General features: G+C 41.8%; 1 protein-coding gene across 1 annotated transcript; it reads left to right on the forward strand.

Annotated features, from left to right (window-relative positions):
• The first annotated feature begins 13,588 nt into the window (after positions 1 to 13,588).
• On the forward strand, positions 13,589 to 108,763 carry MBOAT1 (membrane bound O-acyltransferase domain containing 1). Its single transcript, XM_069493443.1, has 13 exons — positions 13,589 to 13,687; positions 63,993 to 64,138; positions 65,197 to 65,274; positions 70,631 to 70,726; positions 83,792 to 83,847; positions 85,861 to 85,915; positions 87,417 to 87,600; positions 89,892 to 90,084; positions 94,147 to 94,250; positions 97,351 to 97,415; positions 99,762 to 99,894; positions 102,351 to 102,502; positions 108,637 to 108,763. Exons 1-13 carry the CDS (start codon positions 13,589 to 13,591, stop codon positions 108,761 to 108,763), a joined length of 1,488 nt encoding a protein of 495 aa, XP_069349544.1.
• The last annotated feature ends 35,416 nt before the right edge of the window (positions 108,764 to 144,179 follow it).

Below are 144,179 nucleotides of genomic sequence, written 5' to 3' on the forward strand. Positions count from 1 at the left end.
CAATGCCAGGGGATGGCAAAGACCAATCCTGAAAACACTGAGACCCTTGATCTAAATCTAGATGTGTCTGAAGCGCACATACCTCTGGACTTTCCAGTTACCTGACTGTACGTGGGCCAGTAAATCTTCCTGTTTTTTTAAATTGCCTAAGAATACTTGAATTGGGATTTCTGTCATTTGCAACAAAAAGAAACAATGAAAACATGACCAAAAAGCTAAATGACAAGTGTAGGATTAGGAGATAGGGGCTCATAGCTATTTGTGTAGAAAAGACTCTTAGTAGAAATTCTTTCTTATGTTAAGTAGAAATCTGATTTTGTGAATACATAACAATAGAACTTAGTTCTACACAGAGGAATGAAACAATGTACATTCATGGGGACAAACAATAGGTTCTTAGGAGGAGGGTGGCTAGCCCAGCAGGGGGTCCTAAAATCACATCATTATTGAAGGAATAGAAGTTTAGTGAAGGAAATGAAAGCTTAGAAGTGAGAGGGAAAGAAAGAAAAGATCTTTTCACATAACTATCTGCTGTCAACTGGAATAAAATATATTTTATTTTACCATTTCCTTGTTGTTGCCAGAACTAGGAATAGTGGTGTAGGGTTTTACGAAAGCAGATTTTAAATCAATATGAGTAAACGTTTCAACCAATATGGTCTTTCCACAGTATCTGTCATGGGTTACACATGAGTCCCATATGTTGGTTATTTTCTTGGAAGAATCAGTTGACACAAAAATGTTTCAGTCTTTAAATAGAGACTCTCTCTCCCCCGACCTAGTCAATAACCCGGAGCAGGTGACAGTGTTTGTCTGTACAACGTTATATCTGTATGGCCTGGGACAATGTTGTATAAGGGCTTTACAAATGTATGTTCACTAAATAAGTAAATAAAACAATTATTAGCTTTATATCTATCCTCTTCAAAAGCAATTTTCTACCTCTATCGTGATATATTGTGAATGCTTATATAATTGATTCCAATAGTAAAATATTAATTTATACTTTTAAGCTATTGTGATAAGTACATAGCAGGACCTGACCTGTATCTTCTAAGGAGGAATTAAATATTGCCTTATTTACTTTCCATACACTTTATGCAAACTATTAATATTACTATGTCCTGTCACACTGTATCATTTATTTATCTATGCATTTATTTCCCCCAATAAAGCACTCCAAAGAGCACTATGTCTTATCAAACTCCATATGAAAATATTGGGGGTTCTAGCAGGTTCAATAGGATAAGAAAAAGAGATATAGAAAGTTTAGAAAGGAGGAAGCAAGCTAGAACATTTTTTTTAAGAAAATGATATGACTTAGAAAACCCTAAGGAATCTATATACAAACAAACAAAATTAATAATAAAAGTTTAAAAGGTTGCTACAAATAAGATGCTATATCAATTTTAAAAGTAAATTGTGTCACTTGGGGGATGGGTGGAAAAAAAAAAAGTAAATTGTGGCTGGACACCGTGGCTCACACCTATAATCCCAGCACTCTGGAAGGCCAATGCGGGAAGATCACTTGACCAGGAGTTTGAGACCAGCCTGGACAACAAGCAAGACTTCAATTCTACAAAAAAAAAAAAAAAAAAAAAGAAAGAAAGAAAGAAAGAAAGAAACAAAAGAAAGAAAAAGAAAATAAATTAGCCAGGTGTGGTGGCGTGCACCTATAGTCCTAGCCACTCAGGAGGGTGAAGTAGGAGAACCCTTTGAGCCCAGGAATTTGAAGTTATAGTGCTCTATTATTGGGGGCTACTGCTCTCTGGGTGACAAAGTAAACCTAATACTTCTCTAAAAAATAAAGTCTACTAATTAGAAAAAACTAGGAGAAAATAGAGGATAAGCTATGTATATTCTGAGTAAGAAGGATTTCTTAAATGAGACACAACAATAAAGGGAAAGATGGATATGTGACTAAATTAAATTGATTATTTATTGAAAAACACTATAAAGAGAGAGAAACATAAGCTACAGGCTGAGAGAAGATATTTGCAACAATCATGACTGGCAAATGGTCAGTATTAGCATCCAGAATGTACAAAATACTCCTAAAATAAAAAGAAATAGACAAAAATAGGCAAATGGGACTACATCAAACTAAAAGCTGCCTACACAGCAAAGGAAACAACCAATAGAGTGAAGAAAAACCCTGTTACAATGGGAGAAGATATTTGCAAACTATTTATTCGACAAGGGACTAATATCCAGAATACACAAAGAACTCAAGGCCGGGCATGGTTTAATCCTAGCACTCTGGGAGGCCTCGGTGGGAAGAGGTTGAAGTTAGGAGTTCGAGACCAGCCTGAGAAAGAGTGAGACCAAAAATAGAAAAAATTAGCTGGGTGTGGTGGTGTGCATCTGTAGTCCAGTTACTCAGGAGGCTGAGGCAGGAGGATCACTTGATCCCAGGAGTTTGAGTTTGCAGTGAGCTATAATGATGTCATTGCACTCTACCCAGGGCAACAGAGAGAGACTCTGTCTCAAAAAACAAAACAAAACAAAACAAAATGAACTCAACTCCAGAGTGTACACACACCTACACACACACACACAGATCTGATTAAAAAGTAGGCAAAGGATCTGAATAGACATTTCTCAAAGGAAGACATACAAATGGCCAACATATGAAAAAATGCTCAACATCACCAATCATCAGGGAAATGCAAATTAAACCCACAATGAGATATCATCTCACCCAGTTAAAATGACTATCATCAAAAAGACAAAAATAACAAATGCTGGTGAGGATGAAGAGAAAAGGGAACTCTCATACATTGTTGTGGGAATGTATTATAAATTAGTACAGTCATGGAAAACAGTGCAGAGGTTTCCCAAAAAACTAAAAATAGAACTACCGTATATGATCCAGCAATCCCACTACTGGGTATTTATCCAAAGGAAAGGAAATCAGTGTATCAAAGGGATACCTTCACCCCCGTGTTTATTACAGAACTATTCATAATGGCTATTCAACCTAAATGTCCATCGACAGATGAATGGATAAAGAAAATGTGGTATATAGACACAATAGAATACTATGAAGGCATAAAAAGAATGAAATCATGTCATTTGAGGCAACATGAATGAACCTGGAGGACAATATGTTAAGCAAAATGAATCAGACACAGAAAGATAAATACCACATGTTCTCATTAATATCTAGGTGCTAAACAATTTTTCTTTGAACTCATCAAAGGAAAGAGTAGAAGTGTGGGTATTAGAAGCTGGGAAGGAGGGAGGATGGGGAGAGGCTGGTTAACAAATACAAAATCACAGCTAGATGGGAGGAATGAGTTGTGGTGTTCTGCAGCCCTGTCAGGTGAATGTGGTTGTCTATAATCTATTGTATATTTTTAAAAAGCTAGAAGAGAGGATTTTGAAAGTTCACAACACAAAGAAATTACGAATGTTTGAGGTGATGGATATGCTGATCTTCCTGATTTGATCATTACACACTGTACACACATCAAAATATCAGTCTGTATCCCATAACTATGTACAATTATTATCTGTCAACTAAAAATAAAAGAAAAAAGAGAAAAAGTGAAAAAACCCATCAGGCTGCACACTTTGAATATACACATTTTTTTTGGTCAATTACGCTGCAATAAACCTGAAAAAAGAAAATAAAGAAATAGATAAAACACAAAATTTATAGAAAAATCCAGGCATGAATAGGCAGCCATTTCAGAGGAGAGGACACATGAATGTTCAAGAGACAAATGAAAAGATGTGCGACTTCATTACCACTAATAAAAAACAATAAAAGCACCTCACCCTCTCCAGTTTGACAGAAATTAAAAAGACTGACAATACCACGTGTTGATGAGGATGTGGAACATTCAGAGTTTCACACACTGCTGGATGTGGGGTAAATTAGTACAACCAATTTGGCCTTATTTTGTAATGTTGAAAATGCATTCGGCCCATGACCCAGGAATATTCACTCCTAAGTATACATACTACAGAGAAATTCAATTCATTCACTTATTTATTTATTTTCCTTCTTTTCTTTTCTTTCTTTCTTTCTTTCTCTCTCTCTCTTTCTTGCTTGCTTTCTCTCTCTCTCTCTCTCTCTCTCTCTCTCTTTCTCTCTTGTTATGCTCTGTGGCCCCAGCTAGAGTGCCGTGGCATCATCACCGCTCACAGCAACCTCAAACTCCTGGGCTCAAGTGATCTTCCTGCCTCAGCCTCCTGAGTAGCTGGGACTACTGATGCTCGCAGCACAGCCAGCTTATTTTTCTATTTTTTGTAGAGACAGGGTCTCTGTCTGTTTCCCAGGCTGGTCTTGAACTCCTGGCCTCAAGGGATCTCCCCGCCTCGGCCTCCCAAAGCACTGGAATTATAGGCATGAGCCACCACACCTGGCCTGAAGTTCTCCTCCTTAAAATGGGATGTGGGAACATGTGTGTCTGTTTTATTCGACTATTTTTATCTAAATTATATATTACCACACTTACACATATGATAGATCTCTCAAATAAAGTTTAAAAAAATCTATGAAGTTCATGGGGGAAGTTTATTATTTTACATACACATGGATACACACACAGACACTGCAGCCCAGGAAGTCAGGGTTTATGGGTGTTGTAGGGGAGGAAAGTTTTCTTTTCCTCACTCATTGCTAAGTTTGTGTCTGAGGCACCTATAGCAAAAGACAGATTAGTAAAAGAAAAGCATAAAAAATTTATTTAATAGAAGTTATACATGACATGAGAGTCTTCAGAAATGAAGACCCAAAGAAACAGGGAAACCTGTGTATTTTTAGACTTAAGTTTGACAAAGAAGTGGCTAGTCCTGTACAAGTATAATTAGACAAAAGGCGATATGATCTAATGGAAATAAACCTGGTGGGGGGCGGGGAGGGTGGAATTTAGCAAGTCCTGTGTGTTCAGATTTTTCTCCATGTCCCTGTGTCTTCAGATATAGAGATGTTCCTTTCCTCCAGGTATAGGGAGGGTACTTGCGGGATGAAGATTTTATGACCTGCTTCAGGAGAGAAAGGCGACAGTGACCTTCCGTTTCTGCTGTCTTCTTAAATGCTAAGGTGCCATATTTTGGGGTAACACGTCCTGAAATCCATCTGTGAGAGCTGGAGGAAAATGTAAAATGTTCACAACTGGCAGGAGAATTTCTTTCAGAGAGAGAACTGTCTTCATTCTGTAGGAAAACGATAAGCCTCTTTAGGGGCTGGATTTTAAAGAGCTTGGTAAGCAAACAGTTTAATGATTTTACATTAAAAATGAAGAAATTCAGGGATAGAGAAGAGCCAAGAGGCGTGGGGCGGAGAGGAGGGTGGGAGGGAGAAACCAAGTCACCCAGCTGGGGCTGGCCCTGTGCAAAATTTGCTGGGGGTTGGAGTGGGGAAGGATCTTTTTAGAAATAGTGACATGCAATATTTAATGTTAAGGCTTTTGAATGTCTGCAACATGGATTCCCTGGTCATCTCACATCTTCAGCACATGGTCACACACAGATGCTAAATGTGGTTGGGGAAAAAGGGAGAAGCATGTGAGGACCCAGAAGCATCAGGAACAAAGGCTGAGATGAGAGAAATGCCCAGAAATTGGCAAAAATCTTGCAGCTGGCATAGGACTTTGCAGGAATACGCAATCTCAGGCTTGGGTTAATTTATCTGAATTCCACAAGACAGAGTGGCTTTGGTTGGGTCTAGAATACATATGTGTCTGTACAAGCAATATGCAAACTATTCTTCTGTCAACTTCAACTTAAATGAATATGCTAAACGAAGGTGCTAGCAAATGCATATGCTAGAAAATGTCTTGAATTCTTGGCAGGTATAAATAAATGGAGGGAATGCTTCTTTACTGTGTTTAATATTAATGGAAGTAGCTTTTAAAGTATAATGCTCAAAAGGGCTTAAGTATTAATAATTAAATTGTGCTTTTCCCTCTTTTCTTGTAATACAAGACTATAAGAAATAAAGAGAATCCGAAATGTGTAGGCTCAGTTCTGTTTAGGGCAACAATTCCAGTGTGGTAGGATGTTGTCATTATGCTGTGGTCAGACTGTGCTGAAACATAATCTGCAATGTGGTGGTATTGAGAGATGAGGTTTGGGGGAGGTGACTGGGTCATAAGCACACCACCCTTATGAATGGGATTAACGTCCTTACAAAAGACGCCTGAGGGAGTGTGCTTCCCTTCTTCCATCATGTGAGGACGCAGGTAGATGGCACCACCTTTGAAGCAGAGAGAAAGCCTTCACCAGATACTGAATCTGCTGGCACCTTGATCTTGGACTTTCCAGCCTCCAGAAGTGTGAACAATAAATTTCTGTTTATAAATTACCTAGTCTAAGGTATTTTGTTACAGCAGCACTAATGGACTAAGACACATTACTTTCCAAGGTTTGTACCCAGAATCTAATCACTTCTTAACTTCTTTCCTGTTACCACCCCACAACTCCTCACTGCAGTGTCTTGCCTGGAGTCCTGCAATCACCTCTTAAGTGGTTCTCTTGCTTCTAACCTTGTCATCCTTGCTGTCTATTCTCAGTATGTGGTCAGAGTGATCCTTTTAAAACATATAAATCCGATTGTTGCACTCCTCAGCTCAAATCCCTGCAATAGCTGCCCATGGCAATCAGAGGAACAGCCAAAGTCATTTACGATGGTCCCCAAGGCCCCCACAGGCTGCCTCCCTATAATTCTCCTGTCACTGACTCTCCAGCCTTACTGGCCAGACAGATGTTTCTCCACCCTGCTAGGCCTGCTCCTGTCTTAGGGCCTTCAGTCTAGATTGTTCCTCTTTCTGTTCTTTGCCCAGAACTCTACTTGCTAAACTCCCTCACCTCCTTCAAGTCTTTGTTTAAATGAGGCCAACTGTGACCACCCCATTAAACACAGCAACATATGACCCTGCTCCCCTCCACCCCTTTACCCTGCTGAGTTTTTCTATTTTTCTATGCATTTATCATCACCTAACATAATAATATTATTAAAAAAATTTTTTTGTTTGTTTATGTCTTCCCCTGGCAGAGTGCAGGCTCCATGAGGGGGAAGGATTTGGTTTATTTGTTAATTGATGTATATCCCAAGCACCTAGAATAGTGCTTTATAAATAATAGCCCGTCAATAAATATTTACTGAATGTTGAATCAATCTTCGAGAGCGAAAGTACTGTCTCCCCAAGTATAATCTGGGGAGTGCCACTTCTGAAGGATGAACACAGGACAGCTAAGCTTCATGTCCCCTCCTTGAAAATCGACAAGAGTTCCCACTAGTGTAATTTTGTGATCTCTGTGAAGATCAAAGCTTGCTTTACAGGATACTCAGAGAGAGGACCAACCATGATGAAAAAATGTTTAGAAATGCAATGAAAGTTGCAGAAATGGGACATTAGGATCACAAGAAAAGAGCCTGGTGAATAGGGGCAAATACATACTTTAGTCCTATAAATCGGCAGTCCCCAACCTTTTTGGCACCAGGGACCGGTTTCATGGAAGAAATTGTTCCATGGATGGGGGTGGGCGTGGGTGGGGAGGTGGGGGCGGGGTGGGGAGGCAGAGCTCAGGCAGTGATGCACCGCTGGGTTCCTAACAGGCCATGGACTAGTACTGGGCTGCGGCCCGAGGGTTGGGGACTGCAGCTATAAATAATGGATTTCACTGTCCACTCAGCATTCGGGGCTGGCCAGTCTAATGTGCTGACAGAAGGCCATGCAGGCTCAGAACAACGAGCTGGGTCATGAGAACTTAAGTGAGAAGAGAAGAGACAGTCATGAGTTTGGCTGGCTGCATTGATTGCCAGGAAATCATCCATCCATTCATTCCAAAACATTGTTGTGCTTGGTACCGCCATTGGCCCTGGGAATCGGGCTGCAGAACAGAGACTGAAGAGTAAGGTAAAGATATAAGAATTGAGGGAAATTCCAAATGGTCTCCAAGACAAATACAAAGTCTGGGCTTGAAGGATTAACACTCTGTAGCTCCTTGAAGCCTAAGGTGACAGTGGCATCAGCAACAACACCCCTGGTGGGTTGGGGTGGAGGCTGGAGAGGGCAGGCCCAAATGTCTCAGGACACCCAAAGGCTCCAGGGGCATCAGGTGAGGCTCTAGCTGGCTCTTTTTTTTCACTTTGCAGCCAACCCGTGGATACTGGCAGCATAGGATTTTGTCTATCTTTATATTCTTAAGCATTATCGTCAGTCACACTTTATCATTCATAGGACACTTCTTTGGCAATAGTAACTACTTGGAAGATAGCCAAAGAAGCAGGAAGTAAGAAAAAAAAAAAAAGACTCTGCATGTCCAGGATAGCATGATATGGAGTTTTATCTACTTGAAATCGAAGTGCTTCACTTCTTTAAGAATGCCTTAGGCACTCTGCCAAAGCCTAGTGATGCTACAGCATTCTGTCAAGTTCCCCAGATCATAGGAGAACCAAAGCAGCAGGAAAGGCAGTGAGTGACAACTGAGATACGAGAGCAGAAGAGGAGGTGGAAAAACTAGAGAGCAGACACAGTGGTTGAGAAAGTGTACTTCCCTGGGTGTAGATTAATGCAAGGACAAACTCTGGACCAGTCAATGGACTCCAAGACATCACTGTATTGTGAGATGGCTTCTTGTTCACCATAATGCCTGAGCTATCAATAATAATTCAGCTAAGATCACTAACTCCAGTTAACTCTGCAGGGACATATGCAATGCATTTTAGAAAGATCTCCTTCCCAAAAGACTCAGGGTAAAAATAAAATGTTAGCACAGCTAAGCAGAGTTCACTAATAGTTTTTGAATTACTTTGTGACAGTTTATTTCACATGTAATCTTTCATTCAGTTCTTATACTAGCTGCAAGATATTTTTATTCTTATTCCCACTTTACAGAGGAGGAAGCTGAGGCTTGGTGAGGTTAATCGATTTGCTCAAAGTCCCCAAACCAGTAAAAGGCAGTACTGGTCTTCAGCCCAGTTTTGTTTTGCTCTAAAGGCTGGGTTCTTTAGATTTTCATTAGCTGTCCCTCTTCTACATTTCTGGCTCAAGGGTTGACTGTTTGGAACTTGTACAAAGTCATATTTATAAATATTATTCTGCATATTTTTATTTAATGGAACTGTGTTAGCAGGTTTTGTTTCTCCATCCAGTTCTCAGTAACTCGTTTCTGATCTGCATTTCTCATAAGGAGTTTCTTGCAGAGGTTGGTATATTATCTTGGATTGTTTTGTGTTTGGACATGTCAGCATCTCCCTGATGTATGTATGTAGGCAAGCACACTGAGATGATTTGTGTTGATTTACAGCAAATGACTAAATGATACAGTACTCTTAAGGAAAAAAATGCTGTGACTCAGCACTGATAGTTAAATCTGGTAGGTGTTCAGTTATATTAGTTTCTTCACTTTCTGAACATATACAAATATAAAAACAATGTTTAACTGTCATCCCAAGCTTGGAAAATATGTTAGGTAGGCAGGCAGCAGTATATGTTCTAAGCAAACACAGATCAATTGAGCTAAAACAGGAAGAAATGAAGCACCGATTGCAAAAGCTAAATTCGCTAAGATTTTGTGGATGATGCCTAAAGAAACTGCTCAGAAAACACGGTGGTTCCTATCATGGGTCAATTTTGACTATTTTCCAGATCAGCTATTAAATGTTAAGCTTGGAGTTTAATGTCCTATGTAGGCAAAAATTTCTGCTGTTTTCCTGAAGGTGGACTCCTAGTATAATAAAAAGATTTGTGTATAATTAAAAAAACAGTGGAATGCCCAAGCTTGAATCCTACTTTTGCTCTTTACTAGCTGGATAAACTAGCTGCAGGTTACAAGAAACTTTGCATTCTTATGAATAAAAATGGACATGATGAAATAGTAATATAAATGATAATACCACCTGCCCTTCCAACCTCATGGAATTTTTGGGAGGATCAAAGGGGATGATGTAAATGAATAAGCTCTGTGAATATGCTGTATCATTACAGCATATTTTATTTTCACATAGGTTATATCATTATAGATGGTTTTAATTCAGTTTTGTTGGTGATTATCTTTGGTTGAATCTAGACTGAATGTATCATTAGAATTTTACCTTCTTGAGAGGTTATACCTTTATAAGCTTTGAGGATGGCTCCAATTCAGTTTTATTGTTTGATTATCTTAGGATAGGTCTGGATTGGCATGTGGCTGGCATTGAGTTTTTAATCAGTCCATGGTAACATGCAGTCTTGTGATGCCAAGATCTTTTTCAGGTTTTGTGCCTGGCCTTTAATTTTATTTATTTTTATTTTTATTTTATTTATTTATTTTTTTTGAGACAGAGTTTCAGTCTGTTGCCTGGGCTAGAGTGCCATGGAGTCAGCCTAGCTCACAGCAACCTCAAACTCCTGGGCTGAAGCAATCCTCCTGCCTCAGCCTCCCAAGTAGCTGGGACTACAGACATGCGCCACCATGCCCAGCTAATTTTTCTATATATATTTTTAACTGTCCATATAATTTCTTTCTATTTTTAGTAGAGACGGGGTCTCACTCTTGCTCAGGCTGGTCTCGAACTCCTGAGCTCAAACAATCCACCCACCTCGGCCTCCCAGAGTGCTAGGATTACAGGCGTGAGCCACTGTGCCTGGCCTGGCCTTTAATTTTAGACCAGTCCTCAGGATGTGCAGTGGATCTCCTGGATGATGTCACACTCTGAGCATGGCTTCATAAAGGAGATTAAAAACACTGACCTTGATATTGAGCCTCATTCTACTGCAGATAGAAAACAGGTGAGACAGGGTGCCTGTGTTATCCCTCTTACCATCTCATTTTTGCTCAGTAAATGTAACACCTCATCCACAAAAATCACAAGCCTGTATCAGGTGTGTGGGCAGGCTCCTTGACAAAGAGAGAAATGCTTTGTTTTAGAAGAGGCAAAGCATAATGATGACAAGTCCAGACTCTAGAATCAGACAGACATGTTTTACTTAACCTCCTAAATACAACCAAGTTACTTAATTTCTCTTAACCTCAGTTTTTTGATCTGTAAAATAGAGACTATTACAAACACCACATCGGTTATTGTCACTGCTAAAGGAAGAAACTTTTGTAAAGTTATATCTAACATGATTAATATTATGAATCCACAATTGACAGAGGCTGGAAACAGAGATACAGATGAAGGAAAAGATAGCAATGCGTCCCTGGCACAGCTGTTACACATCTCAGAATCATATAAATAGCTTCTCCAAAGCCTTTTTAATTCATCTACAGTGTAACTGGTCCACTGTTTGTATTGTGCCATCTAATAGTTCTTTTAGTATTAATTGTACTACAGTATCAATAGAACAGCACTATTAAGTTTTAAGTTCTGTGACATTTTGTTTTTAAGATCTAAGCATAGTTACTGCATTTTTAAAAGAAAATTTTAAACTAGGTTATAGTCTGTGTTTTGTTGGGGAGACAAAAAATAAAACCCTGTGTAGGGGTAATATTCTTTTTTTTTTTTTTTGCCTATGTGAAAACTATTCTTTGAAGTCTCAAGAGAGCATAGCTTTGTCTGTAGAAAATTATGAATGGTTTGAGGCGTTTGCTTCAGAAATATTACCCAAAGTGTCCCATTTCTGTTTTCTGACAATTCACAGTTTAGTGTTGATTTTTTTAAACAATGCCCGCAAGTCCGTTTTGCTCTCAAAAAAAATTTTTTTTTTTTTTGAAACAGAGTCTGTTCCTTGAGCTAAAGTCCCCAGACGTCAGCCTAACTTACAGCAACCTCAAACTCCTGGGCTCAAGTGATTCTCCTGCCTCAGTCTCCCAAGTAGGTGGGACCACAGGCCTGCGCCACCACACCCGGCTAATTTTTTTCTATCTTTAGTAGAGATGGGGTCTCGCTCTTGCTCAGGCTGGTCTCGAACTCCTGAACTCAAGCGATCCTCCCGCTTCGGCCTCCCAGAGTGCTAAGATTACAGGTGTGAGCCACTGCGCCCCACCCCTCAAATATCTCATTTAAGCTATCATCTTGCTGAAGATAAGATGAACATTGCTTCAACTCTGGCCATTTTCCACGACTGTATGATATTTAATGAATCTGTCTAGCCTACTAATTCTCAAGTGTATACCTGTGTGTGTGTGTGTGTGTGTGTGTGTGTGTGTGGTGTGAATGTGCTTGTGATTAGCAGAAACTGTCACCTGGTGGTGGCCTCCTATAAAATCTCCACCGGGTCAGGGAGTGGTGGTGGGGACAATTTTTTTTTTAGGGGACATGGGTTGAAAAACTCTGGCCTGGCAATGCAATGTTCTTTGCTTCTTGGTGGTGATGAAACTCCCCAAGAAGGCAAGAGCGAGGCGTGAGCCTCAGAGAGGAATTTGTTGCTACTGTTTGACAGGCCTTCAGTTTAACTTGAAGCTGGAGGCTACAGTGACAAAGTCTGTCCAAAAGTCATTGCCTGCCTGTTTGGGTGCTCCACCAGCTAATCCTTGAGTAAGGAGCAGCTCCCAGCTGTTTCCTGGTGGATGGGCGGGGGACACATGAGTTCACTTTTCTCTGGTGTTCTACCCCTCAGCCCATAGTACTGCCTTCCTGAACGCCTTTTTCATCAACAAGCGTGCTGCAGTTCCTGGAACGGATCTTCCAAATTTGCGTTTCCCAAAATGTATCAATAAATTGAAGAAGTTTCCCAAGGAACAGTGATACAAGGGGGTCTGAGGGCAGATAAGTGGTGAAGGGGCAAGGGTACCCTTTTTTAGGACCCATGGCATGCAAATAACTTATTAGAATGTATATGACAGTAAACACTGTTTCTTACAGGGGTAAAATAATTCTCAGTCATAACAGACGGAAGTGACCAGAAGCTACCAGCCCGCTATTTTTGCTTGCGTGACACACAGCGTGTCAGATGAGGATGTGGGTAGGAAACTATGCCTTGACCAGGGGACGGTGAAGAAGGCGGGAACCTGGGCGCTGCAGGGGTCTCCTGCGGCTTCCAGCCACTGGCAGATGAACTCTGTGCGGCTTGAAAGGAAAGCGCAGGAACTCTTAGCCGGCGCGGGGACCCGGAGGAGGGTGCCGCGACTGCGGCGAAACCAAAACAGGGCGGGGCAGGGCGGGGAGGGGGGTGCTCCCTAGTGGCAGGCGCCTGCCTGGGCGGGCGGGGAGGGAGGACACCGAGCTCGGGAGAAGGAAGAGGCGCCTCCCGCGGCCGGGGGCTGTGCGCCACCAGCCGCAGGGCGAGGCGGGGGCGCCCACTGGCGTCGCCTTCCCTCTCCCGATCGGCCTCGGCTCAGGCCGGGCAGGGCGGGCCGGGTGGCGCTCGGGGGCCGGGCTCCGAGTCCCCAGTTTTCCTCCCTCCTTCCCCCTCTCGGGGCCGTCCCGAGCGGCCGAGCCAATGGGCGCCGAGAGGAGGGGAGCGGGAAGCGGAGCGCGCTCGGCCCGGCCCTCCTACGGCGCCGGTGGCCGCCGCGCCAACGCCAACGCCAAGTTTGCGCCGCTGGAGTTTGCGCCGGTTCGCGTCCCCCGGCCTCCGGCTCGGTCCTCCGCCATCCAGCCGGCCGCGCGCCCCTCGGTGCAGCCACTCGAGAGCAGCAGGGCGGGAGGACGCCGAGCAGGGCGGTGCGGGCTGGGGCCGGGGCAGCCGCCTCCCGAAGATGCAGGATGGCAGCAGAGCCGCCGCCGCCCAGCCTCTCCTACCGCACCACGGGCTCCACCTGTCTGCACCCGCTCAGCGAGCTCCTGGGCATCCCGCTGGACCAGGTAAGCGGCCGCGCCAGCGCAGGGGCCCCAGCGATCGCCGGCGTCGAGCCGCGGGAGACTGTTGTCCACTCCGCACCCCCTCCGCCCCCATACCATATTTTACAGCTACAAGCTAGACAGGTGGGCTTTTTTGTTTTTTGAGTTGGTGTTAATGTTTTTCTCCTTTAAAATATTGCTACACTCTACACAGCAAGGTCAACTGAACTTTTTCTTTCTTTTTTTTTTTTTTTTAAAGTTTGGATTGCCTCGTTTCCTGTAATCAAGCTCTGAAATAGTCTAATAAAAGAATCCAGTGTTTCTTCCATTAGTGTTGTCAAGTCATTATTATTTTTAATTCAGATGACCCCACTTAAAAAAAATAAGCCTGGGCCCAGCGCGGTGGCTCACACCGGTAATCCTAGCACTCTGGGAGGCCGAGGCGGGAGGTTCTCTTCAAGTCCGGAGTTCAAGATCAGTCTAAGGAAGAGCGAGACCCCATTTCTACTAAAAATAGAAAAATTAGCTGGGCATGGTGGCACATGCCTGTAGTCCCAGCTACTCGGGAGGCTGAGGCAGGAGGATCGTTTGAGCCCAGGAGTTTGAGGTTGCTGTGAGCTAGGCTGACGCCACGGCACTCTAGCCAGGGCGACAGAGTGAGACTCTGTCTGAGAAAAAAAAAAAAAAAAAAGCCTGATTAATCTGTAGCTTTGGTCTATAGATTTTGAATGAGAGACCTGGGTTTTGAGAGTTCTGTGATGAGACTTGTTCAATCAGGGTGACAGTTGTTTTGTACCTTGTGAGAAACTCCTAGGAAAGGGAGGAGGGACATACTAGGATCCTTGGGTTTTCTGAGGGCTTTAGTCTCTTCAGTTGGCTTATCCTTGGAGTTCAACGCTGCTGAGTAGAACAGGTCAGTTGGAGGAGAGGAACCCTGGTGAAGTTATTTGGACTGTCCAGGAATTGCCAGCTACCATTAAAATTAAAAATGGCAACTATAGTAATTCCTGGTAAGAAGTCTTCCTGAAGATTGAGGCTGGCTTACTTATTTTCTTGTCTCGTTAGGTGCTGCAGGCTAGATCTGCTGTGTACTTAGTAGTGACTCCATGAATATATATTGATTTAAATAGGATTGAGCAGAGTACACAGGAGGAGGACCCACTGCACTCCTGTTCTGTTTCATGCTGAGTTTTTGCCCAGTTTTCTTGCCCTTCCTCTCACTAGTGCCCTTTTTTTTTTTTCTTTTCTCCTAACAAGAGCATACCTGCTGCCCTTTCCACTCACATTCCTTCAGCAATGAGGAAGTGAGACCTGGACGTTTGCCTTACTCAGTTACTGTTTACTGAGCCAGCCTGCTACCTGGCTCACTCCAAGGATCTGACTTGGAACTCCACCTGATGTGACCGTTGCCTTCTCATCACTTGCAAAATCCAGAAAGTCAGGGACTTAGGAGAGGTCTCAGATGCCAGGGCATTTGTGCTTTTTGTAAATTACTGTTTAGTTTGTAGTGAAGACGGGAGAGACCCAGGCAGAGACAGAATAGAAAATTCTTTAGCTCTGACACTAAATATAACTCATAGCTGAGTTTCCTTAAGGGGAGTTTGTTTTGTACTTAACCTCTCTGCACCCCATCAGAATTTATTTTAATTGCATTTTCTCTTTTAAGCTATTCTACACAGCTAGAAAGAAGAATCCAGAGAGGTTTTTTTGTATGGAAAGGGATAGATTGTTAAAGAACCATGGCAAGTTAGAACTGGGAAGTGCTGGTATAATGTTATCATGTCTTTAACTGCATCCTCCCCCACCCCTAATCTCCTGGATTTCTGTAAAGATAACCTGGGTGTCTTTTTTTTTTTTTTTTGAGACAGAGTCTCGCTTTGTTGCCCAGGCTAGAGTGAGTGCCGTGGTGTCAGCCTAGCTCACAGCAACCTCAAACTTCTGGGCTTAAGCAATTCTTCTGCCTCAGCCTCCTGAGTAGCTGGGACTACAGGCATGGGCCACCATGCCCGGCTAATTTTTTTTTTTTAATATATATTTTTAGTTGGCCAGATAATTTCTTTCTATTTTTAGTAGAGACGGGGTCTCGCTCTTGCTCAGGCTGGTCTCCAACTCCTGACCTCTAGTGATCCACCTGCCTCAGCCTCCCAGAGTGCTAGGATTACAGGCGTGAGCCACCCTACCCGGCCTTAACCTGGGTTTTAATTTATAAAAAGGAATAAAAAAGCCTTAGGGATGTTTAAGATTGGGAGGGGGGAGGGATTTCTGGGATGAACTGAAGGAAAAATGTTGGTCATAGACCGGAGCATCTGGGGTCTCTTAGATCTTAGGTCAGTCTGACCACCAGCAGGAGCAAGTCTGAATGACCCTTGGTAGGAGAAGCTCTTACAAGACGATGCCCCAGGTAACTCACTGTAGGCTGGAGGAATGTCTGAAACCGTGAATAATGTGGTTTGAGTCTAAACTGTGGCTTGAGGGTTTGGAAGCTTGGTATGTTTTTCTCCTTCACATTTTTAAGGTTTTTTTTTAAGGGCTTAGATGTCAGACTGACCTGGGTGCAATTCCTGCTCTGCCTGCAAACTTCCTTTGTGACTGCCGGCTGGTACTCTAACCTCGCAGAGCCTCGGCATCCTCATGTGTAAGATGGAAGTTGGCAAGAAGACCTACATTTTGGGGTTGAGAAATTTTATATAGATATAAAATGCCCTATGTTAGGAAGGTCCTTGTATCAGACAGGGTCCTGGCAGGAAACAGTTCAACTCAATTGGTTGAAATGAACAGACTTTAATGAATGACTTAGAGGGCTGTGGGCAAGGTTAAAAGAATCAGCAAAGGATATTGAAATGCTTAGACCAAGGGCTGGAAGGGGAAAGGAAGGAAGTTCATTGACATTGCCCAGTGAGAGCTGGACCTATCCCCTGCCAGGATGGAACAGTGGGCCAACAGAGGGAGAACCTCAGCCCTTCTTCCCACCCTGCAGCTCTTCCATCTCTTGCCAGTGGCCCCCAAGGGTGCCTAGCACAGGGTGCCTGGGTGAATTGGCCTGCAGGGGCCCCTCCTGGGGCACAGAACGGGGAAGGGAAAGGTGGAGCCAGATCTGGCAGGGCAACCCAAGGATAAGAGCACAGTCTTAGATACATGTTTGCCCCTGTCCCATTAAAGAGTGACTTTTATTGGCCTGGGATATGCTCAAAATTATAAAATATATATCTGAAGTTACCCAAATAGTTCTTCATATGCCACTGAAGGACACTCAGTCCTTTTCCTAATGTTTTAACATTTCATACGTCTATTCTATTCATAATTCCTGATTGACTACACTGAGCTGAATGTCTTTAGCCTCTGGGCCTCCCAGTGTCAAGTAGTTTATTATCTGCAAAAACGGAACTATCTGGTGAGCTTTCTGCTTTGTGGGTGGAGAACTCTTTCATCATTTTTTATCTGATTCTTCCATTTATCTGTTCTGTTAACTTCTGGGCACCCTTAAATGGGGAAGTCTGTGCAATTATGACTATACTGAGGAAAAGTTTATGGTTTTGGTTTCCAGAGACTTTTGCTAGCCTGACATCCTCCTAAAGATGTCCAACGTAAAATCATCTTATTTACTTAGAGACAGGGCACAGTAATTCAGATACAGAGTAAAGGAAACGCATGATGACTTAGAGTGTGACATGATCCGCCTTTAAACTAACCGTAGCCCTCTAGGTTTGCAAGATCGACTGGGCTGCCAAAATGGATATGATAATGTTGACGTTATTAATTTGTGTGGTGCATGGATATGTCCTAGGAGCTGTGAAAGCTGCAAAGGAACCTTGCCAGCCTTTGAGGAAGTTCCAATTTGGTGGTGGGGAATTCTCAGTGCCACAGATATTGTTACCTACCGGTGCCCTCAAACTTTATGTGTGTGTGCATAAAGTATCAATTCAATGTTAAGCCAGAATTCTTTGTCTGGGTTTCATTTTTCCCCCTAATTTAGCATCAGCAGAAAAAGGGGCAAGGGAAAAATGGACCAGGAAATAAGAATCCAGGAAATGATTTTGAGATTAAAGCAGCAAAGGACTATTAATGTAAGCTTGTGTTACAGTTTAAAAGAATGGATGAATGAGAACCTGCTTTAAAGACCTGGCACTCGGGACTAATGGTGGTATCACCGGTGGGTTTTGATTATTCCACCGGGGTCTGTGACGGTGAGGTTTCTTTACATGTCTGGAGCTTACAGTCCCCTGGATAGTTCTCTTGACCATGCTTGGAAAATTTAGCCTGCAGTTCTCTTCTTATCTACGTCTTGCCCTTTGTTAAAAGCACAGCTCACATTCCACAATCATTATTAAATCAATTAAGTATTTGTTGAATGCCATAATGCCAGGTACCTGGCCACATGGTAGAAATACAAGGATGAAAAAAAATCTAGGTCCCCGTCCTGGAAGAGCTTATGCCAGGAGGAAAGAGAAAAGGCCCACAGAAATACACAGGTTCTGTCTACTCATGGACCCGTGTAGGTGTTGTACAGGAGTTTGTAGATGGTTCCAAGGTGGAGCAGAGAAGGGAAGCCCACAGGACTCCTTACTGTTTACATTTGACACAGTTGACATTTGATGCTTGGTAAATGTTGCCTTATATTGTTAGTTATCTTGCTGGCTTTATATGCTGAATTCCAAACTAATTTAAAGTCTCCTTGTAGTTGAGATTTTATCCTTCTTTGCATTCCCTGGAAGTGGTAGGTACTGAATACATTTTTATCTTTAGTAACAATATGTGCCAACAATAATGTTATAAATTATCAAACTTCACTATATAGAACCCTGTTTTGAAAGTGGATAGTAGCTCGGCCTTCGTGAGGGGAAGGGTCCTCCCTCTAACACTGCTGTTACTAACACTGCCTCCAGGCTGTACCCTTAGGTTTCTGACTTGAACAATCTGCTCTTTACCCAGAGGCTTTGCAAGTTCACCCCAGCTCAGGATGTGTGTGAGCGTCTGACAGGCCACACAGCATCAGCCCTGGAGACAGCCACTTTTTTCTTTTCTTTTTTTGGCCTTAGTAGTTTTTACAAAGTTGGGTCTCTTCTCCCCACTTAAGACAATCCCTGTCATTGTCTGATATTGAAAATGATTGACTTATGGGAAGAGATTAATTTGGTTAGACTGCAAACAACAAGAATTGAGTTTCTACTGTGTTCCAGAAATTCCTGGGGCTGTGGCAGGCTCTGATGATCTAAACATGAATAGAGTACTGCCAGCCCTCAAAAAGCTCCTTGTCAGGTAGGACATGGATGTATATCCCAACCAGTGGTGCTCATGTTTGGTACCTGAACTGGCAGTAGCAGCCTCGAAACTTGTTAGAAATAAACATTCTCTGCCTGGGTGCCCCTCCCCCCATCCCACCCCCCTTCCGCTGCCTGGGGGGCACACCCAGCGATGGGTGATTTAATGAGCCCTCCAGGTGATTCTGATGCACCCTGACCTTTGAGAAGCACTGCTATATGCACATGAATCAAGCCCGATGGAGGGATAACAGAGGGAGGGACCCTTTCTGCTTCATGGAATGTGAGGAGGTGTGGTTGTCAGAGAGGTTCTCACACCTGGGGAGGAACATGAGTTGGGTCTTGAAGGATGAATAAGAATTTGTCAGGCAAAGTGGGGAGAGCCATGCTGGGCAGAAAGAGCAGCATGTACACAGGTGTGGAGGTGTGAAATTGTAAGCTTCATTCAAGGAACTGGAAGTACCCTGGAGTGGCTAGCTGAGTGTTGTGTGGACTGTAGGACTTCAGGTCAGAGAGGAAGGCAGGGCCCTGGGAAGGTGTTTGCACTTCATCCTGCAGACCAGGGGTCAGCAAACTTTTCCTATAAAGGGCCAGACAGTAAATATTTTTGGCCTTGCTGAGCCATGCAGCCTTTGTCTCAACTATTCAACGCTGCCATTGTAGCATGAAAGCAGCCATAGATAATATGTAAACAATTGGGTGTGGCTGTGTTCTCATACAATTTTATGTTTGGACACTGAAATTCGAATTTCATGGGATTTGAAATTTTCTTCTTTTGATTTTTTTTTAGCACTTTAGAAATGTAAAATGCATTTGTAGCATGCAAGCCGTACAAAAACAGGCAGTGGGATGGATTTGGCTTGAGGGCTGGGGTTTGCCCACTTCTGCTTTAGACCAGATTCCCTCAAACATGGTCCATGGATCATCGTCAGAGTCTGGGTGTTTCTGGGATCCAGCCCAGACCTACTGATTCTGAATATCGGGGTGCAGGGGCCTCCCTGGGTGATTCTTATGCCAGCCAAGGTTTGAGAGCCATTACGGTAGTCAAAGGGAAGACATTGCAGGGTTGAAGTTGTGAAAAGATTTTCATTCTGTGAAGTGGTGTAGTAATCATCTGAGTGAGGCAGGGGTGGAGGAGGAAGTGGGGTTTTTAGGAGCAGTGCAGGCTTGGCGGGCTCTTTAAGGGGGATGCAGACAGTGCTGACCAGGGTTGGTGTTATAGGTTGCTGAATATAATCAACCCACTGGAAATGATACATTTTTAGAGGCACAAATATATGCCAATATGTGCTTTTTCTCTTGCAGCAGCTCTTTTCAGCAGCAAAAGTGAAACAGACAACTGGACGTTTGCAGAGACAGTTGTTGGGAAGTTAAGAAGTATGGGTGTTGAAAGATCCTGACAAGGAGTTGGAAGTGATAAAAGTGAAAAAGGAAACAGCCTGAGATGGGGGACTTGGAGGAGCAGGTGCAGAGGAAGAGAGAGAGCCAGAGGGCTGGGATGTGTGAGTAGGTTTCTAGTGACGTCTTTCTGGGCCAGGGTGAGAGTCAGGTGTGGACATGAGCGTAGGGGTGGAAGTCAGTTCAGTTTAGCATGCTGGGAGCTGGAGTATTTGACGGCTTGTCCGGGTCAGTGTGGAAGCTGCCCAGGTAAATTTGGGGATTTGAAGCTGTGACAGAGGGAATGGCCTGGAAAAAAAAATGGCAAAAATATTTTCTGTCTCTTTAAAATAGCCTCCATTCCTTTTTGAGAATGAAAACCTGCACCTCTGCCTCAGGTCAGTGGTTGGGAGGGGCTGGGTAATGTCTCTTGTTCTTTGTGCTGCAGGAGATGATGGCTCAGCCAGGACCTGGCAGAGGGAGGTCCTCAGTGGAGGTCATAGGATTGTCTACAGGTAGATGGTTTGGAGATGAGATGATCAAGATCATCAACTGTAGCAGAACAGCAGCCTGAAGCTGAGAACCCATCCTTTAAAAGCTCTGTGTTTCAGTTTATTAGGAGGACAACGGCATTTCAGACAGGAGTCTCCATCCTCCTCTTTTGCCAGCAAAATAATAAACTTCTCTTTCTTTCTCCCCAAACCACTGTTCTTGTTCTTCTGATGCAGCCTTGAGGACAAGTGCTGAGTTTTCAGTAACAAGGTGAAGACTGAGTTACTAAGATGTGTAGGAACATGGAGGAGTCACCAACAGTGGGTAGATTCCAACAGCAGGAAGAAGGAGCAGAGGGGTGTGGCCTGCCCTGCTTCTGTGCTCCCAGCTAGTGGCTCTGCAGTCAGCCTTCATCAGATGTTAGGAGTCTGTGCCGGGTCTGGAGGGAGGAAAGGTTTTGTATCAGGACAGTGGAAGAAAAATGGTGCAACACAGCAGTGGGGCATCTGGAGAAGCCCTGACCTGCTCCTCCCAACTTTGACTTTGCTGTCGCAGCAGCAAAATGGAAGCAGAGGGCAGGCTTTGAGAAGGTCAGCAGTGGAGGGAGGAACGCTGTGGGAGGATGAGTCCCAGAGGAGGGGAAGGAGGAGGACGTCAGGAGCAGCAGGAGGATGCTGGGTGAGAAGTGGAGCTTTCGTGCTGGGTGTAAGAGTTGGGATGGGTGGGAGGGGTTAGGTAGGGAGGGTGACCCCCCGGGGTCCCCGAGTCCTGAAGAGGTGGTGTCCAGTGACCGACCCTGAGCTTTGCAGTCCTTCCTGGAGCTGCACATTAATGTGCTGGAAAGTTCCTTCGTGTTTTGAAGAGATTGCTGTTGGCGGGTGGAGGGCACCTGAGAGCCTTGAATGTGGCTGTGTTGGGGGTGAGACTGTGAGGTGTAAACCCCCAGTTCCATACAGTTGGAGAGGACAGGGCTGGTGGAATTGGGGACCATCCCTCGGAGCCTGTATGAGGATGAGTAGTCTCCACAATGGGGGACTCGGGAAGTCCAGTAGGTGGGCTGGCCCTGCTGTAAAGGCTTGGCTTGTGTCACTGTCTGGTGGCTAGATTTGACAGTAATTGAAGGGAGGACGGAGAGAGCACGGCAGCGACCGTATATTCCCTGGTGTTTAAAGCAGAGACCTAGCGTGCCCTGGAGCATTAGCTTTCCTGTTGTGGAACAAGAGGTGGCTGTTTGCAACTTGGCTCAGTTTACCTGTGTGACCTAAGGACACCAACACTCCATGTGTCGAATGCTTATGCCCTCAGCACCGAGCCAGCTGCTCTGCATACAAGTTACTCCCCAGATTTCAAGTTAGGAAACAGGCCCCCAGGGCTTATGTCACTTGCCTGTAGCTGGGAAGGGGCAGAGGCGGGGCTTGAGCCCACGACTGTGGCTTGAGACTGTGCTCCTGGGCATCCCAGCATCTGTTTCCCCATGCACTGTGCTTTCACCACAGTGGGCTGTTTACTTCCTGTTCCTCAACTACAGTGTGTCTTCCACACCCTCCAGCCTCTGCACAGGTACTTCCTTCTCCCTGGAGGTTTACTCCTCATCCTGGTCCTCAATTCCTGTTTCGAGGCCAGGCCCTATGATCACCTCCTCCTGCCTGTTCTCTATCACCCTGCCCTCCTTCTCCCCCGAGGGCCTAAAGGACCCCTTCTTTTTTCTTTATTTCTCCATGGCACCTTGTCTATATTGTACTGTTGCACTTTGTACCTTGTCTTAGATTATGTATTGGTCTCTCTGCCCCGCCTGACTCTGCGAGGCTTCCTTCCATGGTTACTCATTGAGCACTGTCTGCCAAATATTGAGCTAAGATAAGAGATTAATAAAGATCTGTGCTTTCTAGGAGACAAGCCTGTGAGCACTTGTTAAACCGCTGTATTGCTTGTAAACCCTGCATTGCACAATGCACATGCCATTGCCAGAGTATGTGGAGCCTCCGCACCTCTGGGCCTCTCCTGAGAGGGTGTTGGGGGAAAGCTTCCTGGGGGCAGCTGCTTTAGGAGAAGGAGAAGGGGAATTTGTATGGAGGAAGGGCTGGGTGGGACAGTCAGAATATTGCAGGAAGAAGAACCCTTTGCACAGAGGCACTGAGACTCCGGAAAAGAGTCACACTCTTTGTGGGCAGCCACCACTATCAAAGAAGAAGATTTCAACACCTCGAGTTTGAAGATCTTACTGTCTTTTATTAGTGATTCATGAATTGGGCAGCATCCCATCTATAAAATAGAAAGGCTGAGCTCAATGGAAGAGGTGGGCTTTATGGGCAGAAAGGCTGAAGAAAGCAGAAATAAGGAATAAGAAGCAAAGTTACTTTCCTTATGAGGTTAAAAAAGATGAGACTTCCTTATCATGCTGGCTTAGGTAGATAGGGCCCTTTTCTGTTGGTTGCTGTAACTCTCCTGTTTTTTGGAAAACTGGCCCGTTTTTCAGTTCGGTTTGTTTACATGGCACCTAGCACTGGTGACTGACTCCATTCTGGTTTGGTCTGGTTGCTGGGGCCTTGTGTAGGAGCTCAGTCCAAAACAATCACCCCTAGTTTATTTAACACCACCGAGGATGAATCTTAGTCATCTTTATATGCTTAAGACAAAGTAGGAACTAAATACATGTTTGTTGAATTGAAATGGAATTTTATTTACATTCTTACATTGGAATGAATGACTACATTAAAATAAAATTAGGAGCCAATTCTTTTTACCAACTGACTTAGGCCTGTTTATTACTTGGAACCTGAATTTCAGATTCAATAGGCCTAATTTCTAATTTGAAAGTTAATTCATGGCTCAATTGCTGAGAGTGAAATGCTAATCTTAGGTTGTTTAAAATATGACATACTCCATTTCCCATTTTCATTGTGTGGAGTTGATATGCTCATCACTTGCAATTTTAAATGTGGATTTTAATATCATTTTTTACACCAATTGTCTCAAATTTGTGTGAACGACATGTAGATATTTCTTTTAGCTGTCTAAAGTTAAGTCATACATACAAAAGTATACTTGGCTATCCTTGACTGTATAGCCAAATACTCTCAAATATTCCATAACGTGGCCTCAGAATTACACTTATATAGGAAAATTTCATGAAAAGATTATGTCTCAAGAGATACGATATGAAAATGTCTTTTGTACTAGCAGCTTGTAAAAAGAATGCAGTCTATGCCATTTAGTTACAGTTACTGTGTACTTTTCAGAGTCTTTCTATTTTAAGTAAGTCAGCCCTTTTAGTAAACAAGATAAAGGGAAAACTTGCTGCAGTCTTATTAATGATAACTTGTAGTAGTTTTGCCAGGAGAACGCAAGCACAGAGAGTAATCAGTGGGAAAAGTAACTGCAAGTAGTTTGTATTGGTTAAAAATGTGCTTTATTAGAAGTCTGCTATGCCTTTGGGCTTAAGAAATGTGACCAACTGCAACAAGATGAACTTATTAACCTATTTGTAATGTGTTTTGTAGTTATCAAAAAAAAAAAAATGTGCACTTGGTGAATTATTTACCAATTTCCTTGTAAAAGTGGAGCTCTGCTTTTAACTTTAAAAAGTTATCAAGTTATCAGTGGTTAATCTTTTATGCATTAGTAATATTGATCTAACCTGAGGTATGGTTTTGAAAGTCCACAGTAGCCTTAAAGCAGTGTAAAGTGTTGAATTAAGATTTCTGGGCTGATACTGCTGGTGATTTCCCGCAAACCATTATATTATTATATTATAAGTATTCCATTCTCAGGTTTATTTACCAAAACAACAACACAGAACTCAAGTTCTAGTTGAATTTGGAAAAGAGTGAGGTACATTTGAAAAGTATATATTCAGATTGTTCTAAACTCTTATTTCAAGTAAGGAATTAAAATTTCAAAATACTATTTTTTTTTTTTTTTTTAGCTTTGTCTCATTCATCATTCTGTAGCTCTGACTTGAAACAGATGAGTCAGCAAAGGTACATACGAGGTTGCTAAGGCCCAGAGGAAGTTGCTAAAATCAAAAGTCATTTTGTGAAATTTCGTGAAGTGGTTTCACTGGGAGTGTCACTGGATTGAGACGTCTTTGTTTCTAAGCTTCCCCCGTCTCCTCCCGCATTGTTTTTTGTTCCTTTTTTATTTGTCTATTACATTTCCAAAAAAACTTATTTTTATTGATTTTTTTTTTTTTAGTTTTTATTTTATATAGATACAGTTTAAAAATCAGTTTTCCAGGTAGGTAGTGCTTAATATCAAAGTTATAATATAAGCTGAAGAAAAGATATAATGAAAGGTCAGCCCCCCCCCCAGCTGGCCAGATGCCCCCCTGCCCCCCCAAACTGGCAGCTCCAGTCGCATCCTTTCAGAGATTGTGTCTGCATGTGCCCAGACCCTTTCTGTCTGTTTTATGACACAAGCAATAGTGTACAGTTCTTCCATTTCTTTCTTTCTGTTCTTTAAAACTTAGTGTCTCTTAGGGGTTGATTCATATCTGCATAAACAGAGCTCTAGTGACTTTTGACTTCCTTTCTGCCTTTTCTGAAAGCTCTGTTCCTGTTCCTCCAGGAATGGCTTTGTCCTTTAGCAAACACTGGAAGTGCTGGTGGTGGTGGGGTGAGTGGGTTTCTGTCCTCTGCTCACGTTCTCCAGGAGCTCCCCTCACCGTGGGACCTGTGCAGAGAGAAGGCAGAAGAGTTGGGGGTTTGTTTCCAGTGTACCTTCAGTTGGAAAGAAGTGACTCGGGGCATAGGCATAAGGACATTAAAGATTCCCTCATCTTCCGTGCCTTAGAGATTCAAATGGCTCTGCCTCTACCTGGCCTGGCAGTGGACTTCTCCAGAATTCTTGGTATCCCCATCTCCTGGAGACAATGCTCTTTAAGACCAATTCAGCTCTGGGATTCCAAGACCTTCAACCATAAAAGCATAGAAGGCTTGATTTTAGATTGTAAAAAATCATATTTTGAGGATAAAGACCACAAACTGATACTATTTTTTTTCTCCAATCTTCACTGGATTCAGCTAGAAGGGTTGCAGTGCATATTTTGCTTTCTTATTTTGCTAAATGAATGTGCATTTCCGTGCATGTTGGCTGCAGTGAATTGACCTCTAGGGCTCTAGAGGAATCCTCTCTCCTTTCTCTTCCTTTTTAGAGTCATGATGCCTTAGGAACTTGTATGCCGTACTCTGGAAGAAGAGGTTCTTTTTCCTGTCCACTAGGGATGTTGAGATGTTTAGCCTCCTTTCTCCATTCCAAGATATATTAATAATTGCCCATTGTCTCCAAACAGTAAGTGTTAACTTACCTACACATTATTTAACAAAAGGGAAACAAATCAATATTTATATAGAATTAAATTCAGAGAGCCATTTTATACAAATTTTGGAAAGAAGGATAAAAATAAAGGTTTTTTTTACCCCCCTTTTTCATGTGTGCCGATTGGGGCAGAATTTATAAAAAGGATTTAGTAGAAGACTGTCCTGCTTTTTTGTGTGTGTGTACTTTTAGCCTTATTGAGTTAACGTTTACCTCAGTTTTGTAGTTAGCTTGACTAAGTTGCAAAACTTAAGTTGACTTATGTGTTTTTTTTGTATCTTTCCACTGAAAGTATTCTTTAGATGTTATCTTTATCTGATTGCCAGTTTTGTTTTCTTCATTTAAAAGACAGAAGGGCAAAATGAGGCTCTAAACTAAAAACAGTCATTTCTTGAAGATACAGGGTGGAGCTCTCTCTGTTCATCCTAGCAATGAATGAGTTCTGGCTGTGTAGCTTAGCTGGTTGACGTTGCAGAGAGAATCCTAAGGAAGCCATTGGGTTGTGAAATGATTCAGAAATTGACCACTTAGGACTTTTTATGAGAACTGAAAAACCATCTCTGATGTGTATTTGGCAAGCTTCAAACGTTTGTTAGAATATTATGTGTCTAGATCTGGTTCCCTGTTACAAAGTTTCCAGAAGAACTGGAGAAGTTAGAGCAAGAAAAATGGTTACAAGAACAACCACCGGGCTGAAGATTGCCAGACAAAAGGAAATGAACTTAAATAAGCAAATGAATTGACTTTGAAGGGCAAAAGCCACAGGATCATGGAGTGAACAACAGTGAGGACTTTATAATGCTGGTTAGGCAGCCACAGCTGGGGTGGGCCACGGGTGCATCTCATTTCCTGATGAGGACCTAGAGCCTGGTGGTCTCTGGAGAGCTCTTTTGTTCTATTATTTTGTAACGAACCTTCTTTACCTCAAGTGAAAGTACCAGGGGTCTCACCAGCATTTCCAGAAGTGGCTTGCAGGTCTTCAAAAGATTATCCTTTGCTTCATAATAGATGGACCACATTCACAGGTGATTTTTTTTTTTTTAAAAATAACCTTTTTATTTTGCGGTATTTGTAAGTTTAAAGAAAAGTTGTAAAGATAGGACAGAGAGATTTCATATATGCCTCACTCACTTACCCCAATGTTAGCATCTTACATGACCATGGTACATTTGTCAAAACCAAAAAAAACAGCACTAGTATATAACTATTAAATACACTCTAGACTTTTTGAATTTCACCAATTTTCCCATTAATGTTCTCTTTCTATTCCGGGATCCCGTACCTTATAATTCACCCATTTAAAGTGTCTAACTGAATGTTTTTTTGTTTTTGTTTTTTATTTTTTTTGAGGCAGAGCTTTGCTCTGATGCCCGGGCTAGAGTGCCGTGTTGTCAGCCTAGCTCACAACAACCTCAAACTCCTGGGCTCAAGCAATCCTACTGCCTCAGCCTCCCAAGTAGCTGGGACTATAGGCGTGTGCCACCATGCCTGGCTATTTTTTTTTTCTATTTTAGTAGCCCAGCTAATTTCTTTTTATTTTTAGTAGAGATGGGATGTTGCTCTTGCTGAGGCTGGTCTTGAACTCCTGAACTCAAGCAGTCCTCCTGCCTCAGCCTCCCTGAGTGCTAGGATTACAGGCATGAGCCACCATACCTGGCCTGAATGCAACCATTGTTACAATCTAATTTTAGAACATTTTCAACCCATCTAACAGAACGCCAGATTATTAGCAGTCCCTCTTTCCCTGCAGATCCTACCTGTCTGACCCCTTCTGCCCCAACCCTGGCAAGCACTAATCCGCTTTTGTATAAATTTACGTATTCTGGACATTTCTTATAAATGGAATCATACAATATGTGGTCTTTGTGACTGGCTTCTTTCATTTGTAAGTGTTTTTGGTGGTTTTTGATTGGGTGTGTATGTTCTGTTGTACTTTATCTGTGGGAATATTTTGAGTCCTGGGTTTAAAGTGGAATCCTTTGGCAAAAATTTGGGTTTACTTCTGCGAGACACCTGGGGGCATTTGCAATCCAGTCTCACTTAACTTTCTTTAAAATTTTTTTTTAATTACTTATTTATTCATTTTTTTTTTTTTTTTAATAGAGACAGGGTTTCTCTATGTTGCCTACTCTGGTCTTAAACTACTGGCCTGAAGCCATCCTCCTTCTCTGGTTTCCCAAAGTGCTGGGATTACAAGCATGAGCCACCATGCCTGGCCACAGGGTTGCTTAAATTTCATTTCCTGCTTTGGATTTCTGTTGGCCACACAGAGCATGTGAATTTAGGTCCCCAAACTTTCATTCTCAGGGGAATCTTTGTACTTTTTTGTCTCTCCACTCAGAGCCAAGGCCCATATAAGCACACATCTGCTGTCTCCCTCTGTGGGGAGGGCCTTTTCCCTGTCAGGTGTCTCCTTTCAGAGGTTTAGGAGGGGTCCTGGCCTGAAGATATGTCTTAGTTTTATGCACAGCCTCCATTTCTTCCTCCCACTTCTCCTTTCTCAGTCTGCTTATCTCCTGTGCCCAAGCCCTAGGCCACCTGGATGGGCACATGCCCCAGGACAAATGCCAGCTCCAGGGATGCTTACCCTTGATTTCTGCTTTCTTGCATTTCTGGCTTCTGAGAATTTTCTTAGTTTCTTACCAGTTCAGCTGTGCATGAAAATGATCAGCACATCAGTATGAACTCATGTTTAGCTTAATATAGACACAGATGATTACATATGAAAACATTTATAGATCTGCACATGTTCAAGGCTTAGCACATGCACACACATACATTTCCTTGCCCTGTCAGCTCAGAGGGTCAATAAGAAGTGACAATCCATTAGCGACAGGTACACCTAAGCCTAGGTCTTGGTTTCCAATAGTCTTCAATAAAAGGAACTAAGGCTTCTTGGAGAAATGGGCGATTGTCAGACTGGGCCAGGAACTATATAAAATGAGCCTGGAGCATCTTGTAGTGCCAGGAAGTATGGAAGGACTCAAACATAAAAACAAAACCAGGCCTGGCCCCGTGGCTCATGACTGTAATCCTAGCACTTTGGAGGGTCAGGGCAGGAGGATCACTTGAGGCCAGGAGTTCAAAACCAGCCTGGGCAATAGTGAGACCCTGTCACTAGAAAAAAAAAAAAAAAAATTAGCCAGGTATGGTGACACATGCCTGTAGTCCCAGCTATTCGGGAGGCTGAGGCAGGAGGATTGCTTGGCCCAGGAGTTTGAGGTTGCAGTGAGCTATGATCGTGCCACTGCACCCTTGCTACGGGGACAGAGTGAGACCCTGTCTCAAAAAACAAACAAACAGAAACCCCAAAACAAAAATCATAATGATAAGAGTATGTCAAATGGACATAGGAGCCAAGTGAAACTATTCTCTGTGGCCAAAGCTGGAGCAATTTGACCAAGAAAATAAAGAAGTATTAGATTACAGAATATAGATTAGAGAAAGAAGCCTATATGACAGATCTACAATCTATAGATGATAGAAGTTTTAGAGTATAACTCAAAGTATAAAATAAACATCCATGAGTTCATATCAATATCAATATAAGTAAATTATTGAATAAGTAAATAAATGGAGAAAAATAGAGAAATCTCCTTCCAGAAGAATTCCAAATAATTTACGTAGATACTTTGCCCTTAAGGAGGTAGAGCAGAACTCTCCACTCCTTAAATGTGAGCTGTGCATAGTGACTTCTTTCTAGAATACAGTATGGAAAGGGGGTGGGGAGAATAACTTGACAGTGGAGAAAACTGGCAAACAAACACTACCTCTGCCAAGTCATCAAGGTCAACATCAGCAGTGATAACTGTGTTGGTAGCACATTGCCCTTGATATGATGTGGTAAAGATGGCCTTTTACCTCTGTGGTCTTCCTGGCAAAAACCCCTAACCCCTGTCTAATTAGGAGAAAAACATGGGACAAATCCCAACAGAGCTTCTACAAAATACCTGATCAATACTGCTCAAAACTTGTCAAAATCATCAAAAACAAGGGAAGTCTGAGAAACTATCACAGCCAGAGGCGCCTAAGGAGACGTGACAAGTAAATGTAACAGGGTGTCCTGGATGGGATCCTGGAACAGAAAGGGGGCATTTGGTAAAAACTAAGGGGATCTGAATAAAGTATGAAGTTTAGTTAATGTATCAACACTGGGTCTTTAACTGTGATAAATGTACCGTGCTGGTGGAAGATGTTAATAATATGGGAAACTGGTTGCAGAGTATATGAGAACTCTCTTGTACTACTCTTACAATTTTTCTGTAAATATAAAACTACTTAAAAAAAATAAAGTTTATTTAAAAACTGACGCTTTTTATTTTTATTTTATTTTTTAGCTTTGAGGCAGAGTTTCACTCTGTCACCCTGGGTAGAGTGCAGTGGTGTCATCATAGCTCACTGCAACCTCCAACTCCTGGATTTAAGTGATCCTCCTGCCTCAGCCTCCTGAGTAGCTGGGACTACAGGCATATACCACAATGCCCAGCTAATTTTTCTATTTTTAGTAGAGATGGGGTCTTGCTCTTGCTCAGGTTGGTCTCAAACTCCTGAGCTCGAGCGATCCTCCTGCCTTGGCCTCCCAGAGTGCTAGGTTTACAGGCGTGAGCCACTGTGCCTGGCCTGCTTTTCATTTTTAAGCTAGGATCATTAGTTGTGCTGTATCTGTGATCACTGAGCTCACCATATTGTCAGGAAACGAAGTTGGAACCAGTATTGTTCTAGAGAATTTTCTAGTCAGAAGAATGGAAAGGTAAGATGCATTTACACTGGTATCTGTTTGTGCTTAGATTTACTTTTTGTTTTAAAATTAGCTTCATTAAAATCTTTGCATGCATTTTAAGTAACTTTCAGTAAAGATGTAAAGGACTTTTGGTTTATCATGACTCTTCGTGCTCCTCATCAGGTAATTTTCATGAATGAATAGTTGTTTAATAAGAGAAATATTTGTCTCCTTGTAACATCAAACATGAGAGCCGTACTCAAACAAAAATCTTCATGGATTTACCATCGTTCACTGAGATAGTCCCTCATTAAGTTTCAGCCTTGGAAATGCTATTCTGCCTCAGTTCTGTATTTAATCTCTCCTTGTTTACAGAACCGTTCTAAGTGTACTTTGTTTAAGCTGCAGGAACCCATGCAAAACTCTGCTCATAAGGAATTATGGGGCGCCAGGTGAATAAAAGTAGACACAACTTCAGGTCCAGGCTGTATAACTGGCATTTGCATTTCCTCCTGAGATTTATCCTGTGAACTCACCTTGCCCTGTGCAGTGGGAAGAACACTGGAATAGGGACCGTGAAGAGCTGGATGGATTCTGGGCCTGGAGCCAGTATTTGTTAGGCATGTGACCTTGGGCAAACTTTTTAAACCGTTGGAGCCTGATTCCTTATCTGTAAAATGAGCTAATAATACTTACATTGAGGGGTCATTATGAATATCAAAGGAGGTGGGTGATCCATGGGGAAAGGTTTCAGTAAACTGTTGAGTCATCGTATAGATGCCATTTGCTATTATTTCCCCATTGTCAGCCCCCTCTTATTTTTGAAGCCAATAGGGAAAAAGCTTTCATTGTTATAGCACTGAACTTAAGAAATACACATTTCCTGTCTTGTAGGAGTATACTGTTTTTTTAAAAAATTTTTTTTTCTTTTTTTCTTAGCTGCTTGAATCAGAATGTGGAAATTTACTTTCTAATGGTCTCAGTTGGACGGACAACTCTCAAACTCCGTTGAAATGTCTCGGATTTAAATATGTTCTTGGGACTCCCTTAATGAAGGGATTAGGATGCCCTGGGCAGTGAGGTGGCCGTGGGTGGGGTTTGGAAGGGACATTGGGTTTTCAGTTAGTATCTGGAAGAGAAAGAAAAGACTCAACTTGGGGGATAATGAGGGGATGAGTTGATCTCACAGAAGCAGAGTGGGTGGAATGATGTGTCCCAGGGCTGGGTGGGGAAGGTAGGTGGCTGGGGAGATGTTGCTCAAAGGCTACAAAATTTTGGTTAGGAAGAATAAGTTCAAGTGATCTATTGCACAACATGGTGATGATAGTTAATAATGTGTTATATTCTTAAAAAATTGCTAGCCGGTCATGGTGGCACGTGTCTGTAGTCCCAGCTATTCTGGAGGTTGAGGCAGGAGGATCACTTGAGCTCAGGAGTTGGACTGCAGTGGGCTATGATGATTGCACCTGTGAATAGCCACTGCACTCCAGCCTGGGGAACATGTTGAGATGTGCAAACTCTAAAAAAAAAAAAGGAAGAAAGCAATAAATTGCTAAGAGAGTAGATTTTAAGTGTTCTCGATTAAAGTGTAAGCTAATTAATGCATATGTTAATTAGCTCGATTGAGCCATTCCACAATGTATACATATTTTAAAACAATGTATGCTTCATTCAACTGAAGAGTGGGTGAAAATGTGAAAATTAATTTACCCACATTTATTCTTCAGAAGGAGGCAAGTAGATGGAAGCGAACAAATGGTGCGTGGGACTCCAGTGTCCTTATGGACCTGCAGCGTCCTGAGAAGACACAAAATGTCCATAGTTTAAAGCCCCAGTTCCCAAACAGCGATCATCATCAGAGACCCCGGGGCGTCTTTTAAACACATGGATTACTGAGGTCTATCTGTGATCTTTCTGAGAGTCAGAATTTCCTAAGAAATCCGAGACTAAGTCTTAGAGAATGTAAAGAATTAATGTCCCCCTCAGGAGCAACCTGGGATATGCTCTTCCTTCAAGAGGAAGCGTGGTTTTCTAGGACATAGGTGCCCTGCATGCTGTGTGAAGGTTTGTCTGAGCATTTACTCCTTTAGGGACTTGTTCTAAATTTTTGCTCACTTGGGAATTTTGTGTCTCCCATGGTGACCAGGCAGCCTGCTATTTCCAAGGCCGAGGCAGCTTTTGTGTGTGTGGGTATGTGTTTTGTTATTTAGCTGCTGTTTCTTCTTCCTACAACGACTGAGGCATCTCTGAGCACCCTCTAATCCTTCTCTCTCTGCCCTTCTAGTTCATAGGGTTAGTCGTGGCCAAGAGAGCGTTTCAATTTTACTTTCAAATGTAAAATGTTACACTTCTTCCTTTCTTGACCTGACCAATAGACATTATTTTTTCTGCTTATTCTTTCATGTCAATGAATCCAGGGGCCTACCACTTAGTGATGTGATTCTCTTTTCCTCTTCTTTGTTGAAAATAGAGATAGCTGAATCTCTTCTTATTTTGTAAATGGTTTTAAATTTGTAGATTTACAATTAGAAATTATTCTCAGAGGGGAAGTGGGAAAAACAATGTAAATTCTATCAAAACACAGCAGAGTTTCATAGTTTAATGATGAACACTCCCCCCCATTAAGTACACATGGAGAGGCCATTTAGATGCTTGTGCAAGATGTGGTATATGTATTTTGTTATGGAATTTTAAGAATCATCCTAACAGTAGTCTCATTCCCTTCTTCATTCTACAGATAGGACCTGGACTCATTGAGATTAGATCACTTGCCCAAGGACACCCAGCCAGTTAGTGGCAGGACTGGTTGTCCGACACCATAGTCTATGTTCTTTCCAATGTGACATGCTTGCTACTTTACTCACATCTTCAGAATTAATAAAATGTGGCCATATTAAGAAGGCTAGACATCTGAATTAGGTTAGTGCAAGGAGTTGTCTGTCCGTCAGTGTTTAAACATTCCAGGCAGTTTAGGAATCCTCTGTCGTGTCCTTGGAAGGACTTTATATTAATAACTGAATGAGCAAGTTGCAGTAGTCAAAGATATCTTAGAGGAATAAACATAGACAATTATTTTTATCCCAAAGATGTTTAAATTTGCAATAAATATTTCCAGCCAACTTGGTAACTAGTTTTATCACTGTATTTACAAGCTGCAGGTTTTGCTTAAAGCTGAACAGGTCAAGTTGCCAATGGCTTATGCTTTGCTCCCTCCATGTCAGAGCGAGGAACCTGTTAAATTAACTAGAACTGATCCCTGGGTCTGACCCAAGCCTCTGGTTTTTCTTCTGAGTTTCTGGTTAGTTCATTCACTTTCAGAGGTAGGTGTTTTCTTTCTCATGTGGTTCTCTTAACTCCCAAACCCAGATAAGAGAGTAGATTTTAAGTGTTCTCACCATGATAAGGTGTGAGGTAATACATGTGTTAATTAGCTCGATTGAGCCATTCCACAATGTATACATATTTTAAAACAATATATTCTTCATTCAAGTGAAGAGTGGGTGAAAATGTGAAAATTAATTTATTCATATTTATTCTTCAGAAGAAGCCCAGTAGATGGAAGTGAACAAATGGGTGAGGCTCTTTACCTTGTCCAAGGTGTGCCATTGATAGGATATTCCTATTTCTTCAAAGGCCCTCCCAGGGCTCTGCTCCTAAGTGACACCATTTCAGGCTGGCCTCATTGGGAGCCCTCCAGATCCAGAGACCCACTAGCCAGCCGGGGAAGTATTTGCTAGTAAACTTGCTTCAAGGCGACAAGTTCTTCTGCATTCCATACAGGAGCTCACTCTGACATCTCTTGCTATTTCTCATTGTCTCATGCTGGGCTGCAGGAAGGGTGACGACACTCAGGAAATATGGGTTTTTAAGTGCTTGGACCTGCAGAGTGGAGAGAGAGGACCTGGCAGTGGATATTCCAGGAGCGTGTTGAAGATGGCATGCACAAGCAGTTGAAGACGTAGCCTCCTTATCCTTCCTTTCCTTGTCCTCACACATCGCATACAAGCAAGACTGTGCTTTCAGCAAAATTCAGTTTTCCCATTTCCTTCCTCCCAAATAGTTCATTGATGTGAGGCAGCACATCAGATAGAATTGATATTAACTTCCTGTGAAGCCCTGGGCAAGTTACCAAAACTCTCTGAGTTTTAGTCTTTCATGTGTTAAGTGGAGATAATAATACCTGCCTTGTAGGTTTTATTGTTAAGAGTATGGAATGCTTAGACTTGGACTCGAAAGAATAAAATAAAGTTTTATTGTCATGTGTTGGGCACTGTCCTGGGTGCTAGTCTTACTGTATTAGTTTTCTCCAGAGAAAACAGAGGTAGCAGGGTATGTGTGTATGGAGGGGCAGGAGAGAAAGAGAGATCTATTTTAAGGAATTGGCTCACATGGTTGAAGGCTTGGCAAGTCTAAAATCTGCATGGTAGTTAGCAGACCAAAGACCCAGGGAAGAGTTGCAGCTCAAGTTCAAAGATGGTCTACTGGCAGAATTCTCTCTTCTTCCAGGGAGGTCAGTCTTTTTCTATTAAGGCCTTCAACTGATTGGATGAGGCCCATCTACATTATGGAGATACCAGTATGGACCTGGGCTAAAGTGGGAGCTCCTGCTGCTGGAATTGAGATGATTTATCCCAGCTGCAGGTGGAGCAGCTAGGTGGTGCAGCAGGGGCTTGACTCACTGGGCAGGAGGAGGGGTCACTGGGCAGTCAGCTCAGGAGAGAGGCCAGAGACTGGACCCTCAACACATTGCTCCCCTCCCTCAGGCAGACTGAGTGAGAGAGTGGAGGAGGGAGGTTTCTTCCCATTGTTCTAGAAATGAGAGGTTCTTGATTATGTATGGACCCAGGAGGAAAGATTAATAGCCTGTTAGATGTTACTGTGGTCTGAATGTTTGTGTCCTTCCAAAATTCATATGTTAAAACCTAATCCCCAGTGCAATAGTATTCAGAGTTGGGCCTTTGGGGTGGGATTTCTGTCCTTATAAAAGAGACCCGAGGGAGCTTGTTTGCCCCTCTACCAGGTAAAGACACATAGAAGGTGTCATTTATGAGGAATAGGCCCTCAGCAGACACCAGATGTGCTTGATCTTGGACTTCCAAGCCTCCAGATCTGTAAGCAATAAATTTCTGTTGTTTATAAATTACCTGGTGTAAGGTATTTTGTTATAGCAGCCTGAATGGACTAAGAGAGATGTCAAGTACTTTCTGTGCATTACTCACCTTCTCCTAACAACCCTGGAAGTAGCCATTATACTCCCATTTTATGACCAGGGAATTTGAGCAATTTGCCCAGGGTGACCTGGACATTATGTTGTAGGTCACCCTGTGGTCTCTGTAGGTGAGCAGGGACTTAAACGCCAGTCCCCCCGACTCCAAAGTCAAGGCCATCCTATTGCACCATATTGTCTATGAGAAATTGTGTGTGCTGGAATCCCTTCCTTGAATTTACTATAGATCTGAAATAATCTTGCAGTAATCTGAGGCACTAAATCGTAAACATACATACCCGTGCCTTTTCATGGTGCTCTATATTGGGAAACAGTCTCCACTTAGAACGATCCCTTCCCTTGTTGGGTGGTCCCTGTGCAGACATGGGCCTTGTCCTCCGGAAGCCCACAGGATGTGTGTCTCCCACGTGTGAGCGCTGAGGATGTCTCGAGTGTCCATGGTCTGCTGTGTTGTTTTACCGCTTTCTCTAGAAGGTGGACACCAAGGCTTCGCCGTTTTTGTAAGCATAGTACTATGCAGCACAATCCTGAGCTCGGAGACAGGCTCTCTGGGACTATTTACTTAATTGAATAAATCTGGGACTACTTTTCATTCACTTTAGAGTTCGAGGAAGAGAAAAACAGATGGGCAGAAAGGCCAACAGGAGAAAATAGAATAAAGTGGGGGTGGGGGACAGAGAAGAAGGCAGAAGGGAAATGGTAGAAGGAGAAGAAAGAAATCTAAGAAAGCAGGAGGAGGAAGGAGAGGTCTCACACTGGGCAGTAAAGTGCTAGGATGTGGCTTCCTGTACCTGCAGTGGTTCCATCTCTTTGGGGGCCTCTGACCACCCAGAGATAGCCTGGACTTCCTTGTCTTAGGGTGGCCGTTGTGGCCAGATTGTCATTCGTAATTCATCTCTCCCCACTGCAATCAACACGATGGGAAATGCCCTCAACAGGCAAGTACTTGGGCAGCTGAGAAGTAGGCAAGATGAAATCATCCAGTTTCTATTTTTAACCTGCTGATAGCACTGCCTAAAACTGATTGGTTCAAGGTAATCATTCGCTGGTATTTCTATTTTAATTATATGTTTCATTAAACTCAGCTTGAGCTAAATCAAGCTGAGTTTCTGGTCATTTCACTTTCTTTAATTCTTAAATTTTGAGTTCTAATTAAGCCTTTCTATACCTCCAATTTGAAACCATTTTGCAAGTTTACATGAGAGATGCCATTTATGAAATGAAAGTTTTCATTAAATTCACTTGCCCCTGGATAACTTGTATGTTTCTGAATTAAAAAAATGAAAAGTAAAAATGAAAAGTAGTTGGTATTTGGTAAATGACAAAGGGAGAGTGGTGTCCTATTTCAAGGCTAGAAATCCTATTTAAATGTCTATCAGTTTAAATGATATTAAGGGCAGTTCAAAGTGGAATTTCGTTGGCAGGTTCATCAAATGTCCATGAGTCTTGAACTTACGTAGTGCAGAATTGGAGCAGCTGATCCTGGGAGGGTCTGAGCATGGGATGTGAGTGAGTGGTCCAGAGTCGCAGTGTTGACTCTGGACCAAGAAAGGGGTTGGCGAGCTGCCCATGGGGCCCGTGTGAGAGTCCATGCCGGGGAGGTCCTCTGGACATGGCAGGGTGAGCCAAGGATGGAAAAGGGCAAGGGTGAGTGGGAGTGGTTGGAAAAAGGAAGGAAGGGGAAATAAGGGCAAGTTGCAAGGTTTGTTGAAAAGAGCCCAGGAAAGTTGCTTCTCTGTGCAATTTGAAGATCAATACAGTGAGCTTCCTCTCTTCAGTGAAGATCCAGTCTAGTAATGGAGATGACATGTACACAGATACTGGTGGTGCGAGACCGGAAGTCAGGAGTGCAAGAGGCTGGGGTAAGCAAATTGCAGTGGCCGTGGAAGGGAGGGAAGGATTTTGTGCTTGCCTCTCTCCAGTCTTTGGAGGGAAGTTACTGTTGTTTTGTCCTAACCTTGGCAAGTCCCTGATACTTCCTAGGCACCCCGTGTGTGTTTGGGTGAGCAGAACTTGGAGGAAGGAACATTTGGTGGGGTAGCCTTGCCTCCTGTTATATTGGGTGCCCCAATGTATTTATTGCACATGCTGTCTGTGCAGTCATCAGTGACTTTGTATGAAGTGAATCACTTAATCGCTAGCAGTCAACCTGCTCCCTTAGACAAAGTGACTTTATCCCAGCCAAAGTATTAAAAACCTAAGAACTTTTGAGTTAGAAATGATCTACGGATCATTAATATGATCTCTCGATTTTCCCAGTTAGAAAGCTCTGGCCTTGAGGGGTTAGATGAATCGTCTGATGTTCAGTTCATACCAGAAGATGACTACAGCCCATGATTTACTTGTCACGGAGCTGGCCAAGGCTGGTCCAGGATTAGGGCACGGATGGCCTCACTCTGACTCCAGGTGTACTTGAGGCGTACTTAGAAGGACCATCACATTTAGAACATTTATTAATTTTAAAATATTTATTTTCCAGAATTCTGCGATGCTTTTCTAACACTGGTATATTTCTGTGGCATTAGCCATTTGTTGAGGATTACAACGATGCAGATGAGATCTTCATCGTAATAGGTGGATAAGCTTAGCTTTTTCTGGGAAGGGAAGTGGTATCATGTGGGGCAGCTTAGAAGATCATTCACTGGATAAACTTGTAGTAACTTTCCTGCCCTGTTTCGTTATCTGGGTGCCTCTCTGCCCAACCCCGACCTCCTTCCCCATAGAACTTACATCCCTGGGAACTAACTAGTAGCAGCGGGCAATACTGCCTATACTGGGGAGTGGGCCCATTCAAATGTAAAACAGAGATAGAAAAACCACTGTTGGAGACAGTTGATGTCTTGGCTTAGTGGGTTTGAAGTGAATAGGTTTTTTATTTTTTTTAAAGTTTACACCACTGAAAAAATTAATTGAATATTCTACAGGAGTAAGAGATTTTATATTTAAAACCTAATACTTTTCCCTCCACTTGGGGATAGAGTAGCTTTAATGTTAGAATGGAGCATTTGAGAAGCTTTTAGGCAACTGCAGGATGTGAGTCTTGCGAGTGACGCTCAATGCCAAGGAATCTGCCCAGCTGTTGTCCTCTCTGCCATCAGGGACGACGGGAAACTGGCATCAGCGTAAAGGAAGGAGGGAGTGAGGTGGTAGGGGGGAGGGCACCCAGGCCCAGCTCTGGGGGAAGCAACAAACGTGAGAAAAGTGAGACAACAAAAAAGAGAAAAGTGTTAGAGAAAGCGGACAGTTTAGGATGATGTCCCAGAGACATTTGCCAAGTTTCATGAGAAACCACAGTGCTGTGCTTCACTTTATTGCCCATATCTGAATAACTGGGTGGGTTTTTAAATAGACTGTTTGTTATCACAGCATCCCCAAGGTGGGTCTGAATCCTTCTGTTTGCTGTTTAAGATAATGACCCTGGGAAAATGTAACTTCCTGAAGATCAAAGGCCAAGTCACTGGCAAAGGGTGACTAAATACCAGCCTACTTTCAATTGTTGAAACGCTACCTGGCAGGGGCTTTAGTACTGTTTTCTGCAGGGTAGTGCCTGTGGGCAGGTAATTCTTTTCTTTCTTTTTTTTTTTTTAATTTTGACTCTTTATTTATTTTTAAATTTCAAAATATTATGGGGGTACAAACATTTTGGTTACATATAATGCCTTTGCCTCGCCCAAGCCAGAGCTACAAGCGTGCCCATCCCCCATCCAGTGCTCTCCACACCCATTAGTTGTGAGTTTACCCATCCCCACCCCCTACCCGATGAATATTACTTACATGTGAGCCACCTAAGTGTTGATGCATTAGTACCAATTTGATGGCGAGTACATGTGGTGCTTGTTTTTCCACTCTTGTGATACTTGACTTGGAAGGATGGGCTCCAGCTCTATCCAGAACAGTATAAGATGTGCTAGTTCACTATTGCTTTTTGTGGTTGAGTAGTATTCCATGGTATTCATGTACCACATTTTATTAATCCACTCATGTGTTGATGGGCACTTGGGTTGTTTCCACATCTTTACAATTGTGAATTGTGCTGTGTGGGCAGGTAATTCTTGATGGTAGGTTAGATGTTAAAAATTTGGGGATGTTTCTAACATGTATGAAATAGCTTTATAAACTGTGAAGTTATGACTGTCAGTGTAACTAACCATCATGAAGCCGGATCTCTTTATCATCTTTGAGTTGGAATAGAAACTGATAGCAAATGCCATCGTGTCCCTTGGGTCTTATGTGGGCACCATTGAAAGCCTCTGCTTTTAAAAGATTAGCTATTTCTGAACTTAAAAAAATCATCATTATCCTAATAAACACTCAGTCCTTTGCCAGCACTATTATAAATATTAATATTTTGTAAATTCATATAAAATTTTATATTATATATTCAAACCTCATAATCAGTGGATGGGCTAGGACATTATGTCTGTTTTGTAGATGAAGAAGGTAAGTAGTGGGTAGGCCTCAGATTTGGGTCCAGGCAGGCTCCAGAGTCTGCGCTTGTAGACATGACACTCACTGTGTCGTATTAACCCTAAAACAGAAAAAAAAACAAAAACATACGCCCTCAGAATCAAGCTCTAAATAGCTCTTTGCAGACAACTATTAACAATCTGTTGGGCTATATGACTTATGTTGCAGTTGTATATACGAGGTCTGTCTAGAAAGTATCCAGCCATTGTTAATCAACGAGCACGGTTTGTGCGATATTAATGTAACTTGGCAGCCAAGGCGAGTGGACTGGAATGCGCATGCGTGAACAATGACGCCCCCACTGGCCTGGTCAGTGGGGTGCTGGACGCCGTGGAGTGAGCACGGGTACTGTGTGGCCGTCGCATTCAAAATGAGCAAGTAGAACAACAGATCTGCATCCAATTTTGCTTTAAGCTTGAACAATCCTCTGGGGGAACTATTCGGGTGATTCAGAAGGCTTTCAGGGACGATGAGGTGAGTGCAGCGCAAATAACAGTGTGGCACAAACGCTTCAAAGATGGTCAAGAATCTATTGAAAGTGATCCACGTTCTGGAAGGCCTGCAACAAGCGGAGCACCTGAGAATGTTGAGCGTGTACTGATTAGATTAAGAGACACTGGGAGAACTGTGTGAGGTCCCCAGGTGCCTACTTTGAAGGGTCCTGAGGCGTCATTGTCTTACATACAATGTTTCTTGTATCTTTTTCAATAAATGTTTCTCTTTTTCCTATTACATGGCTGGATACTTTTCAGACAGACCTGTATCTTTATCAGTAGGTGATATTGTTTCTTTAATTTCTCTTGAAGGGAAAAACACAAATGTCATTCACGATCCTAAGCTTAAAATACTCCATTTAAGAGAAGCAATATCTGTGCCAAAGGCAGTTTCCCTCCTTGAGCCTTTCTCATTGTATTATCTTTACTAGTTAAAAAAAATTTTTTTGTGGGCTCTTAAAGTAGACCAGCTCTTAGGAGAGAATGAGTTTTGATAAGTCTGTTTTTCCTAATTGCATGCAGAAGTCTTCATTCTAGGTTCAGAACTTACCAGACGGTGGCTTTTCTGCAAACTCTCTTATTAAATGGCGTATCAGGGTGAATTAATTTGCCTCTCCTAGATATTACCTTTTCACTTCTGACCCGTACCCATAATGTCAGGCATGAAAATAGAAATTAAAGGATTTTAAAAAATAGTAACTAACCTTTTGCTTTGAAATATATTCTTCAAAATTGGTTACTTGATATAATTTATATTCAGTGTGGATCCCATGAGTGGACCTGGTTTCAAGAACGCTTATATGCTGCATAATGATGTTTTGGTCAGCGACGGACTGTGTATACACTGGTGGGCCCATTAGATTGTAATGGAGCTGAAAAATTCTATTGCCTAGTGATGTCATAGCCCTAGGGCAGTGCATTACATATTTATGGTAATACTGGTGCAAACAGGCCTACTGTGCCACCAGTCTTATAATAGTGTACAGTAATGTCCCAGTCCATCCACTCACCACTCATCCAGTGACTCAGAGCAACTTCCAATCCCACATGCTCCATTTCTGGTAAGTGCCCTATATAGGTGTACCATTTTTTATCTTTTATATCATGTGCTTTTAAAAAATACATAAATGTATGTTTTTAAATTATAGATGGGGTCTTGCAATGTTGGCCAGGCTGGAGTGTAGTGAGTATTCACAGGTGCATTCCCATTACTGATCAGCATGGAAGTTATGACCTGCTCCATTTCTGACCTGGGCTGGTTCATTCCTCCTTAGGCAACATTGTGGTGCCCTGCTCCTGGGAGGCCACATATTGATGCTGAAGTCAGTGCAGACACTTGATTGGCATAGTGCACTACACCCCACAACTCCTGGGCTCACGTGATCCTCCCACCCCAGCCTCCTCCTGAATAGCTGAGCCTACAGACGCGTGCCACTGCACCTGGCTTATACCATATTTTGACTGTACCTTTTCTATGTTTAGATGTGTTTAGATACAGAAATACTTACCATTGTCTTCCAGTTGCCTACAGTATTCAGCACAGCAGCACACTGTACAGGTTTGTAGCCTAGGAACAATAGACAGTATTATATAGCCTAGGTGTGTAGTAGGCTCTACCATGTAGGTCTGTGTAAGTACACTGTCTGGTGTTCATACAATGATGAAATCACCTAATGATACATTTCTCAGAACATATCCCCGTCATTAAGTGACACATGACCGTACTCTAGATTTTCTCAAGTTACAAGAAACAGCTCTTCATTGTGAGCCCAGTTCACGCTTCTCCACCCTCCCCCAGCTGTTGCACACAGCAGATTAGTGGGCTGGGCACTTGATACTGTTTTCCCCACTCTTCTCCCTCACATGTCTTCCTTTTGCCCTTTAGAGCATACAAAACAGACATTAAGCATTTCATGATGTTCAGTTTTCACTCTGAGAGAACAAGTGCAGCCGCACTCCCTGGAGGGTAGGCAGAGGGTCCACTGACATGCATTAGATTGTACGTATACACGTGTATCCTCCATTTCAGGTTTGTGTAGTGTTCTATCATTTTTAAGTTTCCTTCACATCTTTTTATTTTATTTAAAACATACAAACCTCTGCAGAAACCCTGACAGTTGTTATTATTACAGTTTCATTTTTCATTTGAGCCCACAGAGGCCCTAGTAAGTGGCTGGCCCAAGGCCATTGGGGCCATTCTGTAGCCTGGGGAGCTCGGCTCTCAGGAGGGGAGGGTTGCTGGTTCATACTTTGCTCATGTAGGACTGGTCCCTGGGGCCCTGAGTAGAGGTAGGCAAAGTAGTGTGAGCATTGGGTTAGATTTGCCTTTGCTTTCCAATTCTAGAGAAAAAAAGCAATCAAGCACTTTTTCAATCAGTAAAGAAGAACGCCTGGATACACTGTTGCCTTCTCTCCCTTAGCATGTGACTTACTGTAAAGGAAAGGGAGAGGGACAAGTTGGGGTCTTTCTTTGGAGCTACCAGATAGGGGTGCCACTGGGTGATACCTGTTGTGGCCATCTTAGCATGTACTCCTCCCTCCTCTCCTGGATTTTCTTTAGCTTTTCTTTTCATTCGTCCATTTATGCTTTTTCCCATTCATTTATTCTACAGAGGTTAAATACTTGTTATGTGCCAGGCACTGTGCCAGGGATCCAAAGAGTAATAAGCCACTTGGTTTCTGTTCATGAGACCCTCACATTCTGTTGAAAAAAAAATTAGACTTTGTCTAGAGTTTTGATTGCTTACACTGTGCTGACAGTGCTAAGATCTCATCTGAACTTAATAACTGTCTTGTGAAGCAGCAACTATTACCACCTCCTTTTTTCTTTCCCCTTCTTATTTTCTTTCCCCAATATTTTTGTCTTTCCTTTTTCTTTGTACTTTGAACCCAGTATTCCTAAAAGTATTTACCCACAGTACCTGGCTCTACATGTTATACTCAGATTTAAAAAGTTGTCTGGCCGGGCACAGTGACTCACTCCTGTAATCCTATACTCTGGGAGGCTGAGGTGGGAGGATCGCTTGAGCTCAGGAGTTTGAGACCAGCTCTGAGCAAGAGTGAGACCCCAACTCTACTAAAAATAGAAAAAATTAGCTGGGCATGGTGGTGCATGCCTGTAGTCCCCGCTACTTGGGAGGCTGAGGCAGGAGGATCGCTTGAGCTCAGGAGTTTGAGTTTACTGTGAGTGAGCAAGGCTGATGCCATGGCACTCTAGCCTGGGCAAAGAACAAGATTCTGTCTCAAAAAAAAAAAAAAAAAAAAAGATAAAAATAAAAAAATAATACAAAGCTGTCTGATTTCTTGTCTGCCTCTTTTTAAGTAATATACAATTTTAAATCTCTTTTATATCCTCCTATTTACGAACTGCCAAATGTATTTTGATTCTTGTTTGGAAAAAACTCAAACCGTGTTTTCCTCTGCTCTCACACCACCACCACAACAATCAGCACAAAAGAAGACTCCTGTGACCAAATGTGGCGACTTCTCCCCACCAGCAGCCAGTCCTGCAGCAGACACCAGCAGAGTATTCTCAATTTAACTCCAAAACTACCTGGAGATAGCGTCAGATCCCACGGGTTGAGGGCTCAGTCCCCAAAACTGCTCCACCTTGAGGCACCAGTCACAAGTTTGGGCCTCTGGAACTTGTCACCAGCCAGCTTCAAGTTGTGGTTCCCATGATCTCCTCTTTGGGTTTGATTAATTTGCTGGAGCAGCTCACAAAATTTAGGGAAACAACCACATTTACTGGTTTGTAATAAGGGATGTTACAAAGGATACAGATGAAGAGATACGTAGGGTGGGGTGTGGGGGAAGGGCGTAGAGCTGCCCTGCCCTTCCTGGGTGCCACCCTCCAGGGACATACAAGTGTTCCGCTGTCCAGAAGCCCTCCGTACTCTGTTGTCTTGGGTCTTTGTGGAGATCTCATTGGATAGGCGTGATTGACAACCATGCAGAAATGTGATTGGACAAAAAGGTGATCTAAATCCAGCCAGGGCCTGTCTGTTCAGAGTCTTTTTGGGCTCTCGGTGTAGCATTCCTTCCTCTAGAGTATGGGGCAGGACCCTCCCTGGATTGAGGGTCTTGTGACCCACAGTCAGATTCGAGTTCTGCCTTGGGCAGGTGAAAGGAGGGCAGGAGAAGGTCAGGAGAGAGATTCTGTTGACTGTAACAAGGGTTGTGGGAGTTATGAGCCAAGAACCGCCTGGACAAAACCCCAATATTTGCATATGTATCATAACACCACAACTCTATGTCAGGTATTTTCCAAAATGAGTCATTTAATCATTTCTGATGAAGTATTTCCATTCAGTTGTGGTATCTTTTAAAAACCTGTTTTAATCTCTGATTATTTTATGGAATTTTGAACTTTAAATTCTAGATTAATTTGTAGAAGGTTTTCCTTTTATAAAGTAGAAGCTAGAGAATGCCAGTTTCTATTACTCAGAAGGCCACAAAATTTCAATTTTGTCTGACATGGATGAGATCTCAACTTTTTCTTTACAGAGTTTATCCAGGGAAGCTGAATTGTGTGTGTACATTTCTGCCCTTTTTGTCTTTTTTCCATGTATGTTTTTGTGCCTTTTGTCATGTGGAAACATTTATTACATATACTATTGATGATCTATATGTATCAATGCTATACATGCATATATGCTTTTTACATTTATGTGTTTGCATGACTTTTCCTTGTAGTTCCCCTTGGGATTTTATTTTTTTGGAATAAAAAGTTAGGCATACAGGGTATTTGCTAGCTACAAATCTGGGAAGGCAAAAAGGCTGACTTTATGTTCTATTTGGTTTTAAGAGTAAGAGTTCAGGAAGTGGGGCAATAGGCCCTCCTTTGATTTGGTAGGTGCAGTATGAGGAACTTTGGCCATCCCTAAGAATCAGTTTTTTATAGCAGTTTATACCACAGCATACTTCTTATCTTCTCTTTTTTCTTCTTTAAGGATGTAAAAGGATTTTCTGCTGTCAGTGATACTGCTGGAGTTTCATAAATGGGGTTAACTATAATGTTTTCCATTTAACTTGGGAGTGAGGATTTGATTCGAAAGAGATCGTCAGACTTGGTTTATGTTAATTACATCCAGTAGATGTACATGAAATAACTCTGATAATTAAAGGTGACACCTTTATCTTCAAGAGGAACACTTTTAATGAAGTCACCCACAGCTCCAGAACATTCTCTTCGTACACATCAGCCTTTCAGTAAAGGTTTTCTGAATGAATGTCTGGTAGAGGCTGGAACTGTATGTCTTCTAAATTATAGAGTAAGCACAGTTTTCAGAGCCCTTTCCCTAACATGCTGCCCAATCTCCTTTGCTCCTGAGCATACCCTTCATTCATTCATTCATTCATTAACAATATTGAAATCCTAATATATGCCAGGCATTCTGCATATGTTGGCGACAAGGATAGGCATGGCTTCTGCTGTCTTGAAGCCTTTTGCCCAGGTAAAGAGATCGTTACAATACAGTGTGAGAAATGCTGTGATTGCAGAAGCTGAGGGTGTTCCCACAGCACTGTGGCAGGTCACCTGTCTTGGACTTTGGCACAAGGAAGGGCTTCCCAAGCTGAGATCAGAGATCAGAAGGACTAAGGACTAAGGAGGAGGGGCAGGAGGATTGGGCAAAGTCAGGGATGGGAGATCAGTTAGGTGACTGTTGGAGTTTTCCAGGTGAAAAGGGTGGTGGACTGAATTAAGGTAGATAAAAGTGGTTGGACTTAAGACAGTCTTAGGAGGTAGAAGAGTCTGAGGAGCTTGATTCTACTTAGGAGGGAGTGAGAGAGGGAAATACCGTTTTCTGCTTTCTGGCCTGAACAGCGGGGTGGTTGAATGGGCCCACCCTTGGATAAGAGAACTGCAGGAGGAATAGGGGAGGAGGAAGACGATGAGTTCTGTGTGGGCATAGTGAAGCTTAGTTGTCTGTGGTTTATCCAAGTGAGGATTTCAGTAGGCGTTCGGTATATGCTTGAGGTCTACTGTGTGTCTTCAGGAGAGACATCTGGGCTGGAGATCAAAATCTGAAAGTCATTAGCTGATATTTAGATGCATGGGAAAGAGAAAGAGATAGATCACCTTTGTATAAAACATGCATAAGCAGAGAAGCTGGCTTGGGATGGCCCATTGTTGCAGGGGTGGGCAGCAGGGAACAGCCCTCGAAGGAGAGGGTTGAGCAGTGATCAGAGAGGTAAGAGAAAACCATGAGAATGTGGTGTCAGGGAGTCAAGAAGGAAGGGCAGAGAATAATGCTACCAGGGGGTCATGGCAGGCCAAGACTGGGCATTGTTCATTGGCTTTAGCAAACAAGGACATAGTTGCTGACTTGGCCAGAGCAGTTGTGGAGCATTAGGGACATGCCACAATTTATGGCATGAGAGGGAGATTAAAAATGGAGTATGACTTCAGAGATTCTTTGGGGTTAAATTTTGAAAATACAAATTTCTTCTCCTCCCTTTCTCTAATGACTCCATAGAGAGATGGGTAGGTGGGAAAATTAATAGGCACCAAAAAAAAAAAAAAAAACAACTTGTTTTTTTAAACCTATAGTTGGTAACTTGTTTCCCACTTTTGAAAACTGTTGCCTAGTTTGCTGTTGAGTTGGTAAGTTTTTTCTCTTTTTTGCTGAAAATAGGGATGTGTAGTTACTTTGACTGTTGGTCCACATCAGAGTTTCCTTGTGAATACACATACACATATTTTGGAGAAGGTGATTATGTAATAGGAGCTCAAAATAGTTTAGTTCCTAGGGACTAGGCAGAATCACAGATATTCCTGTTTTGTCAGTCCCACATTACACAACAGCCACCAGACTTTGGGTCCCTCCACTCTTGGAGTTGTGACATTTGTGATGTATCCCAGCCAGCCCCCACAAAATCTCTGTTTTGTAAAAGCTAAAGGGCAATGTATTTTATTTTCAAATTAAACTGAATTAAAATTAATTTTGTTTCAAGACTTATGAGAATTTCACAACACACTGTGAGATAATTGGTCACACCCTGGGGTGTTGCATAAGAAAATATAGCCCTGGCTTTGCATTTTCCATGGTCCTGAAAGATCTCACTCATAGAAGCATCTTAAATAGCAAGTAGTACTACTGGTGTTAGGAAAGTGTACATGGCTATGGAGGGCACTTCTTTGGAGTGATAAAGTTTTTACCTAAGTCCACCAGGAAAGAAACTGTTCAAGTCAGGTTTTTTGTTTAGGAGACAATGTAGGTTGTTGGGAAAAGACATGACTTGGGAGTCAGTTTCTCTCTCTCTCTTTAAATAACCTTATTTAACCTCTTCATTTTACCCACTGGGAAAACCCTGATGATATTTGTAGTTACTGTCTCTTTAGTGATCAACCAACGCCATATGTGTGTGTGTGCGTGTGTGTGTGTGTGTGTGTGTGTACATGTTAGTGTGCGTGTGTTTGTAGGGAGGGAAGAAGGGGGAGGGGGAGAGAGAGTTTTTTTTCATAAAAAAGATGATACTATAGTAGCATTAGCATAATTGACCCCTGCTGGTTGGGCTTATATTTTTTGATTAATTTTACTATTAATGTTTCAAATGTTTATGTCTAAGAATTTTAAAATAAAGAATGAGATTAAAAAGTGAGTAATGAGTGTGTGGTCTCTTTAAAGCATAGTCATAAATGCAGATCTCATTTGGGAAAAAAAAGGGGCTAATTGCACTTTTACATTTAGGACATATCAGTTCCTTGACTATGTAGGAGCTTACTATGCATTTGGTAGGCCATGATGATTTGGGAGGAGGTCTTTTCTTCATTTATATGCCTTCTACTGGAGGAGGTACAGAGAAACCGGTAACTCTAATTAGTGCCTTTGAGTTTTTTTTTTTTTTTTCCTCCTCTCTACTGTGTTGGGTAAACAGTTTGCTGAAACAAAAGAGATAATAATAATAATTTCTAGCATGCATTGCACATTTAATGGTGTGACAGGTACCATGCTAATCACCTGACATGTATTAACTCAATTCTATGAGAGTAGCTATGTTATTCCCATTTTATAGAAGAAGAATTGGAGACATAGGCTAAATAACTTGGCTAAAGTTGTACAACTAGGGGGTTAGGGTGGGAGTCCATCTCAAGTGGTCTGATTTCATAGCTTGTCCTCTTAACTGTATACTAAGTCTTAATTACTGTTGATCAAAAGCTGTGTGTTTAATATGTCTGGATAACTTTCCCCTTTTACAGTAAATACTTGAAAATGTTAGTTCAGTGGCTAATAAACTCATCAGCCAAGGCCGATAATAAGTGAAAAGGTACTCAACAAGTAGTAAGGAAAATGCAAATTAAAATTAATGCAGTACCAACTTTTCACCATCTCATTGAAAGAATTTAAAAGATTTATAGTAGTGGTCCCCAACCTTTTTGGTACCTGGACTGGTTTTATGGAAGACAATTTTTCCACCGGATGGTGGCTGGGGGAGTTGGGGGGGATGGTTCGGGATGATTCAAGTACATAAGGAGCACCCACTCTAGATCCCTCACATGCGCAGTTCACAGTAGGGTTCGTGCTCCTATGAGAATCTAATGCCGCTGCTGCTCCGACAGGAGGCGGAGCTCAGGCGGTGATGCGAGCGATAGGGAGTGGCTGCAACACCTGCCGGTCACCTCCTGCTGTGTGCACGGTTCCTAACAGGCCATGGACTGAAACCGATCTGAGCCCCACGGCTTGGGGACCGCAGATTTATAGCATCCGATGCTGGCAAGGGTGAGGAAAACACTCTTATATGTGACTGGTGGGAGTGAAAAATTGCTTCAACTTTTGGGGAATGTAATGTGGAAGTATTTAGTAAAATTTTAAATAAATATACCAGTTGACCAAGCAAGGCATTTATCTTATAGACATAAATTCACCAGTCCATGAGGATATAGGTACAAGGATTTTTTTTTTTTTTTCTTACAGTGCTGTTTGTAACAGCAAAAAACTGGAAACAACTTGGAAATTGTAGACTGGTTGAGTAAATTATGTCACATCCATAATACTGGAGTTTGGGCAACTAGTAAACAGCATTGTTTGCTTTCCTTCCTAGATATGGAACCAGTTTGGAAATAAGACCCAAGAGACAGAGGAAGATCAAACCATTATCTTCATTAATGATAAAGCTGATAGACCACAATGGGTTCCTATCTCTTTACCCTTGAGTGAGACTGACTGACCCATGCAATTACTGGTGCTGCTGAGCAAACAGCCCAAGACCCCTGGGGGCAGGACTATGCTGAGACATCCCTATGCAGGGAGCATGGGGCAGAGAATGCCCTTGTCCAAAGGCAGGCTGGCTCCCAGAAAGAGAAGTCCCCGCGTGCCTTTGCCAGACCCGCTAAGTGCTTTCTCTGAGTTTAGCGGTAGGTTAAATCATCCCTCCTTCCCTGGGGAGGAGGGGGTGAGGGCGTCAGGGTGGAGAGAAGGTGGAAATGTTCCTTCCATGTTTTTCCTTGTAGGGAAGGGCATGGAAATGACCTTGTCTCTATGAAATTGTAAGAAGTGGGGAATGTTCACCACACCCACCATACCCCCTGTACTGTGAAACATTATACAGCTTTAAAAAGTACAAGTTAGCTCAATATGAGTTGACTTGGAAAGATGCCCATCTTTTGTTGAATGAAAAAAATCAAGTTACTGCTTAGTTTTGATACTAGGATTATATTAAATGGAAGGAGAAGCCAATTTAATAGGTATATTTTTGGATTTTTAATAAACATGGAAAGGTATTAAAGAATATGCTCCAGTGTACTATGAAGGAAGATGGATGGTGGGTGTAGAAGGTTGGGACTGAAGGACTGGAAGGTTTTTTTCACGTACATCTCTGTATTTGTTAAAATGAGCATTTACTAATTTTATAATAAAATGAAATTAGATGAAAAAATAAACTCTATGGCTTCTTTCAATTGACTTCTTTTATTTATTTATTTATTTATTTTATTTTTTGTTTGTTTTTTTGAGACAGAGTCTCACTCTGTTGCCCAGGCTAGAGTGAGTGCCGTGGCGTCAGCCTCACTCACAGCAACCTCAAACTCCTGAGCTCAAGCGATCCTCCTGTCTCAGCCTCCCGAGTAGCTGGGACTACAGGCATGCACCACCATGCCCGGCTAATTTTTTCTACATATATTTTTAGCTGTCCATATAATTTCTTTCTATTTTTAGTAGAGATGGGGGTCTCGCTCTTGCTCAGGCTGGTCTCGAACTCCTGAGCTCAAACGATCCGCCCACCTCGGCCTCCCAGAGTGCTAGGATTACAGGCGTGAGCCACCATGCCCGGCCTAATTGACTTCTTTTAGATGTAGTTTTACTAGATGCCTGGAGGAAGGACCGGTAGTTATTTATTTATTTATTTATTTGAGACAGAGTCTCATTCTGTTGCCTGGGCTAGAGTGCCATGGCGTCAGCATAGCTCACAGCAACCTCAAACTCCTGGGCTCAAGCAATCCTTCTGCCTCAGCCTCCCAAGTAGCTAGGACTACAGGCATGCACCACCATGCCCGGCTAATTTTCTCTATAATAATTTTTAGTTGTCTATATAATTTCTTTCTTTTTTTTTTTTTTTTTAGTAGAGACGGGGTCTCGCTCTTGCTCAGGCTGGTCTCAAACTCCTGAGCTCAAATGATCCACCCGCCTCGGCCTCCCAGAGTGCTAGGATTACAGGTGTGAGCCACCACACCCGGCCGGTATTTATTATGTTTTGTTTAGTCTTGAGAGTATAGCATATTGGTTTGATTCGCTTGGATGACTTTTACCCATTCTATATAAACCATTTAGTTTCCCTGTTCATTTTTAAACCTTCTGCAAAAAGTTAGGTATGCAGTGTGCTAAACCTTTCTCGTGGCCCTCTGCCAGTTCACAAGGCAGGGTGTATGCAGTGGCAAGGGAGTATCAGGGAGCCCAGACAGGCACAGTTTGTCAGCCAGCATGTGTGGACTATCTATCCATTAAAAAACTATCACCCAACAAAGATGGCATAGTTCATGTTGGACATGTAGTTTTGAATCCATTTATAAAGTGGAAGCAGACCTGCCCATGGAGTCAGGAGACTCTGGCCATAGTTACCTTTAACCTCAGTGGACCAGTTTCCTTACCCACAGAATGAGGGGCTCAGACCAGATGATTACCGGTAGTCTAAGACTCTCTTGTCTATTTTATGCCTGATTTAATTAAAGGTGCTTCTTAACTTACAATGGGGTTGCGTCCCAATAAACCCATCGTTAAGTAGAAGATGAATTAATACAACTATCATACTGAACATCATGGCGTAGCCTAGGCTACCTTAAATGTGCTCAGAACATGAGCCTACAGTTAGGCAAAATCATCTATCACAAAGCCTATTTTATAATAATATGTTGAATATCTTATATAATTTATTTAATATACTGTCCTGAAAGTGAGAAGCAGAGTGTTTGTATAGGTACTCGAAGTATGGTTTCTACTGACTGCATATTGCTTTCGCACCACTGTGAAGTCGAAAAATCATAAGTCAAACCATCATTAAGTCGGGGACTAACATGTATCCACCAAACTGTGCCTTGCTTCCCAGTTAGCAACGTGATAAGTTGAAGCTGTGGATCTCAGCCCTGGCTGCATATTAAAATCACCTGGAGAACTTAAAAAAATTTTTTTTTTTTTTTAAAAGATGCCTGCCTACTCCCAACCTCCAAATTCTGACCTGGAGTGAGGCCCTACCATTAGTCTTTTTAATTTTAATTTTTTAAAATTAACTCCCTGGTTGATTCCAGTGTTCAGTGTTGAGAGCCATTGTCTTGGGGTGGTCCTACTAGTTAGCTGACTTTATATTAATAGTTTGTAGTTAACCTAATCCTTGTAGAGCTTTAGAGTTTACAAAGTACTTTCACGTTTCATTTCGTGTCCACTACAATCTTGTTAAATAGATGTTTTTTTCTCAGATAACCTTGTAGGTGATGGTAGTCTCTTATTTGAGGTCACATTTTACTATAGAACCAGATTGAGAGAAGGTGACGCTAGGCCCAGCTGGGTGGACCTGGGTCACATGAGAAATTTCAGGCTTTATATGTGTGTGTATATATATATGTGTACACACTATATTAAATATATATTACATGTATATATTATATATAGATTTTATGTACACTATACATTATATATTAAATATATGTATAATGTATACATCACTGATATACATATACATAATACACACACATGCTGTTGGTGGTGATATCTATATCTGTGTATTAAACTTGACATACTCAGGCCCTGGTCAAGGTTATAAAGTTGCCCCAAATGTTCCACCTTCTCGTTCAGTGGTGTTCCCTTCTTCAGTGTGCGCCTGACCTCACTCCCTCTGGAGACCCGGGGTTCTTCGCTCTGGCTCTTATTCCTAGATGGGCCCCTCTGAGCCCCTGCATCCTGTTGTAAGTCCATATCCAGGCTGGTGGGGAGCCACTAGAAGGCATGCCGGGCCTGAGTCCTGATTCTAGTCCCAACTCTGACGTTCAGAGGCCGTGTGACCCCGGCCAGGTTACTCACTATCTCTGGGCCCCAGTTTCCTCATCTGGGAAATGAGACATTGGAATTATGTGGGAAGTTTGAATTAAATGAACCATAGCATCATGGCTTAGCAGATGGGCTCTACAACCAGACTTCCGGAGTTTAATCTGGCACTGACTAGGTGTACGATTTTTGGGTGAATTTTGTAACCTCTCCGTGACTGAATTTCCTTATCTATACAATGGGTGCCTTAAAGAATTTCACAGTTGTGAAGATAAAAGGAGTTATTCAGGCAAAAGGACTTAGTTCCTGGCATTAGTACCATAAATGCTAGCCATCATTCTTCTTCTTAACATTTTTAACTGGTGAACAATGGGATTAACTCTAATGGGGACATTTTATTTCCAGAGGAGGAGGGTAGCTGCATATTTGTGCATAGGGTTTTTCAGGACGCCTAAATGGCCCTGCATTCTATGCTGTCTTCCCTGCCTGCTGGGCCAAGGATTATAAGGATGTGATTTATGGGGTGCGAGCTGGAGGTGGGCCCTCAAAGGATATCACCTACATATTTCAAGGCTTTTTCTTGCTATGACTAAAGATGGCATAATCGGTTTCCCCCCGTTATATACATTGGAGTCAGTTTTTAAAGGGGTTTCATTCCAAATCATAACTAATCCACGTGGCATGGTATTTGCAGAATAAGGTAAGCCGAAAGTCTTCTTGTACAATTTAAACTCTAACCAAGTGTATAAGGATTCTTTCTCTGAGAATTAAAGAAGGGATTATCTCCTTTTAGGGGGGACTGGATGACTTTAAACTGGTGAAGGAAGCTTGGTATATGAGTATACAAACTCCAGAGAGAGAGAGAGAGAGAGAGAGAGAGCGTGGGAGAAATGGATTACACAAGCCTCAATGAACAGTTGTTGGAAAGGACTTTCAGCCCCAGCATCTTAATTCAAATCTCTCCTGAACAAGATTGAAGTCTTAAAAGGCAATTGCCTGTAGACTCAGCACCTCAGTTTGACTAATGGTGCTGCCCCACAGCTGAGTGTTTGGAGGCCGTTGACTTTGTGCCTGAGTAGCCTCGGTGGTAGATTGAGGGTTGTTGAGAAGATTAAATGAGATAATAGATGGTGAAGCATGCAGAGTAACAGCCAACATTTGTTGAGCCCCCAGCACACGTGTTTAATACATGCTGATTATTATTACCTTAAAACTTGTGTGTTTGAAACAAAAGCCAAAGAATAATGAACTTTCTCAACGCGTATAAGCCCAATTATAGGCTAACAATGTTTTGATAGACTTAGGAGCAGGCAGGGGCAGCAGCTGGAATGTTCCTCTTGGGAGCTGTTTTTAGTGGCTGAGGTACCTCCAGGCTGGGAGGAGCCTTCACCTTAGGCTGAGGCTCACAGCATCCCATACAGCCTTAGGTTTGGGTCTTACCTACTTTCTACTTGTAGGAGCAAAGAAGATTGTTTCATTCCATGTGTTTGAGTAGAGGATTTTTACTGGGCTGTGCTGTGGGCTGAACTGTTTCCCCAGAATTCAGATGTTGAAGTCCTAACCCCCAGGTGCCTCAGAATGTGACTGTATTTGGACACATTCTAGAAGTAATTAAGTTAAAATGAGGTTACTATGGTGGCCCCTAATCCAGTATGACTCATGTCCTTGTAAGGAGAGGCGATTAGGACAGAGACACACTCAGAGGGAAGACCTTGTGAAGACACAGGGAGAAGACAGGCCCCTACAAGCCCAGGAGAGAGGAAACCCAACCCAACCTGCCGACACCTTCACCCCAGATTCCAGCCTCCAGAACCATGAGAAAATAAATTTCTGTTGTGTAAGCCCCCAATCTGTGGTGCTTTTTTATGGCAGCCCTAGAAAATTAATACAGGCAGCTACTAAATTCTCCCTGAGTGATAGCGTTTCTGGGGAGAATGTTGGGAGTTGAGGGGCAGCAGGACAAAGTAATGAGTAAGAATTCAGGCCAGGTTTAAAACCAGCTCTACCCCTCACTAACTTTGTGACTCGCACTATTGTGCTTAACTATTTTATTCTTCATTTTCCTCTCATGCGAAGTGGGAGTGAGCTGCTTCCTAAGGTTGTCGTAGGCCTTAAATGGAGTCCTTTCCGTAAGGTTTAGCACTGTGCCTGACACATGGTAGGCACTCACTGAATGGCACTTATTGTTATGATGAGACAAAATATCAATTAGATGTTTGGTTATAAATTATGCACATTGATTATCAATATTAAATAATATTTGCTTATCCACCAACTTGGAAGAAAATGGGCTCATTAGAGATTTAAAAATATTTCTTGCTGACATTCCAAGGAGTGTGGAATGAAAGTATAACAAGGATCCCTTTGAAAGTGCAAAGTAACTAAAGAGTATGGTACAAACACTTTTTGTTCTGTGGTACAGAAGGGAATAGCATTTTTAGAAAGGACTCTTCCTCAGCCGCATTTGTTTGTAGGGAGCAATGCAAAAGAGTACTGTTTGTGGTGGAAGAATGGCTTGCTTTAAATAAGGAATTGTTTAATTAGTTTGGTTTTGTCTTGGAGCATATAAGGCAGTATTGCTGAGAAGAATATTCCAGGCCTGGCCAGTTGCCTGCGCTTCGTTGGTGAGCCCCTGGTAAACCACGGTAGTAGAGTAAATAAGTTTGGACTATTAATATTTGCTATTTGTTAAAAATAGCATATTTGTGGGGAATGGAAACGCTTGAAGCTCTGACTTGGGGGGCTGGGGAGACATGGGCAATATACATAACCTAAACTTTTGTACCCCCATGATATGCTGAAATAAAAAAAAGAATAAAAAAATAAAAAAATAAAAATAATACAAATAGAAAAAAATAGCATATTTGCATCTCTTCATTAAGAGGAAGGCAATGTTTTTAGTTCCTACAAAGTTTATGTTTTTTTATTGGAAGAATATGAAGGTCATGGAACAGAAATCCCCAAATAATACCTTCTAGTGGCACCTGAGAGTAGAAAGATTGAAGACTGGCATTTGGAAACGGTAGCACAGTTTGATTGTGGTTTGGTGAAATAAGAAGTCGAACACTTGGGCATGTGTTTTATTTCCTTGCAATGACTTTGAAATCTTGCAAGAGCTGTGGAAATTGAGCTTTTGCTGAATCTGAGTTATGTCCGTCTTGCTTGTGTTTCGGAGCCTGATCAAAACAGCTGTGCTCTACTGTTTCCTTATGTATACAGGCCCACACAGTGCTTTAATTGTTGGAAATCACGAATGAAAGTGCCGGTTTCTTTGCTGCTCTGGAGGGAATGGATCTGTAAAAAAGTAAACTTTGCACATGTTCCTCTTAAATATAAAGGGGTTATTAAAGAACAGCGGGGCACGTATTTTTTGTAAGTTTTATTTTATTTTTAATTGACAATAATTGTGTATATCTATGGGGTAAAAACTGGGGTAAAAACTGATGTTTTGATACATGTATATAGTGTGAAATGATCAATTCAGGTTAGTTAGCTTATGTGTCACCTGAAACTATCATTTAAAAATCCTCTTTTTTAATTATTTTGTAATATACTATACATTATTATTAGTAATGTATATTACCTTGCTGTGTAATAGATCAGTAGAACTTATTCTTCCTGTCTTTTGGTAACTTTGTCCCTGTTGATCAGTGTTTCCCCTTCCCTGTCTAATTTTAATTTTTTTTTTTTTTGAGACAGAATCTCACTCTGTTGCCCGGGCTAGAGTGCAGTGGTGTCAGCCTAGCTCACAGCAACCTCAAACTCCTGGGCTCAAGCGATCCTACTGCCTCAGCCTCCCGGGTAGCTGGGACTACAGGCACCCACCACCATGCCTGGCTAATTTTTTCTATTTTTAGTTGTTTGGCTAATTTCTTTCTATTTTTAGTAGAGACGGGGGTCTCGCTCTTGCTCAGGCTGGTCTCGAACTCCTGACCTCCAGCGATCCTTTGGCCTCCCAGAGTGCTAGGATTACAGGCGTGAGCCACCACGCCCGGCCCCTTCCCTGTCTACTATCCCTCTGTAACCCCCAGATTCTGTAACCACTATTCTACTTTCTATGAGTGACTTTTTAAGGTTCCACACATAAATGTGATAGTACAGTATTTGTCTCTCTGTGCCTGGCTTATTTCACTTAATATATTTAATAATATCTTCTCGGTTTATCCGTGTTGTTGCAAAATGACAGAATTTTGTGTTTTTTTTTTTTTTTTAAGGTGGACTAGTATTCCTTTGTGTACATATACTACATTTTTAAAATACATTTATCTGTTGATGGCACTTAGGTTGCTTCATTTTAAGTTCTTCAGATCTCAGAACAACCCTGTGAAGTGGTACTACTGTTATTACCTCCATTATAAAGACTAGGAACCAAGACAAAGCAGGCTTCTGTAGCTCTTGCAACTAGTGAGTGGTGGGGCTGAGTCTTGTAGCCAGGTAGTCTTGCTCTGTGTTGACTTTCTCTGCTCATAACCACTCGCTCTGTGGCCAGTCACAGAATGAGAGGTCACACTTAGCAAAATTATTATTGAAGATAGAGGCTGAGATGGGAGGATCATTTGAGGCCAGGTGTTTGAGCAACATAGCAAGACCTTGTTTCTACAAAAAATAAAAAAAAAATAGCCAGACATAATGGGGCTCATCTTTAGTCTCAGCTACTCAGGAGGCTGAGGCAGGAGGATTGCTTGAGCTCAGGGGTTCAAGGCTGCACTGAGCTATGATCATGCCACTTCACTCCAGCCTGGATGACAGAGCCAGACCCAGTCTCAAAAAAAAAAAAATTATTATTGAAGACAGATCTTTTTCTCTTGCATTTGTTATAATTTGGTTCTCTTCTTATGGGTGTTTGATCATTTCATAAAAGGTGGTTCTTTTCCTATTTAGGAAGACTTGATCCCATGTTTTGTTTGGATTTGTTTCTAAACTTATGTATATTACCTCCCTAACTTAGGTGTTTCTCTAATGTGGATAAAAGAGACCTTTTCAGTTTCAAGTGCTTGGAATCACCAAGGTTTAAAATCTGTATCATCTTAGGCCAGTCATTTGATTTCCAGAATTGTGTAATTTTTAAAAAACTTTTATTATGTAAAATTTCACATAGACATCAAAGTAGAATGATTAGTAGAATGAACTTTGGTGTGCCCAACACTCAGCTTTAACAGTTTTGACCCATGGCCATCTTGTTTCCTCTAACTGTGCTTCACCAGGGTTTCCTAACTTTGGCAATTACTGACATTTTGAGCTGGAAAATTCTTTGTTATGGGAGACTATGCTGTTCCTTTTAGGATGTTTAGCTGCATGCCTGGCTTCCACCCACTAGATACCAGTATCACACCCACTGGCCTTCTAGTTATTACAACCAGAAATGTTCCCTGGAGGGCAAATCATCCCTAGCTGAGAACCATTGATTTCTACTCTCCCGATTCTCCCCATCTCCATTAGATTATTTGGAAGCAGAACCCATACATCAAATCAAAATGATTTCAGGATGTATGTCTAAAAGATAGGGCCTCCAATTTTGTTGACCCTTTACAGAGGAAAGGAACAAAAATCGAACTCTGTTCCTATATGAATTGTTGTCCTGGGAGCTAGCCTCATTTGGCTGCAGAGGTGGTCATTGTTTCTACCAGCTACCTAGTGTTGGTATGAGCTAGCTGACACGAATTTGTATCACACTCCAGCTGGTACCTTTTGTAAAAAAGAATTGTGGTAAACTATACATAACATAATATAATATGTACTATTTTAACCATTTTAAGTATATAGTTTGTGACATTAAGTACATTCATATTGTGTAACCATCACCACCATCTATCTCCAGAATTCTTTTGATCTTGCAGAACTGAAACTCTGCACCCATTAAACATTAACTATTATTTTCTTCCCCAAATATCTGGCAACCACTACTGTGCTTTCGGTCTCTATGAATTTGACTATTCTAGGTACCTCATATAAGTAGAATCATACTTGTCCATATTTGTACTTTTGTGATTGGCTTGTTTCACTTAGCATAATGTCTTAAAGGTTCATCCATGCATGTGTGTATACCACATTTTGTCTATTCTTTCACGGATTTGGTTAGCTTCCACATTTTGGTTATTGTGAATAATGCTATTATGACTATAAGTGTGTAAAATACCTCTACAAGACCCTGCTTTCAGTTATTTTGGGCTTATACCTAGAAGTGGAATTGCTGAATCACATGGTAATTCTATGTTAACTTTTGGAGGAACTGCCATATTGTTTTCCTTACTGGATGCACCATTTTACATTCCCACTGGCAGTATACATGGGTTCGAATGTCTTCACATCCCCATCAACACTTAATATTATCTGTTTTTTTTTTTTTTTTTAACATTATAGCCATCCTAATAGGTATGAAGTGGTATCTCATTGTGGTTCAGCCTACTTCATAAGATTACAGCTGGTAACTAAAAAGCAGCCCTACTTCTGCTAGAACCCTCCTGCTAGAACTAAGTGGTGGTGGTGTGAGTTTCCACTTTGGCTTTAGGACATTTTTCCATGGAGCATTCAGCGAACCCTCAATGGGGGAGAGGGTGGTGGAATGGGTTGTATCTGCATGTAGAGGGCAGTTTTTAATCCATAATAAAGCCTTGAGTTTTGCATTTACCATTAACAGTCAAGGGAAAGGATTCTGATGTTAAAAGATAAGCTTAGACATATTAAAATTTTAATGAGTTTATTTGAACATTCAGCAACTCTTGAACCAGGCCATGGCAGACTACAAGCAGTTCTGGCTCCACCAAAAGGGGTGTGAAGGGAAAGCTTTTATAAGGTGTTCAAGGAAGCAACACAAAGAAAATATTTGATTGATTAAAGTGGACATTCCCTAGTTAGAGCTTAGTTGCTGGTTTCTGATTGGTAAAGTCTGTAGTTAGCACTTAGTTGGTGGTTTCTGATTGGTTAAGTTTGTTTTGTTTTTCTGAGCTATGGCCCTTCACTCTGAGTTGGATGTCAGATTGCTGATATAGGAACTCAAGGCACTGGAGCCATCTCAGCCTAGTGGACTCCCGGTGCTTTTTAAAACACCAATTAGATACAGAATCAGAGATCGTTAGAGCTGGAAGAGATATCAGACCCAGTTCTCCCAAAGCACATATTTTGGAAATAAAGGAATTGAAGCCCCAGAGCACGTAAGTCTCTTCTTGGCTTGAGGGTAGAGACAGTGTCTTGCTTATTGTCCCCAAGACCTGGCACATAGAGTCAACCAGTGTCTGTGGAATTAATCAGTGGATTGCCCAAGGCCGTCCAGCTGACATCGTAGTGTCAGATCTCATCCCTTGAGGTACACATTATATTATGGTGACTGAAAAGTGCCAGATTGCTTCAGTGACCAAGGGAGTCTTCTCTTTCTCTTTTTCAATCCCTAGGGTGAACAGATACAGATCAGACGTAGTTTTCCCACAGTGAGCCACTCTCTTCTTTGGAGATAGATCTGGAGAGGTTTTGAAGAAAACCAGCCTAGTTCAGGAGACCATCTGGAGGCCGAGGAGGCCAAGGTCATGGCTGACAAGATTTGGATCACTCTTGAATCTATTCCATTTCATCCTGTCCCAGAGCTTGCAAGTCCAATCTCCACACCTTTTTTTGTGTTTTCCTTCATCCTGAGGAAGCCCAGTTCTTCCTGGGCGCCTCAGTAGGTTTTTTCTCTCTCTGTACTTCTGAACTAGGTGTTCCCAGTCTTGCCTGCTTATTAGAATTACCTGAAAGCTCTACAAAGCCCTAATGCCAGGCCAATTAAATCAAAAGGGTTGGTTGAGGTTAGAACCCAGGCCACAGGATTTTTTAATGTTCTTAACCCCCATCAATTTTTACCTATTTCATCTTCCAGATTGCCCATCTGCGTCTCTCATTGCTCCTTAATCATGAAACTTGCTGTCATTTACTTTGGAGTTTTTAGGGCTGATAATGTAACAAGTTCATCAAAGAAAAACCAGACCCCTGGGCACTGATTTAGTTTAATTTATTGATCGATTTGGGAGCATTACCATGTTATCAGTGTTAATCTTCCAGTTCATGAACACTAGATGTTTTTCCTTTTATATAAGTGTTCTTTAATTTCTTTCCACTATGTTTTGTAGTTTTCAGTGTATAAGTCTTGCACTTCTTTTGTTAATATTTTCCTAAATATTTTGTTCTTTTGATGCTATTGTAAGTGAAATTATGCTCTTAATTTTATTTTCACATTATTTATTTCTAGTGTATCAAAATAAAATTGTTGTATTTAGAAATAAAAAATAAGAAAAACCAGAGCTGGACAGTAGTTAAAGCCATAAAAAACAGCTTTTATTCAGGACTATTGCAATAGGGGAAAAGAGACCTCAGTAGAGAACTGAGCTCAACTCCAAACACAGCATGAATATGTGGGAATTTACAGCCAAGAGGCAGGGGTCACTGAAATTACTAAGAAGAAACACAAGGGTCATGGGGATTCTGGCTAAACTGACCTAAACAGATCCTTGCTGAAGACAGGCCAGGGTGACCAGACACCACCTGAGGGACAGTAGAGGATGATGAACTAGATCTGATATCAAGGGTGATCAGATATGGAGGATGGGGTGGGGGTTCTTGCTAAAACTTGATTTAACAAGAAAGTACACCAAGGAGAAGGTTCAAGAACCTGACTGAAGTTTGGTCAAGCAAAGAATCTCTGTCAGTTTGTGCAAAGTCACTGTTACTTAGCAATTACTTTTAGATTATTTGTTTTCTTTCCCCAGTTAGATTATAAGCTCCTCAAAGGCAGGGAACATGCCTTCTTTCTCTTCCCTCCCAGTGGTTCCCAAACTCGAGTGCACACTCACGTGGGGGCCTGTTGGAATACAGATTGCCGGGCCCCACCCAGGAAACGTCTAAGTCAGTAGGCCTGAGGTTGGGCCTGAGAATGTGCATTTCTTATCAGCTGCCAGGTGATGCTGATGCCCCTGGTTTGGGGACTACACTCTTGAGAACCACTGCTCTACCCTCTGACTCATTCCTCGTGTGCAAATGCTCAATAGTTACTGGCCAAGCCAAAAAAGAATGGAGCAAATTTCCCCCAGGCGCTCTCCTGAGTTTGGTTGTGGCTGCAGGCTGGTCCCTGGGCTGAGAAAATGAAAGGACCTGTGATCGTTCATCTACAGAGATGATCATAAGGTTTTGACTTTCCAATTGCCAATTCCTGCACATTCCTGAACCTTGCTAAGGTGATTATTTTTCTATATATGTATTTTGTGTGTGTGAGTGTAAGTTGTTGGGTTGTTTATTTAGCCTAGATTAAAAGACAAGACAAAATCATGGATAGGCTCAAATGTCACTTCTCTGTCTTTCAAGGTAGAAAGTGAAGGTGGGAAGTAGTGAGCACAGGTTTCTGGAAAGGCTGGTGAGGCATAATTTCCAAATAGAGGGGAAACTCAATACTGTCAATTTTTAAAGCCAAAACACAAATTCTCTGAAAGTAATATTTTCTATGCATTATAAGGGGTCCAAAGTATTGTTTTTTATTGGGAAAACGAAATGAGCTCAAGTGGAACTGATGTCTGCTACCTCCACCTACCTCCCAGCTCAGCCCTAACGAATTTAATTAATAACCACAGTTCATTGTAGTGTGAAAAACCACTGGGGCGGAAGTTGAAGGTTTATTCATATCTTCAATCTCTTTTCGATTAAGTGCCTTCTAAAAGTGAATTGATACTGAAGCTTTCATTTTGAATACTTTGAAGGGTTTAAATTACTTTTCTAATTTTAATGGATGGTTACACCACTTAATATATTTGGAATTTGATTTGGGTAAATTTAAATTGCAAAAGTACATGTTTGTTTATTGTTTTTAAAAAATCGGCTGATGTCTCCTATAGATTTCAGGGAATTGTTTTGTTTTCTTTTAGGCAAAATATTCTTGAGAGAGAGAGACCACTGAGATTTTTCTAAGGAAATTTGGTGTCTCCCTTGCATAATTGGACAGGCTTGGCATTGGATGTTTAATGTAGGGCTGTGTCTCTTTTTGTCGCTGTTTTGTGTCACACCTTGAATTTGAAGAATGCTCTTGCTCATGTGGTGCTAATTTGAAATGAGAAAATTAGAGTCAGAAAACAGCTGATGATCACTTTGGAGAAGGATTTGATTTTCTAGGTACCAAACTAGGGAGCTCTTCTGCCAAACTTTGCATCTTTAAAAGAACAGATTCTTTGTCTTTGGGTCATGCTGGAGGCACAGTCAGCTTAGGTCCTTTACATTAAAAGCCACCTGCTTGCAGGTGGGAAAGCAACCTTGGCCAGTCTTAAAGGGTTGGAGAAGAAATGGTTGGGTTTGCCATTTCTCATGTAACGTGAGAGTATGGTTATTGCTTGTTACTTGTTTCCTCCTCCAGATAGATACTCGATTGGGGGAAAAAAACAAACCCAAGTCTAAGATGCATCCAGATGTGGAAACCTGCAAAAAACGAGAACAAGTTCACACATAGGCAAAACAGTAAAGATTTCTGTTCTCTCTTTCCTCCCCCTCTCCCATAGGTGAATTTCGTGGCATGCCAGCTTTTTGCATTGTTTGCTGCTTTTTGGTTTCGCATCTACCTAAGTCCTAGTAAAACCAGTTCCGATGTCCGGCATGCATTTGCTACCATTTTTGGCATCTATTTTGTCATCTTTTGTTTTGGTTGGTGAGTATGAGCTTCATAAATTCTAATATTGATCATTTGGATGTTTTGTGGCAATATTGGGACTTTATTGACATTGCATTAAGGTAAGAAATAGATGGTATTGTAATATACCATATTGTAAAGTATATATTGTAAAATGTTATGATATTGTAAATACCTTATTGTAATATATTAGGGACATTGCAGGAATCTCCATTTACTGTAAGACCCTGGAACCAATAGACTGACTATCCATTGGAAGTCAGTACAATGAATGTTTTTTTTTTTTTTTAAATTAGACTTCTACAGATCCTCCCATCCCTGGGAGGGATGTTGCAAGTTTTAGTTTTTCCCAACAAGGGACCTTTCCTAACTATAGTAGATTTTGGTGTATTTCTTGCATTACTGCTAGAGACACTGGTGGTCTGCATTTCATCAGAGTAGAAGAGTGGTTTTAGTGCAGGTCTTAGGGAATGTGAGCCTTTCTTTAACAGACAAAGCCAGTAGATTGGACTTCCTTTGCTAGGTAAGCTGGGAAAATACCCTAGGAGTGGTAGCACTTCTTAGGGAAGAAGTTTTAAGGACCTGCATTTCTAGAAGTATATCTTCAGGAAATTTGTGAATTTGTTCGGGATTCTGTACTAGTATACTGCCCCTAATCCTTCAACAAATATTTGAGAAAAGAGTATTTTGAATCAGCTACCAGGTAAAAGTCTTGGTATCTGGGGAAACTTTGGTACTGGTACTTTAAGATTTAAAAAAATAAAGTCCCAATGAAAAAACTGAATCTCTCTGGACTCCTAACTAATATATGAAAAAAGTATAAGCATTGCATTTATGGCTTCCTGACATTACTAGTGCTGTAGTTGCCAAATTATGTCGTGACTTTCTGGTGTCATTTCAAGATATACTATTTTAATTACACAGAATAAAAATACTTGATTTATTTTCTCGTACGTAAACATGAGCTAACTGATCACTTGTTTTCTGGAGAGGGTGGAGGTGGACAGAATGGGTGGCCAATAGGTATGTTAATATGAAATATATTCAGTGTCTCCTCCCCCCATTATGTCTTCAAGGTACTCCATACATCTTTTTGTGCTGGTGTTAATGTGCTACGCAATCATGGTCACTGCAAGCGTATCTAATATTCACAGGTAAGACCCTGAGAATGAACACTGTGAGGTGAGGTTTTTTTGTACTCTTGGAAATGTTTTTCCAGGGTGAAGATGAACCTTCCCCATTTTCTGCAAGTGTTGAATCTTAGCTTATCTAGACTATCAGAAGGAGGAATGGGGGAGCCCTAAAATCTGCGAGTCTTCTGAAAATGCTTTATGAAAAAGGTGGGATGCAAATTGGGCCTCAGGTGAAAGAGAGTAGATCAGGATTAGGCAGTTCTATTTGTGATAGCCCCAAGCTGGAAACAACTGAAATGGTCACCACAATGAAATACTATGCAGCAACGAAAAGGAATGAAAGATTGATATACACCATGCCATGGATGAATCTCAAATATGCTGAATGAAGGAAGCCACACAAAGTCTAGTCTAGAAAATGCAAAGTAATGTATAATGACAAAAGATCAGACGTTATCTGGGGTGGGGTGATGCAGGGAGATGTGGAAGGGATCACAAGGAGGTGTGAGGAAACTTCTTGGGGGTGATGGATATCTCCACTATCTTGAAATTGGTGATGGTTTTCTGGGTGTGCACATATGTCAAAACTTATTAAATTGTATACTTTATGTATAATAAAACTGCTAAAATAAAAAAGAAATATTTTTTTTTACTGTGATGTTTAGATTTCAAAGTACAGAAGTAATTTAATTCTACCTTGAAAGTGATATGCTTGGCTAATGAGTTGGGATACCTGGAATATCTGTTTTGCACAGTCGCTGTTTCTCCTGGTCTTTCTGGAAACTGTATTATCTCTGCCTTTTGGGAACGCCGGAATGTAAGCTCTGTGAAAACAAAGACTTCTCTCTCTCTTGTTCACTGTTGTGTTCTCAAAGCCTGGAACAATACCTGGCACAAGTAAGGGCTCAATAAATATTTATGGAATGAATGACTGAATTACTTTTGAAAGATATTTATTCTCTTATGGCTTCTTTTCTGACAGCTTCTCTGAAAAGCCGAGCCTTATTTCAGCTTCAGAAAGCTCTTTGATTAAGACACAATAGTTTTCCTTCTTCAAAACATTGGAATTTAACTTTTCACTGTATAAGCTTGTAGTTACTTATAATAAATTTCTGGGCAAATATTTTTGCATGCTTTTAGATTTTATAATCATTCAATGTGATATCCAAATGAGCTCTGAAAATTTAAATTCTAATCATCCCTCTTCTCAGTGCCTTCTTTGAAGGGGATAAATATCATTCCTTCCAGAAAGGAAATAGGAAATCCTTTTTTCTAATTTGGAAAGAATAGGTTTTGGAAATGCTTCATATGATGACAAAATGCTTACAAAGGCTATTTTTTTTTTTTTTGTGGGGAGTGAAAATGCTTGGCTTTTCTTAAACTTGATTTTGGAAACAATTAAATGATTAGTCATATACTATTGTTGTATCTGTATAGCACATTTCCAACTATACAAATTGCAACTTGTCACCCCTCCCCACACTTGTGTGATGCTGATGGGGTGTGGTCCGTTTTCCAGGGGGTCAACAGCTTACATGTCTTTCAGGGCCAGATTGCTTGTTCCGTTTTGCAGCATCCCCTTCCAGTGTGGAGGGATGGAATATTCTGGCCTTGGCAGAGCACAGTGGTTTCCAGGCAGGCCATGACTGTTTCACCACAGTAAGATTGTGCTAGAGGAGGGCTCTGTCATAAGACTAAAAAGAAAAGATGCCAGAACAAATTCTTCCACTCTTTCTTTTCTCTCCTGGTTGCCAGTACTGCAGAAGTAGGGAATGGGTTCACAGTTCCTGATGGATGGACTCAATGTAAATGTAAAAAAAAAAATTTCAAAGTTGTTTCCTATTGATTCGGGAAAAGAGCCCTAGATTGGAGTCAGGAAATCTGGGTCCTTCCAGCAGTGTGAGTTTGGCCAAGTCATGCAGTTTCTCTGTACATCAGGTTTCCCACCTATAAAATGTGGGCCTTGTAGTAGTTTGAATGCAAGTTCTCTTCAGTACCATGATTTCCTGATTCTCTGTGAATCACTGTCTTCTTTACCCCATGGGGCCAGTAACAAGAGTTCTGTTATATGTCTCGGGAAAAGCGGGGAGGATTAGTATTTGCTTCATATAGAACTAACCCACTTCAGGAATGATTGTATTCAGAATTCGTTTAGAGAGTTCTAGCGGGTACCACCTCTGTTTCCTTCCTAAGCCATTATACTGGGCAGAAGTCACGGGCCTCAGTTTACTGTATGCGAACCAGCTGGAGCAGAATATAGTTTGTGTCTGCTAGGACAGACGCCCTGTGTGACACTTGGTGATGCAGTTACCAATTCTGGAATCCCTGCTTTGTGCCAAGTCCTAAGCCCAGTTCCTCTTAACCTACTTTATTTCATTATTTTTAATATATAAACTATTATTTAATATATCATTTAATATTTAATATTTAATTTCATTATTTCAAATATATTCTTTTTAGGACAACTCTATGGAATATAGATTTTTTTTTTCTGTGATGAGGAAATGAAAGCTCAAAGTCACAAATAAGTAAACAACTTGATGAATTTTCACAAAGTGAACACACCCATGTAACCACCGGCCATTTCAGTAAGGAGAATGTTAGCATTACTCATGTCCCATTCTCTACCACAGCCTTCCTTCCTAGAATAACCACTATGACAACTTCTCCCACCACGGGTTGCTTTGCCAGGGCTGGGATGTGAACTCATACCGGTCTGTCTGTGGAATACACGTTCTCTCCACCACTCCTGGATTCCTTAGATGTTTTAGGTTTGGCCGGGGCATTGCTCTGTTTTGGAACTTAGCACTTGGCACCATCCTTGACAGGTGGGAGTCTTGTTACCACAGATGAGCTGAGTCCCCTTTACCCTCTGAGCCAGGGGAAGGTGTGGGTCTAACTCCCGTTGAGGACAGAGGGGAAGCAGCAGGCCTGGCTGCACTTGAAGTGATCCCAGAAGAATCTGCCTTTTGCATCTGCTTTGTGCTCTTGCCTTGAGCTTCATGAACTAGCCGGAGAAAGGGAACAGATGCTGGAGACAGCGAGGCCTGACTCCTTCCCACTCCTACTCCAGCTCTTAAGAGAACTTTGTTTTTTCTCAGTTATTTGCCTGTTGACCATATTCCTGGTATGGACCCAAGGTAGGGAAAAATGTTTTTGTATAGTAATATCTTTGTTTGAAAATAATGGTAAAGAGAACTTAAAGTTTTATATATATATATATTTTTTAATTTAGAGATGGGTTCTCACTGTTACCCAGACTGGTCTTGAACTCCTGGCCTCAAGCTGTCCTTCCGCCTTGGCCTCCCAATGTGCTAGGATGACAGGCGTGAGCCATCACACCTGGCCTTAACGTTATATTCTGCTTTAAAGTTTACGGAACTCCTCCATACTCTGGCTTTCCCTTGCTACTGCCGAATGAATTTTATATTATCCCCACTTTATTATTCCTTAGGTTGATTTAGTTTTCATGAGTTATTTTAATGTGAATATGTGATTTTGGTATAATTTAATATCAGAATATACCTCTTTGCTGTTTTATGGCTCATGTTTAAAAATTATGTCTTCTGAATTAATGTCCGTATCTGATGAGCTCCTGAACCATTTAAAATGAGTAATGTGTTCATTTCAGTTCATTTCAGCCAACAGTAACTGAACCCCTCCTACGTGTCAGGTCAAGGGTGTGACTCAAGGTCACGATGAGTTGGGGAGACACACGTGCATTAATAATTTTACTGTTGTGATTATGTGTGATAGCATGTAGTACTAGAGAAATGCAGACAGTGGAGCCAGGAATTGTGCTGGGGCTGGGGGAGCAGGAGAGGGGGTGGCGTGGGTGGAGCCCGACCAAGCCAAGGGACACTAAAGAGGTGACATTGGAGCTGAGCCTTATCTGATAATTAGGCAGTTTCCACTTAGACTATAGGATGGAGAAAGAAGTTGAAAGCAGAAGAAAGATATCTGGCCTGAAAATACAGGGTTTAATTGTGGAACGTGATCAGTGCTGTATAATTTGGACATAAGGTGGACATGGAGCGTGCCTGGAGATGAGTCAGAACGGTGAGGCAGAGCTTAGCGTGTGAAGCACCTTGCCTGCTGTGTTCAGGGGCTGCGATTTGACTAGACAGCGGATCCACTGGAGATGTTTAAGAAGAGTGGCAGTCACGTAGTTGTCTATTCACTGGACACACAGTAGGTGGACATGGTGAACAAGACACACGCGACCATGTTTGCCCTCATGGAGCTTACAGTTTGGTAAGGGAGACAGTAATCACATTGTCTTAGCTTGGGCTGCTATAACAAAGTACAATGGACTGGGTGGCTTATAAGCAATAGGAATTTATTTCTCAGTTGTGGAGGCTGGAAGTCTGAGATCAGGGTGCCAGCATGTCTGGGTGAGGACCTTCTTCTGGGTTACAGACCACAGTCATCTTGTATCCTCACATGGCTGTGAGTGAGCGAGCTCTCAGGGGTCTCTTTTGTAAGGGCACTAATCCCACTCGTGAGGGCTCCATCCTCATCACCTAATCACCTCCCAAAGGCCCCACCTCCTAATACTGTCAAATCGAGGGTTAGGATTTCAACACATGAATTTTGGGGAACATAAACATTCCATCCACTGCACAGCTTATCACATATTTATAATGACAAATTGAACGTTGTGAGTGACAAGAGGGCTTGTAAATGGATACGTGTCTGTCTGTGTGGCTTGTGTGCACACTGGTAGTGTGGTAGAGGGACTCGGGAGTGCTGATGAGAAGGTGGTAACTGACGCCCGAGGCGTGGACAGGGAGGATGCTGGGCGGAGCGTGGGAATGCTCACGCCTCTCAGCAGGTGGAGGACGGTAAGCCGAACAAGGTGCCTGGGGAGAATTAACCAGAGAGACGGGAAGAAAACAAGGAGAGCGGAAGCCAAGAGAATAAAGTGCTTAGAGAAGAGAGTGGTCAGCAGTGTGGTGATGGTTTGTATTTTACAAAGATCATGTGTAAACATGGTGGTTCATGGCGAGGAGAATCTTGGGTGCGGACCTTACAGCTCAGTGGTTCCCAGCCCTGGCTGCACGGTGGAATCACACCTGCCAGGCGCAGCCGGTCCCTATTAAACCAGACTAGCTGGGGGTGGGGCCCGGGCATCTGTAGTTTGTAGAGCTCCCCAGGTGATCCCACTATGCTGCCGAGGCTGAGACCCACCGCAGCGGTCCAGGCGAGAAGAGGTGATAAAAGGCTCGGGGAGAGCAGTGGGTGGAAAGGTGGACGTAGCCGGACCACAAAGGACTTGGTGAGCAGTTGCGGGTTGGAAGGAGAGGGAGAAGGGAACATTTATTGGGTGCATTGTTGTCATGAGTAATAATCTGACCATCTGTGTTTTTGGTTTCAGGTACTCCTTTTTTGTGGCAATGGGATACCTTACAATATGCCACATCAGCCGAATATACATCTTCCACTACGGGATTCTCACTACGGACTTTTCTGGGTGAGTTTCTTAAGGGGCGGCAGGGGGAGGGGAGTGTTGACTGCTGACTTTCACTCAGTCCCTTGGGGTTTGTAAACATCAAGTGTGCACATGTGATTCATCAGTGGCTGGGTAAATCAGTTGGTAGGACACTGCTGATTCACAAGCTTGAGGTTGAAGATTTGACGGTTCTGTAGGACCGTTAGCTCTGCTGTGCTGTGAGGCAGGTCACATACTACAGCCTGTGGGTTGTGTCTGTCCTACGGCCCATTTTTGTACAGCTCTTTTGGAATACAACCAGGTACTTATGTGTGTATTGTCTGTGGCTTCTTTTGCACTACAGTGGCAGGGTTGAGTGGTTGTGACAAACCACGTAGCCTGCAGAGCCTAGAATATTTACTGTTTGGCTCTTTACAGAAAAAGTTTGCCAACCCCTATTCAAAGGCCATTAGTGCAGGGTTGGTGTTCATCTCTTACTAGTTAATAATACATTCTTCCATGCTAGTTGATAAATAGCTGCTACCCCAGCCCTTTTGAGTGACCCCTGGCTGCTCTGGCCCCTCCCCCTAGGCCCCCTTAACCCCCAGCAACTAGAAGGGTGATGCCTGGTCCAGCAGGGGTCTCCATCTGGGTTGTAAAAATTTTGTCTGTCACCATGGCCTTGACCTGGTGGGCCACCCTCTCCAGACCGGTCACCTGGTAAAGACTGTGGATGGATCAATGAGAATTCTGTGCCCTGTTGAGGTTGGTACAGGAACAACTTTTTATGAATTTCAAGGAATGAACACTAAAGCAGAGTCGTTCCTGGTGACACAGTGTCTGTTATCCACGTGACCTCCCTAGGAGTTTGGTTCTGTTCTCTGCAGGGAGAACCTGAGTTCTCCCCCAGGTTGAATGGCATCTTCTCTGGTGAGTCGTTGGAGACGGGTAGGGAAATGAGGGGGTGACAACTCCCAGTTCATTTCCTCGAACTTTGCAAGCTGTGCACCTCCACTGTCCTACCATAAGTGGGCTCAGGAAGGCAAAAGAGTGTTGCTTGGGGACACAGTGACTGTTGCATTTAAATATTCATGACTATGGTTTGTCTCAGACTGTTCATACGTTAGTTCTTCCTACCCTCAGGCCTCTGGGATTTTACCTCATTCTCTTCCAGCTGTGTGTCCTCCCCGCATCGTGGAGCACACTATCTCAATTTTTATGAAACAAGTTCACAAACTTTATTTTTTAATGTTATGTATTGCTAGTAAAATATGGAAATCTTGGGAGCAACAAAGGTAATAACAACACAGCCAGGAAGCTATAGCATCAAAAGAAAACTTTAAATGGGAATCCTAACTCCTCATAGTGTTTAATCAACAAACTTCATTGTTTGGTTTCACCCCAGAGCCCCTTGTACTTAGAAGAGTTCTTGGCACTTAATAGGTGTTCAATAAGTGAATGAATTAAATACTCTGGTATTTGTCAGTCCTTTTTTCAATGTTTCCCAAAGACTCATTGTTAAACAGCTCCTCCAGCCATATTGGTTGAGATAGTAAACAAAAAAAACTTTGACTTTAGCCCATAGTATATTATTACCCGTTTCTTGGGTATATCATCTTCTCTTTTGCAGGAAGCATTCGTTCATTCATTTCTGCAACAGTTTTTGAGTTGCTAACGTGCTAGGCACGGTGTATTCTAGGCAGGAGGAGGGGTATTCCAGGCAGAGGGAGTGGCTTTGCAAGAGCACAGCAATGTGAGGCAGGTGCCGGTGGAGATCCTGGAGAGCCACCTGCCTCTGCTGGACCACCTCCATCTGTCTCGCAGCCTGGCTGTCACTGGAGTCCATCCACTGCTCTTCATGCCACTGCCACCAGCCTGGACCACCACAAGTCTGCAACGCCTTCCTAACTGGCTGTCCTTCCTCCACCCTGCCCCTTCCCAGTCTGTGCTCTCCGCACCCATCAGAATGAGGTTCTAAAATACAAAGCCGATGAGGCTCTGGATCTGCCAAACCCTCTGCCTCATCTCCTGCCATCTCCTGCTCCCCTTGTGCCACGTGGAAACATTCATGGTCAGCACACCTGCTAGGTTAGTTCCTGCCTCTGTGCCTGTGCCTTGCTGTTCCCTTGAGCAGAAAGCCTTTCCCGTCTTTGACAACGTGGAGCTTCCCTGAGGGCCACCCCTTCCCCCGCCTGTCCCCTCCACCCCCCAGAGTCATGCGTTTTGGGCCTTGGGTAGGAGGAGGTCTCTCACCTGCTTTTCACTGGCTGGTGCTGTCATCGCCTGTGAGTTATGCTCGCATTATTCGTGACTCACAGAGCGTTTGTAGCTGGTGGCCACGGGCATGTCCTTCATCAGTTGTGTTGTGTGCTTAGCTAGTGTCATATGTGTTTATTCCCAGATTTGTTTATTCCAGTTGTACCTGTGTATTAGTGTCAGGAATCTTCAGAGAAACAGAACCAGTAGGCTATATATGAGGGGACTTATTAGGGGAGTTGGCTCACGTCATAATGGAAGCTGAGAAGTCCCACCATCTGCTGTCTGCAAGCTGGAAAGCCAGGCAAGCTGGTGGTGTGAGGCGGCCTGAGGACCAGGGGAGCCGAGGGTGGAACTCGAAGCCCAAGGCTTGAAGGCCTGAGGATCAGGAGCTCCCGTGTCTCAGGGCAGACGATGGATGTCCCAGCTCAAGGAGAAAGAAAATTCACCCTTCCTCGGCCTTTTCTATCTGGGCCTCAACCGATTGCATGCCTGTGTTGGTGAGAGTGGATCTTCTTTACTCAGTCTACTGATTCAATTCAAATGCTAACCTCTTCCAGAAACACCCTCACAGATATACCCAGAAATAGTGTTTTACCAGCTACCTGGATGTTCCTTAACCCAGTCAATTGACACATAAAATTAACCGTCACAACTTATGTATGAGCTGATTATATAGGCATGGGAAAGGAGAGACAGTGGTTTCTCTAAAATCAGGCTGGGTCCTTTGGAAAGCCACCAGGGCAAGTTTAAAATATTAAAAATAATTGCTGTTGAATTAAATGTGGGTGAGAATGCTGAAAGGATTGGGGTTTGGGGGAAGGAATTGTAAGCATTAGGGATTCTTCACTCAGATTGCTTTGCACGCATCTTTCCTTTCTTTTACCTTCCGAGTCTGTGCTAGAGGCGGGGACCCTGGGGGTGGTGCGGAGGGTTCGTGTGAGAGAAGTGCCGTCCGTCAGCACATAGACACTGCAAGGAAAGGCTGTGGTCCTGTGTCAGAGGCTCTTGGTTCCTTACTCAGCAGACAGTGATGGGGAACTCGGTCTGTACCTGGCACGGTTACAGAAGACACACTGCAGAATGAATGTGCAGTTATCTGTTTCCAGTTTGTATAGAAAGTTCAAATGTGAGCGTATCATTGTGTCCTCCAAAATTCATGTCCACCTGGAACCTCAGAATACGTCGTTATTTGGAAATAGGGTCTTTGCAGATGTAATTAGTTAAGATGAGATGAGATCATACTGGATTAGGGTGGGCCCTAGATCTAATATGACTATTGTCCTTATACGAAAGCCGTGAGAGACAGACTCACAGACACACATGGAAGGAAGACGGCCATGCGAAGATTGAGGCAGAAATTGGAGGAGCTGAGGAGTGGCCAGGATTGCTGTCACCAACAGAAACTGGGAAGAAGCAAGGAAAGAATTCTCTCTCGGAGCCTCCAGGAGGAAGCAACCCTGCCAACAGCTTGATTTTGGATTTCTAGCCTCAAGAACTGTGAGAGAAAAAATTTCTACTGTGGTAAGCCACCCGGCTTGTGGCAATTTGTTACAGCAGCCCGAGGAAACTCATAGGCATTGTTTTATGACTCCATACCTTTCGATGAATTAACAGCTGTGCCCTGTTCCTGGTTGCAGGATAAGATGCCTCTACACTGCACATCTCTGGCTGTTCTTGTCACATCTTCTCTGTTTGTTTTATTAAAACCATAAACTCTTGAATAATTTCTACATCATTTTTAGTATAATCAGAATTGTAGTAAGTTACCAGAAGGAGAAAATAAAGGGCATTTGTGGAAACCAGTCACGTGCTTGTGAAATGTGGTAGATTTGAGGTTTGACAATGGGTTGGGGGCACGGGGTGGACATCAGTACCCGTCAGCTTCACTTTTAGCAGCGTAGTCTCGATACATTTCCTCAAGTGATGTTTATTCTCTGGCATTTTTGGATCTGCTTGTATTAAGAAATCTCTGACGTTACCCACACATACTGCAGACTGTTTAAACTAGAAAGGACACTGTTGTTAGGGAAAGGATACAAAATAAAAAATCTGTTACCTGAAAATTGCATATGATTTAGTTCTCTAGTTACAAAGTGGCCATACTTTTTTCTTTAAATAGACATCATCAAGCAGCATTATTTTTCCCTACCACCATAAATGCGAAATGCCTCACTGACATAAATCCATCTTCTTGGATAATGTCAGTCAACATAAATGGGAAATACATACCGACATGAAATTGACAAGATGTTTTAAATGACAAGCTGTCAATTAGAGAGGTTCTTTACCAATGTCTGTTCTCATTACAAGCATGCAAGCAACCACGTATTTCTTCTTCAGAATGGAATTGATTTAACCTTACTCTTTATTTCAGTTGAAATATTTTTATTTTTATTTTTTTTTTTGCGACAGAGTCTTGCTCTATTACCTAGGCTAGAGTGCAGTAGTGACATTCTAGCTTACTGTAGCCTCAAACTCCTGGGCGCAAGTGATCCTCCTGCCTCAGCCTCCCAAGTAGCTGGGACTACAGGCATGCACCACCATGACCAGCTAATTTTTCTATTTTTTGTAGAGATGGGTCTCCCTATGTTGCTCAGGCTGGTCTCAAACTCCTGACCTCAAGTGATCCTCCCGCCTTGGCCTCCCAGAGTGCTAGAATTACAGGCGTGAGCCATCGTGCCTGGCCCAGTTGAAATATCTTGTTTAGGATTTTGTGAAGAGATGAAGTAGCATTCTGAAGTGAAGCCTTGTGCTTTAAAGCAGCCTGGTATGTAGCCGTTCTCTCTGGAGTTTAGCACACTTTATTAAGCCTTCAGAATAAGAGCACAGACAGGAATTGAATGGGATTGGTTGAAGTTAGTGTTTGTATCAAACAACATATAGAATATTTTTAATTTTGGAGAACACATAAACCTGTACTTTAGGTTATTCTGGTACTTAAACTTTTATGTATAATTCTAGGTGTAATCAAGTTTTCGTGGGTTGGACTTGGTGTTAATGGTAAAGGTAACACACAAGATACACTTTTATTAGTGTTATAATACAATTTATATCAATACATGTAGTGGTGAATGTCCTTTATGTTCTCTCTGTGAATGTGGGCAGTTAAAGGCACTAGAATATTTGTTGTTCTTCTGGGAGAAAGCTCAACAATTGCTTGTAATGTAGGTGGTACTAGATTCCTTTTAGGTTTGTGACAGTGAACTGATTCTTCTTTTTTACTCACAGAAGGGTGCAAATCGAGTTTTCTTTTGAGGGCAGCAGCAAGAACTCTTATTTCATTTTTCCAGGCTGGACCAGATTCAGGCAGATAATTGCTCTTCCATCACGTTGGCAGTTTGAGTTGCCCATGTGTTGTTGGAAACATTATGAAATGAGAATTCTTATACACTTCTAGTGGGAGTACAAATCGGTATAACCCTTCTGGAAGGCAATTTCACTATAAATTTCCTGCAAGAATTTTTTAAAAGTTCACATCCCATAATAGCATAAATTCCTAGGAGTTGAATTACCATAAGGAAATCAAATTTATTCATAAGGATGCTCAACTGTTGTCAATAATTGTGAAAACCCAGAAGCATCCTAAATGGTCTGAAAGTGGCGAATGATTAAATTATGGTACTAGGATGCCTCCATTGAAAATGATGTTATCAAAGACTATAAAAACCATAAGACAAATACATATAGTAGGATTCCATTTCTTTTTTTTTTTTTTTTTTGAATGTGAATATACATAGAAGAAAAAGAGTGAGAAGAAACATTGAAAATGCTAAAACAGTGATTCTTTCTGGGGGGGTCTTTATTGGTGATTTTAATATTCATTTTACTCTTTTATGTTATGATAATAAGAAAAAACCTGGAATTTTATTTAAATATATTTGCATGCATATTAAAAGATTATGGCGAATGGCAGCAGACAGGATTGGAACAATAGCTACTGGTGTTCTCTGTTATCCTATCGGAGCCTTATCCTATTCCAATAATAGGAATATTACTTGTCTATACCCCTCGCTGGCGATGGAGATCATTTGCCCTGTTGTTCCATGGACCATGTTTTTCTCTATTGGTTTATGACATCCTGGTCACCTGATCTGACCAGCCCAGTATGTTCAAATAATTGGGTTCTACAATATGGAAAAATGAAGATATTTGCCAAGAGATTTCGAGATTTGTTTATTTCATGTTTCTCCTTCAGGCTGCTGCCAGCTTTTTAATAATTAGCATAGTCACTTGGAGTTTACTTCTGCAGACATAAGTTACAAGAAGTATATTGGGTAGGTCCCTTTAAAAGGGAGAATTGATGATTTTGTTGTTGAGTGCCAGGGTATAGAAGTTAAATCTTTAAAAAGATGTAAAGAGTACAGGCTTTTCTCCTCTGATTAACCACTGGATTGTTCTGAACAGATACCAGGGAACTCTGAAACGAGTCCAGCAGAGTACTCTTGCCTTTGGTTGTAGTCCTAGGAAGGCTGATAGAACTATGTGTGAACTATGATAGAACTTTGTGTGACTTCTGGAGTCCCCGATTTTCTTTCTCCATGCCGGCATGATTGTAGGGATTTGGCAGCATTACACTAACGTTGTAACATTGTCCTCTTCCTCTGCAGTCATTTGGGGAACGGGGTAAGGAAGACAGAAGCTGCTGGGTCCAAGCTATACGTTGCACAGGTCGTGCCGTATCTTGGTGCCCACTGGAGTTGTGCAAGATGGCAGTGCTGGCTTAGGTTGCTATAGGAAGTTTGTTGTCCTGGTGTTCTCTTACCATGCTAAACTTCTTGCTTGACTTAACTCCCTGGTTTCCTAGTATCACAAGTAGCCCAGTGAATTTTTTATTATAAAGAAAGTAATAAAAGTATGAAGTGTAACCTATTTGTTCTGAAATTATCTGTTGGGAAAATAAGATGCTTGAATGTCAGCTCAAGCTTGATGCTGGCCAGCCAGATGTGCAATTGGTTGGCTCTTCGACGTGACACATGTAGTGATGACTGCGTTATCTCATTGTTCTGTCCTAGCTTTACTAAGACATCAGAATTTTTTTTTGAGACAGAGTCTCACTCTGTTGTCCAGGCTAGAGTGAGCGCCGTGGTGTCAGCCTAGCTCACAGCAACTTCAAATTCCTGGGCTCAAGCGATCCTCCTGCCTCAGCCTCCCAAGTACGTGGGACTATAGGTGCGTGCCACCATGCGTGCCACCATGCCTGACTAATTTTTTCTGTTTTCAGTTGCCTGGCTAATTTCTTTCTATTTTTAATAGAGATGGGGTCTCGCTTTTGCTGAGGCTGGTCTCGAATTTCTGACCTCAAGTGATTTTCCTGCCTCAGCCTCCTTGAGTGCTGGGATTATGGGAGTGAGCCACTGTGCCCGGCTGGGACACCGGAACTTTAACCATTTTAGGTCCAAAGATTAAGGTAAACTAGGTAGGTTTTATTGAAATAGTGTTCAAAACTGAGATTTTGTTTAATATTTTAAAGAGAAGTCATTTCTGGTTGGGAGTTGATACAGAAAGTAGAAATGGATGAATGGGTACCACTTCTCGTGAGTTGCCAACAGTCTGTATCAGAAGGCACTGATTGTGTGTGTGTGTGTGTGTGTGTGTGTAGCAGGGGGTGGGGTGTTGGCATTGTTCTTTCTTTTTACCCCAGACACATCTCCATCTACCTGTTTTCCCTTCCTTAATTTTCCCCATTATATTTTGTTATCTAAATTAGACTAATAATCTTGGGTTCAAGAAGAAAAATAAGTTTTTCTTTGGCTCTTTTTAAATCATGAAAAAATTTATAAGGCAAAAGGGAAATGGCCCCACCTCAACCATACTGGACTCAAAACTTTAATTCCAGATTGGTCAGATGATTTCCAAGTACAGGGCCTTTCAGCGAAGAGTATGTACAAATCCAAGGATGGAGGGGTGGGGGGTGTGTGGAAAATCTGAGTACAGCTCAAGTTCTGAGGCCTCATTGTCCTGAGGAAATTGTTTGGCTGCATCTCGGAGCCACTTACGAATCTGCTGTTTTTGCCCTTCCTGTGTTTGTATGTGTTCCTATATACTGACTTTTGCATTTCTTTTTTGCAAAAAAGAACATGATTTTTTTTCTAATCGTAAACCAACAAGTATGTTGTGGATTGTTTCATGGTTTGAATGAAATATGACATGGATGGTATTTAAATTTCATCTTAAGTCAGTAACTCTAAGGATTTGATTCTCAAGTCTCAGTAGCTTATGCGATATAAGTTTTGGTATCTGATCTATCCATAAATTAAAATAAATTCATCAGAGTAAAAAATGGGTAGAGAGGACTTGCTCTGAGCAAGACAGTATGGTGTTCTTCTTTATATCCAAAGAAAAGTAAATATGTAGGAAGATTCTAAACTCCTTTTCCTTTTAGTGAGCAGGTTCTAGTTCTAGTTTGTAGCTTTAGATCTGCTTTTTTCATAAGTTACTAGTTCATTTTTTTCAAATAAACTCACAATCTCATGTGTGAGTTGTTTTCTTTTTAAATTGTTAGAATTTGGATATTTGAAACAGAAGCAACATATTGAAGGCATAGTCTAGATGATGTTTAGGTATATTCAAATCCATAGCTTCTTTTTTTTTTCTTCTAAAAAAGGATATCTTTTCTAAGGAATTACAACAATCTAGCTTTTACATAGACCTAATGGTACAGATTTTACCTTGAATAATTAGTATTTATTGGCATTGCTGTAGCTATTCAGTATTATGTGTTACATTAGTCTAGGTCTTCTGAGAAGCAAATGCCAAGATGGGAACAGAATTATAAGAGATTTGTTTGGGGAAACGCCTGCCAGGGAAAACAGGGAGGGAAATGGATGAGGCTAGGAGAGCCATCAGATTGAAATGCAGGTCTGACCCCTGAGAAGGAGAGAGGGAAGGATGGAAGAGAGGTCTTAGACTGCAGTGCAATTCTAAGAAAGTTTTGGCAAATTCAGCAGAAAGTGTTTGAGCTAAAATTCCCCTGGCAGAGGAGAATCACATTTCGCAGGGAGGGGCCTGCGTAGCATCCCTGCTGTACTCAGTCATGGGCTGGGAGCAGCCTGCGGGAGGCATGGCCTCAGCGTGAACGAGGGTGGAATCAGAGCACAGCACCTGGGCCAGTATACTCCCAGCAGCAGATCAGACAGGCACATCCTCATGGCTGTAGCTTATGTGGATATTAGACTTACTAAACATTTTGCTGAACATGTTCCTAATCATGGATACATTAATCTAACTCCAGACAGAGGAAAACAAATGCTCTGCTTCTACAGAGACAGAAAGTTAGGTTAATTCCATGGTACATGTTATCTCTTTATTGATGTGTCTATTTTAGGCCCTAACATGAAGTGATAAATTAAATGTAGGAATTTGCCTGGTTTGCAAAGAGTGTGCTTTGAATTTTGGAAATTGTGGTGCTGGGCTTTACATAAGGAAGACTGATTTCCAGGGTTTTCAGTCTTCCAGAAAAAGGCAAAGAAAACAAAAAGTCTTTGGAAAGAAAACTATTGTGCTTTGAAGGCTGTATTTGGAAACTACCCCCTTGAATGTGATACTTAGAGTCCCTTTAGAGAAAAATTACTCTAAGTATCTGTTATGTATTCTGAGTCAGAGGTCTTGTTGTCAAGAGAGTGAGCTACAACGTTGTATTGGTCTATAAGACATATTGGTCTTGTACAAAGCTATAACTATAATGTAGAGCTTATTACTAGGACCAAAACCTCAGTGTTCTGGAAGAAGAGCATTTATTTTTTTAATAGAACGTGGTGTAAACAGGTGTCATCTGTGAGCATGTCTGGCCACACTAGAGTGACTGACTTGATGGCCTCCGTGTGTGCCACACTTACCTCACTGGTTCTGGTGGGGCACAGACGCCCTTCCTTCCCTTCCCCCACAGCCAGGCTTGCACCCCCTCTCTTAGCCTCATGCATGGCATTAGCAGTCTTCTTGCAGACGATGACCACTGGCCATTGGGCCTTAAGATATAAAGATGTTGCAAATAACAAAGATTTGGGCATCTGTGATAAGATTTCAAAGGGTATTTGTTGGTACTTTCTTTAAAAGAGTTTATCATATTAGCATGTATTTGTCGTTTAAAATATTATTAACACATGCTTAATTTTAAAGAGATGGAAAATGGGAATTAGGATGAGAGGAATTAGACAAGAAAGTGGACTTGCGGAGAAGTGGATGAGAATAGTTGACACACATCAGACTTGGCCAAAAGTTGGTTTGTGTCTGGTCCTGTCCTCCCGCCCAGCTGGACCCGGCTCAGAGGGCATAGGGGCTGTGTGGCATTCCTGGGTGATCCCAGGGGTGCTGTCCTAGGACATGGATCAGAACCTCAGCCATCTACATAACTGAGCCATCCGTCCATATGGGTATGAGATAGCAAATTTGGTAAGAAGACATAAGAATTGAGATCTGAAAGCCAAGCTCCATGAAGAAGGTTTGAAGGAAAGTGTGGTAGTCAGAGCAGTGGGATTTTATCTTGTCTTCTTGGGCGACGCTATGGCCTGAATGTTTGTGTCCCCCCCCAATTCATATGCTGAAATCCTAACTTAGCTAACATCCAAGAGGATGATTAGGAGGTGGGGCCTTTGAGAGGTGATTAGTTTTGAAGGTGGAGCCCTCATGAATGGGACTAGTCCCCTTATAAAAGAGGCCCTAGGGAGCTCCTCTGCTCTTCCACCATGTGTGAAGTTACAAAAGGACGTATGTCTAGGAAGTGGGCCCTCAACCAGGCACCGAATCTGCTGGCCCATTGACTTCTCAGCCTCTAGAACTGTGAGAAACAAATTTTTATTGTATAAAAACCACCCAGTTCATGGTATTTTGTTATAGCAGCCTGAACAGACTTAAGAATAAAGCTACTTAAAGGTACTAAAAGGTACTAAACCACAAGGGTAGACAATTGGAAAAATAGGTGCCACTTTTTAAGTTATAGCTTCATTTCGATATAATTCACATGCCCTACAATTCACCCATTTAAAGTGTCCAATTCAATGTTTTTTTTTTTAGCATATTCACAGAGTAAATTCACAAAGGCTAGCATCACCACAATTAATTTTACATCATCATCGCCCCCAAAGGAAACTCATGTGCATTAGTCATCACTCCTCGTTTCTTCCCGATTCCCTCAGCCTTAGGCAAGCAGCAGCCTACTTTCTGTTTCTATGGATTTGCCTATTCTAGACGTTTCATACAAATGGAGTCATATGTCATATGATCTTTTGTGTCTGGCTTCTTTCACCTGGCATGATGTTTTCAAGGTCCATCCTTGTTGTATGTGTCAGTACTTCATCCGTTTTTTTTTTTTTTTTTGCTGAATAATATTCTATTGTATGAACATACCACATTTTATTTATCCACTCATCAGTTGATGGACATTTGGACTATTTTATTTGGGGCTTTTATCAATAATGTTGCTATGAACATACATGTACATGGTTTTGTGTATACATATTTCTCATGGGTGTACACCTTGCTGTGGAATTGTGGAGTCCTAAGGTAACTCTATGTTTAACCTTTTGAGAAACTGCCAGACTGTTTCTAAAGCAGCCATACCGTTTACTATTCCCACCAACAATGTACGAGGGTTCCAGTTTCTCTTCTTTCTTGTTGACACTTGTTATTTTCTGTCGTTTTGATTCTAGCCATCCTAGCGCTTGCAAAGTAGTATCTCATTGTGGTTTTAATTTGCATTTCTCTGAGAGCTAATTACTATTGAGCATCCTTTCATGTGCCCCAAAGTTCTGGGATTACACGTATGAGCCACCACACCTGGCTTTGCCTATCTTTTTAAGAGAAATATCCATTCAGATTCCTTGGCCCTTTTTAACTTGGGTTATTTGTCTATTATTGAGTTGTAAGAGTTCTTTATATATTCTAGTACCAGTCTCTTAACAGATATATGATTTACAAATATTTTCTTGCATTCTGTGAAACATTTTTTTCACTTTCTTGGAGGTGTATATCCTTTGAAGCATGAAAGTTTAAGTTTTAATGACATTCATTTTACCTGTTCTTTTGTTGCTTGTGCTGTTGGTGTTAAACTTAGGAAACCAGTGCCTAATCTAAGGTTGTGAAGATTTACACCTATTTTCTTCAAAGAGTTTTATAGTTTTAGCTCTTACATTTAGGTCTTTGGTTCGTTTTTAATTGGTTTTTGTACTCTTTTCATGTAGACATCCCATTGTCCCATTCCCATTTGGTAAAAAGACTTTTCTTGCTCTCATTGAATTACCTTGGCACCCTTGTTGACACAGGTACCACTTCTCAGGCAAGTTTTTGTTTAATGGCTTTTTCCAAATTAAGGTTGGGGTTATTTTTGGTCAGTAAATGATTTATTTATAGGCAGCTACATTTTACAAATGTATCTTGTACTATGTGTGCCTGGAAAAATTGCCTTTAATGTTAATATATATATTTATACAAGTAGAGCCAGGGCACTGGATTCAGTATCTCCCAAGCCAGTGCTTCTCACTCTTTAATGGATGTTCAGATTCCCCTGCGATGTTGTTAAAATGCAGATTATCATCTTGTAGGTCTATTGTGGCGTTTGAGATGCTGCATTTCGAACAAGCTCCTGGCGATTCTGGCGGTGTGGTCCTGGGCCCACATTCTGAGTAACAGAACAAGACACACTGTCTAGTGTGAGCTTGTTATTCAGTGTTGTTATATCTCCTTATTTAAAGTGATCTGGAAGGGAAATAAAAATTGTTTATTTTGAATTCAGTGTTTTTGTACTTTATTTAATAAACTTCAAGATGAAAAACCACCATCCAGAGAAATATAATATAAATGTTTCTTCCCATGGCACTTGGGGCCAGTCTTGATTATTTTCTTTCTTCCTTCTAGGCCTCTGATGATTGTCACTCAGAAGATCACAACCTTGGCATTCCAAGTTCATGATGGTGAGAAAAACGACCCTCCTTTTGATTCTCAGAGTGAGCCTGATATTCAGAACTCTTCTGTTTATATTGTATACACAGGCCAGGGTTTAGATGAGTGCTGGCAGGTCTTGCTTTATTTTGTTCAAAATTTCCAGGCCTTTCCCAGCTATTAATCACCATTTCCCTGCTGAATCTGCAGTCTAAACTTGCTGAAATATTTGCACTGAGAACAGTGAGTTTTCTGTTTATCTTTACGATGTTTTAAATTTAATTTGTGACACTCTTCTTCCCTTCGTTTTCAAATCTGTTAAAAGGAAATGGCATCCCTTTTGCTTTGGTTTAATCTCTGAGAAGCTCGTGAGGTCATAAAAGATTAAATAGCATTGGCTGGTTAATCATTTTTTAATGATAGGGTTTTGTTTTTTTCTGGCTTGGAAAATTATCTAATGAGATTAGCTTAACCCTATAAAAAGCTGGGAGAAAGAAGAATCTTCTGTTTGTATAAAACTGAACATTTTCTTGACTCAGGCTCTTCCTAAAAATGGCCAGAAAGTGTGATTTACACTGTTCGAACTGGGTTCCAGGAAAGGGAAGAAGATTATTTCAGCTGGGCGGCAGATTTCAATATGGGTGTTAGAGATGCCAGGTGCAATTAGTAAAAGTCTATTCTTGTGGATTTGTACTGCTCCGGCAAGCACTTTTTGACTGTTAAAATTTCTTTGTGTGTTGGCAGGTTGAGAAGATTTATCTCTGACAGCTAGTTTTCTTGTTTTTTTTCCCTTAAAGCTTGGGAACTGATTTAATTTCATTTGCCCCAGTGTATTCCTAGTTCACACTTGGTGCTTTAGTCATTCTGTAGAGAACTAGGTAATTTTATACCACGAAGTCTTTCCTAGGTAACCAACCAACCCAATGTGCCCAGTACTGAGACATTTCACAGGATGTGGCTTTCAGTGCCAGAATCAGGGAGTCCTGAGCAGATGAGTGTGAGTTGGTCACTGCACTTGTAACTGAAACTCCAGTTTCAGTGGTTACAGACTAACATAAGCAACATAAACCAATAGCAGAAATCAGTTTAATTTCTGGGATTATCAGAGATGTACTATTTGATGAGATCTTAGAAAAAACGACTTGAGATTTTTTTTAACACTTTTTTTTCAAACAGACTTTTTGCCTAAATTTACTTTTTGAAGCATTCTCAGTTTACCATATTTTCTGGAACATCCCTTACATGCAGAAAAATGTTTATTTGCCTTTTTCCTTTTTTCTTGTGTGTGGGAGGAACAAGTAAATTCCAGAAATACTCTGCCTTCTCTTAGGCATGTTTTTGAATTGCCTTCATGGTTGGTGACCATAATAAGCCTTAGCTGAATATACAGTTTTAAAGTTGACTTACTGCTGCTAAGATAACACTTCAGTTTCTTTGACTCTAGTTAACATGTAAATTTCACGGGAAGCACAAACGTGATTTGGTTGGGAGTTTTGCTGCTATGGATGAGTGTTGAAAAGAAGAAAAATCTGATAATTCCTTAATGTTTTCCCTGCACTCAGGGTTACATTTCCTCTGTTTCTTAGAAGAGGAAAGTCCCCTAATCCTTTCCCCGTTACATCCCATACCCATTAGCTCAGCTTGTACCAGGTGTCTGCACCCAGCCTAATCAGGGGAGTATTTAAACTGGGGCAGCCTGTGAAGGGCAGGCTTATTTCTCTGATGTAGCAATGAAAACATATACAAATGGGTAAGGAACCGCCACAGGATAGGAAGGGGTCTCTGAGGTCCGTGTCATCCTATGTGAATTTAATAGGAGTAACCGGAATTCTCCCTTCTCCATATGAACCTGTAGAGATGTTCCTTCTCACACAGGCACTTATGGGTAGCTCTTTCATCCAGGGCCTTTTTAAAAAATGGAAAATGGGGGCTCTTTATGATTTACGAAGCAAAAATAAATTACATTTTTCAAATGACTTTGGTAAGACTCTTTTAGAATTAGTTATCTACTTCATCTCATTTCCAAACGTTTTTCTTTTTCATAGGATTAGGTCGAAGAGCTGAAGACCTCTCTGCTGAACAACATCGACTTGCTGTAAAGTAAGTTGAACAGCATATTCTCAAGCCCTTTGCATATCAGTATCTAGAGATTTTTCTCATTTTTAATATCTGCTTATTAATTCCATTATGTGGATATAATAATGACACTCATTTAATGAATCTGCAGTTGATGGACATGTACATTCTTTATCAATCTTTGGCTTTTAAAAATGGTAAGGATGAATATCATAATACTCTTATGGTATTAGGTCATTTTAAAATGAGTTTGGGTCTAGCTTTAGGATGGGTTCCTAAAGTGAGATCACTAGGTCAAAGTGTAAATGGATCTGTAATTTTGTTGGTTCTGCAAGGTTCTCCTTCACTCCAACACTGGGGTTATGTCTGTTCCAGAATTATTTTTATCGGGCATGTGTCTGAGATTCCTCAAACAGTCAATCATCAATGCACATCAGTCTGATTAAATGCCAGCATGGAAAAGACAGGAAGTAGGGTCAGAGAGGTGAGTGTGTGCTGAGATAAATACAGGAGGGAAGGCTGCAGGTGGGCTTTGCCAGTGTTGATGTGAGGAAAGAAGGGGTGGCAGAGAGGAGGGGGGCTGTCTACAGTAGGAGGAGACCACATTGATCTGGGAGTGAAAACAGCATGTGGGATGGCAGCCGTGCCGAGTTCCTGCTGGGTAGTGTCAGGGGACAACTGGGATAGGAGTAAGCGAGGAGGGTCCCAGGTGGGAGAGAAGATTGAGTTCTTCATTCTCTTGTTAAGGAATTGGGATTTGGAAGCAATGGAGCACCATTGGAAGATTCTAATTGGTTCTTTCTTAAGCATTATGGAGGTATAAATGCTATAGGGCATAATTCCAGTGACTGGTTAGCAATGGGCTTCAGAAGGCTTTCTCCACTCTTCCATCCTGCTAGGAGAATAGGCCTCCCAAAAGGCCACTAAATGAAAGCATTACTCGGAACTGTTCTCTACACATTTTTTTTTCTGCCACTACCCTGGTGTGTGGTTCAGGACCCCAGGCCTGGATGTCAAAGCAGGGAAGAGGCTGTCACAGGGGTAGTTCTGTGTCTTCTTTAAGTGGAAACTGGTTCCACCCATCATTTGTTTTGTATTTATTTTGGCAGTTGGGAAGGAGTTTTGCCATTGAAAAGCATCTCGATCAGCCAACATTAGGTCAGGTTCCCAGCCTGCCTTTTGTTTATTACCTTCATTTTGTCCCGTAGACAGATAAAGGTGATGAGAAAAGAACATTTCCCAGCCTCAGAGTTGTGCCCTCCTAGACCCCGCCCTGAGTACTGATAGACAGCAGAGGGCACCATGGAGCCCTGGGCCACCTGCCTTACTAATTAATATTAACATTTCTTTCCACAAGATTTCTCTTAGGTGGATTTGATATTAATAGAAACAAAACAAGGAAAGGTCATGTCACATATAATAATCTATAGAGATAATGTGGTTTATTATTTTCTTATTTGCAAATCTTGAAGAAAAAGCCAAGACTGAAGAGTTTTCAACTTTTTTACTTTGTTTATTTTCACAGAGTGAAACCCTCTTTTTTGGAATACTTAAGCTACCTTCTCAATTTCATGAGTGTCATAGCTGGCCCTTGCAACAATTTCAAGGACTACGTGGCCTTCATCGAGGGAAGACATATACACATGAAATTGCTAGAAGTGAACTGGAAACAAAAAGGTTTCCACAGCTTTCCAGAACCTTCTCCCACTGTAAGTGTTTAGTGCCAGATGTTTACCCAGAGGTACAGAGAATAGGGTTTTGCTGCCAGGACGAGGTCTCAGTAATAATTGTTATAATTAAAAAGAAAACAGTTTATCAGAAATCTTGGTCAATAACTTTTTTTCTCATCTGTTTTAAATGCCAGGATTCGTATTTATTTGCAGCAGTTCTCTGTGTTGGAGCAATAGGTGTTTGTTTCACAGAGGAGCTCACTGGCTGGGAATATTAAAGCAATCACTTTGCTAGCCAGCCAGCCATCACTTAGGGCACACAATGTGCCCAGGCTGTGCGTGTTAACATGTCTGAATACCGTGGGTGTTTTGCCTTTATGAATTGAAATTCAAATACGGTCAAAAGATAGTATGTCATAAAAGGTGGCAGGGGCAGTGGGTAGGAATCAGAATTAATTTGTTGTATGTATGGGTTTTTTTTTTTTTTTTTTTGGTAGATCCCACTTAATGTAAGGGAAACCAATTTTATATTAGCATGCCCGAAGCTTAGTTTTATTGACCTCGAGAGAGTTTATGATGGCTTTTTGAAATAATATTTTAATTTTTAACCTGAATTTTATCAATCTCAAATCAGTCAATATTAGGATAACTTATTGAACTTTACAAATATGCTAAATTTATTCAGATCAAATATACTATATTTGGCCAGGCGCAGTGGCTCATGCCTATAATCCTAGCACTCTGGGAGGCTGAGGCGAGGGGATCGTTTGAGCTCAGGAATTTGAGAACAGCCTGAGCAAGAGTGAGACCCCATCTCTACTAAAAAAAATAGAAAGAAATTAGCTAGCTGAACAACTAAAAATATATAGAAAAAATTAGCCAGGCGTGGTGGTGCAAGCCTGTCGTCCCAGCTTCTCGGGAGGCTGAGGCAGGAGGGTCGCTTGAGCCCAGGAGTTTGAGGTTGCTGTGAGCTAGGCTGGCACCACGGCACTCTAGCCCGGGCAACAGAGTGAGACTCTGTCTCAAAAAAAAAAAAAAATATATATATATATATATATTTTCTATATTCTATATTTAAGGGGAATTATAATTAATTGAAGGAATGGTGAAAATTGGAAAAGGGAAGAAATGAGGCTAAATTTAGTTAAATATTTCGTAAGTGCTAATGAAAGTCTAGGCAAAACTATGAGCTAAGTATTTGGAAATTTAAGTGATTTATTAATTAAGCATGAATTTATACTTAAATAATAAATTTATGTACTTTGTTGTTGGTCAGGTGTCTCAACTTCTTCTGTTCTGTTGACCAATCTAAGAATGAAGTCACCATGCCTGTGAGACATCAAAGTAACCAGGTGTTTCTAGGCAGTATCTGTCACCGTGGTGCTTCCATGTTTCATGTGGTTTTATTCAGAAAGTAATTTTATCAGAGAGTCTTACCATCATTCTCCAAGGCGACTCTTGGGTTTTTGCGCACAGAGCAAGTGAAGGGGTGAGGTTGCATTTTGGTTAAAGACGTATTATGGAAGGGGCTGGCACCTCTCCATGATGTAGTCATAATTGTGGCTAAGCGTGGTGAGCACTTACCTGGGAGCCAGGCAGGGTTCGCAGTACCTTGTAAACACTCATTCACTTAAGCTCCGAGCTACCCCCTGAGGAAGGTGCTATTACTGTGCCCATGTTACCAAAAAAAGTCTGTTTTTATGAAGCTGGAAACTGCAGTTCTGTTGAATGGTGAAAGACGTTCTCTGGAATGTCAGGGAAACTGGGCAAAATCACTGTCCAGAGGAATTTAAAAAGTCAGCATATCCCAGCCCTGGAGCAGACTACATCTAAACCATCCTGGGAGGTTTCTGAAGCTCCCCATTACCTGCCCATGTCCTGGCTCAACATCCTTCCTACCTGAGCCTCTGTCCTCCTTGCTGGTGACTCAAGCCCATTTCCTGGGCTCTGCTGGCTGCAGAAGTGGAAGGTAAATGATTATTTCCCTCTGATGGAAAATCACCACCCTAGAATGTTATCCATTTCTTTTCTGTTTTGGATAATAAAACCACCTACCTTTTGTTGGCAGAATGTGCTGATAGGAGTTTTCTTCCATTCTCAGTACATTCATCCCTCAAGGGTTAGAGGTATATTCTGTACCTAAATATAGCACTTAATCCCCACTGTCAGATTTGTGTCATGAGGAAGAATGCCTCTTGCTACTGCTTCTAGGGAGTAATGCCGAAGCAGCCATTGGAGCAATGTCGTTCTTAACAAGCCTTTGCCAAAATTGTTTTCCTCGTACCTGAGTCTTCTGAATGGTTATACTGATTTTTTCCCCCCATTTTCAGGGAGCTGTGATACAGAAGTTGTGCATCACCTTGGTGTCTCTCCTTTTGTTTTTGACGCTCACCAAGGCCTTCCCTGTCACCTTCCTTCTTAGTGATTGGTTCGTCTATCAAGCAAACTTTCTGATGCGACTCTGCTACTTATATGTGGTCATGCAAGCCTCAAAACCCAAGTATTACTTTGCATGGACATTAGGTAAGTTTGATGGAGTGTCCCTCAATGAATGAGGAAAAATGCATGATCCTTGGATGGCTTTCCCGGAACAACTTTTTGGATCACCGAATCAAAAAAAGTCCAATACGTAACGGGAGGCTGTGTAGCCAGAGTCATTTTTCAGTTTCCAACATAGCCTACTCTTCCACCCTCCATAAACTCAATTAGCCATGATGAGGGGAAAAGCATCCTGGCTGTTGTTTAAGCCCGATGTTATTAACAGATGTCAAAAATTGGAAGCTTATGCTTTTACCAATCAAACTTGGCCTTTTAGTGCAGTGGAAAGTTAGGGAAAAATTCCAGAGTGATCTGGCTTTCTTGTCATTTTTCTGGGTTGTTTATAATACAAACTGCATACTGAATTAATTTTATCGGCAGACATGCTAATTTAGGTTACACTTCTCTAAGAAACTGTTGGTTAAGCTTTACGTCTTAAAAAGAAGCTGACTTCGAGTGATTTTCTTTTTTGAAGGTAGAAAGTTCAACTTCATTTCGTTTTATAACAATTATTTTTTTCCTGTGGTGTAACTTGGTCAGTATTAAGCTTTTATCTCTTTTCTTTCAAAACAGTTTGAGACTGGCGTTGTTTAAATCTTTGCTAGAGTGAGCAATAAACCCCTCTGTGCCCTTACCAAGACTGGTAGAGAGTTGTGTTAAGGCGTGACAGCCACATCTGTTTCACACTTGGAACCCTTTCAGGAATGGAGGTTTAACGTCTTAGCTGCAAGTGACCCGGTCCTTGGCGTCAGAGAGCTGTGACTTGAAAAGGAAGATGGGGGTGGCAGGAGCAGGGTGAGGGATACAAATCTACCTGTCGGGTACAGTGCACACGATCCTGGTGGTGGGCACACCGAAAGCCCTGACTTCAGCATTATGCAATTCATCCATGTAACAAAAACACTCGTACCCCCTAAATCTATTGAAATAAAAAAAAAAAACAAAACTTGGTTCCTAGTGTTCAGCCAATATCCCATGAATGAGGGCATAGCACTTAATTGAATGAGTTCTTCTCTCAGTTCATGCTTCAGATTTTGAGCTCCAAATTAACATTTGCAGGTATCAAATTATTTATTTTTTATTGTGATAAAAAATATATAAAATTTGCCCTCCCTCCCACTCCCGTTTTCTGTGTCCCAGAGCTTAAGGGCTGGCTTCTGGACTCGGCTCCTGATGTAAGGGGGAGAGAAAGGACATCCCACGGCCTCGTAGGGAAGGTCTGAGGCGAGGTGGGCTGTGCTGGTGGGGACCTGGATGGGCAGGGCCACCTGTGTCATTCTGCCCCTTTGGGAGCACCCCAGACATAGAGACTACAGCATAGAAGTAACCCTTTCTGTGCAGACCTTTCTCTGCACACTCAGCTCTTTTTCTTTTTCTTCTTCGCCGCCCCCCCCTTTATCTTTTTCCGGTAGCTTCAGTAGAAACACTTCATTAATTTCTATGGCTTCAATTTGAAATTTGTTACAGTTTAGATTCCATGGGTTGGTCTGAAATTAACCTTTGTCATATTTATGAATAAAGAAGCAATGAATAGTGTATCTGGGAATATTTAAACTGCTTAACAGAATAATTGTTTTCTCCAGCTCTTTAAAATACCATTTACATATAATTGATGTACTAATTATACATGATTATAAATTTAATCCTTAAAGCTGGCCTCTTGATGCATCTCAGCTGAGCTGCACTGTTGTCAGCCTAGTTCTAGTTACTGTTTATATTGAAAGAATAAAACTGTTTCTTTTGGACTTAGCGTACGATTCTGGTTGTTTTCCCCTCTTGATAAATAGTACTAATTAGTGAGGCTCAACTTTAGTCCACACCGTGTTCTGAGGACCACAAACTCCAGCATACGGGCGTCCAAATTAATTTATCAGTAACAATAGCTTAGAGCCATGCACAGTGGCAGTAAAGCCAATGTTGGACTGGTGAACTTAGAACCTCTTAACTGCTCTGAGACAAAAACAAGGCTCCAATAAACAACTGTGAGCTTACTAAGAAGAGTGGGGATTCCAACTTCATCTCAGTGCCGTGGTTCTGAGAGCCAGTACCTGGGCCCTTCACAGTTTGTTTTTCATATTGTAGAATCAGAATTCTCGTCTTCAGAGTCTGGCATTGTTCACAACCTGCGTGATCTTAATGTTTCCCTAACATCTCTAGCCTCAGTCTCCTTAATAGCCTAATAATAACAATAATAATAATAGCAGCTAATGTTTCTTGAGTGCTGACTCGGGCCAGGCACTGAGCTACACACTCTACGCATATTTAATTTCATTTAATCCTTTCAACAGCCCTTTAAAGATATGCGCCATTATTACATCCATTTTATACTCGAGGGAATAGGTTTCTAGAAATTAGATAACTCTCCCGAGGCCGGGCATACAGTGTGCTGCCGAGTGGAGGCGGGAACCCACCTGATCTGCCTCCAGAGAACATCCTCAGCCGCCGTCTTGACACTGTTGTGAGGATTAAATGAGAAATGCCTGTGAAGTGTTTCATAGAGTCCTGGAAAGAGAGTAAGCACCAGAAACACACACAAAAAAGACGGTTATCATTTTTCTGTTCCTTTCTGTCTGACGAGGTGTAGCAGATACGAGGCTGGAGATGGGAGAAGGAATTTAGAAATGGCCATGCTGGTCCCAGCCAAGGTCATTCCGTCTCTGGTTTCAGTTGTCAAAGCAGACCTCAAGGGCTCTTCTTCTCCCAGTTTAGTTGATCTCTGTCATTTACGATTTTTTCCCCACACATTTAAAACCATTAGTTTCTTATGGGCACACCCTGGCTTTGTTTTCCTTCTTTGCTGAGTTCCCGTCCAGTCGGCTGGGGACAATGACGTAGAAAGACCCAGTCCTTTTTATCCTTCCTTCTAAAAGGATAAAGTCATCAGATCACTTGATGATGAAGCCAAGCACGAGATAAGCAACATTAAGTCACCAATTATGCCAAAAATAAATCAGATAGACATAGGACAGGTTGTTTTCCATTGGAGTAGCTCTCCAGAAGGCTATCTTGGGTTGTACTTAAACTCATGTAGAAAAGGAAAGGTTTCTTTAAGATCTCCAGATCTAAGACTTTACAGTGCTGTGATTTGATTAATTTCATTAGTTGAGCTTTTTTTTTTTTTTAAAGAAGATATTCTAACAACTTGAAATAAGATAAATGAAAAGAGAAAATCAGCTTCTTTGTCATCATAATAAAAGTGTGTTGAGTTCATCAGGTCTATGTTTGATTACAGACATACTTCATTAAGGAATTGAGTAGAGATGAAATAGTCACTGCAAGGGGACATTTACTTATAGCTCAGTGAAGTAAAATACAGATGGGGACAGGAGCTTTTAGATGGATTGTATGAGTAGGCTGGCTTTGGTAATGGTGTCCATGTGTGGGCTTTATTGCAGCTGGCCCCAAGTTCATGGTTCTAGCTCTGTTCTTTGTCTGGGGACCCAAACTTTCCTTAATTGCATCTTGGCAGCTCCAACTGATAGCCGACTGGCACGTCATGTTTAGCAGCGTGAGCTCCAGTTCTCTTCCAGAGCTGGTTCTCCTCCTGCCACAACCCTGCCTCTCAGCTAATGTCCTGCCATCTTCAGTGACAGCTCTCGGACCTCTGCTGGGTTCTCCATTTCTTCTGGTCTTTGCTTCTGAGCGTAGATCTATTTTTGCTTTCTTTCCCTTTTCCCCTTTTATCAAATTGGTCACTAAGTCCTATTTATTTCTTCATTTTGGTCCTTCATTTATCTTTTATTCTCTCTCTCTCTCTCTTTTTTTTTTTTTTCTTTTTTGCATTCTATGAGCATTTAGCACCTTTACTCTTACAAGCAGGCACTCACTAAGAGCTAGAGAATGAATGGGTAAAAATCAAGGTCACCACACAGCCAAATACATTTTTCTGATTCATAATCGTGCCTGGTCGTTTAAATGTTTTTGGCTCCTTTTCGAAGGAAACGACTGCATATCTCTCCATCTTGAAATGAGACAGATATTAGTATCTTTCAAAGCAGCAATGTGACTTTTGTTCCATATCCTAATGTGTTGTTTTAAAAACCATAGCTGATGCAGTGAATAACGCAGCTGGCTTTGGGTTCAGCGGAGTGGATAAGAATGGACATTTCTGTTGGGACCTGCTTTCTAACCTAAACATCTGGAAAATTGAGGTGAGTGTATTATGCCTTTGAATCAGACTTCCACAGTGAATAAAGCAAGCGGTTTGTATTGAGTGTTTTAGCCCCTGAATTCTTCATCAGAGTGTCTGGGGAGAAGCAGCCTTTAGGGGGACTCCAGGTCCAGCAGCCTCCTGGACATTTTGTATCTCAGAATTATTTTTCCTTCTTGTTTTCTTTTAAGATACCTACTTTGATGATAATTTTAATGATTCAGGGAAGAGTGATGTGCACACACACTCATACACATACAAAATCTGAAAAAGAGCCAGGAAAATCTTTTTGTTTACATTCCCGTTCTTTCAACTAGAAAGCACAAATGTCATTTTCTCTTATTCTCATGTTCTACATATTTCAGTCAAGAATGGCGGCAGAAAGCTCCTGTATTTAGATTTCAATATTGCAAGTATCTTCTGTAGTTCCTTTGTAGATATTTTTAATCCATTCACTTTTAAGAAGAATTGTCATAGTGGCACAACTTTTAAGCCACTAGAATAGTGTGGTTTTTCTCTTTCCTTGTCTTTGTTCTTGGACCACAATTCTAGATGTCTTCATTATTATAGGTGGTCTCTTTGGACCCACATTCTTCCTGGTTTTCTTTGTTTTGTTAGCTCTCACAGTGGACGGGAATGCCAAGTCTTAGACCCTTTCCTCCTTGCAGCTGAATGGGACCAAGGGCATTATTCTCAACATACAGAAACGTTGGTTCTTGGCTGGGTGCAGTGGCTCACGCCTGTAATCCTAGCACTTTGGGAGGCTGAGGTGGGAGGATCTCTTGAGCTTAGGAGTTCGAGACCAGCCTGAGCAAGAGTGAGACCCCGTCTCTACTAAAAATAGAAAAAATTAGCTGGGCGTGATGGCTACTCGAGAGGCTGAAGCAGGAGAATTGCTTGAGCCTAGGAGTTGGAGGTTGCTGTGAGCTATAAAGATGCACTCCAGCCTAGGCAACAGAGCGAGACCCTGTCTCAAAAAAAAAAAAAAAAAAAAAGAAAAGAAAAGAAAGGAAAAGAAAAATGTTGGTTCTTTAGCCAGGTGACTCATGTTTGCTGTTGGTTTTGGTTTTCCACCCACCACAGGGCAAAGTGCCACTGGGGAGTTTGGGCAGAGGGGGTTGTTCTTGTGGAGCAGGAAGCCAGGGCTGTGTGGGGACTGACTACGTGCCACCCACGTTTGGTGGCAGCTAGGCCAGGAGACACGGGGAAAGCCTCCACCTTCTTTCACCTGAGGCATTTTGCATTTGGGTGGCCTCCAGAAGGAAAATGATGGGCATTTCACCAAACAGAACATGGTGGAATTTATAGGGAGGATTATATTTCACTTCTGTTTTTAGCCTTGGGGCATTGCCACTTCAAATACAAATAAGCAGAAGGAAGTAGAAGCACTTAGACTGGTTACCTAAGTAAATCGTATCCTATCTTCAACTTAAACTCATCATATCATTTACTTACTCAGGTCAGTCATTCAACAAATGTTAATTGAGGGCCCACAATGGGCAAAGCACCCATTTTTGTGTAGTTCTAGAGGATCTAAGGGTTCCTGGGGGTGGAAAGCCTTGGGCAGGTGTGGTTAGGACATGGCCAAGGTCCAGTGTCAGTTCTGAATGAACAAATAATGCTTTTCCCATTGGTCACCTCATGTGATGGGAGAAGCAGTCCCTGGTCATGATGAACCGCATCTTAAATGGACAAGTTCCAGTTTTCAGAACGACTTTCTCACTTTTGGAAAAGCAAGATAAATAATCTGCAAACTTTTCTTTTCTATATAGATAATGTCAGAGAGAGTTAGAGTGTGTTACGACTTTCCTCCCTTTTCTCACTAAAATTCTTTTCTCCCTCCAAATTTGTGGGCCACTGCTGGCTGCCGTGGAGTGCTGTGGGCGAATGTTCTTTAGGGTGGGTCGCCTTGACCTTGGCTGCCTCCTAGTCTACCTTTGCTACGCAGCAAAAAACAGACTCCTTTCCCTGTGGGCAAGTGTTCAGGGGAAAGGGCTAAGTTGTTATGTGTTTCTTATAAAAGAAAACCAGACGGAGAAAGTTTGTATTTTCATTGGATTTTGATGTACAGCAAGAAGCCAATGAAAAAGAAGGAAATGCAATTTAGTTAAGGTACCTTGAGGCTTGGCTTATAGCATTTTATTAGCCATAGAAGAAACGTATAAATAGTACTCCTTAGGATTTTGAAATAAAAACTCACAATAAAGAAATCAGTATATCATCCGTCTATCTGTCATCCATCTTCCCCCTTCCCTCTCTCGTCTTCTTCCTCCCTCCCTCCCTTCCTTGCAAGCATGTGACATTAGGCCAAGGTGTGGCCTATATAAGATTTTCTTATGTTTGAACAAACTTCAACAGAAAAAAGGTGGCATTTAGACTTTCTACCTTCTTTAGGAATTCTGGTCCTCGTATGCTTGTTTCATGCTTTTTACCACCAGTGTTTGATAAGACCCTTTTTTTGGTAAGAAAACCCAGTTGATGTTGAGATGTGTCTTCCTCAGTGGTTGATTTACCACTGGCCTCATTGCCAGTTGGGTGATATTTCTTTGTTTTCTTTTCTGTATTATGATCCCTTCATGCATAAAATCTCTTACTATTCCAGACACAATTGGAAGCATTTGAACCTGGGTAGCTATTTATAGAGTTAACTGCACAAGACTGACCTAGTTTGTAGATGGCCACATAGTGAAAAGATGACAATTAAATTTAAGCTGTCCCCATAAAGGCACTAAATTCACATGATTATATTTTTCCTGTGGTTAATCCCCTTTTAGAGTATTTAGTTTTAAAATTCAGATGACTTAAACTTTTAACCAGAGTGGAAGAGAAACCCACAAGATGTTCCTTCGGTTTTCCTATAATTTGAAAATAAATTTTGAGAAAAATTGAGGCTTTGCAAGGCAAGCTTTATTTGCAAAGTAAATCTGACAAAGATCAGAAAATTTTACTGTGTGTGATGGAACAGCTGATTTACCCTCAGCTGTAAGTAGTCACTGTTGAAATACCACCTCTCATCTGCTACCAGGGAAATTCTGGGGAGGATGTTCCATTACTTGGAGTATTTTTAAAGCTAATGATAGGTGTTATTTTCTTCTTTCTAGACTGCTACAAGTTTCAAAATGTACTTAGAAAACTGGAATATTCAGACAGCTACTTGGCTAAAGTGGTAAGAAACCCAAAAATGACCTCATTAGTCATGGCCCTGGGCTATGTTTAGAGGGGAGTCAGAAGATGAACAGTAGTAGTCTGCCAGTGGTAATGTCATCTGACACTCTTGTTTTGTATTAGTATCTATGCCCTGTAGATGAAGAAGTAGAACCATAGTGATTTGGGAAGGTCATGATGTAGCACATTTATTTCATCACTTAACGCTGCCATTACTGTGTACCAGGTACTCATTTAATCCTCCATCAATCTCATGAGAGGTTGGTAGTTGTTATCCCCATTTTACAGATGAGGAAAGGGAGATACAGAGAGGTTATATACCTTGCCCAAAGGAACACAGCTAATGAGTCCAGAACTAGACTCTTGACCTCTGTGCTGTGCTGCCTCTCACCTAGAGGAGAGTCTATTGCTCAGACATCAAAGAGAGTTGATGTTCATCCCTAGCATTAAAAGCTTTATGGTACTCCAGATGTTTATGCTTTTAAAATTTATATTTTTGTTGATATTTCTCTGTCCTTTTGTTTCCCCACATGTTCCAGAATTAGAAACATTTTTTATTATGGAACTAATAATATGCTATCCTTAAAGCAGTGAACTCTGCCTAGTGATTATGCCTATCATAATGAGTGCAGGGAGAGTATAAAAATATTAAGCTTTAAGATAGATTCTAGGCTGGGTGCGGGTGGCTCATGTCTGTAATCCCAGCACTCTGGGAGGCCGAGGCGGGAGGATCGCTTGTGCTCAGGAGTTCAAGACCAGTCTGAACAAGAGTGAGACCCCATCTCTACTAAAAAATAGAAAAATTAGCTGGGCGTCGTCACACGTACCTATTGTCCCAGCTACTCGGGAGGCTGAAGGAGGTTGAGGCAGGAAGATCGCTTGAGCCCAGGAGAATGAGGTTGCAGTGAGCTATGATGATGCCACTGCACTCTACCCAGGGTGACAGAGTGAGACTCTGTCTCAAAACAAACAAACAAAAAAAAGAAGACAGATTCTACTGTTTTTGATAAGTAGCGTCTCTCATAGGTTAAAATACTGGGGTAAAAGAAGAAACAGAACGTGTAGTAATTCCTCCAAAGTAAGATCATTGCAGTATTTTCTGAAAATTGACCCATACATCCAGTTTTTGAAATGTTGAATTTAACACTATTCCTGTTAATTAATTTTACAAATAATTGTAACAGAAACCTTTGTTTCTCTATATTGAGTAATCCAACTGTGCTAAAAGCCATATAGTCTCCATCAGGAGTTTGTATTCTAAAATGACTTGAACATGCATGTGTGTACATAAAAAAATAAAAAAAATTTTAAAAAACTGTTTTAGAAAAAATGAAATATTTCAATCACACAAAAAGATAGAAAGAGTAAGAAGCAAATACTTATGTCCTTACTCCTCATTTCAAAAAGAAACATTACAAATGGGGTCTCAGTCCATGTTTATGCATTCTCTTTCTGCCTCTGAAAAAGGAGCTATAATCCTTAGTTTCAGTTTACATCAGTTACTTTTGAACAACCCACTCAGTGCTGGACTGGTGTGAACTGTTTGAATTCTTATTTTATTTTTTATGTTTTTATTCAGGTCCTCTTACCTGGTAAATCAGGTGTGGCTTTCTTAGAGTATCATTGGGAATTCATAGCTGGGTTGGAGGAAAGTCCCCTATCATTTTGTTTCAATAAACAACCAAAAAGCCAAAGATCCTCCAGGGCATTTGCTGACATTTTCTAGAGTCTCACAAAATCACTCTTAAAGGCACATTCATGAATTAAGTCTGATGGACACTGTGAGACCTAGAGAGGTCACATAATGGCACATTGATTTTGTGTTGGAGTCATTGCCAAGAAAGATGAAAAGGGTTGTATCATTGATTAGTTAGATGGCATAGGGGCTTGGTTGGAAAGGTAAATTAATTTTGACTAAATGTGGATGTTCGTTTCTAAAGACTCTGATCCTGATTCCAATATTTTTAAGGCCAATGGCACTTATGAGATTAGGCCATTGGTGGAATGATCTTCTATACAGCAGGAACTCTTGCTGGGTGGAAAGTGATCACTCAGACCTTTTAGTAGCTATAACGTGGTGAAATCCAGATCATTTAGTCTTTGGAGGTTAAAAATGTATAACATCTCCTTGAATGGAGCCATGAATTGCCCATCCAGTAGTGCACGTGGAAACTAGACAGCTCAGACTGCATGAGTTGCATTGCAGATCCCCAAAGAAGGTCAGGCAGCATCTCACCAGTAATGGATCAGATGGTTTCTGTGTGGTCTGGTCCAAAAATAAGCAGCTGTAGCTAGAAGTTTCTGGGATGTTTTACCTGTGGCTTGTTGTTCCTTCCTCTTTTCACAGCGTGTGCTACGAACGGGTTCCCTGGTACCCCACGGTGCTCACCTTCATCCTGTCTGCTTTGTGGCATGGTGTCTACCCTGGATACTATTTTACCTTCTTAACTGGAACCCTTGTCACATTAGCAGCTAGAGCGGTAAGCCTCCTTGGGTGTAGGGTCTTTCCCTCAGGCATCCGATGCTTGTATGTTGGTCATCTTTTGGGTCCTAGCAGGAGTTGGGGGTGGGGGTGGAAGGTGGGAGTGATATTTTGAAAAATCAAACAACATACGGAAGCCTTCCCGTTAGAGGAGCACTTCCACATAGAGGAATTTGTGGTCATTGCAAAGATGGTTAATCATTTTATTTTCATATTATTTACAGAGGGTGTTTGTAAAACAAAAGGAATTTTAGAGGCAATGTTTAGTACCTTAAGAGATGAAAACATTTTTAATCATTAAAGGCTGTGAACATACACCATCTACTAATTAGGGATGACGATGATTATTAATTAATGTGGGCTCCATAGGACTTCAGCTTGCTTACGCTCCGCTTAATTTCTCATTTCCTTGCCCTAAGCCTAGAAATAATTCACAATGTCTCTGAGCAGTCAGTGCCATAGCAGCCATACGAAATCTGTTCGTGAGAGACTGATCTGACTTCTTATGTTCTCATGCCTGATCCAGTTATCATAGTTTGTGTAAAATGTAAAATTCTTTGTGAATTTTACAAATTTTGGTTCTGTAGGTTTTTTGAGGAGCCCTTACTTTGTCCTAGATTTTTCCTGCTATTTGCTTGTTGTAGAACAAGATAATAAAGGAATAAAAATGTGACTGTTCTCAAAGAAGGAGGTGAACATGTATAGATGTAATTGCAATTCAGAAAGCTTTCATTGTCAAATAGAGGAGGTTTGCATTTGATTTAATTCCAATCTTTGATAATGATTCCTCATTTCAGATGTGAAGAACTTTTAATGACATTTGTTGAACTGCATTTTGGATGTGAATCCAGGAGCCCTGGCATAGCTAGTCGCTTATCCTTTAATTCACTTATTCTGTGATTATTTCAGGAACCCTACTATGTGCTAGTCAGTGTTCTAGGTGCTGGGTCACCACAGTGAGCAAAACAAGGGTCCCTCCCCTGAGGAATTTCTATTTTAATTAGATGAAGGTGTGTTAGAATATATATGTGAACAATTTATTGCTATTCATACTGATCAATACACTTTTAAAATTAAGTTCATATTGAATACATTTGTATTAATACATAGAAAGCAGGGAAGACATTTACTTTTCTCCCATTTGTATACCTACTCAGATTATAAAATAAAGAACAGGTGGCCAGGACAAACTGAGAAATGAAGGTCAGAATTTTGTTTGTTAATATATCCAGAGTATTATTCCTTAAAGTGTCTTTAGTTCTCTGATCTCCACTGGCATAAAGGCTTTGATTTCTGTAGAGCCTTTCTTTTGGATGGCCTGGAAACAGTTTTCACAAAGTTAGGTAGGGGATGGAAAACAAAGGGTTGATAGAACAATGTTTTCATGTTGTCTAGAAAGAGAGTGAACTAAATAGTCATAAAGTGTCTGAGGTCCCTGGAAGTTACCAAATATTTTATACCCGATGTCCAGCATTGCTCGATGGACGGACCCTTGATCTCTATCCTGAGGAACTTGGAGCACAGGAGAGGGTCCTTAGCTTGCCAAGCAGCCTTGGCCACCAAAGTCTTTCCTGCTTTGGGACTGACCTGCCTATAAACTAGTCATTGTTTTCAGCTCTGCCTTTGATTCTTGCATCTGGAAATTAGGTGTCTTTCTGCAGGCAAGTCCAGTCACATGTGTCAAAAGATCTACAAATGAGTGTCTCCTTTGACCCAGCATTTTCATTTCAAAGAATTGTCTCTTTACCTAAGTCTCAGTTTCCATGCCTGTAAAATGGGAACAATGATGCTTATACAATACGCTTGTTGGGAAAACCAACAGAGATGATCCATTAACACAGGCTTGGCACACAGTAAGCACTCAATAAATAGTAGCTGCTTTTGTTGTTAGTAATATTATTTGTATTATCATTACCCAAAGGAAATAACTAGGAAACAGGGCAGAAATTTATTTACAAGGGTATGCATCATGGAATTGTTTATAATAGCAAAACAGAGGGTGGGAAAACGAGCTAACATTTTTCCTAATTAACTTAAAATTATATTGGAGATTAATATTTACTGACATGGAGAAAAGTTCATGATCTATAACTAAATGAAAGAACAGGCTAGAAAATGTATTAGTGCCATTAAGAATGTAAATGTGGATACATATGGATAGAAAAGGCTTAGAAGCCTATGTACCAAGTTTTTAAATGATACTTTAGGAGATGTTAAAAAAGACAAAAAAAAAATTTTTTTTTTTTTTTGCTTAGTTTGAACATTTTTCTACAGTGAACGTGTATTTTGTTTTTAATAAGGAAAACCATAATGGTATTTTTAGTTGAAAATAGAACTCAGATGCTGGTTGTTTTCCATAGCCTGTGTTGCTGTGTTATACTATGTATGTGCATGGAGTAAAAGTTGTTTTCTTTTTCACTCTCTCCTCCCCGCTTTTGCCTCCTGGGCTTGCAGGTAAGAAACAACTACAGGCATTACTTCCTTTCCTCAAAAGCTGTCAAAGTTGCTTATGATGTGGTCACCTGGGCTGTCACTCAGCTGGCTGTCTCTTACACGGTTGCGCCTTTTGTTATGTTGGCAGTGGAACCAACCATCGGTTTATACAAGTAAGTTTCCATTGTTCTCAGTTGCCACCTAGTAAATTTATCTATGTTTGGCTTAGGAGGCAGTGAATTGTATCAGGTAGTCTGAGGACTTGTAAATGGGGCTTCAGTGTGAAAAATGTCCATAGCAGCCAGGTGGTTCGTGCTATATAATCCCAACACTTTGGGAGGCTTAGGCAGCAGGATTGCTTGAGGCCAGGAGTTTGAAACCAACCTGGGCAAGATAGCAAGACCCCACCTCTGCAAAAAATAAAAACGTTAGCTGGTTGTGGTAGTGCGCACCTGCAGTCCCAGCTACTCAGGAGATTGAGGCAGAAGGATCGCTTGAGCCCAGGAATCTGAGGTTGCAGTGAGCCATGATTGCTCCATTGCACTCGAGCCTGAGCAACGGAGTGAGACCTTGTCTCAGGGGGAAGAAAAAAAATGGAAAAGAAAAGGAAAATGTCCACAGAAGTTTTAAGAGGAAATGGCTGTCCCGGAAGCACCGATGTTCAAATACCAATACATATGAGCAAAGTAGACAGGAATCTCTTAAGCCATTCAGACTGTAATGAAGAGATGCTCATAACAGTGCACTTTGAAGGGATGGATCTGGATTAAAAATGCAAGAGAGTGAATTTGCTACCCTTGGCTCTTTTTCTTAGCAGAGAAGCTACGTTGGAGACTGGGGGGCATTCTGAGAGTGGGACAGAGACGGGGAAGGAGCTGGGGCACTGTTGGTGCAGGGATTGGCCAACTACGTAGTCTGTAGAAGGGCTCCTCTGCGCTCTGAGATGGAGATTTGGGGGGTGCACGTGGGGGGTTTTGGCAGCTGGTTGCACACGGTGGAGGGGAATATGTGGAATTTAGGATGGAAGGGGCACACGCCGGAGACCACCCATGCATCGAACAAACTGCAAACCTACAGTTTTATTATTTCACTCGTATGTTTAATTAGTTGTGTGTGGAGCACATGGTCTTGTGAACTGATTGTGTGACTTCAGGCAAGTTATTAACCTCTTTTACCTGTGTTTTCTCAACTGTAAAGTTAAGCTAAGAATAGAATCCACCCAAAGCTTTGTTGCTAGGACTGAATGTTAGAACTGAATGAGGCAAACATGCAGGGGGCCTAGGCCGGTACCTGGCGTGTGGTCTGTGCTCAGAAAATGCTGACTTGTGTCATTGAAAGGGCCGCACAGGCTTTTCCAGTTTGGAACACAGCATGGTGTGACGTAGAAGTAATGCAAACACACCTTATTTGTAAGCTGGGGCTTCCCTGTAGTTGATGGACTGGTCAGGAATGGGTGGGAGGAACTTTTACTACTCGATACACATGTCAGCGTCCTCAATTCTAGTCCTGTGCTAAATGCTGATCTTATAATACCAGGTAGGTGATAAGAAGTTATGTTAATATAACATGAAGTTGTGCTGGTTTAGACACAAATTTTCCTAGGTGAGGGGTGCCAGAAGAGTGGGAGGAAAATTATAATTTTCAGCCCCTCCCCCCCAAAAAAGCTGTTGTGTCAGAGCCCACAAGCCCACATGTACCCTCTTTGGCTTTTAACTCCCCCAAGGAGCAGCCTTCTGTCCCATTGAGCTGTCTGCCTGGGCTGTCTCAGCTGTTGCCCTGGGTGCTAATTCGTTTTTGTTAGCGCTCTGGTTACAAAGTCCTCCTAGGTTTTGAGTTTTCCACTTCTACCATGATTTCCCCCCATAAGCCCTGGTATCCTAAGCACACGATACTGCTGCATGTGTGTGAGACTTTTTAGGAATGGATTGATCATGTTAATAGCAGAAATGCCTATATTCAGCTCAGTATCATTTAATAACTGTAGTGTGCTGGGCACGGTGCTAGAAGCTGGGGATAGAATGGCAAGCAAATAGAGAAACCATGCCTGCTCCCACGGCGCTGATAGCTTGATGGAAAAGATAGGCAATAATTGACAAATGTAGAAATACACGCTGAGATCGTACTCTGAGTGAATGGTACAGAGAACATAGCATATACCAGGAATCTGACTCAGCCTGGGCATGTGGGAGGGGGGGTGTCTTCTGGGAGGAAGTGGCATTTGAGCTCAGTCCCGGAGGCTGCGCAGTGGGAGTGGAGTGGGCACAGTGTGTGTGCCTTGGGTGAGGCCGGGCACCATGGGCAGTGTTCTGGAGTCAGAACAGCATAGAAAAGCCCCATAGTATGCCAGGAGGAAGCTCTGCACCAAAGACCAGAGAAACATGAATGTGGGCAGAACAAGAACCCAAGCTAGAGAGTGCTGAGCTGAGGCAAGAGGGGTGGGTATCTGTATCCCTCTTTGTCATATGAGAAAGTGGGGGCTCAGAGAGGGTAAGGAATTTAACAAAACTCACACAGCAACTAAGTGCTAGACCCAAGTTTCAGACTCAAGTTTCCCTTAACAACAATATCAGTAGTAGAGTTATGAAAAATTTCTTTAAGAGAGGCTATTTTGGATGCAAACTACTGCTTGGCGATCAGACTAAGTGCTGATTTGTTTGTGATAACATGCATTTAACCAACTGAAGTAGGCCAGTTTCTAAGCTTAGAGTGGGACTTCAGGGGCAGAATCAAATTATCAGGTAGCTTTTCACTTCTTTTTAAAAGCAATCTAGAATGCTTTTTAAGAACACCTTTGTTTAGGATGAAAGAGAAATTGACATTTTTGTCAGTTTGGCCCATTTCAGATGATTCAGCCTAATGCTGAATCTGGTCATCTGGTTATCTGGTTATGTATATTATTTAAATTTGCTATCGAGATCTGCTCTGTCTGATAGACGTTTCTACGATGGTGGAAATGTTCCATCTGTGCCATCCGAGACACCAGCCACCCAGCACGTGTGTGGCCACTGAGCATTTGAAAGGTGGCTAGTGAGACTGAGGAACTGAATTTTCAATTTTCTTTCATTGTAATTAATTTGAATTTTAACAGCCACATGTTGTCAGTGGCTCTTATAGAGTAATGGCACCTCAAAAACTGCTTTCAGAAGAAACTAAAATTGCATGGTGTTTTAATGAAGGTGAGTCTCGTTGCATTCCAGATCTGTTCCTCACTTAGGGCCAGACTTCAATAACTGGCAGTGAACGACAGTTGTGTGCACACCCATTCCTCAGTACATCCTCCTTGCTTAACATTGAAAATTGCAGTTGTGCTTTGTTTTTAGGTCTCGTCAGTGTTCGGTCTAGAGTGGCTTCAAATCTCAGCCTTAGAGTTCTTAGTCTAATTTTTTTCTTTAGGTTGTAAATGAGCCCCAAATGAACACTTTAAGATATTCTATGAAATCATTTTGAAAAGCAAATTCTCATATATCTCATATATGCAAAATGTCTTTAATTAGATAGCACTTTCATAAATTCAGTGTGAAAGAATGTGAAAGAATGGTAGAATTTGTGTAGAACCTTTTATAGACCGCAGATTCCTCGAGAGCAGAGCTGTGGAACTGTGCCTCATTCATCTTTGTATCTTATCTGCAGGACCTATGTCGGTGCCTCGCACGCTCAGTAAATGCAAATTGAGCTGAATCAAGTTTTTCCATAATAGAAAGATGAAATATTCCTTAAAATTTTAAAGAAACATGAAATGTCAAAAGACGTTACTAAACCTCATTAGGGAATTGAAATTTTTTCCCTTTGATTCTCGACGTATTTGCATTTGATCTAACACAATTGCTCCTGTGTAGGTTTGGCCACATAAGGAAGATTAAAGCAAAGCTCAAGAACAAAGTATATTTTTGGCGTGCAGACTTTGCAAGCTGGAGTGACCTAGGGCTAGGATGTGCCTACAAGAATCCCAGTTTATACCTGTTAAACCAGCGTGCTTATCTGGAGCCCTTTTTTGCACTCAGTAATGTCTTGGTTTAGATGGTAAATTAAATGGTCACTCGCTATGGCTGTTCGCCCCTCCTCTGGTTAAACAACCATGAATCATGTACTTGTCTTGTTTCTGTTCCCCCAAAGGAAGGGATGTAGACTTATGCCTTTTTGTAGATCCCGGTTTCATGCTTCATATATCCTAAGCAGTAAATGCTTATTGAGAGAATAAGTGCGTGGAGATATGTGTGCTTCTGTTAGAGCTCTTGACTATTCAGCAGCCATTTTCAGGGAGGAATTCCTCTTGTGAAAAGGTGGAGAAGTTTAGAGCATGTGTGAGTTATCTGATTCTAGTGTGCCTGACCTTAGGATTACAGAGGCTGGGGAATGATATGTAATCAATTGTGGTCCCCCTGCTTAACATTATTTTCCTTCATTCTTTAAAAAGCAATGGAGAAAGTGTAAGTGTTACCTTTCCAAATGGATCTAGAACAGTTGTGCTAGTGCAAGCTGTTTCACATTACTTGAATTTGTTGATCTGCCCAGTATTTATTTGGTATCTACATTGTGCACACGGTGCTGAATAGTATACTTTTGCAATAGAAGTTCACAAACCTCAAAAAGAAAACTTGTTTCTTATTAGTTCTGATGACAGTTATTTGCAGGGTTATGGATGAGCTTTTCAAAATCGAGATCCTTCTCGCTCATGTCACACAAGAACCCCTTACCGCTTGAGTAGAACGGGTTCAAGTTTCAGTTGCATTGTGTTTAGGGAACAGAATGCAGTTGTACGTTGCTTAATGATGGGGATATGTTCTGAGAAATATATCATTAGGTGATTTTGTCATAGTTGGAACGTCATAGATATACTTGGACACACCTATATGGTAGAGCCTACTACACACCTAGGCTTATATGTTATAGCCTATTGCTGGTTGGTTATAAATCTGTGTATCATGTTACTGCACTGAATACTGTAGTCAGTTGTAACACAATGGCATTTGTATATCTAAACATAGAAAAGTACAGTAAAAATATGGTATCCAAGATGAAAAATGGTACACCTGTATAGGGCACTTACCATGAATAGAGCTTGCAGGACTGCAAGTTGCTCTGGGTGAGTCAGCTAGTGAGCGGTGAGTGAATGTGAAGGAAGGCCTAGGACAGTACTATACACCACTGTAGACTCTACAAATGCTGTGCATTTAGGCTACCCTCAATATATTAAAAAGTTTTCTTTCTTCAATAATAAATTAACCTTAGCTTACTGTAACTTTTTTACTTTATAAACTTTTTTTTAACTCTTTGAGTCTTTTGTTAACAACAGCTTAAAACGAACACATTATACAGCTGTGCAAAAATCCTTTTTTTATATCCTGACTCTATAAGCTTGTTTCTATTTTAAAAGTTTTTTATTTTTGCTCTTTTATTTTTTTGTTAAAACCTAAGACCAAAACACACACATTAGCTCAGGCCTACACAAGGTCAGGATCGTAAATATTACCATTTTCCACCTCCACAGCTTGTCCTTCTGGAAGGTCTTCAGAAGCATTAACACACACAAAGTTGTCATTTCCTGTGATAACAATGCCTTCTTCTGGAATCCCTCCTGAAGGACCTACCTGAGGCTGTTTTACAGTTAACATTTTTATATATGTAAGTAGAAGAAATACACTCTAAAACAACAATAAAAAGTAGAATATAGTAAACACATAAACCAGTAGAATGTTTGTTATCATTGTCAAGTATTATATACTCTATATAGTTGTATGTGCTATACTTTTATATGGCTGGCAGCGCCGTAGGTTTGTTTACACCAGCGTTACTACAAAACCATTAGTAATGCACTGCTCTACGACATTACGATGGCTATGATGTCACTAGGGGATAGGAGTTTTTCAGTTCTATTATAATCTTATGGGATCGCTGTCATGTATGTGGTCCATTGTTGACCGAAATGTGGTTCTGTGGCACATGACTGTGTTAGGTTTGAATTTGGTCTTGTGAGTCCTCACACTTTGAATATTGGGGGTTCTTGGCTGTCATGGGGTTGATTCTCTTGGTCTGCTTATTATAATTGTCAGTGGGAAGATACCATGTCTATCCACAGAGGTGCCGGTTGATTTGCTCTGCCCAGTTTTGAGTTTTCAGTCCATGCCTGACCTGTTCACCCACCAAAGAGAGTTATCTGTGGAGTAGATCGAGGCAAGCCTGAGTACAGACATGTCCCCTACTGCCAAAAACAGCGCCTCCACTTGTCATACTGAAGGTGATGTAATCAGGTCATGTTCCCATTTGCATTTTTGTTTGAAATATAATTTTTGTATGTTTTTATTCCTAGATCCATGTACTTTTATTTACACATCATAAGTCTCCTGATAGTACTATTTCTGCCAATCAAACCACAAGTTCAGACTCAAAGGCGGCCTCAGACTCTGAACTCTGTTAATAAGAAGAAAGCAGAGTGATACCTCCAAGGAGAGCTGAACAAGTAAATCTGCAGAACATTCGAAAGATGAGACGAAAAGGCTCAAGGATTCTCCAGTGACTTGGAGGCGATGTTTACACGCATCTTTTTTTTTTTTTCTTTTTTAAAATGCAGGGAGTATTTTTATAAGGCCTTTTTGTACAGAGAAATCGGCCATGTCCAGTTTATTTGTGATAATATTTTATAGGACATTCGCGTGGTGCGGAGGCGTGTGGAGGCTGTGCCAGGGCTGCAGGGACAGCCCATTGTGGGCTTGTGGGCTCCTTGCTTTTCCGGCATGACTTGCAGCCTCCAGATGCTGGGGACGCAGGCATTGGCTCCAGAAATTAGAAGTGGATTGCTGAGAAGACTTCTCATAGGTTTCTTAAATCAGATCTTACCCAGACGCGGCTGTTCCTTGGGAAGCCCCAAACCCTTTGACTCGTGACGTTATTACTGGTTTGCAGTGATGTCACACACTACACTCAGAAGACCATGGTGGAGAAGGATCGTGGAGGGAGGTTTTCAGGGCACTGAAAGCTCTGTGAGCCAGAAGGACGAACCGTGAACACTTGAATGGACTGAAAGTCAGGCATGCCCTCAAATAGGCTGCATTTCCGCCCCCCCACCCAGGAATGTAACCTTTCCCTTTTTTTTTTTATTCTGAACTCTGAGCCAAGATTAGAAATCAGAAAGTCTCCTGTACTTGTACACCAGGAGGCTAAGAGGCTGCTGTTTTCCGAATGTTTTCCATTTCACTTGCGCCATCTGCTTGCCCGGGAATGGTCCCCGAGATGCCTAAATGTTCAAACCATCGAAGGCAACACAATGCCTTTTAAAGAAATAGTTGTGGTTTTTTTTTTTTTAAAGTAATTTAAAGTTATGTAGAAGTTTGAGATGTTTCTCTCTTTTCTCCCCTTATTTCATGGAGGTGTTGATGATCATGGCCATGATGTACACACGGGCTGATTTTCATCTTTCCAGTTTCCTAGTTGATTAACTTCAGCTTTGTTTTAGTTGAATCATATTGGAAAGCAGAAATTGAAAGACAGTTTTCTGTCTTTGCTATGAATGTGCTATGGCTCCTCTTGGGGACTTCTATTGGGTAATATTCTATGCGGGAGACGGAAACATGGTATTAAACGTGGAAAATAATAATGATAATAAAATATGTGCTGTGTGGTGTGCCCTCAATCAAATGGCTTGGGAGGAGAAAATTTATTTGACTCAGATGGTAAGAAAGTTAGTTTCTTACTGAATAAATCGTATGTTTCCATGTGAAGAAAATGTTTCTGATGGGAAGAATTGCTTTTTGTTTGTGTCAGTGGAGACTTGACATTCGGAAGCACGTGTGTGTTTGTGTATTTGAACAAATGTGTACAAACTTAAGGTTTTTACTATATATGTCAGGCACTTGGGTGCCTGTGTTTGGTATGATTTCAGTCTTCATTCCCAACTTTGCAGATGGGATGTGCCCCCATTTTACAGATGAGGGAAGTGAGGGTCAGAGAGACATTTGCTAACTGCTCTAAGGTTACAGAGTTACTCATAGAACTGAGGTTTGAATCAAGGACAGTCCCCATGAAAGCCATCAGCTGTGAGTCTGTCCACACGGTGTCCTGCTGGTGCTTCTCTTAGGACAGTGAAATGTGCAAGTGATGTCTTGTCCCTCTACAGCATTTATACAGCCCTGGTGCTAGAACCTGAACTCTAGTCCTTACGGGGGATAATGGAAGTTATGTGTGGGCCACTCCAGTTTAACCAGGACATCTTGGAGCAGCCCTACTTTGCTGTCTCAGGAGGCGTCTTAGGTGGTAGGTAGGGGAGGGGATGTAGGTGCTGGAAATCTATCCGAGTCTGTCTTCAACAGGAATACGTTGAGCAGCAAGACCAAGAAAAATGTACATCTTGCACATTAGCAAAAATGGTACTATCACCATTGGCAGGAAGTGTGGGGAATAATCTATATTACAATGAAGCCTTTGAACCTGCAGTGTGATTTATGACCAGGTGTCATTGTATTTAAGTATCTTCGTTTCTGAGAGAGGAACTCGGGTCATAAGAGAAGAGGCGACTGCTAAGGTGACCAACCGTCCTGGTTTGCCAGGGACTTCCCAGCCCCTCAATCCTGGGCAGACCGAGGCCATTGGTCGCACTAGTGATCGCCTGGTATTGATTACTTGTTATGGAGTGAGAAGAAGTCAGGCCTCTAGGAGCTGGGCTTATGGATGCTTCATGTCAGAGTTGCGGCCAGGCCCCTCAGGAGTCCTGTGTGTGTGTATGTGAGATGCTTTATTCAGCACTGAAAGGACAACACATAGAAAAGTGAGTAGCATCTTTTTTCTCCTGAGAACTATTTATCCATAGAACAAAATTTCAATTTAGGACCAAAGTTTAGACAGAAGGTTGGGACTGTTTTTATTACCTTAAATTTCCAAGTTGCCCTAACTATTATATGCATTTAATAAATATATATTGGATTGATGAGCTTTCAGTGGAAAAGAAATACATTTTCTGGTTTTGTTTTTGAAAAAGCCAAATCTAAAATATTTTAGTTACTTTTTATTTTATTTTATTTTTTACTTTTTAAGGTAACCATAAAGAACAATATTATCCAATGGTTGCAAAAGCAATAAATAATTCAGTCTGAGATTGTGACTGGTTAAGAGAGAAAAAGGCAGGAGGGGAAAACTGGAAGAAGAACAGAGGAACGAGCAGGGGGCCCCCAGAGCTGGCGTGGCGCATGCCCTCTGTTACTCCGCAGGCTGCGTGGCGAGCAGGTGGTCCCCCCAAACAGTCCTCCTCAACCCCCACTGCACGTTGGAACCACAGCAGAAGCTTAAAAAATATTGATTGATGCCCAGCCCCTCCGGGGACCACATCTTCTTCCCTTCTTGTCACCAGCACTTGGCATAGTGCCTGGCCTGTAATGAAGATTCAGTAAGTGTTTGTTGAATGAATGAGGGATTGAATGGATTAGTTTAATGCATCGTTGCACTTGACAGTTTTGATTGAGTCGCTTTTGCACCGGGGAACATCGTTTCTGCTTTTCAGAATTAGGTTTTGAAATAAAGGCTTGTGTTTTGGGGGAATTCTGAAAGCACATGTGAAATAATCACTCAGGCAGCCAGTGTACATAGTCTGAACCCCTCTGGTCCATCCGACCATTAATGAGTGCATTCACTTATTTATCAAATGTGTCGTGTCTGGTGTATGCCTGGCACTCTGGGAGGTAAAAGATGCTGTTCTCTGCCCTCGGAGAGCTCACCGTGTGCCTGATCCAGAGTAGTGTGTGATAGGAGTGCCCAGAGAATCCCAGCATTCAGAAATTGTAACGTGATTGGTTGCCTGATTCTTGTTTTCTTGCAAGTTTAGAGCGACCTCGCTGTGTGGTGCCTGACAGTTACCCAGGACAGCACTATCACCGCCCTCCAGCTCCATGTTCAGGTGAAGTTAAGCTGCCCTTGGCCTGAAACTGGATGCTAAGTGTGCACCGTGTCAGCACCAGTCCATGCGTAGCCACCCAAAGGGGCAGGCTGTGCTTTCATGTTGCCCACAGAGGTGGTGGAGTGGCTGGTTCCCTGCAGAGAGGATCCTTATTGAAGTTTCCAGGCTTATGAATGATTTCATGAAGCCCACGAGGAAAGGTATTTGCTTAGAGAAGGTCCAGCCCACGTGAACTTTGTCTAACTCCCTCAACTTATCTAAGGCTACCTGCCCTATGTCAAGATGAAGAACACGAACATAGATTGACAGTTACTTTCACATGCATTCCTAATACAGTCTGTGAACTTGGCCGTATTCTCCTCTTTGCAAAGATGGAAACCAAAGCTCAGAGACCATAAGTGGCAAGTAACTTGCCCAAGGTCACCTAGTTGGTGGAGTTAGCAGGGATTTGAATCCTGGTTTGGCTTACTCCAAAGTCTATCTCACGCCCTGGTGCAGAAGCAGGTGTATTTTCAGAGAAAGTTTTAAAGCTGGAAGTAACTCCAGTACTTACCTGGTCCAGTGGTTTCCAAATGCAGACTGGCTGGCCCTGCCACTTGGGGAGCTTGTTAAACATCCAAGGGTTGAGAAGATAGATTTGCTGTTGAAAACAAAATGCTGTCACTACTTCCATCTTCGGAGGGAAGCAGCATGATTCATATCATATCAATGTGGGATAATGGTAGTGTGACCACAGCCTTCCTCCCGCTGGCTAAGCGAGGTAACAAGCTGGTGGAGTGGGAGTCTAGCTAAAGCCTTGAGTTATGTTAAAGAGAAGGCATTTTTGACCTTCTGTCGTTCTCCATGCTCCTGGAAGACCTTTTGTTTAACATGGTCCCTAACGCATTTTGAGATATGCAAAGGTTGGCCTTGAATTAGTTGATATATATTGTTGGGAGCAAACTGCTTTGCTAGAGAAATCAATCAATCAAAACTTCAGGAGAATTAGGCATGGAGTACTTGGAAGCAGAATAAAGAGATGGCAGAAATTTGGGACCTGAGGAGAAGGGGAATTCCAGTGGGTGGATGGTCGGGGTGTCCTTCCTTTAAGAATAGGAAGGTGTAGAATTCCTGGGCTCTTATGTCATGTCTTCTCCTTCTGCCAGAGCTAGAGATATTTTTCACCTTCAAAGAGGAAGCCAAACTTGGTTCCACTTTGGACTGGCTTTGGGAGGAGAGAAGAGAACAGATGGAATAAGATAGAGAACGCAGTAGGAGCTAGAGATCGGAGCAAGACATGCCCAAAAGTGATCTAAGCCTCCTGGGAGAATCCCCAGAGATACTGGCCAAATTGGCCATAGGATTGGGGGTGGTGTTACATTTCCCATTATTTGAATTTCTAGGTACCCAGACATCTTACAAAGTGATAGACCTTGGGGACAGGCAGGTAGCAGATGCCTTGACAAATAATTGGCTACAGACAGACTCCAGAGCCCCCACTCCTCGGATATTCTAACTCAACTGGTCCAGAGTCATGCCCAGGAATCAGTATTCTCAACTAGCTTCCCACATAATTCTCACATGCAGCCAGGCGTGGGAATTACTGGCTTCATCTCATTTTTTATATCTGAGGAAACTGAGGCAGGGGGTGGGGAAGGGGACTGTTTAATGCTCTGCCCAAGGCATTGCAGATCTCTTCTAGCAGAGATGGGGGTAGAGGCAAATTCTCTTGACCCACTAGGGTATACTTCCCACAAATACACACGCTTCCTATGAAAAAGAAAACCTAGCACAATGCACTTTGTGGGGACAAATGGGTCTTGGAGGACCCCTCCGCATTTCCTGTGACGTTGGTCTGAGAATGAGTGCAGAGGCGAGCGTTTGGGCATGTTTTGGGGACCCGTGCGCCTGCATTCCACTGGGTATCCGCTGGCATCCATGCCTGGGCAGCTTTGTCATAACTGCTGATCCAACCAGTGGGGTCAATGGGTAGCACTTTTCTAGAAAAAAAAGGCTTTCTGGATCCACATGGCCCTTTATGTTCTCAAACAAAGAAGATTCGTGCTGGATAAGCACTTTTGACATTAAAATTTATGTGGTGTAAGCAGTCAAATCAATCGCCCATTCAGCCCGGGCCTTCTTTTGGCCTATTGTCTTGGCTTGACAGGCAAAATGACCTTTCAGCTCTTCCAGCTGCAGTCGCAGGTTGCAACTGTCTCTGTGTGCACTGGCCTGGAAAAGCCACCAGATGCTAGGACACGTTTGCTGTCTGGTCACCAGTAACCTTTTCCCTCCAGTCCTCCATGCAGGGACTCTCCCTGGTCATCCCTTCAGGCCACCCCTCTTCATAAAAGCTCCTGTCGGCTCCTGCCCTCTGCGGCAGAAACCCACACCCTTCCCTTCTACCCTGGCCAACCTGGGTTCCTGGCCCTCCCTTGGGACAGTCGGCCACCCCACGTGCAGCCTGGGTTGGGGACTCAGTGCCTTTGTACCTGTGAGTCCCACGGCCTACAAGAAGAGCATTTCTTGAGTAGGCATTTCCCAGAGCAAAAAAGGCAGGCCTTGTAGGCAGAGAAGAAATACCAGACAAGATGCTGTTTTCCCTGTGAAGTCCTACTCCACTCGAGTCTGGCTTCTGCTCATAGAGACCCAATAATACCTTGTGTTGTCATTGACTTGGTTTCATTTGTCTCTCCCCAACCAGATGGCCAGCTGCCTGAAAGCTGTAAGTTGTGTTTCTCTATATCTTCCTACCTAGCAAGACTCTGACCCAAAGGGGTACTGGATCAATGTCAGTTGAATGAATGAGGGAATGGATGAGTTCCATTCACCACGGTGAGATGACTTCTTTGGTGTGATGCAGAGGGGCTGCCTAGGACAGGTGGGTTGAGTTTGGGGTTCTGGTCCCTGCGTTTAGGGACCGGCACTAGAAATGGCCCTAGTAATGAGCCATGGCTCAGTATTTCCTAGTCACTTAGATCCAGGCTTTCCCTTGAATATGGTGCTGGACCAAGTTCGTTTGGCCCCTAGGATTCAGGTGGTGTAAGACCAGCTTGCTGGAACTCAGTTCCTGGGAGTTCTCCATTCACTAGACTTCATATTGCTTGGGCCTTCATCTTTCACAACTTCTGAGACGATGTAGTGTTGCATCGTCTGCAGAGCCAAGAATGTATTCTCCTATCCCCCTACCGGCGGACTTTGCATGAGTTAGCTAGGACTGCCATAAACAAGTACCGCAGGCTTCGCGGTTTACACACATGCGTTGTCTCACAGTTCCGGAGCCCCCAAGTCTGGGATCAAAGTGTCGGCAGGGTTGGTTTCCAATGAGGCCTCTCCCCTTGGCTTGTAGACGGCCGTCTTCTCCCTGTGTCCTCACCTGGTCGTCCCTCTGTGTGTGTCTGTGTCCTACTCCCCTCTTCTTATAAGGACACCAGTCCTGTTGGGTTAAGTCCTACCCTACTGACCTCATTTTAACTACCTTTTCCAAGACCTTATCTCCAAATGGACTCATTTTCTGAGGTACTGGGGGTTAGGACTGCAACGTATAGAATTTGGGGCAGACAATTCAGTCTGCACAGAACTTCAGGCTCTTATGGTGATAAGACGTGCTGCAGCGAACACCCGTTTACCTTTCTCTGGTGCACACAGGGTGACAGGGTGGACATGGAGAGGTGGCACCGCAAGATCCCGGTGTGAGGAAATGTGCTTTCAGCTTGCCCGGGTGCGCTTGTTCTCCAGCGGGTGTCTGAATTTCTCCCTCCCCCGCAGTGTACGACAGCTCTCTTTGCCCACGTTCTCATCAGTACTCGGTATTACCAGACTTCTATTCTTTGCCAACTGATTAGTGTGGAAAATGGACAGAGAAGAGTAATTCTCCTTCCCAGGCCTGCCCTCAGCTCTATGGTTCCATCCGTGGAGGCAGCCACTGTCGTCACCTTATAGAGCCTTTCCGAGACATGTTGTGCCCTGACCTGGGCTTTCCAATTTGTTGCAAATATATCATAACATAAGCATTTCTCCATGTCATAATAGAAACTTCCTAAAAGTTGTTTTTAATGACTGTGCATATTCTGTGAATGAATTGTGTTATAGTTTTGAAAAAAATATTCCTGTAATTATTGGGCATTACATTGTTGCTATTTCATTAAAAAAGATTAGGAAATTTTGAAAGTACAGAAGGAGAATAAGGCATCTGTAATCCCAGCACCTGTTGCCATTTTATTGTATTTCTGGTTTTTGTTTTGCAGGTTTGGTAGGTTTGGTTTTTTTTTTTTTTTTTTGGTATTTTTTGTATTTCTAGTTGTTCTTTCGTATAGGTGTTTATTTTTACGAGAGTCTAATGCTTCCTGTAGAGTTTGGAATTTTAATTTTTCATTTAAATTTACAGCGTGAGAATGTGTCCATGTCATCAAATCTTCCATCCCTTTCCCTTCTGCTCTAATGAGCAACACAAGGAATGAAAACCAGTGAAGTCAGTTATAATTGGGGTTGACTTGAACAGGGTCTAGTAACTTATTTAATTTTTGCAAGGTTAATCAATTGCAAACCTTGGCTCTTTAAACTATTACTGGTGAGAAATGACTTTGCCATATCTCATGGTCCATCACAATGTGGAGATTGAGGCCTCTCTCTCTGCCTGGTAAGTGACTGTTAGCCGTTCAATAAGTAGGAGGTATTTGTTCAGGAAATAGGGACCTTTAAAGCCAACACACCCCTCTTGGTCTATGAAGTTGTATGCTCTTCTCCAAACCTACCAAGCAGCTTCTTTCAATAGCAGACTGAGTTTCTTTCTTTCTCTAGCTCAGCAAACTTGAATTGCCATTAGAAAGATTATTTATCAACAATTTCAATGTTAGGAAAAGAAATCTTTGTAGAGAAGACTAATAAAATACATCAAACCCCAAAACTTTCTGGGACTTTTAAAAATCAATCTAGAAGCATGTACGGCATCTGTAGATCTCCTATGAATAAAGTATTTAAATTCAAATAAATTTAAAGTTTATTCTGTCAATGCTAAATGTAGCTGAAATTGAAATATGAAGCTTGATTAACACTATTTTGGTGTTTTAAAACTTTTAAGAACTTGAAATAAGGATTTGCAAACTGGTTTCTAATGATACTTTAAAAAAAAAAAAAATACCAATAAGCACAGGGCAGCCCTGAACGGAATAATTAAATGCATACATAGTTTACATGAACTCACTACAGTAATCTGAACTTCAGTCCTGGTAAGGGTAAGTGTGAGGCAAATATTTCTGGAAGAAAGCATAATTTAAAACCCTGATGTGCTGCCTTTTGGGTGTTGCTGAATCACTGATTTTTGTGACTCTGAAGCAGTGAGAGTGGTAGAATTACCAGAAAGTGCTGAGAGGAGGCTTTGCAGGCTAAGCAGGGTAAGGGAGTAGTGAAAGTGCCAGTCCTGCCCTTTGTTTTTGCTGAACAGCCAGGGAAACAGGTGAGCGAGTGACTTCTTGGTTGGGGCTTCCCAGCTGTTTTAGTGCATTCAGTCTCAGGCCTTATTAAAAGTCTACACTTTGCAGCATCTCTTGAGGTAGATTTAAGAGAAAATAAGAAAGCAGTCCCAAAATACATGAGAAATAAATGAACCTGTCTCAATGAATGAGCGATAAATTATCTCCCTCTGTCCAAATGATCTAAAATCCTTGACTTGAAGGTAATTTTTCTGAAATGGTGTGAAGTAGTGACATCTTGTGGCCATACGAGGTAATTTCAGGTGACTTCCTTACTGAATTACAAAGAGGAGCATTCATTGGTTCGTTCATTCATTCATTTGCACTCTGAATACTTAGCAATTGCCGCTTTAATCTCTCTGGTGTTTCTTTTGAGTAGTAAGTGATAGTCTGTTGGAATAAAGGTCCGAGTCTAATGACTGCGTTCCTAAAGGGCCAAATATTGAATTGATGTCCTGCACTGTCTTTTTCTTACTTTAGAAAACAGCAAAACAGGAAGGTGTGTGGACTCAAAGGAGTAGAGATGTTGGAGGCAAAATAGCTTTGTTTAAGGCATATTTCTGCTTCTCGCTTGCTGTGTGGCCCTGAAGAAAGTGAGAAACCTCTCTGAATACTTTTCGTCTTAGGTGGAGTAATAGCCATAATTGCCCATCAGAATGGGGGGGAGGTGAAATGCATTGAACCATAATGTGAGTTATGAAGCTGATAGAATTCTGAAATGATGATACAGGGAAAATCATCCAGTCCTTGTGATATGGGGCCATGGTTTTTGGATATCAATTTTCTCATCTGCAAAAGGTAGGTTAAGCTGGCCAGCAATGTTGCTTCTGTTTCTAACATTCTATAATTTGATGTTTTCTTTCCCACTTGTATGAGTCTCTTTATTTCTAGTAGTGAGATTCTCAGCCTGTGGCTGTGCTAGTGTGAGCCAACTTGTTTTTTTGCTTATAACTTTGTGGTAAGTATTTTGTTTCCTGGGTAATAAGTTCTGAGTGACTTAGAAAATGCAGGCATTTTATACATTATCTTCCATCATTGACATTTCAGTTTTATAGTTAGAGCAGTTAGGCAAGTTTCTGAATTTAGCAAGAAACATAAGCATTTTGGGAAATATTTAAGTCTCCACTGTGTCTAGCAGACACGATAAATAAATGCCTTGTTCTCACACAGAAGTACAGCATGGGCATCGGTTCTCTTGTGGCCTAAGATTACTGGGCTAAGCAATGCCGTGAATAAACCTTTCTTTCTAGGTCTCCCTTCCCAGCAAAATGGGGACTTGGGTAAAACTCACAGGTTGAGTTTATGCTTTACCGTCATAGGGGAAAATATTAGAAAGCAACATATCTTTTAGTCAAGTCTGTTCTTTCCTTCTTCCCTTCCTTTTTTTCTTTCTCGTGATTAGTTTTCTAAATATTGTAAGACTGGTTTCAGACCCTCATGAAAAGAGGTGCCATTCAGTTTCATCACACGTTTTATTTGTAATTCACAGTTTGTAAAGCCCTTCCTCATACATTCTCTCCTTTGTTTTCCCAGACCAACAATCTGAGGCTAGTAGGAACAGGTGTTATGATCCCTTTTTAAATTAGGAGCCTGAGGCCTGAAAACGTTGAGTAACTTTCCTGTGGACACACATTCAGCAAGTGAAGGCATCAGGATTGGAACTTGGTGCTTTCCTCTTGGGCTCGTGTCTGGTGGTGTCAAACTGTGTAAGCTCATTTCAAGAATTATACTGAAAATTCTTCTTGTACTATTAGTTTGAATAAATTGTATTTAGAATTTGCTTTTTAAGCTTTGTTAATCTCCGAATAAGGGATAATCCCTTTAGAGAGACAGAAAGGCTGACACTCAGTCGTGGATTACATTTCTCCATGCTCGGACCCTGAGATGATGATACGATTTTAAGTGAAAGTAGTTTGCTTGGGACATGACACCAGGAGGGATTTGGAATGGAGAAGTGAGACAGGGAAGGGAAGGACACTGATACAGGGTGCATTAATTAGTAGATGACCACCGTGGGAAACTGGGGCTCAGTCCTCTGGGTACCTCTGGGAGACAGTGAAGAGCACATCCCAGAGCTGCCCCACCCAGGAGGAGGCTGGGTATCCATGGACCAATGCTCATTTGTCATGGGGACAATTGCCAGCACCATGGTGTGTCCTGCAAGCAGGTCATGCATTCTCAGCAGCTGGAGAGGGTTCCTTGGCAGAGTTGCAGGCAATTGCCACAAGAAGCTACTGTGTGTACAGGAAAGATGGTTGCTGAGAGGGTGTGGGCAGGTCACTCTGGCCAGTACACCTGCTCTTCCTGTATGTTATGGGATTGCTGACCGTGAGTCACATGTCTGGCACCAGGCAACATGCCGAGGCAGATACAAAATAAAAGTGAAGATACAGGCTCTTCTCCTCACAATAGGCTAACTGAAAATACACACACTTGAAAAAGTAGCACTGTAAGACAGTTATCAAGTGTCAGAATGAGTAAAGTGGACATCAAGTACTGTAAGAGCTCAGAGAAGGAAGTGATCAGCCACAAAAGCCTTACTAAGGAGGAACTCCAAAGCTGACGGGATTTGGGTGGGGAGACTGAAGATTGGGTGTGGGATTGAATGAAAAGTACAGGCAAGTATGCTACATCATTCTCACCTGTCCTCACCTGACGTTCTCCTCCTTTTTATCAAATTAATATGCAGATAACTTAAATGAAAAAATAGTTTAGGGGCTTATGATGGGATGTAATTAAAGGCAGATCTAATATTTTTAAAATAAGTGATGAAAAAGTAGGCTTACACATTCAAAGCAACCAAGGTACTATTAATTCTAATAAACCAGATGGGTGGGATGCAGTCAAAGCCATGCTTAAAGTTTATAGCCTTAAATTTATACATTAGGAAAGAACAAAATCTAAAAGCATATGGGCTATAAATAATAAAGGTAAGAGAAAAAATTAATGAAATAGAAAATAATCAATAAAGAGGATCAGTAAAACTGAAAGTTGGTTCTTGAAAAGGAGTAATAAAATTAATAAACTCCTGGATAGACTGATTAAAGAAAAACAGGTAGAAAACACAAATATTATCATAAATCAAAAAGGAGACAATACCGTAGATCCTGCTGCAAACATTTAAAAGATTATAAGAATACCATGGGCAGCTTTAAACAGTAAGTTTGATAACTTAGATGGAATTGACATTCCTTAAAAAACCACAACTGACCAAAACTACCACAAGTAGAAATAGAAAAATCAGAACAATCTTGTAACTATTAAATAAATTGGATCTATAATTAACAACCTTCCCACAAAGAAAACTTTAGGCTCAGAACTTTCACTGGTGAATTCTTCCAAACATTTAAGAAAGAATTAATGCTAAACTTTTGTACTTTTTCACCAAATAGGAAAGAACAAGGAAGATCATCTCCAGTGCTTGAATAAGCCTAATACCAAAAACATGACAAAAATTATGAGAAAAACTACAGTCGAATCCCACCCAAAAGTCCTAAACAAAATATGAACAAAGTGAATTGAGCAATATAAGATATAAAGATATATATAAGATAATATATCAAAAGGAAAATAAATCTCGCTCAAATTGGTTTATTTTGGGAATGCCAGTTTGGTCTAGTATTCAAAAACTAATCTGTATGATTAATATGCTCACGGAATAAAGAAAAATTATAATACTCCTTTTAACAGATGCATAAAAACAATTGGAAACATTTAATATCATCTACTCATGATGTTAAAGTCCTTGGCAAATTAGGAGCAGAAAGGGGCTTCCTGTATCTAATGAACATACACAAAAACCTATAGCAATTGTTGAAGGCTTTCCCCTTGAAATTAGGAACAAGGAAACATGTATTAGAGTTCCTAGTAAATGCAATATGGAAAGAAAAATAATTTTTTTATTAAATATGGATGTTATAATCTTATACATAGAAAATGCTATAGAAAAGACAAATTATTAGAATTGATAAACAAGCTTAGCAAAGTCATGAAATACAAGATCTATGTACAAAAGTACGTCTATGAAAATAGACATGAAAGAAAAAAAGCAAAAAATTCAAATACATATTATAGGACCCCATTTTATATAAAGTTCAACAACCAAGAGAAACTGAAATATTAACATATCATTAGAAGTCATGACGGTTACTTTTGAGGAAGAGGAAGGGGTGCCGGTAACACCTTATTTCTTGACCTAGATACTGTTACACAGACATTCACTTTGTGACAATCGAGCTGTACATTTGTTTTGTTTACTTATCTGCTTATAGGTGATCATTTAACATAATAAAATTAAAAAGCCAGGTAGGTCAGTTTAGTAAGCAATGGCATCTACACATAAAATATAATTTTAAAATTTAGCAACATTAAATGATTTGAATGCAATTGGAAGAAAATCAACCAGCATTAATTTATAACCATAGAATTCCACAAATTGTGTCAAAAATACAATGACACAATGATGCAAGGATGTACGAGTCTAATGTGGACACAAATGTTGATAGTGCTCAAGGAGTGGTTGTGATACTGGGTAGAAATCTGAGAGTAGTCAAAGAAGGGGGCCAAGAGAGGAGTGTTTAGCTTTGTATAAATAACAAAACCCAAGCATGTACCTTTAAGGACTTCTGGAATACTGAAGATGCATTGCTTCTTCTATCCTCTCTGGTCACAGCTGTGTCGCTAGTGACGTAATTATGTATGCAGGTGCCACAGCTATGACATTAACTGATTAATACCTCTGCCTGGAGAAATTCAGGGTCTAAAAAAGGAGCCCAGTGGGTTCACCTGGGGTTGGTGTTCTTGTCAGTCTCTCACCTAGATGCTCTTCAGCACAGTGCTCGGCCCCCTTCTGCTCCCCAGAGGCAACCAATTTAAACTCTTTTCATCTCTTACTTCTGCCTCTTTGTCTCCATATTTCTACTTAACATTCTATTGACATTTTTTGACTTACCCATTTTAGACCTTATCTGTTGACTTCCTATTATGGTGGTTTGTGACTTTTTTAAAACCCCTATTCATTTCCACCCTCCTCTACTTCCTCCTAATAGCAAATATTTATATTATGTTATCATGTAAATATTGTTCACTCTTAAGTGGTGTACCATGATTGTATTTTCTTTTCTCAAATATCTGCAAATTTATGTAGATTAATAATGTGTCTCTTTGTTGTTTGCCTAGTTTTCTTTGTACCTGTTGGTAATCCTTCCCAATTATCTCACAAATCTCTTAAGTGTCTCTCAGTAATATTTCTCACATGGGCAATCCCTTAAAATTGTACATCAATTCTACTTTTTTTTTTTTTTTTCCTGGAGAGACGTTTCTGAAGCCTTGTGTTCTCCTCCAATCTAGACTCCTTGCTCTCTTGGCCTCCTGCTCACCTCCATCTGCCTGGGACTTGCCTTCACCATCCTCCTATACTAAATCCCCTATTTCTTGGGATCTTTGGTATTATTCTTTTTTGGTTTACTCCATTGTTTTACTGGAGTATATCCTGGAGTAGCATCAGGAGAAAGATTGCATGAGTCATAATGTCTAGCCTACTCAAAACTTTGTTAAAAGGTTGATTTGGTATAGAATGTATGGATGAAAGCTATTTTCCCTTAGGGGTTTAAGGAAAAGTGAACTTCCATCAATTGCTTCATTATATGCTGTTTTCATTTTTGGCTCTAGAAGTTTTTCTTTGTAGAAATGCTTCATGTTTTGATATTTCTTTATAATATGTCTTGATGTGGGTGACTATTTACTATTCTGGACATTTGGTATGTCCTTTCAATGTGGAGACTCAAGTTCCACAGTATTGGGAAATTTGCTTTTATCACTTCTTTGAAAGTTTCCTCCTTTTGCTATCTGTTCTCCCTTTCTGGAACTCTTGTTAGTCAGATGTTAATTTATAGTCCATTATTTCTATTGAATTTTAAAGTTTCATATGCTTAATTTCAAATATTTTGTATTCTCTAATTATTCCTTTTTTATGGCAACTTGTTCCCTTATATCAGAGGAAGAAGAGCAGGAGGCCACCGACAGTGACTCTCACAACTGTGAAAAAGTGCTACAGGACTTAACTTAGTGTGGGGGAACAGGGGAGTGGTGTCTACTCTGAGCCAGAATTAACCAAGCAGAGAGAAAGCTGGGAGACACATATTCCAGGCAGAAGGAAAATCCTGTGTGAAAATCCTGAATAAGGAAGCAGCATAGTGCATTAGTGTGGCACCAAAGGTGGCCAGGTGACGAGAGTCGAGAGCAAGGGGGAAAGCAGCTCATGATGAGGCTGCTAATGTAAGCAAGAACCAGACCATTCGGGGCCTTTGGCCACATTAAAGATTTGAGTGTTTGTCTTAAGGGCATGAGAAGTCATCAAAGTGTTCAAAAGAGTAGATTACTTAATGCTAAATCTTATGGGTGAAGGTTTGATGAGAAATAGGATATTTGTATATTATCAAAGTACTTCCCACAAAATACATATTGATTACAAAGGGAAAAACAGTAACTTTGAATAGAGAAACCTGGTAGACACCACCTTAACCAAGTGATCAAAGTTACCATCACCAGTAATGGGATGAATCACCATCAGGTGCCTCCTCATACGATGCACTGAGAAGAACAGGACATCACTCTGTGATACTCCTGCCAACAACGCGTGACCTGGCTCTGATCATGGGAAAACATAAGACATGCCCAACTGGATGGACATTCTACAAAATGTCCTTTATCCTTTAAAAAAAAAATAACAAAGTAATAAAAGACAGGGAAAAACTGAGGAATTGTTCCAGGTTGAAGGAATCTAAAAAGACATGGCAATATGTGATTTGGGTTAGATCCTGGACTAGAACTTTTTCTTTTGCCCTAAAGGACATTAGTGATATAGTTAGGAAATTTTGAAAAACGTCTGTAGATAGATCAATTTCCTGACTTTGATAATTGTGCCACGGTTATTTAAAAGAATATCCTGTCTTTACACATTAAAACATTTAGTGATAAAAGGGCATCCTGTGTGCAACTTACTCTCAAATAGTTTAGAGGAAAAGCATATAGATATAGATAGATTAAATATAGGTATAGATGGAGCTAATGAGAATAAGAGAGACCATGAAAGACAATGATAAATCAACCATAATAAAACATGATAAAATATTAATATTGGGGAATCCAGGTACAATGAATTCTTTATATTACTTTTGCAACTTTTCTATAAGTCTGAAATCATTTCAATATTAAAAAGGAAATTGATGCACATAATGAGTGCAATGAGCACTGTCTGGGGAATGGACACGCCATGAGCTCTGACTTGGGGGGATGGGCGGTACATGGGCAACGTATGTAACTGAACTTTTGTACCCCCCCATAATAAGCTGAAATTAAAAAAAATAAAAAAATAAAAAAGGAGATTGCTTAGGCTGTAGTAAGAGAAGCCATTGGGAAGAGGACAAAAGGGAATAGAGCATGTGGAGCCCATTTGGCAGGCAGTACAGCCTGAGTGGAATCAAGGGGTATTAAGAACGTGAAATAGGAGTTGATGAGGATATGGGGCTCATAGGTGATGCCATTCACTGAAATAAGGGAGAGTAGAGGAGATACAGTCTTAGAGGGAAAGTTGATGAGGTCCATCTTGTACAACATAAACAAGATAAATGTCTAAGTGGAGACTTAGAGTAGGAAGTGGATTTGTAGTATCAGAGCTCAGGGAAGAGGTTAAGCCTCTTAACCTCAAGAGAATCTCTCCCTGCTGATCTTTGGTTTTGGGGACTCTAAAACCAGAGTGTAGCTTCTGATGCTTGTCCTTGAGGGTAAGAGTAGGGGTTTGGACACACAGGGGGCTCCTTGATCTCCTTGCTTGGAACATGTTTTCCTCATCTCATTATTCTGGAACATTTAAGACATGAAATTGGAGCCTCCTTTCAGTTCAGCTAACAAAGCTGTGAAATAAAACGATGCATTTAGAGTTGGTAGAAGACATAGATTTTCAACTGGCTTCTGGTTTTGCAGAGGAGAGAATGGAAGTCAATAGAAGTGACAAGACACAATTAGTAAGGGGGGACCCCATATTACAGAGCAGGTTTCTTGACTCATGGGTGAGTGTTTTTCCATTATTCGTGTTATATCCTGGAGACTCAGCATGGTTCTCTATTGGGACCCAGCTAGAGGAATAGTCTCTCGTTTGGCAGGGATGGTAGCAACAATTGAACACATATGATGAGGGGCTGAGAGAGTGAAGGGGGTGGCCCAGCTTCCTGAATGGGAGCTCTCCAGCAAGGAGAGCAGCCTGCTCACTTACCAGTCATCTGCCTGGGGTCTGGAAGGGCACAGGCACAGGGTGAGACTCCAGGAGGAACCTGGGTCACTACATGGTGAGGTCTCCAAAAGCCGGGGTCATGGTGTATTTGTTTTTCCCACAATGTCTGGCATAGAGTTGCCCTCAATCAGTATTTGTTGACTGACTTGACTAAACATAGGTAACCAATTCTCTTTCTGAAAAATTGAACATACATAGTACTTTTTTATTCTTTCCTGTGATTTTGGTTGAGTGAGTTCCTTGGGTGACCTTGTGCCCATTCTGCTCTTGGGCTCTATGAGCTTAACCCCAGAATTTGTTCTTCCCTGCCCACCATCTTTGTTTTATTTAAATGATTTTGAAATTGCTGTGTTACCTGGAATAAAAAGAAACCACTTTTCTGTATTGTTTGGAATACTTTACAATGGGCATAAGTCATTTGTATGAAAAAAAATTTAAAAATAATACATAAGTTATATTTTGTATGTATAGGTTATATCATTTAATTCCTGTACTCTATAAAGTCAATTCAGCAAAATGACTGGTGAATGGCTTTCAGTGTCAATTCTAACATCTCACGAAAGAAAGTCTGATTGGCCCACTGGGATGAAGTAGGCAAAATAATGGCCCCTCCAAAGATGTCCACATCGTAATCCCCAGAATGTTCCATGGCAAAGGGAAATTAAGGTTGCAGACGGAATTAAGGTTGATAATCATTTGACCTTAAAATGTGAGATTATCCTAGATTATCTGGGTGGACCCAATTAATCACAGGTGATTAGAAATGAGAGACTATACCTCCCACTGCTGGCATTGAAGGTGAAGAGGCCCCTGAACCAAGGAATACAGGCAACCTCTAGAACCTGGAAAAGCACAGAAATGGGTTCTTTTCTAGAGGCTTCTAAAAGGATACAGCCCTGCCTCAAAATTTGATTTATTCCAGTGAAACCCATTTTGGATTTCTGACCCCCAGAACTATAAGGTAATAATTTTGTAATGATTTGTTACACATGGGGTCAGCTGTTTAAACTGGGGAAGCAGCGACATTGCTCTCCTGGAAAGCTGTCAGAGCCTTGTAACTGGTCACTCTGCTTCCAGCCTCATACATGCCTTGCCCATGCTCTGTTCTCAACAAGGCAACTGGAGCGACGCCATTGAAGCTTAAGTTGGGTCATGTGGTCCTTCAGTGGTTTCCCTCTCCCACACACTTATCTTCCCAGAACGGATCCTAAGCATAGCGGTGCATAGTGGTTTGTCAGTACATGCTCTTAGTGAAGGAATAGACTCTCTACATCCCACAAAAGCTGGTGTCGACAAAATGAAGAAAGTTGAAAATCATCCTAACCAGCAGGGGATATGTTCCAAGACCCTAGTGGATGCCTGAAACCGTGGATAGTACTGAACCCTGTATATACTATGTGTTTTTGATCTATAACCCAGACAGCTTCTAGGTAACTAATGAGTGGGTAGCGTCTGCAGTGTCGATATGCTGGACAAAGGGATGGTTCACGTCTAGGGAGGGACAGAGTGGGACGGCGTGAGATTTTATCACACTACTCAAAATGGCATGCAATTTAAAACTTATCCATTGTTTATTTATGGAATTTTCCATTAATATTTTCAGGCTGTGATTGACCACAGGTGATTGAAACTGTGGAAAGTGCAACCAGTTCAGGTGGGACTACTATCTTCAGAAATAGTTAACGATACCATTTTGATGAACATTCTTCCAGACATGACTGTAGGCACAAGCAGGTATGTAACAAGCTAATGTTCCAGCATCATTATTGTGCCTTTCTATTTTCTTTTCTCAGCCCAGGACCTTTGTCCAGCCCTAGATGTTCATCTGGCTTGGGGAAACTTAGGATTTTTAAAAAGAAGGTACACAAACAGAAAGGCAGTCTCCAGCTTCTGGTATACAAAATAGACTAGAAGGCAGGAGAGTAAACAGGCTATTGTCTTATTGTCCCAAGTAACTTGATTCCCTCTCTTCAATCTATCCAGGCTGGTCTGGAGGACCCTGCTCATCACAAGACTTGCCACTTATAAGCAAAAGGAGCATAGGAGGTAGGGAAGGTAAAAGGAAGACGTTCTTTTTTCCAGCCTTAGATGAGGGTGAAAGGAAACTTAGTGGAGAGGGAGGGGGAGTGATTGAAAGTCCATCCAGACGTCCCAGGACCTGGGCCCTGAGACAGGGAGGTGTGTTTCATAGGGAGGGTGATGTGGAAGGCAGAGGAGCCTTTGTCCTGACTCCTTACTTAGCACTCTGGGAAGAGGCCCCGTCTCAGCGAGTCCTGACCCTCAGCTCTCGGGCATAGCTGCACCATCTCAGAGGTGAGCACAGTCAGGACAAGGGAGGCCTGAAGCTTATTTCCTGATTTCCCTGAGTTCCTGTGTGGGGTGCATGGTGGATAGAAGTCCAGCGGGGCTGCTCTCATAGTTTTCCAAGGTGGGGCCTGATGACCCAGCTGCAAAGCAGGGTGGGCCCCTGGGCCTGCAGACTGGATGGAGACCTTGGAACAGATCTGGAGTCTGAGGCCCAGGTAAGCTTGAGTCAGCCAGGAAGGAACTCCCACTCTGGGCAAGCTGAGAAAGAGACCAGTGGCCACAGAAGTTGGCTGAGGGACAAGGCACACTGCCCCAGGCAGCAGAAACTACTCAGAAGACTGCCAAAGACCTGGCTTTTCCCTCCACTGTAATACACAGTTCTTAGCTCACACACCTGGGCACCACCTGAGGAAGAGAAGTGGGCAAAGGAAATGTATTAGTCACGGTTCTCCAGAGAAACAGAACCAGCAGAAGAGATCTATAAAGAATTGGCTTAGACGATTATGAAGGCTGAGAAGTACCAAGATATGCAGTTGGTAAGTTGGGGACCCAGGAGAGCTGGTGGTCTAGTTCCAGTCTGAGGCTGAAGGCCTGAGAATCAGGAGAACCAATGGTGTGAGTTCCAGTCCTAGTGTGAGTCTGAAGGTCCGAGAAGACCAATGCCCGGCTCAGAGACAGGCAGAGAGAGGGTGGATTCTGTACTCAGCCTTCTTGTTCCCAGCCTTCAACAGATCGGATGAGGCCCACCACATTGGGGAGGGCAGTTTGCTTTGCTCATTCTACCAATTCAAATGTTAATTTCATTCCGAAACACCCCATAGACTCACCAGAATAATGTTTAACCAAATGCCTGCTCACCCTGCACCCTAGTCAAGCTGCCACATAAAATTAACTTTTATAGGGAACCATCTAGAAACTTAGAAGCTTTCCTAAAAGAGACAGAGTATTAGCTAAAGGGACTGTTTACATAATCAGATTAGATTAATTTTAGTCAAGACTGGAAATTCAGGTTTTTTTTTTTTTTTTTTCCCCCGCCTGGGAGATTACAAAAGGGAATAGAGGAGCACTAAGAAAAAATTTTACATTTTCTCTGCATATTCAGCCACAAATAAAGATATATATGTGGAAACACACTATATCTATTCTGCAATCTGCTTGTGACCAAGCAAACATATATCATAGACAGCTTTCTGGATTAATAAATGTAGATCTCCCTAAAAAGCATTTCAAATATTTTCTTGGTGTTCCGCTGTCTATCAATGTCAAAATTAGACACTCAGACTCTTATTGATGGACACTTAGGTTGTTTTTAATTTTTCAGTCTTGTAAACAATGTTATGATGAACACAAGCAAAGAGGATTTAAGTGCACATAATTCACTCCAAAAAGCTTTCAGAGACTCCCAGTTGTAACTACAGCTTAGGTTTCTTCCTCTTTTTTTTCTTTCCTTCTTTCTTTCTTGTGCCATATTACAGAGAAAATAAATTGTATTTATTCTTTGCATGTGGGAGTGTGGGAACTAAAAAGAAAGGAGAATAGGAATTTGACAAGGAGCATGTAAAATGGCTGTGGGAACGTACAGAGATGGGGCCTATGATGCTCTGTGCACACCTGGTCGCTTGTTCCTGCCCAACCGTGGCCACACTGGCAAGATAATGGAGCAAGGTGGTGATTATGCATGCCTCTCAGAAAATCCTATTCACCTGCTACGCACAGGGTCTCCATCCGGTCCTCGCCAGCGCAGACGTCCGTGGGCTCTGCAGGGTTGACAGAGAGGAAGAGGGTAAAGCCAGGCCGAAGGCATGATTCCGCCTTCCCGCAGAGATAATGACCTAGAGGAGGCAGAGAAGCCGGGGCCACCTGAAGGACGGCCAGCAGCCCTATCTACACCGGCCAGAGTGCGGGCTGCCACGGGCGAGCTGTTTATCGAGAGCCACATGCTCCCGATTGCCAGCGACTGCATGGCTTCAATTAGACTTTTTGACTGATGGCCAGTTTAATGAGCCTATTTACAGAGGGTCATTCAACATAGCAATTACACCTATAAATCTATTTGCAGCAGGACTCGAATAACCTTCTGCACACAGCCTTGTATAAAACTGCTGTCTGATTAATTAACATTAATTTCCCCGCCGTATGGAACCAGCTGCAGTTGGTGTAAACGCTTCCAGCTCCTCTCGGCAGGCCCCTTGCGAATGGCAGGGGTTCTGCGGGTGGAGGGAAGGTTTCTGGGGCTGAGAGGGAGGGAAAGGCCGGTAGTCCTGTCGTTGCTATTCCAAAGAAGCTCTTAGTTTTTCTTCCGTCCCTCTGTTCTTTCCCTGGTCCTGTTTGATTGATGTTTCAGGGCAGTGTCATATATAGGGGGCAAAATTCAATTAATTGGATATGAAATATTTATAACCCTGCTGTATGTGTCTATCAGAAAAGAGCCCTTAATAGATCTTCTCATTAGCATGAGCTGGTGACTCATTTCTCTGCTTTCATAGTCATTCGGAATTAAAATCCAATTAATCTAATATCCCTGTGAATGTTATTAAATTATTGGAAAAACTGCATTCAGGAGATAGGGTGAGGGGAAGGAGCTGGCCTCGTGGGTACTCATTTCCTCTCTGCAAAGCACACAATGCCAGGGGGACGACCAGCCCTCTTCCTTTGGGCTTTGGGTTGTGTCTACACTTGGCAAATAAAGCACAGGATTGCGAATCGGGGGCTCTCAGCTGCCAATGCTGACACTGCCAAAGCTAATAACACAACAACAACAACAACAGCAGCAGCACCAACAAAACCCTGAATTCTGGGTTCTGAAATCGGCAAAGCATTCGCAAAATGCAAGATTGCAATTAAGTGGAAAGGTAAGATTTGCACTGTTTTAAGCAGCTCTAAACAAAATGAATCTCTATAAGGTGGAAACAGCATTAAGAATGATCTGAATTGGAAGCTCCTAGGGTCCATGCAGTTCTGGAATGCTGTAATTTGATGAATTCTTAATCTGAGTGCCCTGTAAAAAAGTTGGGAATAAGTCTATGATTTCATAGGAAGGATGAGTTGAACAAAAAGGCAAAGGCTCCTTGTATTTGGAAAAACAGGGACCATTGCTATTATTATTAACAAATTTTCACATCACAGGGCATTTCCTTCATCCAGTGGTCTGTGGAGGCACTCGAAAGTTTTGCCTTTTGGGGAAGGGGGAGAGGAAAGAAATGTTGCACTGGAAAGCAATGTCCTGAAGCTTTGCCAATTGGCTGATATCATGACGTTTTGGGCCATCATTTGGAGGTTGCTAACTCTAAACTTCAGTTAGGACTATGACATAAGAATTCTAGAAACCACTGGTAAGCCTCTCAAATTCCTCCCTCTTTGCAAAACCCAACATTGCAGCTGGACCAACATTGACTGAGCTCCTGCTGCATGCCAGGCACTGCGCCAGGTGCTAGGGGTTACAGTGCTATCAGTTATGTAAACAATTATAAGCTGAAACGTTCCCCAAAGGATGTGATGATGACAAAGACATGGCCCCTGACTTTGAGGAGCTTCTAGGTGTGAAAACAGATAATTTAAAATAGGATAGGTTGTCTCACCACAAAGAAATGATAAATGCATGAGGTGCTAGATATGCTAGCTGTCCTTTAATCATTCTACAACATATGTATGTATTGAAACATCAAATTGCACCCCATAAATATGTACAACTATAATGTGACAATTTAAAAAATTTTTAAAAATGTAACGGGTTGAAAGACCTTGCTACAGAAGCACAGCAGGGAGGTGGCACCAGGAACCTCTTCCTGGGGGGCAACACCTGCACTGACCCTGGGGCTCACCCCGTTCCTCTATTTTTGACATCTTCCCCGGCCTTACTGTGGTCTTGTCTTTTCAAGAATGTCATACGAATGTTTTACTGTATATCATCTTCTGAGACTGACTTCTTTTGCTCAACATGATGCTTTTGAGGTTCATCCAAGTTGTTCTGTGTGTATCACTCATTTGTTTCTTTTTTTTTACTGAAGAGTGTTCCATGGTACGGATGCTCCTTAGTTTGTATATCCACCCACCTGTTGGACATTTGGGTCGTTTCCCATGTTTGGCAGTTGTGAGTAGGGCTGCTATAAATATTTATGGACATGTTTTTGTATAAAGATGTTTTCATTTCTATAAGGTGGATACCTAGAAATGGGATTGCTGTGTAGTGTGGCATCCTGTAGCAACCTGTGTGTACGTTTATAAGAAATTGCAGAACTGTCTTTCAAAGTGGCTGTGCTTTTCTCATTTCCTGCAACAACATATGAGAGTTCCAGTGGCTTCCCATCCTCACCAGCATCTGGTGTTGTCAATATTTTAAATTTTAGCCAATTCAGTGGGTTGTGGTATTTCATCACGGTCTTTATTTGAATTTTCCTAATGGTCTATGATGTGCTTATTTGCCATTCTTATATGCTTTTTAGTGAAGTGTCCGTTTACATTGTATATATATAGCTTTTGAATAACATGAATATATTTCCAATTTGAGAATTAAATTTTAAAAATGGCTACCCTGTACCCAAAGTTCCAAGTAATATCCCCCTCTTCAGGGAGGGATTCTGGGCATGTAAATTACTTCATAATGACTCAGCTTTCCCCATTTTGAAAATGGGAGTGATAATCCTTACTCCATTGACCTAGGGAAGGCCCTCATGGGAAAGGTAAGTAACAAAAAGATTACCCGACCTTCCCATGGCCACACAGTGGGTGGTGGAAGAGGTTATCAAGTATGAAATGTCCGATTTCCTTAAGTACTAAGTTTAACAGTTGATCTCTCTGACATTTCATTTTGACACTTCTTGTATTTTTATTGTGAAGGTACATCCTCATTGTTTCAAATCCACAGTTTGACTTGTGATTACCTTTCAAATTTTTTTAGAGCAATTTTTGTGAAACGATGGATAAGTCAAAAATTCGTGTTATTTTCAAATATGAGTTCCGTTGTGGAACCAGTGCTGCGCAGAGAGCTCGAAATATCAATGAAGTGTTTGAGAAGGATGTGGCTAATGAACACACAGTAGGTTGATGGTTTGGGAAGTTCTGTTTTGGTGATTTTAATCTTGAATATGAACCACGTGGGTAACCTGAGACCAAGGTGGATAATGATGAGCTGAAATCTGTTGGGAAAGCGAATCCATCTCAACCTACGCATGAAAGAGCAGCAAGGTTTGACATTACTATTCCAACAATATTTGACCATTTGAAACAAATGGACCAGGTAAAGAAGCTGGATAGATGGGTTTCTCATGAATTAAATGAGGGTCAGCAGAGAAATCGTCTCGAAGCTTGCCTTTCTTTGCTTCACAACATAAAGGCAAACCATTTCTACACTGTAATGTTATGTGTGATGAAAAATAGATTATTTTTGACAATCACAAGCATTCAGCACAATGTTTGGATAAAGATGAAGTGCGGAAACACAGTCCAAACCCCAATATTCATCAAAAAAAGCTAATGGTGTCTCTTTGGTGTTCCAACACTGGTATTACCCACTACAATTTCATGAAACCTGGTCAATCGATTACAATGGATGTCTATTACAACCAGTGGGACAAAATGATGAGGACGCTTGCCATTAAGCGGCAGAGATTGGTCAACAGAGACAGGCCAATCCTCTTGCAAGGACAAAGCTCGACCATATATCTCACAGACAACGCTGCTCAAACTGCTGGACTTGGAAACTCTCTGTCATCCACCATGTTTACCAGACCTTACACCAACTGAGTACCACTTCTTCCTGGCTTTGGACCACTTCATGCAAGGAAAATTATTCCATTCCCAACAAGCTGTGGAAAATGCCTTTTGTGATTTTATGGCCACTCACTCTCCAGGCTTCTTTGCTGCTGGCATGAAAAAGCTACTGTTAAGATGGCAAAACTGTGTTGATAGTTTGGGTGCCTACTTTGAGTAACTGTACTGCTTCTTGTTTGAGATATAATAAACTACACTTTTGATTCAAAATCAGACATTTCATATTTAATGACCGAATAGCACTGAAATCTCAGGTTCTCAAGTTCTCAAGCATTGTCAGGGCAAAAGGCCCTGTGAACTTATCTGCTGCTGGTTGTGGTGCTAAAACCCTTAGCAGACGAGTGGAACTTTTGTCCGGGTACACAGAGCCATTATTTTTTATATGAACTTCTAAGTGTCAAATTCATGGTTGGCAAAGGTTTATGTAAACAAGCAAACCTAACATCGAACACTGTGAGTAGCAACTTGGAATTACTTTCGGCCCATCCAGAAGACTCTCTCTGGAGCCGTTTTTCTTCTGTTTTACTGGAGGGAGCCTGGAGTCCTATTTGGGAGTCAACTTGGCAGGAAATCTGTCACCATCACTTAAGAGGGGGAAAATGAACTCAAAACTTCCCAGTAGCCCAACATTAATTTAATTTACATCAGCAAACATTTTGAACTCTGACTATATGCCCGGCCTGCAGTAGGAACACCAAAATAATCTCTGGTCTCAAGAACTCATCTGCAGTTAAATGCCATTTATCAGACAGAACGCCGGAGGGATAACCTAGGAGGTATAGAGGGGGGTGGGGTTCCTCATTTTATAAAAAACAGGTACACAGAGGTTATATAATAATAAGTAAGAGATATGGGATTTAAACTTATGTATATCTGCCTCCAAAGTCCATGTTCTTTCCAATACGTTAGTGATTTATTTTGCCATCGGATTTTTAAATGCTTATTCATATACATTTTTATTTACCATATTCAGGGGAAATTTGGGCATTAAACTTTAGGCTGCTAAAATACAGGGTATCTAAAAAAACATATAAAAGTATAGTATCCCTATTCCTCTTAGAATAAATTTTAGCAAATTAAATCTTAATATCATTAAACTATAAGCCTATTGCATCAAGGGAGTTCATCCCAATGGCTGAGAAACGTGCCACCTTCTTAGTGGGCTCCACTAGGTGGAGAAAGACTCCAACTATTGCTAAATATGCTTTATGGAGAGAATTTTATTTTTATAAACCGTTTAAGCCAAAAATTTAATAACCGACAACAGACCTTACAACAAGGAGGCAGAGAGTCCCAGATGCCCAAGAACTTGGTTAAACAGGTGATTAGCAAAAGGCAGGGTATAAGCAAGAAGTCACAGGAGCATTTGAAAGTTGACATCAGAAGGCTCTGCCCTCCACGTCTCCAGCCCCAAGGTCAGTCTGCACACCTCCTCCAGAAACAACCAGAATTCAAGAAGCAGAGCGTTTGCTCATTCTAGCCACATCCATCATTTTTCTCTGCCATCGGAGTTAGATCTCTTTTTAAAGCACGCTAACGGTAGTTTTTAAAGGAATCCTCAGAGCTCCAATGTCACATGAGGTTAAGGGAGTCTGTGCAGGTTTTGTGGTCCATGTCAAACAGTCCTACAAATAATAGAGAAAACTGCATAGTGATATAAAGAAAATAAAAGAGGAGGGGAGAAAGAGACAGACAATGTGACGCACGGTAAACATGCCGAATTTTCAATGGAATCTAGGTTTTACAGTCAAGAAATCTGGTGAAAAACCTCTTTCCCTGCCTCCACCGTGATGGCCAGGCATGACAAAGTCCTTTGACAGATGTCCGCTTCCACCACTAGCCAGTTTATGGAAAAAGGGAAAATCTCTTTCTTTAAATTCTTTAGCAGAAGTTTTCCAAGATGTATCAATAATTTTAGGCATTTCTAAAATGTAAAAAATTCAAAAGCCTATCTACACTTCAAACAAACAAAAGGATACAAAGTTCCCTTTTTTTGTCATCAATTTTGAGTGATAATGTAAAAGTTGAGTTTTTGATGGTGTGTATCTCAGAGTAAGTTGTATATGTACAGTGAGGAAAATGATTTTTTCACTTAAATGGTTATTACATCAATAACTAGTATAAACCAGCATTCCTAAGGATCTCCTTTTGCTTAGTAATTCTTATTTTGTGTTGATAATAGCAGTTGCTTAAGTAGCTAATGAAGTTTTATGTGGTTTAACTATGTTTTGCCATGTTTGTGCTATTTTATGGAGGGTACAAGACCAAAAGAAGCTCTTTTATGGAGGGAAAGACCTATTGGGAACTTTTCCATTTGAGAAGGAAAACAACAATTTGGTGGGTGTGTGCCCCTTCAGACTGGAGAGACTGAGGGCTTTCCCTGTACCCTGGAGGGGGCAATATGGCATGGTGTGAGATTAACATCTCCACCACAAGTAAAATTAAATGTCATCTTCACATCTAGAAAATGGGTTCCTATTTAGTGGGAGCAGGTTAGGCAGGTACCTCTAAATCCAAACATACAGTGGGTTTAGTACCTGGTCTTTAGGGCAAGTGCTTACTGAAGTCAAGGACTGATCCAAAGTCAGTTTGGTAAACGAGGCTCTGTTCCAAGCCCAGTAACTAGAAAAAAATTTAATATATTCTTCTGGGATGTATTTTCATGATTCCTTTACCATTTTGTATAACTAGTGCCCTAACTTTCCTCCTTTGTGGACATTGTTACTCAGGATCCCACTCAAATGCTCCATCAAAGACTTTGGTGTCCACTGATGAGTGGGCCTTTCCAACGAAGAGAAGAGACCAGATAGGGCTTCAGTATGTCCCAGCTGCTGTGCTGTTCTCCACTGAGAACAGTGCGTTCCACTCTCAGTCACTCTGATGCCTCTCTCAGTGGATTGGGGATTTGATAATGATCCGTCACTCCGAGGCTCGGAGACCAGGATATCTTCATGCAGAGGCATTGTTGGGGAGAGCTTCTCCAACAGCTGTGGCTAATACTCTTTAAGAACCTCCCGTCCCCAAGAAAGTTAAAAGAGGAAAAGAATAGAAAAGAAAAAGCTGATATGTCCTTAAACATCACTTTTATAATAGGTAATAAATCTTCAATATATGAAAAAACTGTTTAGGAGAAAAAGTGTTAATATTACAAGAAATGGATCCTAAATGTAATTTTAGTCAATTGATAACTAAGGGACATTGTACTCAATGTGGTGGAGAAGGCAGGCAGGCTCACGTAGCCTCTGCGCGACACCGAGAGGTGGGCATGGTGGACCACCTCAACCACCCCCGGGGGCGTCCCAGGGGCACTTTACATGAGAACATGTTTTCATGCCCACTTCTGTCTGACTTTTCTTGCTGAAGCCAGGATGTGAGGGCTGCTTTCTCCCAACTCTAAGAATTCTTGAGCAGGTACGTTTTCTTCCTTTGCCAACTTGGCCCCTTCTAACCCTCTTCGGAATAACATGGGTCTTTCCTGGTGTCTGTCGTGCCCCTCAGCTCACAAAAATGCCTTAAAAATCACCTGGCCTGCCTGAGCTTGTCTTTTCCTGTTCTTTTCGTTAAATCCCTCCCTCTCTGATGAGAAAGAGGCTTCTGCTTCCCGTCCGCTCCCAACCACAGTCAGGCCTTCTCTGTAGCCTAACACCACTCCAAAGAATTAGCCCGACATGTAAAAATGCCTCTGGTGGTCTGCTTTCCATGCTATTTACAGGCCTTAATCGACATTATAATGGAGCATTAGATTAAAAAAAATTACTTTTATGTTTCATTTGATATAAAGATTAATAAAAAAGAAACTTTATTATTATAAATACAACATACCAGTCTATAATGTATAAAAACGATCACATTAAATATGTTTTTCTTCATAATCCGTTCTTTCACATAGGAATATATATATGTATCTATGTTTTGCACATGTTACGAGGTGTATTAGCTGTCTTTTGCTGTGTCGTAAATTAGCCTAAAGCTTAGCAGCTTAAAACAACAAACATTCCTTATCTCCCATAGGTTCTGAGGGTCAGAAACCCACCTTAGCTGCGTGGTTCTGGCTCCGGGTTTCTCATGAGGCCACAGTCATCTGAAGATTGACCAGGGATGAAGGATTTGCTTCCAAGCTCACTCACAAGGTCACTGTTGCCATGTGAGTGTCTTTACAGGGTTGCTCCACGACACGGCAGCTATTAATAGCTTCCCCGCTGAGTGAGCCATGAGAGAGAACGAAACTGCAATGTCTTTTATAACCTAATGTCAGAAGGGACCCACCATTCCTTCGGGCATATTCTATTGGCCACACAGACCAGCTCTGGTACAGCGTGGGAGGGGCTGCACGAGGGGTGTGGGTCGTCGGAGGCTGTCTTGAAGCCTGGCGACCACTCTGTGTTTCATGTGTAATCACTTTGGCCCAGAGATCCCTCTCGCCCCCTACTCCTCCTTAGGACACACAGCATACAGGGCTGGACGAAGTTTTGCCTACCCCTTCCTCTTTCCCCTTCACGTTCCAACCTGCGCTTGAGTTGTGCAGAATGACCTCACCCCTTTGGCTTCTGCACATACCTCCTTCTTTACCTGTCTGATTTCAGTCTAGGTATGAACATCTCCTAATCCCCCAGCCTGGATTAGGTACCCCCCTTAAGGGTTCTCATGACACCCCTTTCTTCCTCTGCCAAATGCTTTAACATGCAATCTTGGAATTATGTGATAATATGCCTATCTCTGCTTCTTGTGCATGGGGCCTGATGTCTTATTAATGGACTTAGGATATACTGCTAGTTCATACTATTAGTACATGGTCAACAACTTTTGTTGAATGAATAAATGAAACACTCTGAAAGTGTGTCAGGGTCCTGTGGTTCATGAGAGCTTGTCTGATAAGACTTTTTTCACCATTGCCACCACCCTCACCATCACTAACATCATCATCGTCACCGTCATCATCCTCCTCCTCCTCACCACTACAGTTTTGTGGTTGTTATCTCCCCAGTGGGCTGCAAGCTATCCAGAGCTCTGCTGTGTGAGCACTTCCAGATCCGCAGCGTGCCAGCCAGCATTGCAATCGAGTTTTGTTTTCATTATGCAGGCTTCCTGTGAAGTTTCAAATTAATTTTAATCCTCTCCTCACTTTTAAGGCCTCTAAAAAGGGCCGTGTTCCCGCCTTCCTTGGTAAACTGGGGCCTATCCCATTTCCCTAGGATGGCTTTCATCCTGGCGAGGGCTGCGTGCTCTCACACCCCTGCGCCGCTCCGTGCCAGGGCAGCGGGCTTCCAGACTTCCAGGCTGTGGGCGGCTCTCCACCTGGGCTCTGGGGAAGCATGCCCAGTCCACGAGAGCATGCCAACACCCACCTGGGTCTGAAAGACCCTCAGCTTTTAAAATTCACCCTACAACACTCATCATTTGTTCTATTGTTTGCTTTCACCACTGTTAAAGGTAGACAATGTGAAAACAATTATTCGGCAGAGCTTTAAACATTTTTTCAGTCTTCCTGAAACGTTTTGGTCTGAAGCTAGCTCTATGGTATGAAAAATAAGTATAGTACTTTTTTTCCTTCTTTCTTGATACAGATTTTCATTGTCTTATCTAGAATTGCTTAGAAATCATTCACAGACCCACTCAGGGAAATGAATATAGAGAAATGGAAGCTACTTTCATAATCTCTACCATTTATTTCGTGCTAACTGTGGGCCAAGCTCGGTGTTCAGCATTTTCATATACTTGGGCTCATTAGATCCTCACTACAATTCTATGAAGAAGATTCTATTAACCCCATTTTGCAGAGGTTCAGAGAGTTTAAATAATTTGCTCAAGATCACAGCGCTGGCCACACTGAGATGTGGTCTTTTGTTTTCTGATTCTAAAGCTCATTCTTTTGTCGTCACCCAAAAACCTCTCTCTTTCCCAGCTTTTTCTATCAATTTACATGAATATCTTGGTTGCCTGAAGATGAATTTTTCCACCAAAAGTGAAGAGTTCAGTGATTTGAGAAGTTGTGGCAAGTAAACAAAATGAGATATTGTGCCCATCCTGCTGCTGGGCTTTCAAAAGGAGAAGTGAGCAAAGCAGGTTGACTGTTTTCAGCTTGGAGCCAAGCCTTCTTGGGCGGGCCCTGGGCAGGACTTTTCTGTGTTGTGGGGAGGCGGTAGTGATGGCCCTACCTGGACACAAGGCCTAAGGGGGAGCTGTTTCAAAGCCACTTCCTCCTCCAGGTTTCCGTCCCTGTGGGAGCCTTTCTATGCATCTTTTTCCCAATGGTATTTCTAGGGTCCAGAGACCAATAGGTGCCAGGCAGGGATAGATGTCACGCTGGTTGGTGCTGCTGCCTCTATAAACCGCAGAGAGCCTCAGTTTCCTCCAATGGTCTGCAGCCTTTTTGGAATAGGAAGAGATGGGGTGGTCTCTCTAGGAACCAAGGCCAGGTTCCCACCGTCAGACACACATATAAGGGTCCTAGATTCATCTCAAGCTTGGGCCTCCCACGTAGCAGCTGAGCCATCAGGCTGGCTGTGAAATGCCTTATTTTATTTTCTGCCTAACATCAGACTGCAAATGAAAATACCTTTTCAACCCTGGTATTATTACCCCTATGGATGGCACCTTTAATGTGCGCTATTCATTGTTATAATGGCCGCACCTGTGTAGCACGCGCACATTGGAACTGCAGCAGCTGTGGACCGTAATTGCAAAACATTATTTTCTGTTTCTCTCTGAAAGCTTTTGTGCATGCATGTGTGTGTGTGTGTGTGTGTGTGTGTGTGCGTGTGTGTCTGTGTCCATGTGTTTGTTTCATCTATAATGACTCTGGCCCAAAGATTCGCCCCCCACTGCACCCCTTTTTTAAAACATGAGGCCAAATGTAAATACAGTTATTTTGAATGCATGTTTCAGAGAAAGTCAGATGCAACCCCTCACCCTCCCACCACACACTCTGTCAGTAATGAGACTTCAGAGAGCTACTTCAGGGCTTGTGGTCTGTCGAAAGGTGCGGGTGATCGCTGCTGCTGGGCGCAGTGGTCTTTATGCGTGTTGGCACACAGGCTCTGCCATGATTAATGCATTTGTTCCTTGATATTCAGCCCCTGCAGGACAGTGAATCAATTTAGCCCTTGCAGGCCCAGATTATCACCAGCACCAACGACATTTCTGCACCAGGGACTTCCCAATTCCAAACAAGAAAATTTCTAAGAAGAATGCGTTTTTTTTTTTTCTATTTCCCCCTTTATTTCTCTTTCTGCTCTTTCATGCAGCCACTCCAGGCCCCACGCAACACTGCACGCGCTGAACGGCTGCTCGTCAGTCGGCATTTCGCATTTCAGATTGTGCTTTTCAAGTCAGCAGTGCAGCTAGTAATTTGAGATTTATATGGAGGCGGCCGGTGGCTGAGTGCCTCTCTCTCCCCGCGCACCATCCATCCTGCCATTCCCCCGGGGCACCTGGGGTGACGCACAATCCGATCACTGGCCTGGCAGGTGGTGCTGCGTGTCGTTATCTCAGATATCGCAGCGAGTGTCTGGTGGACGACGGAACGAAGTGTCCGCCAGTGGGTCAGAGTAATCTGGCTCGCCCCTTGCCCGTGCGCTTCTCTCGTGGGCGGAGATGCCGAGGAACTCACTGCCGCCTCCAGCCGGAACTTGAGTGTGCAGGAAATCGAGGCGGCAGCGTTCTAGAGTAGAATGGAGTTATCACCTTTGATGGGGCGACAGGGCTCCTGGTGAACCGCCCCAGGGGTTAGGGAACAGAGGATGGGTCTGTCAGCAGTTTGGGGGGACCTGCTGCAAGATGGGGCCTCGCCACAGAACTCCCCTCTCCTCCCCCGTAAATGCCTCTAAATGCAGACAGGGTGAACAGGGCTGTCAATCACCGTCAGCCACAGGCTCACAGAAACAAATAGTTGCTCAGAGAAATGGTGCAACCTTCCCCTAAGCCCTCTGTGAGGCCCCAAATGAAGAGCGACATTGGGGCCGGCGTGGTGGCTCACGCCTGTAATCCTAGCACTCTGGGAGGCCCAGGGGGGAGGACCACTGGAGGTCAGGAGTTCGAGACCAGCCTGAGCAAGAGCGAGACCCCCGTCTCTACTAAAAAATAGAAAGAAATTAACTGGACAGCTAAAAATATATATAGAAAAATGAGCCGGGCATGATGGTGCATGCCTGTAGTCCTAGCTACTCGGGAGGCTGAGGCAGGAGGATCGCTTGAGCCCAGGAGTTTGAGGTTGCTGTGAGCTAGGCTGACGCCACAGCACTCTAGCCCGGGCAACAGAGTGAGACTCTGTCTCAAAAAAAAAAAAAAAAAAAAAAAAAAAAAAAAAAAAAAGCGCGACATTGGGCTTATTGCAGAAACCTACACATTAAAAAGAGTTCTGAGAAGAACAAGTAATGCAGTCCTCAGCCAAAAGAGAAAGAACTTTCTAGTCTTGCAGACTCCTCCGCACTGGAGACTTAAGCCTGAGGCGTAAGCATCGTGAAGATGACTTTCAGCTTTCTGTTGTGCTGGTGTGCGCTGAGTGCGCTGAGTGCGCTGCTGCCTTCTTTGTTTATTTTTCTTCAGGGGGACACAACACATAGGTGTTCAAATAAACTGACATGTCCATCTTAACTGCGTTAGTGTATTGAAAACATGTTTGGTAGTGAGAATTGGCTAATGGGAAGGGGGTACCCTGACAAGATAAAGGGGATATGGCATTTTTACAAATGATCAGGAGGTGAGGATAGGCATCTTGATTTGTAAAGCTTAAAATATTACTGATGACTTTAAAATACTAAAACACATTGAAAAAATCAAATGGAAGACTATTTAGCTAGGCAAACTTGAACCTGTTTTTAAAATAGAGAACTATTAATACAAAAAAAAAAAAAAAAACGATGAACAGAAAACCTGATTGAGAATCTATCCACCATTCTCCAAGCCCCGGTAAGTTAAGAAGTCAGCGTGATTGATTGTTCCTCCCTTGAAGAATCTGCTTAATTGGTGAAACGGGCTTTCTGTTCTCTTATGCATATGACGAGTGGTTTTATAGTGACTTGATTTTTTAGGATATCAATGTTGTGGAGGTATAATAAAAGAAGCCAAGGTAAAATTCTTTATTAACCCATGTAAATGAGTTTATGAATGAGCTGGATGACAAGGTTGTGGTGACTGCTCATTGAGCCTTTGTCCAGAAGGTGGCAACATTTCCTTAAGAATTCGTGGGAAAACGCTCGCTTCAGAAAAGGACAGTTTATCTCAGGACATTGTGTTTTGTTCTCTTTTCAAAGGTACACACGTGAGGCATGTCCCCCACACCCATGCGCCCCCTTATTCTCAACAGATTAAAGGGAAGAATCTTGTTTCTCTCTCTGTCTCTGGAGAGCAAATTTAAATAGTTAAGCTTTTCAGGCTGAAATGAATTTATATAGTCGAAAATCCTAGACTCAGTCTCCCTAATTCATCTTGTCCCCCAGAAAGGGGATGTTTTTGGAGCGGGAGTCTGTCTGAAGAGTCACTTGCATTAACAGCAGTCAAAGCAGATGCCCACTCACAGCCATGAACATGTCTTTCTGAAAATCCTAGTAAACCTCAAGATAATTCTTTGCAGTAATAGTTCTTTGCTTCATTGGATGCTGTCTTGTTTCTTATTGTTTGCTCCTGCTGCAGAGATTCAGGAGCAAGACATAAGAGAACCAAGACACTTGTTTGGGCTGAGGTAGTGAAAATAAAACAATGGAATACGTTGTGCAGACGTGACCATTTGGAATCCCATGTGCAGCAGTCCAATGTCTCCATAACAATGTTTCACCGTTCCAGAAAGTGAGAATGTTGGTTTGTTCATCTCTATCCCACCGCATCCCTATAGTTTTCCATTTTCCAATATATTTTAATTTTTGTAAAGCACAGTGCTTGTAAACACACATACATACAAACCAACAGCCATGACTTTTGTTTGTGACTACAGTATCTACGTGTAACATCCTTCTTTCCTGGTGTGAAAAGAAAGTTTGAGTCAAATGCTAGAAAAGAAAGTTTGAATTACATAGAGACCCCCATCTCTAAAACAAAAATAGCTCCAAATCGTAATAAAAGAATACAATTAACATTTTAAATGTGATTGGAGTGATTCTTTGTGTGCATGTGTAACTCGGGACCATGCCTTTCGTGCTGGAAATGCATTCCCAGTAGAT

The sequence above is a fragment of the Eulemur rufifrons genome, chromosome 18 (assembly GCF_041146395.1).
Source record: "Eulemur rufifrons isolate Redbay chromosome 18, OSU_ERuf_1, whole genome shotgun sequence".
Taxonomy (NCBI): Eukaryota; Metazoa; Chordata; class Mammalia; order Primates; family Lemuridae; genus Eulemur; species Eulemur rufifrons.

Excerpts from the sequence above, each read along its gene's own strand:
- MBOAT1 (XM_069493443.1), top strand. The coding sequence starts at position 13,589 with ATGGCAGCAGAGCCGCCGCCGCCCAGCCTCTCCTACCGCACCACGGGC. Across the intron at positions 70,727-83,791 it reads CTCACTACGGACTTTTCTGG|GCCTCTGATGATTGTCACTC; the intron begins GTGAGTTTCTTA and ends TCTTCCTTCTAG. Across the intron at positions 90,085-94,146 it reads TTACTTTGCATGGACATTAG|CTGATGCAGTGAATAACGCA; the intron begins GTAAGTTTGATG and ends TAAAAACCATAG.